This window comes from Mixophyes fleayi, chromosome 11 (genome assembly GCF_038048845.1).
Source record: "Mixophyes fleayi isolate aMixFle1 chromosome 11, aMixFle1.hap1, whole genome shotgun sequence".
NCBI classification, from domain to species: Eukaryota; Metazoa; Chordata; class Amphibia; order Anura; family Limnodynastidae; genus Mixophyes; species Mixophyes fleayi.
The window spans coordinates 41,893,009-42,037,187 of record NC_134412.1 but is presented as its reverse complement, the minus strand read 5'-3'; the positions used below and the strand labels follow the sequence as shown (position 1 = coordinate 42,037,187).

At 39.1% G+C, this 144,179-nt stretch overlaps 1 protein-coding gene across 1 annotated transcript; it reads right to left on the bottom strand.

The window, feature by feature from the left end:
- Positions 1-67,077: 67,077 nt before the first annotated feature.
- On the bottom strand, positions 67,078-121,837 carry LOC142106943 (serine/threonine-protein kinase SBK1-like). The gene is made up of 3 exons (XM_075190005.1): positions 121,687-121,837; positions 114,646-114,848; positions 67,078-68,033 (listed from the first exon to the last, which is right to left on the bottom strand). The coding sequence occupies exons 1-3, from the start codon at positions 121,835-121,837 to the stop codon at positions 67,344-67,346; spliced, it is 1,044 nt and encodes a 347-aa protein (XP_075046106.1). The 3' UTR covers positions 67,078-67,343.
- Between the last annotated feature and the right edge of the window lie 22,342 nt (positions 121,838-144,179).

Below are 144,179 nucleotides of genomic sequence, written 5' to 3'. Positions count from 1 at the left end.
ATGTATGCCCTGTTCATTGACTGTTTCTGGTGCTCCTGAGGAAGTCTCTATATACCGAGACGAAACACGTTTCTATTGCAGTAACTTCTACCTATCCGGACTAACCATCTGGCCGCAGGTTTTTTGAGGCTGCCGCTCTTAAATGAGCTAAGTGTGGGTTTTGGGACTTCACATTTTGTACTACTATCATTCCTTGAGACCCACAAAGGTGGTGTTCACGCTGTGGTAAAATAGCGCCTTTTTATATCTATTGTTGTTTTCTATATATATATATATATATATATATATATATATATATGTAAGTTAGCAAATTATGGTACTAATGTACCTTCTTAATTAGAAATAATGACATTTAGAAAATTTTGGCCAAAGTTACATATCCACACCAAAATTTATTCTTGGTTATTATTAGTAGTATTAATCTTATATATTGAAGTTATAAGAGATCCACACTAAATGAGAGCCTAAGTTGCTTAATTCCTGTATATGTCCCTTCTTTGTATCTTTATTAGTCGTTATATTTCGAATATTAAAAATTTGGAGAATCCCTTGATTAATTGCACAAAGGAGTGTACCACCAGATTCATGACCTTTTATTACATCCAAAAAAGAGAAAAAGAGGTTCTGATATTTGGAGCACCTCATATATACAGTATACAGACTTAAAATCTTATCCATGATTACAGCATAAAAAATGGAAAACTTTACTATCAATAATTGTAAGTTATTTGGTATGGTAATATCATTGTCAAAAATCTAAATATGTAATTACATAAGTGAATAAGTGTGAAAATTTGTGAATTAAAACCAGAATCGCGTGGGGGGCACAAATCGTCGTCCCCTAATGATCCTATGTGTGCTCTATATATAAAGATGTCTTTAATTGATTCCGGACTTAGCTTAATCTATAGAAGTGTTACAATTTGCAGAATATAATTATCAGTTCCCAATGATGTGCTTTCTTTATGGTTGCAATAGAACACTAGTTTAATTATTATTTCTTAAGACACTTTCAGATGCAGCTGTATATTCAGGCCAGTTCAATCCTTTCCCACAGAAATAGTTTACCTATGTCTTTGTTTAGTTTGCTGCTAAGAGTAGCAGCAAACTAAACACAGACATAGGTAAACTAAACACAGGCACGGTAGACTATATAAATACAGACCAGAAAACAAAGGTCAATAAGGACCCCTCTCATTATAGCGATTACATTCTAAGGGGGGTATTCAATTGTTCGGCTTGACGGCCGAAATACTCGCGCTCTAAAACTATTTCCGTTAATACGGTAATCACTCGCTGAATTATAGCGAGTAAATTACCATTTGAACGGTTTTTAAGCGCAATTTTACCGTATTAACGGTAATAGTTTTAGAGCGCGAGTTTTTCGGCCGTCAAGCCGAACAATTGAATACCCCCCTAAGTGTAAGAGGCCAAGTGGAGATTGGGACAGTTGTGAGGGTGGATTATGTGTTGCAGGAGGAAGCAAATATTAAGATGGGAAATGATGATAGAAGGGATAAAAGTTTTAGAAGCAGGTTGAATAAGAAATGGGCGGATTGTGTCAGTGCTTTACCGGTGGACTCAATTGGACTGGGAGAGAGTCTGGATTTGAGGAATAAAGCAGAGGGTGGAGTCACGTCAGACACCATGGTTGTGGCCTTGTTAGATTGAGAATTTTGTGTTAATATTGACCGTGCAGGAGATTAGTGGCAAAGTCTGGACTCTGCCAGGAGGTTAAATAATGAAATCTAGTTTGGATCCAGTTTGTTTATTAGTTTACTATGTTTGTCCCCAATTGTAAAGTGCTACGGAATATGTTGGCGCTTTATAAATAAATGATGATGATGATGATGATGACATGTGCTACTTTAGGTAGCTTAGGGACATCCATTTGGACAGAGCAGAAACAAATTTGTGGACCCAACATAGTACAGAAAGAGAAAGGTCAGGGGAAGATATATCGATTGACCTGGCCTCAGCTTACAGATAGTACTAGAGCGCAAATGAGCTAATTAGTGGGACAAAATAAGAGGGGAAAATAATATGATTCAAAATAGACTGAAATTAAAAAATTTGTGTGACCCCAAAAAGATAGTGGGAGTTGAGTGGTGTATGTGCCCGAGGTATAAACAATGAAGGATGCGTAAGATAGGTAGGAAGTGAACCAGGACATAAATGTGTCATAAAGGACAATGGAGTTAAGGGTGTGTAGGAGAGGGTGTTCAACAGTGTGAAAAGCAGCAGAGAGGTACAGGAGAATGCTTATTGAGAAAAGAAAATATTATTATTTATTCATAAATTAACACCTTTTTCTAAATAAACTAACACAAAATAACTTTGAAACAAACTTTATAGAAAATTTCCTTTATACACAAAAAATTTAACATTAAAATACAAAGTAATGGATGTTGGTTTATTTGCATGAGTAGAGGTGTTGGAATGCAGGTCATGTGGGAACCCAATCTGGCTGTCTTCTTTATCTGTTTAAAATATTATAAAAAAGGGAACAACCTTAGGCTATTTTGATTCAAAATATTACTTGACTGTGTAGACTTTGTACTCACCTGTACTTTCCAGATGTCAAATCCACAATTTATGATGCCTAAACTTTGGTCCCCCAATAATCTAAAATGACTAACATTCTGGACTCGAGATGCTTACATTCTTCAAAAGCCTCCTCCTCCATGGCCTGATCCTCCTCCTCCTCCATGACATGATCCTGGCCCTCCTCCATGACAGCACCTCCTTAGTGCTCCAGCTTGGTCATACGGTCTGTTAAAATAAATTAGACACATTTAGCTCTATAATAAAATGTTGTCTCTCTTTTTCTCACTTATACCCAAACTGTCGGATAATGTAAGGTATATCCATTAGAACACATTGGCAATTCAGTGGATTAAAAAAAAAAAAGAAAAAGAAAAATGACTTGATGTACTTGACCTGGCCAGAAAATAAGATTCACATAGTAATTCAGATATATTATTAACACAGGATATGGTTGATTGCTAATTCATTTCCAGGTGAGGCAGACATCTTCCAGCTAAGGCCTGGTAGTTTGCCAATTAAAGCCTTAGTTAGAGCTTTGCTGCAAACAAACCTACCAATCAGCTTGAAAAGTATTTTTCTAAGTGCTATGGCTAGAAAACTCACATCTGATAATCTCAGCACGGGCTGAGGCGGCCCTTTTTCTACTCTTACAGCATTATTCAAACATATTTGGAAATTCCTAAGGCATTCTTTTTTCATATGTGTAAATTAGTGAATTAGACAATCTGAGTAAAGTCCACAATTCTGTAATAAAAATCTATGTTCCACAATAGTATTCACATGTAAATAAATCGCTATAGACCACAAGCCATATCTTTCACTGGCCAATAACAATGGTATACGTTTATTCAATGATATATAGCTAAAATGCCAACAAGTTTCACCTGTAAGTCTGTTGTGACATATAAAGTTCCGTTTTACTAGTAATGTCTTTGATATTCACACACACACTCATCAATGTTGTGCGATATTACATGTCCTCACATTGCTTTCCAAGGTTGGGTCCGCTTGTATTGTATATAATTTATGTGATACCAAATTAGCTTCATCAGGGATAGGGATTCCCTCAATCCGCCTCTCAAATTGGTTTAACCAATAATATTTCTTTGCCTGCAAAACATGTATTCTACACATAGATTGTTGTCTAGTTTAGTTAAAATACTACATAGCAAATACAAGTATAAGTTGCTCCAAAAATATGTTTTTATATAGAGTCACATTCATTATTATATGCAGAATCACATCCATTATAAGAAATAATGCATTTCTAAAATATAGTTGACAACTTTTTATCTATGGATTCTGGCTAATAAATGCTCTTCATTAGTTTTTGGAAGATAGAATCATAAGCTTACAATTTCCCCATGTAATATAGTTGCCAGTGTCGGACTGGGGCATGAAGGGCCCACCGGGGGACTGCAACGCTAGGGGCCCACCAGTGGGGGTGTGGCTGGCCATCATAAAGGCGGGACCAGACAGCTCACGAAGGACAGCTAGTACCATAGTGTAGTATATAAAGAATGCAGTGTGTATATAGAGTACACAGTCTTGACCTGCCCCTTAGATTGGGTAGAACAGTCACCAAAAATTGGGATTGTTCCAGTAAACCAGGCTTGGCTAACCTGTGGCACTCCAGGTGTTGTGAAACTACAAGCCCCAGCATGCTTTGCCAATATATAGCAGCTTATTGCTGGAAGGGTATGCTGGAACTTGTAGTTTCACAACACTTGGAGTGCCACAGGTTAGCTAAGCTTGCACTAGACTCAGAACATTTGACAGACTGTCCTATCTGTTGTTGTCACTTTTACCACCTGTGGCTTCTGGTTTCTTTAGTTGCGGCTTGTCTGTATCCTGGAATATTGAGGGTCCTATTTGGAAAAAATAATTGATACATTTAGAAAACACCAACCATCCCCGCTATTAAATCAACAGCACCCACATTTAATAAATAGGCCTCTCTCCAGCCCCAACATTAAAGTAATAGTATTCACATTTGATAAATAGATCTATTTCCCTCCAACCAACCCCAACATTAAATTAATACTATTCCCATTTAATAAATAAACCTATTACCCTCCCTCCAAACAGCCCCAGCAAGAAATTAATAGCATTTACGTTTAATACATCCATTTCCCACATTAAATATTAATATTCACATTTAATAGATAGCCCTCCTCCCCACACTCAGCCCTACATTCAATTATAGACCCAAACCACCCCAGCATTAAATTAAACGTCCCATCACCCCCTCCCTATAGTGTTCTCTGTACAGCCCCACTCCCTATAGTTTAGCAAAGGCAGCCCCCTCTAATTATAGTTTAGCATAGGCAGCCCCCCCCTCACTATAGTTTAGTATAGATAGGCAGCCCCCCTTTGCCACATAGTAGTGCCCCAAAACAATATTATGCCACACAGTAGTGCCCCAAACAATGTTACTCCACACAGTAGTGCCCCAAACAATGTTATGCCACACAATAGTACCCAAAATTCACATATGCCACGTAATACTGTCCCCAATTCATATTATGCCCACAATAGTGTCCCCAATTCAAATTATACCCTCAATAGTGCCCCCCAATTCACATATGCCATGGAATAGTGCTCTCTCAATTCGCGCACACACTAATATATATATATATATATATATATATATATATATATATATATTCTCTGCAGTAAGCCTCTGCTTACCCAGTAGCTAGAGAACAGATGGAGGATATATATATATAAGATAATTCTGTGTCAAGTGAAAGTCCTGGAATTTGGAGGAAATTAAAAGACATATCCAATAATATTAAATAAAAATAAGAAAATCTACTTACCCATATTTTGATTGATGCATCCTTTGCTCCTTAGTCCTTCAGCGGCGGGGGGGGCATAAGACAGTCAGCTGACAGGAGGAGGAGGGGGCAGGTCACATGATCGCAGCTGCGATCGCATTTGAAAGATGACTGCAGCCAGTCATCTGTAGCAGCAGGGACGCCGATCACCAGGTGAGCTGACCCCCCCCCCCCTTTGATCCAGAACGTGGCTGCCGGCTGGATGACAGGATACGTATGTTCAGCAGCCATTCATTAATTCCTGGTTTAAGTTAAATATTCTACGAGTATTCCCTTTATTATTCCGCTCACGCTCAGACAGTTTGTGCGTAACACGCTTACTGACAAGAAGTCTGATGTGCGTAGGGGGAACTGTTCCCTGTGGTCAAACCTTATCTGGAAATATCTGACAAAAATCCCTGGACCAGGTCTCCCAGCAGGCACACGCTCCTCTGTCTAACACGCTGGCAGGATCTGGGCACACGTACTGCATGTAACACGGGTGATATCAGGATGGTGATTGGGGAACTCTCCACACCAGGCCGGCAGTGAGAATGATTACAAAGGTTTATAACAAGCAGACGAGATGAACTCTGTACACACAGCAGCAGGGACGCCAGGGAGGGCAGCAGGGATACTGAACATGTGAGCTGAATGGACTCCGCCCACTTCTAGAAGGGGGTGTGGCCGTAAGGAAGAGGGGCCTACCGGTGATTTTTCCGGTAGTCCTGTGGGCCAGTCCGACACTGATAGTTGCTATCTATAGTGCACTCACTGACAATGTGATAATTAGTGGGCTTACTGATTTCCTGATTATCCCTCTTCCTAAGAAACTACCTAAGTCAAAATATAAATCCATCCTGTTTCCTTCCTTGAAATTTTGGTCATAAAGTCCCCTCCTCTCCAGGATTTAGTAATCCCTTTTAGTCCTAGAAATTTGCGACTTAATGAATCTGCATTATGTTTTTTTGCATAATGGTTGAATACACTGTGAGTTTCAACTTTATTTATAATACTTCTACAATGTTCACTAAGTCCCACTTGCAAGCTTCTAATGGTGCGGCCAATGGATTGTAGGCCGCAGGGACATTGTAAGAGATAAATCACAACTACAGTATTGCAGATGACTTTCTCTTTTACAGCAAATTTTCTCCCATTTGAATTAGACATAAATTCACACGTAGGTTTGGTGCTGTTTACGTTGGTAATCTTGCATATGTGACAGTGATTACAATGGTAAAAGCCTGCCTTCCTCTCATGTAGCCAAATACCTCCTGTGTCCATTGGTTGTATGGGAATTGGACTTTTTACCAGGTCTTGTTTTAGATTTTGACTCTTTCTAAACACATCTTTTAATATGATTGGCCAGTGTCTCTCTACAATTATTGGCTTGGTCGCGATATGTTGATATGGAACTTAACCACTTCTTTTTTGATTTTTTTTTGACGGATTTAGCAATTTTCGTCTGTCCATTGCTTTCATCTTTTCAAACTATCTGTTCACTAATTCCGGATCTTACTCCCTCCTCTTCTTTTTTAAGGTGAAAATGTCTGATAATGCATTTGTATATGTTTATGGTTAAAAAAATAATGCATGGTTTCACTTTCATCAACAACAATTGTTTTATTTGGATCTTAGAGATTTTAAAAAGTGTGATCTTAGCATATTGTAAAAATCATTTACCTTGCAAATCAGTCTGGAACTTGAAATGGGCTCATAAGAGTTGGGGATATGTTGGATAAACATATAACATGGAGAAGTGCAAAAACAAATAAGAAGAATCTTAATAAATATTATATTGAAAAGCTTCACACCACCCCAAAAAAATACAAAAAAATACAGGAAACACACAAGTTAAAATGCATGTTACATATGAATATAGAGGTTCACTGTTATTGTCGCACTTAACATATCTTACAAATAGAAACTTTTAAAGTGTCTAGAAAAGAGTATGCGAAAATATACCTCTCAATACAAATAAAAGTCTGCTATAAAAATCCACACTAGTAGACTCCACTATAGACTATAGACTACATGAACCAATCTTTTAAAGTGGCTTGTAATAAGACAAGTGTATGCAAGTGTATGGACCACTGTGGCATCAGATGACGAGATCTGCAGCTAAGTCTATGCAATGCTGTTTACTGGTATCTCTTGGTTATTTGTATACTGATAATTATAATGTTTGAGTTTATTTACGATTGTGTTTTATTCTGAGATGCATTTGCATCAGCAATCTTATTTTTTTAAAAAACAAACGTTACATGATCCTTCATGCCGGTGAATAAGAAGGTGTGTGCAATTGTTCACTTAATTTATCTCATTAACACTTTAGGTTTCCACTAGTGCCTGTGTTGTTTTGTTGTACGTTTGTTTTGAGAACTATGATGTGTTCCATATGTGATATCTAGCACTTATATCACATGCTGCCATGGTGTATTGTCATTGAAGTCTATATACTGTATGTATTTTTCCATCTGCATGTTGCTTTAGTAGTTAGCCACTCCACCTCTCAACAGTGGGGTAACGAGTTTGAATCCTGAGTCACGGCTGTATCTGTGTGGAGTTTGTAAATTCTTCCAATGTTTCTGTGGGTTTCCTCCTATGTGTCGCTTATAGAAGAGTACGCTAAGATTTGCTTGATATGGCAGTTTCTCATTTTCACCAAACTCTAGCAACTGCCCTTGATCAAGTGCCTCCAGCGACTCTCCATACTCCTTTGCTGCCAACCGTGGCACACTAAAGTAACAGAAAATCTACAAAAGCTTTCTCGTAAAGCTGAACGTCACTGGCGTAAATCTTGTACCTCAATTGATTTTAGTGCATATACTGCTATCTACCACTCCTATCGAAGAGTTCTGGACACTGCTAAACAAGCATACTTCCAATCTCTCATCTATGCTCAGGCTTCTAACCCCAAACGCCTTTTTAACACAATCTCTTCTCAATCCTCTCATCCCAAACCCTCCGACTTCCATCAGTACCCAGGATCTTGCTTCCTATTTCAAGGACAAGATTGATAAGATCAGACTTGAAATAGTATCATCTCCCTCGACTAGTAATCTGTTCAATACCTTCCCAGCATCCTCTGACAACCTATCTTCATTTGATCCCACAAATGAAAAGGAAGTTTCTACTCTCTTCTTATCTTCCTAATCTACCTCTTGATCCCATACCCTCACAAATTGGTACGTCCCTGTCCCATGTGCTCATTCCACCTCTAACTAAATTCTGTAATTTATCTCTCTCTAATGGTATCTTTCTATCACTATTCAAACACACAGTGATTATTCCTATTCTAAAAAAACAAAATTCTGACCCAAACTCTCTCTCAAATTACCGTCCATGAGCGAATGGAGGGGCATGGGAGTGAATTTCTTGAGCGAATTTCCTACACTCGCCTCACACATTTCCTTTCTGCAAACAACTTATTGGATCCTCTTCAATCAGGCTTTCGCTCTCAATACTCCACAGAGACTGCGTTGACCAAGGTTGTCAATGATCTGATCACAGCTAAAACTAAAAGTGATTACTCTCTTCTAATTCTCCTGGATCTCTCTGCTGTATTCCCCACTGTTGATCACTCTCTCCTCATACAGACGCTACAATCCCTAGGTCTTCAAGACACTGTCCTATCCTGGTTCTCATCCTACCTATTTAATTGTGATTTTAGTGTTGGTTTCTCTAGAACAACATACACTCTGCTTCCTTTATCAGTTGGAGTACCACAAGGCTCAGTCCTAGGTCCTCTGTTATTCTCTATCTACACCAATTCTCTAGGAAAACTAATAAGCTCCTTTTGATCATCTCTATGTGGCTGATACACAAATTTATCTATCCTCTCCTGACCTCTCACCATCTGTGTTGTCTCGCGTTACTGACTATCTTTCTGCCATTTCATCTTGGATGTCCTCTCGCCAAGTCAAACTCCTTTTTAAAAAACAGAATTAATAATATTCCCACCCAACAATAGAAGCTTAGTGTATGACAATTCTATTTCTGATAAAAACATGGCCATAAATCCCACCCCGCAAGTTCGCTACCTATGTGTAATCCTTGACTCGCAACTATCCTTTGCACCCCACATCAACTCTATATTTACATCATGCTGCATACATCTAAAACACATTTCCAGAATATGATATCTCACACAAGACACTGCAAAAACGTTAATTCATGCACTCATCAACTCCCGCATCGACTATTGTAATTACCTCCTTACTGGTCTTCCCAAAAGTAGACTTGAGCCTCTACAATATATTTTGTATGCAGCGACTAGATTGATTTTCCTTGCAAATCGTTTTACATCTGTTGAGTCACTCTGTCATTCTCTACATTGGTTGCCTGTTTTTCAACAAATCCAATATAAAATTCTTCTACTAACATACAAGGCCATCAACAAAATGTCACCAGCATACATCTCCTCTCTTGTCTCAAAATATCTCCCAACTCAACACCTCCATTCTGCACAAGATCTACATCTCTCTTCCACTCTCATTACTTCCTTCCATTCTTGGTTACTGGACTTTATTAGGGCTGCACCCACTTTATGGAATTCAATCCCTCGCACCATAAGACTTTCCTCTAGTCTTCAAACCTTCAAGCGTTCTCTGAAAACCCACCTTTTCAGACAAGCTTATAATATTTCTCTACCACCGTCTTAATCTACCTAGGTTACCCTATTACCACCCTCTACACAGCTAACACAAGACAACAACCCTCTGACCAACTTAGTTGTGTGACTGATCATACAGCCCACTAAATACTTTGTAACCTTTGCATTCTAGCTTGACAAATATTCAATATGATGTAGCAATTACCCAGTATTGTTTTATTACTGTTTGCTCCAAATTGTAAAGCACTACGGAGTCTGCTGGCACTATATGAATAAATGTTGATGATGATGATGATGATACTGAGTATTGTAATGTCTATGTTTAGTTATGCTTGCGAATTATTAGGCATTGAATTAGCATCAACATTTATTCCCAAAACAAAATTACAGGTGACACATCCTTCATGTCGGAGAATAAGAATGTGTCAGTATTTCTTATTGTTTCTCATTAAACCTTTGTCACTCACCGGACCGTGAGTGCCTCTTCCCGGACATTTAGGAACCGTGGCCGTCCACCATCCTGAGGGTCTGCGCATGCGCAGCCCTTTTCTATACTTCAGTGTATACTCCTTTAACTTAATTGGCAGATCAGGCAACCTCCCTATATTAAGCACCTGTGGTTACCACCACGTTGCCTGATCTTGGAGTCTCATTCCTCATGAGTCTCTGAAGGTGTTCCTGTATTACTTGTGTATTCAGCGCTGCTGATTCCTGTGGTTTCCAAACCACTTCTACTATTGTGGTTCCATACCACTTCCACCATCAACTGTATCATCATGACTGTTTGCTGATTCCTATCCGCTGCCTCCGTGCACTACAGTCTTCTAAACCACTTCAACGTTATTTTATATCAATGTGACTGTTTGCTCATTGCTATCCGCTGCCTCCGTGCACTCCAGCTTTTACCTCACTCACCTGCTTCTCATCAAGTCTGTTTGCTGATTCCTATCCGCTGCCTCCGTGCTCTACAGTCTCCTGCTTGCAACTCGCCTGTGTTCAACATCGTGACTGCCAGCTGACTACTATCCGCTGCCTCTGTGCACTACAGTCTCCTGCTTGCAACTCGCCTGTGTTCAACATCGTGACTGCCAGCTGACTACTATCCGCTGCCTCTGTGCACTACAGTCTCCTGCTTGCAACTCGCCTGTGTTCAACATCGTGACTGCCAGCTGATTACTATCCGCTGCCTCTGTGCACTATAGTCTCATCTCATCTTTGCTGTGACTTCCTCGAGACTGCCGCTTTCATTACCATCTGTTACACTTCGTGATCAACAGCTCCTGCCCTGCGCTGCACTCCTGTTTCCCATCGCTGTTGGTCCCTGTGGTTGCTACTGGTTACCTCCGTGTGCCGCTGAGTCCTGCTGCGGTGGTCAACGCTATCGTCCATCTCCTGCTGATCCACTCTCCACGCCTTCACGTGTTCCACTGGTCTCTACCCTCCTGTCAGCATTGGATTTGTATCTCATCTACTACCCTCTGCTGGCTCATCTCCATTCTCCTGGGTCCCCTATGAGTCCAGTTCCACGTGTTGCTGACTCCTGTGGATTCGTGTCCCTGTTGGTCTACTCTCCTGTGCGCTGCACCTGCGAGACCGCTGCTTCACCTATCCAGGGACTTCCTATCCAGTCGGCCTCCAGCCGCTCAGGTACCGCTGCAATCCCATCTGACTGCTACTGCTGAACCACGGTATGCATACTTCTCATTGACTGTGCTGTGTATTGCATATCTTGCTGGACTGTGTTTGGTTCTCTCTGGAGTCTGCTATCCGCTGAGTCTATTGCCATCATTGACTGTGTTATCATTGTGCTGGACTACTTCAAGAGACTTTCTAGATTGCAGACCTGATCAGTCATTTACATATATATATATCTATATTGTGCATATTACTGTGGATCGTGTATAAGGTGCCTGTGTATATCCTGTGTTGCAGTCTTCCCCCGTGCACCTCCTCACATATATATTCAGTGGTACAACTTGCTACCGCAGACCACTGACTACCTGGATACCTCCACTTGGATTCCATTCCTTCACTCAGACAGCGGTACAACTTGCTACCCGCAGACCGCTGACTCTCATCACCTCCTTGTTTCTGTTGGACATTCCCCCTCACTATAGCAGTGGTACAACTTGCTATCGCAGACCACTGACTACCTTCACGTGTCCTTGTCCATACAGTTCCTTGTTTATCATTACCTCATTATTACCAGTGTTGCTAGTCATAGACTTTCCTGAGCATCTCATCGGCCATCATTTCATGTTCCGTGATCACCCAGCTACCAGAGTACCCTATTACCATCTACATTGCTCTGGTAAGCCTACCCTCTGGTGATCCCTGGGTAAAGACTCCTAGCGCCCGTGACAGTAAGATCAGGCCATGACAGACCCAGATACGGAACCTACAGCCAAAGAGATGCTGCGGCATCTGGTTACCCGTATTGAGCAACAGGAAGTTCGCCAACGGCATTTACTGCGGTGTTACCAGGCGTTAGCCTCCCAAAGACCGTCTGTGCAAGATGCCACAACTACTGTTGATGCTCCTGTGCCTTCCTCCGTTTCCCCAGTGCCATCCCAGGTGTTTACAGCTTCCACGCTTCACCTGCCTACTCCGTCAAAATTCGATGGAGACCCCAAAACTTGTAGGGGTTTTCTTACTCAATGCTCAGTTCATTTTGAGCTTCAACCTCAAAATTTTTCTTCCCATCGTTCCAGAGTGGCCTATCTTATTTCATTGTTTTCTGGACAAGCTCTTGCATGGGCTTCCCCTCTGTGGGAAAGAAACGATCCATTGTTACAGGATAGTGCCGAGTTTATTTCCACGTTCCGAAGTGTATTCGATGAACCAGGTCGTGTTATTTCCGCTGCATCTAACATTCTCCGTCTTCGCCAAGGATCTCGCACTGTGGCTCAGTACGTCATTCGATTTAGGATCTTAGCCTCTGAACTTCAGTGGAACACTGAAGCACTAGTTGCCGCCTTCTGGCAGGGGCTTTCCGATAAAATTAAAAACGCACTGACTTCACAAGAACTACCCTCCTCTTTAGAAGATTTGATCTCTCTTTGCCATCGGGTAGACCTGAGGTTTCGTGAAAGAGAACCTGAGAAAACAACTTCGGTTAAAACACCTCTTCTCTCAAATCCTCAATTTCACCCAGCTTCATCTCCGGGGATACCCATGGAGATAGGTCGCTCCAAATTAACTTTAGAGGAGAGGGACCGAAGAATAAAGAATAGACTTTGTATCTATTGTGCCGATTCTACGCATATGCTCAATTCTTGTCCCAGGAAATGCCGGGCTCTAACCAATACTGGGGAGATAAGGTTAGGGTTCCTGGAGTCCTCTCCATCTTCTACGAAATTAAAAGCCTGCACTTTTGATGTTACGATTTCCTTTGCTACCAAAGCCTTTGAGTCACAGGCATTGATTGATTCCGGAGCAGCAGGAAATTTCATTTCCAAATCCCTAGTGAATCAATGGTCCCTACCAGTGATTACTTTGAAAACACCGATTACTGTGACTGCTATGGATGGATCACGTCTCATCAATGGTCTCATCACCCAGAGTACGTCTCCAGTAACGCTTCAGATTGGTGGGCTACACCATGAAGAGATTTCGTTTTTAATTCTTCCTGTTACGACAAGTCCGATTGTCTTAGGCCTTCCATGGCTTCAGTGTCACTCTCCCCAGATTGATTGGCGCACTTCTCAAATTACATCTTGGGGAGCTGAATGTCATCATCATTGCCTCTCTCAAGTGGTTTCATTCAAAAGACAGCATTCGTCTATTCCACCAGGGCCTCCTCCACAGGATCCTTCATCTACGGATCTGTGTGATAAGGTTCAGTCTGAACGCCTTCCTCCTCATCAGGCGTTCGTGACGTCATCGGACGTTGAAGATGGATCTCAGGAGTCATCTTCAAAAAGTCAAGTGCTGGTGGTTCACGGTCACCATCCGTCTTTTCCGGAATTTCCTGCCCTCCCCCCCACCCAAGTTCCTGCTGTGGAGACTGCTTGTCAGACCTTCAAAAATATCTGGTCTCAGGTCAGAACCTGTTTAAAGAAGACATCTAACAAATATAAGTCTTTCGCTGATAAGAAGAGGCGGGCTATTCCACCACAAAAAATTGGAGATCGTGTCTGGTTATCCACAAAAAATATTCGTTTGAAGGTTCCATCCATGAAATTCGCTCCTCGTTTTATTGGTCCATATAGGATCATTCAAGTTATCAATCCAGTATGTGTGAAACTCCTTCTTCCTAAGAGTCTTCGGATTTCTAATGCCTTCCATGTATCTTTGCTCAAACCTCTTATTATCAACCGTTTTTCAACTCCTCCCTCAGCTCCGCAGCCAGTTCAAGTTCATCAGGAGGAGGATTTTGAGATTACCGAGGTACTAGATGCAAAAATTTCGCGAGGAGTCCTCCACTTCCTCGTTCATTGGAAGGGCTTTGGTCCTGAGGAGCGCTCTTGGATCAAAGCTGAAGATCTTAATGCTCCTGCCCTTTTGAAGAAGTTTTACTCCAAAAATCCGGACAAGCCCGGTTCCAGGCGTTCTGTGCCCACCTTTAAAAGGGGGGGTACTGTCACTCACCGGACCGTGAGTGCCTCTTCCCGGACATTTAGGAACCGTGGCCGTCCACCATCCTGAGGGTCTGCGCATGCGCAGCCCTTTTCTATACTTCAGTGTATACTCCTTTAACTTAATTGGCAGATCAGGCAACCTCCCTATATTAAGCACCTGTGGTTACCACCACGTTGCCTGATCTTGGAGTCTCATTCCTCATGAGTCTCTGAAGGTGTTCCTGTATTACTTGTGTATTCAGCGCTGCTGATTCCTGTGGTTTCCAAACCACTTCTACTATTGTGGTTCCATACCACTTCCACCATCAACTGTATCATCATGACTGTTTGCTGATTCCTATCCGCTGCCTCCGTGCACTACAGTCTTCTAAACCACTTCAACGTTATTTTATATCAATGTGACTGTTTGCTCATTGCTATCCGCTGCCTCCGTGCACTCCAGCTTTTACCTCACTCACCTGCTTCTCATCAAGTCTGTTTGCTGATTCCTATCCGCTGCCTCCGTGCTCTACAGTCTCCTGCTTGCAACTCGCCTGTGTTCAACATCGTGACTGCCAGCTGACTACTATCCGCTGCCTCTGTGCACTACAGTCTCCTGCTTGCAACTCGCCTGTGTTCAACATCGTGACTGCCAGCTGACTACTATCCGCTGCCTCTGTGCACTACAGTCTCCTGCTTGCAACTCGCCTGTGTTCAACATCGTGACTGCCAGCTGATTACTATCCGCTGCCTCTGTGCACTATAGTCTCATCTCATCTTTGCTGTGACTTCCTCGAGACTGCCGCTTTCATTACCATCTGTTACACTTCGTGATCAACAGCTCCTGCCCTGCGCTGCACTCCTGTTTCCCATCGCTGTTGGTCCCTGTGGTTGCTACTGGTTACCTCCGTGTGCCGCTGAGTCCTGCTGCGGTGGTCAACGCTATCGTCCATCTCCTGCTGATCCACTCTCCACGCCTTCACGTGTTCCACTGGTCTCTACCCTCCTGTCAGCATTGGATTTGTATCTCATCTACTACCCTCTGCTGGCTCATCTCCATTCTCCTGGGTCCCCTATGAGTCCAGTTCCACGTGTTGCTGACTCCTGTGGATTCGTGTCCCTGTTGGTCTACTCTCCTGTGCGCTGCACCTGCGAGACCGCTGCTTCACCTATCCAGGGACTTCCTATCCAGTCGGCCTCCAGCCGCTCAGGTACCGCTGCAATCCCATCTGACTGCTACTGCTGAACCACGGTATGCATACTTCTCATTGACTGTGCTGTGTATTGCATATCTTGCTGGACTGTGTTTGGTTCTCTCTGGAGTCTGCTATCCGCTGAGTCTATTGCCATCATTGACTGTGTTATCATTGTGCTGGACTACTTCAAGAGACTTTCTAGATTGCCGACCTGATCAGTCATTTACATATATATATATCTATATTGTGCATATTACTGTGGATCGTGTATAAGGTGCCTGTGTATATCCTGTGTTGCAGTCTTCCCCCGTGCACCTCCTCACATATATATTCAGTGGTACAACTTGCTACCGCAGACCACTGACTACCTGGATACCTCCACTTGGATTCCATTCCTTCACTCAGACAGCGGTACAACTTGCTACCCGCAGACCGCTGACTCTCATCACCTCCTTGTTTCTGTTGGACATTCCCCCTCACTATAGCAGTGGTACAACTTGCTATCGCAGACCACTGACTACCTTCACGTGTCCTTGTCCATACAGTTCCTTGTTTATCATTACCTCATTATTACCAGTGTTGCTAGTCATAGACTTTCCTGAGCATCTCATCGGCCATCATTTCATGTTCCGTGATCACCCAGCTACCAGAGTACCCTATTACCATCTACATTGCTCTGGTAAGCCTACCATCTGGTGATCCCTGGGTAAAGACTCCTAGCGCCCGTGACAACCTTGTTGTTGCCTTTGTTGGGACGTATGTTTGTTAGGAGCACTATTATCTATCTCCTATGGCACTTGCAACCATGGTGTATTGTTGTGCTTGTCATTCAAGTCTATATAATGTATGTAAGCCATCTGCACCTTAGTGGTTAGCTATTCCACCTGCCAATAATGGAGTCATGAATTAGATTCCTGACTCACGGCCTTATCTGTGTGGAGTTTGTATATTCTCCCCTATGTGTCGCCGATGGAAATTTTTTTGTTTCGTTTGTTTGTACTCAAATAAAAGAAAAAGGAAAAAGATACTGCGAACAATAATGCTTATGTTTATTTGTGCTTGCGAATTGTTAGCCGTTGAATTCTCATTCAACATTTGTTAGCAAAACAAAAATTACAGGTTACATATCTTTCATGCCGGAGAATAAGAATGTGTGTGTAAATCGTATTGTTATTGTTTCTCGCTAACACTTGAGGTTGCCAACACAGTACCTGTGTTGTGTTATATTTTTGTTTGGAGCACTAATATGTGTTTCATATGTGATATCTGGCACCCATGGTGTATTGTTGTGCTTGTTGTTCAAGTCTATATAATGTATGTATTTTTCCATCTGCAGGTTGCCTTAGTGGTTAGCCATTCCACCTGCCAGCAGTGGAAATATAAATGGTCAAAATAAATGGTCAAAATAAAGTTAATCCAAACAATTATAAAATATACATAGATAAAAGATACCCAGCCAAGCCAATGCAAAAATTACATGCAATAAAGCATGTGAAAAAGTATGCCACAGCCAAATGAAACCACATTTTAAAGTAGAGAAACATTATTATGGCTCAGTTTAGACATCAAGATAAAAACAAAAATCACCTAAATAACAAAAAACCTCTGCAAAACCCAAAAAAAGACAAACAAGCTATTGTCTAACTATTAGATATTATACATCAACCACTTTACATTGCAATTTATTAAAACTGTGCATCTACCATGTATTTTTGTGTAAAATTGTACATTGCATATTTATTGACATTAATACAAAAATAAATCATAGTGGTTTGTTATGAAAGAAGTGTATGCAGTTGTATGGTGTATTTAGTTGTGATTAGGAGTATTTTAAACAAACAATGATTTTTCAACAGTTTAGTCTTGTGGTTTATTCGACGCTGCCGCTATAGCTTTTGGACTTAAACATGACCCCGAGCTTCCTTAAGTGTTAAGCATGAATTTAAGAAAAACGCTGAGTACTACTTCTTATCTATCCGATAGATCCGGAGGTAAATGCCTACTTTTCTTAAGTCACTACGATCTCCACCCATTCCGCACCCTTTCCCCACTCTTTTTTCTTAAGAAGACGGAGAACTTCTTAAGTGCGCTTAACAACGATTGTGGTCTTAATTTAAGAAAGATTTCTTAAATTAATCCATACAACAAATGAAAATGTAAGAACCCTGTGGAGGACTAGGGTACCTCTCTAATGGCCAGTAACAAGTAAAGTAGAAAACAGTTCCAATTTTTCACACCTTTATTCACTACTTTCTCTAACATATGCTTTAAAGTTTTGTTAAATCTCTCTACTAAACCATCAGTCTGCAGGTGATACACAGAGGTTCTTAGTTGAGTGACCTTAAACAGTCGGCCCAGCTCTTTCATTTTGGACTTAAAAAAAGTACCCTGGTCAGTGAGGATTTCCTTAGATGTCCCGACTCTACTACAGACATGTACAAGTTCCCTAGCAATAGCCTTTGTCAATATATTGCATACCAGGATTGCTTCTGGGTACCTTGTAGCATAATCTATTATCACCAGAATAAATTGATGGCCCGGGCAGACTTTAGTAAAGGACCTAACAAATTCATGGCTATCCTTTCAAAGGGTACCTTAATAATGAGGTAATGGGACAAGTGGACTTTAAAACTGTGGCCTAGGAGCATGGTATTGATGCTCAGGGAAGGATGTTCAGTAGTCAGACACATCTTTATGGACCCCTGGCTGGAAAAAACACTGCAATATTCATTCTGAGTTTTTTTCTACCCCTAGATGCCCTGTAGTTATGTGACCATGAGCCAGGTCTAGCATTGTTCTTCTATATCCCTTAGATACTATTACCTGTTCCACAATATCCTCATCCTTTTTGGACATTTGATACAACAACCCCAGATTCATTTCAATGTGCGGGTACGACAACCTACTATCGAGCTCTAGGAGTTTTCCATCAGCAACTTTTACATTTTTTCTAGCCTTTGACAGAGTGGGGTCCTTTAACTGCTCTGATCTCTTCTTACTTCAAGTTCAGGCATACAGGAACTGGTTCAATAACATTTCCTCCTTCAGATGGAAGTACATAATCCTGCGCTCCACTGCTGCCATCGTCACTTTCTGACTCCCCAAGAATACTTGAGAAAGGAAATGTTTCAGACTCTGGGATCACTCCCACCATCACTGTATCTGTAACATTATCACAAGGGTCTGGGTTATTTGCTTGTCAAACCAACTGGGTTTCCCACAGCTTCCATAAGAGGGAAAAATCTAAAACCCAGTATTGCCTCAAACCCCATCATGGAACTAATCCAACAGTAAATACCATGGAACCACACTGAGATTCTATGATCACTTCAGCGGTAGCATAATACCTAGCATCCCCATGTTGACAAATTACAGTAACATTTTTCCCTTGATGTTTCAAGGGGCTCACCAACTCGGCTTTTACAAGTGTCACAATGCTACCAGAATCTAGTAGAGCATTTACACATTTGCCTTCTATGGTAATTACACACATTTGTTTGTCTGGCTCAGTGTGTCGGTCTGCAATGCAGGCCAATTGGGCAAAGGAAGACACTCTGTGCAGTACATAAGCAGTATCACATTGCATAGGTTCAGAGGTGAGTGAACAATTAGCATTAATATGGCCTACTTCACCACATCTAAATCATCTTATCACATTTCTATCAAATCTTATATGAGGCTGGGACCTTCTTGGCATAATTGGCCAATCTCCAGGTTCCTGGCCTTCAGTTTCTGATTGTTTCAGTATATTCCACCACCTAGCACCCATTTCCTCTGGAACAGTCTTACCAGAAATCACTGAAGATCTACGTGGCATAACTAGGGGTCAGTGGTGTATACTCATCAGTTCCTCGGCTGCCAGATAACTCTCAACCATCTCCACAAGTTGGTCTGCTGTTTTGGGGTACCCATGGCTTACCCACTTGTGCAGAGCTTCCGGCAGGACTGTAGATAGCGATTCATCACAATTCTTTTAACAATTTTGGGCCTATCAAAGTCTCATGTTGTAACCACTTTTTAGTGAGGTGGATTAGGTCATGTATCTGAGAGCGGGGAGGTTTATCCACCTGGTATCCCCAGCGAAGAACCCTTTGCGCGCGGCCAGACATTGTGACACCCAGACAAGTCAGAATTTCCACCTTCAATTTATCATAGTCCTTGTCATCAGCCATGCTTAAATCAAAGTATGCATTTTGTGACTCCCTAGACAGGAAGAGAGCCAAAAGACCTGCCCACTGAACCTTAGTCCACTTTTCCCTTTCAGCAGTTCTCTGAAAAGTTATTAAATAGGCTTCTACATCATCTCCTTTGGTCATCTTTTGAAGAAAATGACTAGCCGGTATAGAGCTGGAGCTAGTTGTGACCTCCAGGTCAGCCTTGTCAGGTCTTGGCGATCTTGGTAATGTTGCCTCCAGGACTCCTCAATTTCCACTAGCAATTGCCACCAGGTCTCCTCAATGACTGCCTTCTTCACCCTGTTAGCTTCCTGCTGAACTGCGGTAGCCTGTATCAGTGCTTTGATTATATCTTCCATGTTATCTTCTGGTGCAGGAAAAGGTCAGAATGTAGCCTCCCTAACCAGATGGCAATGTCCCGTATTAGGATTAAAATATAAATTGTGAGGCAATCCAATTTTTCTGTAAAAAACATGTATATATCTTTTGTTTTAAGACGGATATTACTGTAATGTATTATTAAATTTATATAATTTATAATTACCTACAGTGGTAGCCTTCTAGTCACCTTAACTTTTTTCAATAATAATAGTAAAAGAAGCATGAGCTGGAAGATGGAATAGTGGTGGAAGTGACTTTAGAAGAATTTAGAAGTATTACCCTCCCGTACATATTAAGCAGCTTTCTGCTTTATATACAGTTATCATGAGCAGAGCTCTCTCTATACTCTGCCTCATGTCTACACCATCTGTGTCAAAATTATATGCTCTTTCTTTTCTTTTTCTGACTGCCCACCAAAACATTTGAGATGCTCGGGAACAACTCAGATCCGAGAATTGAGCCGGGCCAGCTCAGTACTTTCAAGCGCCCTCGGAACTTAAAATGAGGCAAAACGTCATTACATTGTTGGATCTCACGAGTTTTGGATTCTATAAGTGCAGTCATGGCCAAAAGAGAATGACACAAGTATTGGTTTTCACAAAATTTCCTGCGTCAGTGTTTTAGACCTTTTTGTCAGATGTTGCTATGGTATACTGAAGTAAAATTACAAACATTTCATAAGTGTCAAAGGCTTTTATTGACAATTAAATTATGTTTATGCAAAGAGTCAATATTTGCAGTGTTGGTCCTTCTTTTTGAAGACCTCTGCAATTCACCCTGGCATGCTGTCAATCAACTTCTGGGCCACATACTGATTGATGGCCGCCCATTGTTGCCTAATCAATGCTTGGAGTTTGGCAGAATTTGTGGGTTTTTGTTTGTCCACCTGCCTCTTGAAAATTGACCACAAGTTCGCAATGGGATTAAGGTCTGAGGAGTTTCCTGGCCATGGACCCAAAATTTAGATGTTTTCATCCCTGAGCACTTAGTTATCACTTTTGCCTTATGGCAAGGTGCACCATCATGGTGGAAAAGGCATTGGTCTTCACCAAACCATTCTTGGATGGTTGGGAGAAGTTGCTCTTGGAGGATGTTTTGGTACAATTCTTTATTCATGGCTGTATTCTTAGGCAAAATTGTGAGTGAGCCCACTCCCTAGGCTGAGATGCAACCCCACACATAAATGATCTCACAATGCTTTACTGTTGGCATGACACAGTACTGATGGTAGCACTCACCTTTAATTCTCTGGACAAGCGTTTTTCCAGATGACCCAAACAGTCTGAAAGGGCATTCATCAGAGAAAATGACTTTACCCCAGTCCTCAGCAGTCCAATACCTGTACCTTTTGCAGAATATTAGTCTGTCCCTGATGTTTTTCCTGGAGAGAAGTGGCTTTTTGCTGGCCTTCTTGACACCAGGCCATCCTCCAAAAGTCTTCACCTCACTGTGCATGCAGATGCACTCACACCTGCCTGCTGCTATTCCTGAGCAGGCTCTGCACTGATGGTGCCCCGATCCCGCAGCTGAATCAACTTTATGAGACGGTCCTGGCGCTTGCTTGATGTTCTTGGGCACCCTGAAGCCTTCTTCTCAACTATTGAAACTCTCTCCTTGAAGTTCTTGATGATCTGAAAAATGGTAGATTTAGGGGCAATTTTAATAGCAGCAATATCCTTGCCTGTGTAGCTCTTTTTGTTCAAAGCAATGATGACTGCTCGTGTTTCCTTGCAGATAACCATGGTAAACAGAGGAAGAACAATGATATCAAGCACCACCCTCCTTTTAAAGCTTCCAGTCTGTTATTCTAACTCAATCAGCATGACAGAGTGATCTCCAGCCTTGTCCTCGTCAACACTCTCACCTGTGTTAATGAGAGAATCACTGACCTGATGTCAGCTGGTCTTTTTGTGGCAGGGCTGATAAGCAGTGGAAATGCTGTTTTTTGATAAAGTTAATTGTCATGGCAAAGAAGGTGTCAGGCTTTCGGGTCAACTTTGATAAGTTGACAGCTTTGCATCTTGAGAGAGGCCCACAAAGACTGTGATGGGCGAATAAACTTCCATTGCATTGAGCAATCAAATCTATTTCTTACTTAGGCATACAACTTCCCAAAAATTTGTCCGCTCTCCATAAACGTAATCTTGGTAAGATCATCAACCACATCCAAAAGAATTCAGTGGGGTGGGAACACCTTAATATCTGCTATATAGGTAGGGCAAACCTCCTGAAGATGGTGTCCTTCCCAAAATTGCTGTATCCTTTGCAAACACTGCCCTTACTTCTCACAAAAAAGGATGAACAGCTTATTTATTATACATTTTCTCACTTTTACATGGATAAAGAAATGCCCCTGTATTAACTTTATTAATCTTCAACAATCTCCATCTAAAGGGGGTTTTAATTTCCCTAATATTGCTCACTATAGGCCCATTTGCGATAACTGAGAGATGGACTCTTACACCAAAACATATATGCTAACCCGGCAATAGAGCAGCTGTTTCTCCCTGACCTACATATCAAAGTTTTTCTTCACCGACATGATCAGGAACTCTCAGCACATATAATAGATAATCCACTTTTAACATCAATAAGGAAGATCTGGAATATACTATGACATAAGTGTCATCTAAAATCCATTCATATTTCCTTGACTGGGAATCGTGATTTTCAAGAGGGCATGGAGGCTCATCCTTTCACAGTATGGGAAAAGAGGGGCTTGCACTAAGTGGGCCAACTATTGGACAAACCTACACTAATCTAATAAACCTCTTTGATATGCCCAGTCCATTGAGCGAATTTCCATTTTTAGGCCCTTGTGGTCTGGCTTTCATCTACTATGCTAATAGTCTTATTTCCTTTTTCTCTGATGTTGCTTAGGATAATCCATTTGACAATTTATTAAATTCTTGCCACGCAAAGAAATGCAATTTCATCCCAGTATAATTTTTTAAGGATCGATTTAAATTATTCCACTAGCCAATCTGGCCTTACTCAGTGGTTAAAATATTTCCCTCAATTGGACAATGCTATTTTACTTAAAAATCTCAGTACCCTATTTAGCTTCTCCCTGCTTCCACATATGTGGAAATGTTCCTTAACATTTTTCATAGAGGATATCTTTGCATTCATCGCAATTTGGTTATGGGCCTCTCTGGGAACTCTGACAGTCCCAAATGTGGAGAGGCTGGAGCTGATCTGTTCCACTATTTTTGGAGATAACCCATCATAAAGAGCTTCTGGATCCATGTGTAGAGATTCTCTATGGCAAATTTGGTAAATTGTCTTCCATTCACACCTGAATGGAGCATATTGGGTGTCTTTCCACATTATATCTTTACAGATCTGTAAGACACTGGTTGTGTCTTTAAGTAAGGATGTAAGGTTAATTAACATATTTGTGAAAAATATCAACATATTCCGATATATGGGAAGTCAGAGAATCAATACCCGCTTCAATTGGTCTGCCTGGAGGGTTCTCAAGATTTTTATGTATCTTAGGTAAGAAATAAAAGATGAATGTAATGGGGTTATTGACCATCACATATTGGAATTCCTCTTTGTTAAGTAATTGTGTATAGAATCCTTTGAGTAAAATATCTCTAAGGAGAGAGATGTACTTGTTTGTTGGGTCATAGTCTAGTAGTGTGTATAAGACTTGGTCACCTAAGAGTCTGTGTGCCTCTTTAATATAGTCGGAACGGTTCATAAGTATTATTCCCCCCCTTTATCTGCCTGTTTAATGACTATATCTTCATTTCCTTGTAGGGTTTTGAGAGCTAATGATTATTTTTTTGGTCAGATTTTTATGTATTGGATCGTCATACTGATGGTTACAGATATTTTGTATCATGAATTCTTGAAATACGTCTATATAGCTACTTTTAGACTCTAAAGGAAAATATTTAGATGTATGTTTAAGGCCAGATTTGGACCTATTATCATAATTAGCAATAACTGCCTGATCTTTTTTAACAAAATGTCTTTGAGAGTAAGGTTTCGAGTAATCAATGTACATCTGAAACCTATTTGGTTTCTGGGTAGGGGCAAAGGACAAACCTTTGCCAAGAACTGATGTTTCAGAATGCAAGAGTGTATAGCTTGATAGATTAAATATCCCATTAGATTTTAAAATGTTTATTGTCAATGTAGGTGTCTTCTTTTATAGAGTGAGGTTCCTCCCTTGTTTGCCTCATCTTCTACATATCTTTGTTTTAAGGGGGAAACTAACCTTATATTTTCCCTTAGGGGGTGTTTCCTGTGTAACAGCCTTTCCTTTAGTGTCAGCTGGGGATAAAAAAAAATCATCATTGTCACTGGTTTCCCTTTTTTCTAATATGGCAAACCTATTTCTGGTATGAGTTTCAAATCTAGTTTTCCTAAAAGGTTTTGGGCTGTTTTGATGTTTGGATGTAATAGTTTTCCAAGGGTGTGATGGTGTGTTGACTCTATCTGAGGGATATTGGTGTTGATAACTCTTAATGTTTTGGGCTTTCTTCCAATTTCTGATATTTTCCTGTTCGTAATCCCTTTTATCTCTGTAGAATTTCCTTTCTTTTGTAACTTCTGCTTCAATTCTATCCAATTTTTTTATTGAGAACATGTTCATTGGCTTTGAAATCCTCCTTGTCCTTATGGGGTTCTAGGAGGGTGTCTTTGTTCTTAAGCTCATTCTTTACTTTGTGAAATAAGCGTTTATAATCATGAATAATGAGTTTAATCAAGTTCTTGGAACAGTCATATAGAATATTATCCCATTCTTTCATGAACTTAGAATTATCTAAACCAAAGGTGGGCAGCTTATTTAAATGCAAACCTCTCTGAATGTGATCAACTTTTTGATAATTTTCCAAGCTTTTTATGTCCCACCAGATCTTCGTTTCTTTGATAAGTAATTTTTCTATATCCCAAAAAAGATCATCTAAGCCATCATTCTATTCTGGGGTTTCAGTATTATCATTAAAAAAAAATTGACAATGTTCGGTCCTCTGAGTAATTATATTCACTGATTTCCACATATTTAGTGTATATATATCACTATCACCAACACAAGTATGCAGCCGATATCAGGTGTAATGGAATAATATTTAATCAAGATATCTGAATGGCGCTTAACCTGATATTTGGATCTTTGAGACCTTAAAAACTTATACTCATAGACTCCTCCACAATTATGTGTGCAGCCAAACTTCAAAAACCGGACGGTAAATCCGAATACAATGAATAGAAAATAGAAGGAGAAGGACAGCGTCTTCAGGTGTAGATAACAGAGGACAGATATAGTAAAAGTATAATAAATTCCTTCTGTTAGAACAGACAACCCAGAGGGTGTGATTCTTGATGATGCCACCACAGGACACCCGACGTGCAGTTCATATATTTTTATTAATCAGATAGTGGTGAAATCCAGTTTTAACAGCATAAATCCCAGTGTGTATCAATGTAAACAACAAAAAACGTGCAGTGTAGTGAATATAACAGGTCTATAGCCCAAATACTACAATATTACATGCGTACTAGATATATGGATATAAACAGCTTATCTGTATAACTGCCCCTTGGTCATTCAAATAGCCACTCTGCTGTTTCTGATAATGTCTTCTCCGTTCACAGAAATAAGATATTAAACCACTTAATTGTAAATACGTTCCTTAGTCATTATTATGACTGCTTCACCGTTCTTACAGTGCCTCATCCGCTCACCAGATAGGAAAATAAATATGAAAATATCATGTGGTGTAGTATTTTTTTCAAACAATAATTTAATCAGAATAAGATATAAATAACAAACTCACAATTGTCAAAATATGTATAAGCTTATCTGTATTGCATGAATGCAGGTTCACTGGTCAGATGTTAAGTCCCCTGTAGGTACATAAAGATGTTCCCCAAAGTCTCCGCACAAAAGCTCAATGTAGGATGATATTATTATTATTATTATTATTATAAATTTTTATTTATAGAGTGCCACTAGGTATCCATAGCGCTGTACAGGGACAGACAGAAATACGGTACAGTTAACAAAAAGCACAGTAACTCAGAAGCTCAAAGTACATCTAGATGAAAGGTGAGGGCCCCCATTGGGGTAGCGAGAGGGGTAGAAGGGCAGAAGGACCTCACGGAAGAGACAAGGAGCTGGAGAGCAGAGTTAAGGTGGTGGAGAACAGAGAAGAGGAGGCCCTGCTTGAAGGAGTGTACAATCTAAGGGGAGGGTAGGATGGACAGAGACGCAAGTGTAGGAGGAGAAAAGGGGGAGATTGGAGGCAGGGACGGAGGGGGGGAAGAGGAAAACGATGAGGAGGGAGGTAGGAGGGGGACAGGAGGGAGGGCAGGAGTGGGAGGGGGGTAGGTGGGAGACTGGAAGGGGGGCAGTTAAGTGGGGGACTGGAAGTCTTTGAGGAAGAGGTGGGTTTTTAAGGCCCGTTTGAAGCTTGGCAAGTTGGGGGAAGTTCTGATGGAGCGGGGGAGCTGGTTGCAATGGAGGGGGGCAGCGTGGGAGAAGTCTTGGTTGCGAGCATGGGAGAAGGTAACCAGGGGGGAAGAGAGGCGATGGTCATTGGCCGAACGCAGAGGGCGGGATGGAGCGTGAATGGAGATGAGGTTGGAGATGTAGGGAGCAGTGGAGTTGGAGAGGGCCTTGAAAGTGAGTGTGAGGAGCTTAAACACGATTCTGTAGGGGATGGGGAGCCAGTGAAGGGATTGGTAGAGGGGGAGACAGAAGAGGAGCGTCAAGAAAGGAAAATGAGCCGAGCGGCTGCATTGAGTACGGAGCGAAGGGGAGCGAGATGAGAGCGAGGAAGGCCAATAAAGAGGAGGTTGCAGTAGTCCAAGCGGGAGATAATAAGAGAGTGGACAAGAGTTTTAGTGGCATCTTGGGAGAGAAAGGGCTGAATGTGTGCGATGTTACGCAGCTGGAAGTGGCAGGATTTAGCGAGAGAGAGAATGTGAGGGGCAGAAGAGAGAGAGGAGTCAAGGATGACTCCGAGGCAGTGAATTTGAGGAACAGGGGAGATAGAGAAGTTGAGAACAGTGATAGAAAGGTCAGAGCGGGAGGGGGATAGAGCGGGAGGAAAGACAATAAGTTCGGTTTTAGCGAGATTAAGTTTGAGAAATCTAGAAGATATCCAGGAGGAGTTGGCAGAGAGGCAGGTGGACACCCTGGAGAGGAGGGAGGGAGAGAGATCAGGAGAGGAAAGGTGGAGTTGGGTGTCATCCGCATAAAGGTGGTACTTGAGACCAAAGGAGCTGATGAGCTCACCCAGGGAAGAGGTGTAAAGAGAGAACAGTAGGGGTCTGAGAACAGAGCCTTGGGGGACCCCTACTGAAAGGGAGGAGGGGGAGAGAGAACCTGAGGTGGTGACAGAGAAGGATCGGTTTGCAAGCTAACAGGTGAACCAGGACACCTATATAGCCCCAGAGGTGGGCAGGAAAATCTTGTTGCAAACAGTGTGAATAAGGCCTCAACATGTTTCGTTCCGTAACTTCATCAGGAGGAAATTAGGAGATGTACTGATAGTGCTTGTGTTAAATACCGCCCTGGCGCAGTCAGGAACCGTGGCACATATTATTATCGTTGTAATGTTTATATAGGTGACGTGTTTGGTGCACATCTGAAAAAATGGAAGAATAATATCCCTTTCTCACAATTTCAAATAATAAAAAGAAATTGTAGCAATGAAGAATGATGTAGGGAACAACTGTCAATAATTGCAGATAGATTCAAAAAGAGAGGGTATCCAGTCCATAAGGTGACAGGAGCAATTAAGAAGACTCAAGCTATTGATAGATCAGATCTCTTGAGCTACCATGAAAAAAAGGTTAAGAAGGATTTAGTTGAATTCATCAACTAATATAATATTGGAGAAGCTAAAATCAAATTTACCATCTGTAAGCACTGGGATATTCTAAAGACAGACCCTATATTAAACGACATACATCCGGCCAAACCAGTAGTTATTTTTAAAAAGAATAAGAATCTAAAAGATCTCCTAGCCCCGAGCATGCTCACAGAAGATAAAAAGCTAGACACTAATCCTTTTTGGGCTATTGAAGGGTTCAACAAATGCAACCACTGTAGTATTTGCAGATTTGCTAACCCGCTGAAAAGAACTTTCAGTAACCATAATAACAGTAAGGAATACCAAACTAAACAATTCATGAACTGTCTCACCATTTCAGTTTTATATTTATTAGAATGTTCCTGTGGTCTAAAATATAAACAACCTCTAAAATGAGAAAACAATAACACATAAAAAATATTAAGTATAAGGTAGAAAGCCATTCAGTACCCCATCACTTCCTACAAAAACACAATTCCGATCCTCGTGAATTGAACTTCAGAGCCATTGAACACATCACATTGTGCCCAAAAGGAGGTGCCCTCAAGAAAAGACTCTCACAAAGAGAGATGTTTTGAATCTTTCAGCTTGGAACTTTGGCACCACAAGGATTGAATGAAAGTTACGAGATAGCACCCTTCCTTTAGTGCTATATTTTACTTAACACCTCATAGAGGTCCCATATGGAATGATTAGATCTTACAAATTAATCCTTATAGTCTGGTGTTGGATTTTTCGACCTTCATTTTTAATAGTATTAATATTTTTATTACCAATATTTTTATTATCATTATCTTTATTCATATTTTTAGTTGTATTTATACATTATTTATTCATTTTATTATTTTATAATATGACAATGCATATCCTCATCTGTTTCTTATTATAAGTATTACATGGGGATACATCATATATGTTACATATTTATGTTTTTACTGTCATGTATTTAGTATAGTACGATTTTTAGGGTAGTTTTTGTAAATTATTATTGTGCACACACTTGGAAATAAGGTTACACTTATCATACATTATTATAGGCATGTTTAAAATTCCCCCTAATACCCATTACAGTCCTATCATTATCCCTTACTTAATATGGCCACCTGATCACTGATAGATCACTGATAGATGTAATTGCCCACACTCAAAATGTCAACTTAATTTTCCAAACAAGGATATACAAATTGTTATAATAAACTTTTCCTCTAATCTGCCATTTTTTGCGGATCTTACAAAAATCTTCTCTGCGCATGCCCAGAAAAGGGAGATAAGAAGGAAAATCTGTTTCATATGCTAAGAATTTCTCAAGTTAAGATGAAAATCCATCATAACTGCACTGAAGAAGTTTTCTGACCACTTAAGAAAAAAGGGTTGGGAATGGGAGGGGAATGGGCGGAGATCCGAAATAAGTTAAGAAGACTAGTCATTATTTGTACTGATTTAGGAAGAGTAGGCGTTGCGTCCGTATCCATTGGATAGTTAAGAAAAAGCTGTGAGTTTTATCTTAACTCCTCGCTGAAACTTAAGGAAGCTCAGGGTCATGTATAAATCCAAAGCAGCAACAACAGCAGCGCTGAGTAACAACAATAAACTGTTCTAAAAGCATCGTTCGTTTTAAAACACTCACAACTAAATATGCACAACATGCATCTTAATACACTTCACCTAAAAAAATTTTTTTTTTGGGGGGGGGTATTTTATATTTATATCAAACATTAAACATTGTGTACATTTTGTTAAAAGCAACTTCTTTTTAATTACAAGCAGCATTGTAATAAATCGCACTGTAAAGTGGATAATGTGTCAACAGTTAGTTATTGATATTTCTTAAAAACAGCTAACTATACGCTAGTAATTATATAAAAGCATAATAGCTTAATTTATGAAAATTGTACGGACTTAAACCAAGCGTACACCTACATAAGGGACACATAGAAAGTTTACACAAACATGAGAAGGATATATAAACTCCAGGGAGATAAGGTCTTTTGTGAGGATTCAAATTCAGGTTTCCACTGTTAATAGGTGGATTGTCTAACCACTATGCCAACATGCAAGTGGAAACAATATGTGCATGAAATAGACTAGAAGGAAAAGCTGAGCATCAACTTCTTTCATAACAAACAGTTTTACTTTAATATTTTTTATTAATGTCAATAATTATACAATATATAATAGACATAAAACCTTTGTACAGGCAAAGTTTAAATATTTGGATATGGAAATTCAGTCATGTATAATAATAATAATAATAATAATAATAATAATAATAAAAATAATAATAATTGGACTTCAAATTGATTGTCCTTTTTTTTGGTGGAAGGGCACTTAGGTTTTTTTTAGCTTTCATCTGTGGATATTTCCTATGTCTTTGCAATCAATATTTTTGGAACAGCTGCTTCTCTGTGTTGTAGCTGAACACAATTTTCAACATGCTATGTAGCCATATTCCACAAATTGTAGCAGGAATCAAGCTCATGAACCTACTGATGAAAAATCCTTGGTACATGCACAGTTTAAATTTTTGGATATGGAAATTCCCAACACAACACATGCAGATGTAACGGCTAATAAGTCGCAATCATAAATGTATACGATACTCAATACACAGCGCAAACATCAAAAACCATATACTTGTGTACTCCTCGAGTGATGCATTGGCAATACTCGCAGAAATATGGGGAAATGCAAAGTCTGCACAGATACGCTCTCACTTAGGATTCGAACCTAGTACCCTACTGGTGCCAGATGGAATGGCTAACCACAACGCTAAAGTCCAGACTAAAGAGTGCATACATCATATAGACTGCACTGAAACAATAGATCATACAACATATCTGCAATTAAGAAAACTGATTCATTCCACAGACGGAACACCTAAGTATTTTAACAAAAGATGTAATAAGACTAAACACATACACTTACATAATTTTCTGTTATCCATGCAAAAATATGCGTGGGAGAATTTTATGCAAAAAAACACCCCCATGCTCTCTAAACGCACCTGCATCTGTTGTCATCTGATCTGCGGCAGTGTGTGCACCTGTAGATACTTCTTTAACTATGCTTCACTTTAAAACAGTATTTGCTGCACTTGTTTTTTGTTGGGAGTTTTAGTATTTATGCGAGTGGAAGAGGCGAAGGAGTGCAATCCCTTTCACAAATCAATCAAAGTGTGTTTTACGAATAAAAATAGCATTGTGAAGCGTTTTATTGTTAATATACCAATGCTAATTTAACTATAAACATCTATACTTTTCTAAGTAATATGTTTACATTTGCTCTTTTAAATTGTATCTTCGGTGGTAGGAGTAAAGTATTGGATTGACTAGCATCTTGCACTGTGTCTTATCACTTTGACTAGAGAATGCATGTTAACAAAAATTGTTTTTTTTGTTTTACTTTTTGGCCCCTTTTCTAGTTTCTCTATCTTACCTACCCCCCCCCCCCCCAACAGATTTTAAGATTCCAAGGGACATAATTTAATTTTCGCATTTTGGCAAGTTGTCTTTTTGTGTGGTAAGTATCCAGTGCCACCCACTCTTAGGTCTGTTGTGTTTCTCTTTCTGTCTCTTCATGGTTAGGTTGCCTGTGATGTAGTATTTTAGCATAGACAAAGATTGAAAAGGAATCACAATTTTGTTGCAAGTATCAGTTTCACGTTTGCAGTCTACAGTGTAAATGCAAAGCTGTAAAGTCCTCAGCTAATGTTTTTGTTTAGGAGTAAAGGCAAGAGGTCAAGGCGCACAATAGCGTAGTATTTTGATAGTAAATCGTTTAAAGGTGCATATCAAACCAAAGTGGTCTATAAGTACACCAAATCCTCATCACCAAAGAGAGGTAAAAAGTAAATAAACTAGAAACTGTGCAGTATATCAGTATTTCAAACAGTGTAACACTATCCACTCTTGTGTGTGTGACTACATACCAAATATAAAATCTTTAAGGCTTATCTGTATGGGATTTCAAGTATACTGTATCAGATCAGATGATCTCCAGGTCCCAAAGAACAGCCGGATGCTTCATAAAAATGAATCAATAGAATCCAAATAGTGTGATATCTTAATGACACAATTTAATATATACACACAAAATAATGCACTCACTTTCAGGTGAGAATAAATGACCTTATCTGTATAATCCATGAAATGGTGAACCACGTCCAGATGAATTAAATTCCTGGGTGTATAACAACACAATGATAGTACTGCCTTAACACGTTTCGTCTGCCAAAATACCAGACTTCATCAGGAGAATAATGAATCATAATACTAAATCAGCGCCCTCTAATATAGTGCACCGCGCCATTTTGTGCTTGCGCACTGTGAAACAGAATCATTGGCTTGCGCATGCGCATTACAGACAAATGCCGGTCAACTGGCGCATGCGCTCAAAGGGTATACCTAGTGCGCATATGTCAGAATAATCATATGTGTATTCTATGTAGCACCAAAAGTTGTTAGTAAAGTGCTCGTTTTATAAATACAGGCAGAATAACATGGATCATATCAAATATCATGTACTGTTTTTGTCAAAAACCACAAGATCGACAATGATATAAATAAATGTCCAGTTTTACCTACAAAAAATGGATAACAAACCAATACTTAAAAACAAAATATAAAGAATATCGTCTAAAATACATTAGTAATGCAAAATGAAATACATTTTAATAAAATGCATTTATATTATACATAGTGCGCCGCGCCTGCGCACAACAGACCATGAACATTAGTTAACACTTGACAAATAAATGCTGGTCAAACTGGCACACACGCATCAGACATGTAACCAATGCGCATGTATCAGAATGAACAGATGTATATTCTAATAAAAAAGTTAAAAAGAGAAGCTTGTGTACAAATTCAAACAAAATTGCATAGACTATAATAAATTTCATTTACTATTCTTATCAGAGACCAAAAGGAACATATACATATATAAATATGTCCATTCCAACAAGTAAAATGTTAAAAAAGTAGAATAAAAATTGCTATTTAAAAAACAAAATAGATATAGACTACATAAATAGTAAAACTAGGTAACGATCTAGATCTACTAACTATAAGAAAGTTGCTACTGTAACGCCTTTTGGGAACAGGACAGACGCACACAGATAACTTACCTTACAAACGATGGTCACCTCCTGTCTGCTTCCAAGTCACCCCAGCCGCTGTCTACCAGCGAAGGACTATTCGAGACCACGACAATGATCAGAGACACTCAAGTCAATCTTGCTTGCCGCCAACTCGTTTTGTTCTTGCCAAGGGCACGGGACTACAAGTACTTGAGACCAGGAACAGTCCCGCCTCAAGTACTCCAACCACCTCTTGGTGAGGGCCTAACCAGAAGGAGGAATAGAGCATTATACTCACCAGGCACTCCAACTTCCTGTCCCTTCTCTCCTGCTCCTACACCAGCCGGTGTTCACGTTCTACTCCGGAGGGCTGTTCCTAAAACCCTCACCCAGGTCGTACCGCGAAGACTTTCTTCTAGCTATGGGTTTATTAAGGACCAGTCGCACGTTGCACGAATGAGGCCCACTGGAGCAGCGCCCCACTGGAGTGTCAACTGCTGCATGGAACCGCCAGTCGTCACTACCGGAACTCAAAATGGTTGCCTTCACTCAAGCAGAACACCGCCCCAATCCGGAACCGCCAGGGACCCTGTCAGAACTTAGGACTGGAACACCCAAATGGAACCACGGGACGCCCCCTGGAACTCAAATGGGCTGTGCTGCACTGCCAGTGAGTTTCCCAATCACCGCCCCTGGAAACCAACATAACCCCAGGGACCTACGGGATGTGAAGACTACTGTGTGTTCTTCTCTAACTATGTGTATGCTCTTAGCTACACCTTGTCCCCACAGACACAGAATATACCAGGAAAGCAGTAGGAAACAAGAGCCTACCTTTAATGGGGGCCTGACATCTTGCACATGTAAAGAAACACACACAGCACAACCAAAATTCAATGCACAATACAGTATTCGCCACACAGGCGGAATAAGACTGTTACGGTATCTGGCAGGCTGAGCACGTAATATACACACCTGCTATTTAACCAGATGGGTTAGTATAGCACTAAAAGGAGTATTCTGCTCTACTGTTACCTAGGACTCTCACCTAACATACTCACCATACACTGGGACCGCACCCTACTCTCTCAGGGCTCTCACGCCCACTGCTTATAGGGCCTTATGCCGTAAAACTAGGGCCTTGTGCCCTTCTAACTATGGGCTTTACTGCCCCTACCTAGGGCCTTGTGCCCTGTTGCACTATGGGCATTAGCCCACTCACTAGACCTGGCAACCTACCTAACTATAGGCTCTAGCCCACTAACTAGAGCCTTGTGCCCTAGTTACACTATGGGCTTTAAGCCCTCTAACTACCTACTAGGGCCTTGTGCCCAATTGTCCTGGACCTTGTGCCCCTAACTGTTGCCAGGTGCCTAGCGCCCGACTGTGCCCACGGGCCTTGTGCCCAATCGAATTGTTGAGTTTATACTTTCTGCTCTGCGCAGGATACTCTTCTTGAGTCGCCTTCTTTTTTTCCGGGTATTCCAGACCCTCCAGCCGGCGGCGCCTCTTCTCCTCTTCGGCGCGGGACTTCCGGCGATCTTCTGGGCAGGGGCGCTCTTAGCCCTTACAAGGGCTATCCACCAATGTCTCCGCTGCTTTCTTTCAGTGGCAGTAGCTCCTTGCCCTTACAAGGGCACCCTTCCACTTCCGCCCTCTTTGTCTTGATCCGGCGCTCTGGACGTCCCACGGCGTCCTTCTTTCTCTCCGCTGGTGAACTTTTGCTAATATGGTGCCGCCCGGCGGCTTAAATAACCACTGGCGTAACGTCGTCACTGGGCGCCGCCGCAAGCGCTCATTGGCTCGTTGCGGCGACAATAATTTAAACGGCCGGAGGTGAGCCAGAATTGGCTCACTCATCTGGCCACCGATTGGCCAGCAGGGGAAGATGAGCCCTAATTTGCTCATCTCTCCTCAGCTGACAATCCCTGCAGGAAGAAAAAAATACTCACCGCTGGAACGCTTGATAGTTGAGTGGCTTTCCTTTCCTTCTTTCTTTGTCCTCTTCATGGGCACAGCATCACGATCCGTGGGGCACATCTCTACACTACCTCAAAACCCTCATTGAGCCCATGTGGAGATAACATACCTAATTAATAAATCCAAAACATTTTTTATTGTGCCAATTTCTTATGAATATCTCCACCTCCACCTCTATAACCTTTTCAATAGCCATAAATTTGAGAAGTTCTGGGTCAGATTGATGAACATCTAAAAAAAGTTTTGACACAGAGTGACTTGCTACTTTGTTCTTTATATTTCTTATATGCTTTTGGATTCATAACTTGAGTAGTCTTTTTGTTTTGCCCACATATTTGAGGCCGCAAGTACATTCCAATAAGTAAATAAAAGATGATGAAATACAGTTCATCAAACTTTTAATAATATAACTCCTACTAATATCAAAATCATGGAAAGAGTTATTATTAACATTAGTGTATTTGCAAATATTGCAGCATTTTATACTGCCTTTAAAATCCAAAAAAGAAGAAGTAACATCTTTTTACTTTCTTCTCTGAGCATTCTTGGAGCTAACAAGTCTTTTAGATTTCAACTCTTTTTAAAAATGACACTCGGTCTATCAGACAATCTACTGCTCAAAATAGGGTTTCTCCTAAGGATACTCCAATGTCTGGAGAGAACAGACCTAATTCTATTTTCACCACTATTAAAACTAGTAATAAAAGACCCTCTATCCATATTACCATTCTGTTCTTTCTTTGTATACTTCAATAATTCAGATCTATGATTACTAGCAATCTTGTCCATAGCTCCTGCAAGAAGGTTTTTAGGATAACCTCTCTCAATGAATCTGCTATTATATACAGCCAATTGTTCTTTACACACATCTGCCTCACTACAATTTCTTTTTATGCGATTAAACCTTGAGAAAGGAATGTTCGTCTTCCATTTCTTCACATGACAACTTTTAAAATGCAGGTAACTGCTTGTATCGACATCTTTAATAAAATTCTAAGTGGTAACCTTATTGTTCTGTTCCACTAAAACAAGGTCTAAAAACTCTACTTGGACAGGATCATACTTTGCCGTAAATTTCAAATTTAAATTATTATTTTCTATATACCGTAAAAACTCTTTCAGGGACCTAATGTCCCCTTTCCATACCATAATAATTTTGTCTATATACCTTTTAAAGAGCTTTATGTTATCATAATATTCTTCACATTGGTAAATATATTTCTCCTCCCAGCTTCCCATAAGAAGATTTGCACAGCTGGGGGCAAAAATGGTCCCCATCGCAGTACCACAGACCTGCAGGTAAAATTGATCCAAAAACGTAAAATAATTGTGAGTCAGTATAAATTTGATAAGATTTATTAAAGTAATTCTATAGTTTTCAAATAAGCATTGCATAGGCGATTGTATTGTGTTTCTAATGCACAAAGTGATTTATTTTAGCAGATGTAAATAGTCAACAATTCAATACATTATTATATTATGATACAGTACAGTACAGCCAATACCAAAAGATAAATACATACCACTTGCACTACGCTGCGCTAACCACGGGCACCAGTGGAGAGTGATTCACCTTTGAATACTGTGATCAGTGAAGACTGAGGCTGGTGGGGGTGCAGCTATGATTATATATACAGTACAGTGTTACAGAGTGAACAATAGAGATGACGTAGCTTTTTTCTATAGGTCCAGACGTTGGGTGGGTCCAGGGTAAAAAGGTCATAGGCTGATTCAATCTAAGGAATCCAAAGGTGGGGGTCGTCTCTCCAGGGGATGTGAGCATTTCATAGCCAGTATCATACAAAGGTTTATTCCCTAATATCAATAACTAAAGTATGCAATGTGCGATCTCTTCGCCGACTGCACCGGACAGCTGCTGATGAATAGGGTTTTAATATGATACTAGACATGCCACCTTTCCTATTATCTGAACCATATATATCACTGAAGTGCACATATAATCATATTATATAAACTAATAATAAACCAAATACTATCTGCTCATAAATTACTGTGTAATGGATCCAATATGAATATGAATTATATAAATAACTAAATGTTGTAATGCGAGTGTGTACGTGCGTATTTTACCATGCGATCGCCGTATGCCACGTGTAACGTGGCATACTGAGTGCAATCGGCCAATAAAACAATATAAACCAATATACTTTCGTTCATCCAATTATACGACTTCGACAGTTTACAAATAAAATCTTTGTGAGGTTTTGAGATAGCATCATCTGTGTTCAAATACTGTCTAGTAGCTTATCTACCTTTTCTATGTTCAATGGGTGTATACAGTGACTGGACGTCAATAGTAACCCTTAAGTGATCTGTATTCCATATAAAATCTTGAAAAATATGAAGAATATGCTTAGTAACTTTCACATATGATCTTAACTGTGTCACATGTTTTTGTAAAAATATATCAACATATTCCGAGGCTCGAGATGTTACTATGTCAATTCCAGCCACAATTGGCCGTCCTGGTGGATTAGTAAGACTCTTGTGGATCTTTGGTAAAAAATAGAAAATCGGATTATTCATCAGTAAACATTGGAATTCATCCTTAATAATGATTTCTTGATGGAGTGCCATAGTAAGTACGCCTCTCAATATCAAAACAAAATCATTAGTAGAGTCTTTACAAAGTTTTTTATATGAAGATGTATCATTTAAAAGCTGTTCAGTCTCCCTTACATAATCTTCCCTATTTAAAATCACCAAACCACCTCGTTTATCGGCTTGTTTTATTACCAAATCATAATTGGTTTGCAGATCCCTTAATGCTTTGATTTCTTGTGGTTTAAGATTATTGGGAACAGAATGGTTAAAATCAGACTTACACAAATCTTCAATTACAAGTGTTTGAAACATTTCTATTAAGCTGCTCTTTGATTCCAAAGGATAATACTTGGAAGATAATTTGAGGCCAGATTTTGAAATACTTTCAAATGTGTGTAAAGAACAATATGTGTGTAAAGAACAACATGCGCTAACATTTTTGAACATTTTATTTATTTTCCCTTCATTAGCATAAGATGACATGCATTTGACAACTCTGCATTTCGTGTCTTATCAGACATTGAAGTATTTAGCAATTGCTATAACGCTGCCTATGTGTTGCCAAAATAAATTGTAGTACACAGGATACTAATGATATATGCACACAAACAAATTGTAAGGCAAATAAATGTTTAAGCTGTTTCAAATAGTTTTTTTTAGAGATGGACTCGCTTATCAGCGGGGATTGCAGTCGGTGTTCTGTCCTTACTCTTTCCCTGATTTCCGCTCTTGATCTTCCAAGTTTTCCCTGGTTCTTTCTGTCTGTCTGGGAAACTTTGGTAAAGTATAGAAAAGTCCAATGCGCTCACAGTCATGATGTTCTCCTCCAATGGCAGACTCGTGGAACGCATGGGACATCCTGCTTACCAAAGCCTAAGTAAGTCAAAATACTTCCATATAAAAACTTTCTCCAGGTCTAAAATGTCTAAAATGTCTCAATTCAACACGTTTCCTCCTATTTGGACTTCATCAAGGATGGTTGTAGACTTCCTCCTATTTCCTTTTATAATTCTTCAAATACCTTTATTAACAGTTGTTCTTCTAAAACATAAAAATGAAATTGCATATAATTTGAATAAAATACTACATAGCAAATCTCTGTGCAAAGAGTTTACTTATGTGTATGAAGATATAAAATAACAAGATAAAATACATATATAAATAATTATTTTAAAAATGGCCATAGATCAAATTCAAGGTAAAGTCCTAATGGAGCCAAAGTTTTGAATGTGTAAATATATTCTGTTTCTAATTTGGACATGGTAGATATAAAGTCACCACTTCTTCAATTTTTTTCTACATGTTTAATGCCTAAAATGTCAGGCATTTAGGATCTCTATTATGTTTCATTAGGAAATGGTTAGACACAATATGCGTGGTTATCCCTTTCTTGATATTCCAAATGTGTTCCATTATCTTAATTTTTAATTTTCTTTTTGTGCGCCCCACATACTGGAGGTTGCATGGGCATTCTAAAAGATATATAAGCCCTTCAGAGTTGCAGTTAATTCTTTCTTTAATTTTGTATTCTTCTTTAGTGATTCTTGATTTATAAGTCAAAAATTGGAGCAGTTGATTCCATTATTGAATTTCTACAGCATATACATTCAGTACAATAAAAGAATCCTTGAGAATTAGCCAAAACACCCTGTTTATATATTGGTAGGGTGCTCTGGGTAAACATGTTTTTAAGATTATCCGCTTTTTTGAATACTATCTTAGGTTTAGATGGAATTATAGATTTGAGGTCTTTATCATGTAATAAAACATGCCAATTTCTTTCAATAATATCCTTACCAATATGATAATTACTGCGGAATTTAGTGACAAATACTGTTCTTCGAATCCTCCTGATTCTTCTTTGTTATTATATTGTAAAAGTATGTCCCTATCCATTTGTTAGACATTTCTAAATGCTTCCTGTACCTGATTTGCATCATAATTTCTTTCCATAAATGTTTCCAACATATTATTTCCTTGACGAGCATACTCCTCAGGTTCGGAACAGTTTCTTCTTATACGTCTAAACTGGCCCTTAGGAATGTTATTTATCCGAAGCGGATGATGGTTACTGTTGGCTGGTAAGAAATTATTGCAGCCCACTGGTTTGATGAAGGTGCATGTCAAAATCTTACTCTCTTCTATATATTTCTAGGTCTAAAAATTGGACCTCCTGTTTACTAGTACTTGCTGTGAATTCCAAATTCACTTCATTTTTGTTTATCTGACCAAGGAAATTTTCTAACAATGTTTGTTCTCCATCCCAGATGAAGAACACATCATCTATTTATCTGTGCCAGCATATAAGATAACTGGTGTATTCTTTATTCGACCATATAGTATCTTCCTCCCATTGTGACATAAAAAGATTTACATAACTGGGTGCAAATCGACTACCCATAACGGTCCCTTTTTCCTGACAGTAAAATATCCCTTCATGCCAAAAGTAATTATGGGTAAGTATAAATTCAATACTATCCATAATAAACTGTATTTGTTGATTTTCAAGATTGGTGATTCGACATAACATTTGATATGTGTGACTGCAGCCATCAACATGGTTGATGCACGTATATAATGATTTTACATCACAGGTACATAATATGTAAGAATCTTTCCATGATATCTCTTGAAGGATCTGTAGTATCTGTGTGGTATCTCTCAAATAACTTCTTTGTGTTACTACAACCTTCTGTAAAAATATATCAATATAGTGGGAAAGGTTTGAAGTGATGGACTATATCCCTGATATTATAGGGTGACCCGGAGGATTATTTAGGTTTTTGTGTATCTTGGGGAGTTGATAGAATACCGGTATTCTTGGGTCCTTGATGTATATAAACTCAAATTCCCCTTTGGTAAGAATATACCAAAGGGGAATTTGAGTTTGTAAACCTTCTTCAAAGTGTGGTAATAGTTGTCTGTTGTAATTTAAGGTAGGGTCTGTAGATAAAAGTTTGTATGTTGAGGTGTCGCTCAAACAATTGGCTGCCTCACCCAAATATTGATTCCTATCCAAAATCACTATTCCACCTCCCTTCCCCGCAGGTTTAATCACTATATCTTTGCTGTTGTTTAGTTCTTTAATGGCCGCCATTTCTTCCTTTGAAAGACTGTATTTGGGTATAGTTTTGTCCGAAATTTCTTCTATTTCTGCTTCTACTAACTTTTGGAATGTCTCGATAAATGCCCCTTTCATAAAAATAGGATTAAACTTCGATATAGGTTTTAATTCTGTATGAGTGTAAGTTCCTGTGCTGGTATTCTGTTGTACATGTTTAGTACATGAAATACTTCTTCAAACAAAGCTTCCTGATGTACTTGCGGAGATCTATATACATTTCAAATTTATTGAATTTGCAGTAAGGAGAGAATTGGCTGTACCGGCGCTCAACCCCCATCGGAGGGCCAGATAAATGAAGTGTTTTAAGCACAGAGAACTCACCAATATCCCAGTCAGATTCCGGAGCAGAGCAAAGCAATGGATCAAATTTGCATAAAAATCTAAGGAGAGGGCAAAAGAGAGGCATAAGGATGATTGAGAGTGTAGACAATATTGTACATACATGATTTTTGGCCACCAAAAGATAGTGCCTATATACATTTCAATTACTCTGACCAACAATGCTATACACTGCTTACTCCTGGGTTTTATTTGGGAAACATATTAGCAGTGTTTGCTATAAATGTGAGAGTTTTCATGTGCATATAGAGCAAAACCACACTATTTGAAATTTACCAACAGAGTAACATTGCTTTATGCATAACAAGTTAGGTTCATATTTAGAAGTAAAAATGATCTATCTCTATAAAATCCAATTGTACTTACTGTAATAATGTTTTAGAATGCACAAAGACAAATAGACATAAAGTCTCTGCCACCAAACATTTGGAAATGAGCAGGAGTGAAGCACGAGCACAGGTGTGTTTAAAACCAGATTTAATTGCGAAGCCAAGTGTATATGTGTTTTCCTAATTGCTAAGCACGGAGTACTCATGTCATCGCTTGTTGGTGAATTATTATGCAATGAGTTTGCATCCACGTTCAAATCAAACACATTACACTATCCTTCATGTAGGTGAATAAGAAGGTGTGTTGATTTGGCTCATTAAAAACACTTGAAAGTCACTCTTCCATAAACAACACATTGCAGGAAACCCACTGAGAGGAGATTTAACTTTCACAGACTGTGAAGCTGGATTCAAACCCCACACTTCACTGTTAGTAGTTGGACTCAGTAACCACTAGGCCAAATGTTAGATGTTTAAATACATGCAGTATATACATGAGAACGACAAGCTGAATGCTTGCAAGTCAGATAAGTGTTAGTGGCCAGCTAAAGTGTAACTCAGAAAAACAAACAATTGCACACAATAGCATCGCCAAATAAGCAACAACACTAAACAGTTGTAAAACCATTGTTTGCTTGGAATACCCATAATCACAAATAATTGGGCACACCATACACATTCAGACACTTCTCTACTAACAAAGAATTTTACTGGCTGTTTTTTAGAATAAATGGCAAGAATTAGACAATGTACTGTTTTCACCCAAAATCCATGGCAGATGCGCATTTTATTTTGATTTACATTGCAAGGTTAATTGGCTGTGTATATTTATTTTACATTTTATGGGGGTTTCTTTGGAATTAACTTTCAGTTGTTCAGCTGCTTGTTTGATCTGCACAAAAAAAAAAGGGTTATTCTCCGCCCTAGGATTCAAAGTCATAACCCTACATTTGCCAGATGGAGGCACTCACAACTAGGCCAAATTCCATTCGGAAAGAAATATACATTATATGGTCCTAGACCGACAAGCCCATATCTGCTATATAGCACATTAGAAACATATATGATTGTGGTCCATAAAAAAACAAAAAAAAACAAAAAAAAAACCACAACACAGTTACTATTGCAAACGACAAGTGTTACTGAGAAACATTATTAATTTCATGCATATATTTATTCACCTGTATGATGGATCTGGCATTTTTGTTTTTTTATATATTTTTTTAAATAATTCAGGCAAATCTTTGAAATGTAACTGCCACATTGAGAATTCAAGCCTAAACATGCATTCATAGATATTATTATTTTTATATATTATAAAGGCATATTCTATTATTGCCCAACTATAAAAAAAAACTAACTTTTCACACACCTGCAGATCTCGTCATCTAAATCCACAGCATTACCATACAGCTGCATGGACTTCACTCATTACCAGACATTATAAAAGACAGCTTCATGAACTATTCAAATTGATTATGAGTCTAATACACTCCTAGTTTTGCTGGAAAGGGTTTTTTTCTTTTCATTCTTTGATTTAGTCCCTACAATTGTATTTTTTTCGTTAAGATATATTATGTGCAGTATAACAATGTCTATCTATGTTCCTAATTATAGTTCATTTTAATGTGTGTATTCAGGCCCGGCGCTCCCATTAGGCAACCTTAGGCAGTTGCCTAGGGCGCCGGGACCTGCAGGGCACCGCTGACTAGATTTTCTAATCTAGTCAGTGGTTCAGTGGCTCGGGAGAGAAGTGCAGCGTCGGCGGGGTGCCGCTGCTGTTTTTCAGATTCCGCACACATCTCACACATGATCACTGACTTCAGTGATCATGTGACAGTCTGTCCAGCGGCGCCTCTGTGAAGTATCACACTGTCTGTCAGTGACAGACAGTATGAATAAAGTTCTTTCCTGACGCCCCCCTCCCCTCCCAGCATGCATTGCTCCGCCTCCTGTGTGAAGAAGGCGAAGAGCAGCCATAGAAAAGAAAGAAAGGAGAAGAGAAGTGAAGAGAAGAGAAGAAAAGAAAAGAGAAGAGGTTTGAAGAGCCCCCTGCATCTACTGACCAGGCTTTAGGAGAAAAAAGAGTGAGGTAAATAAAATCAAATTATTTATTTATTTAGTGTGTTCGTCGGGGGGCGGCGGGGCAGGGGGGGGTGGTGGGGTATTGAAATTGTGCCTAGGGCGCCGAGAACCCTAGCACCGGCCCTGTATGTATTAGCATTTTTTATGAGGATGGTAGGTTTGGTTACATTTGTAAATGTAAGATTTGTTTCAATGCTTCTTATGTGGCTCTTGTCACTTCCCCGTGTTGCATTTTTTAGTATATTTTGTGTAACTTCTTTTCTCATTCTACTTTTTTTTTCGTTGAATTAAAAGTTTGTTATTTGTGCATATTTTTAAAAAATGTTGGCTGTGTGTAATTAGTTGTGTAAAATAATAAATGTCTAGATATTGTTTTGCTAATAATTCTCCTGTACCTTTCATGATTTGGACACTGTAGACCAGCCACTTATTATACACTTCACTGCATTAGGTCCTTGATCATTTCATAACTATCTTAGGCATCCTTTCTAGTTTAGACCTCTGACACATACACTCCTAAATTTAAACTATATATTTGGTGTATGGCAATGCTTAGTTAACTGCAGATTTGGTTTGATATTATTTTAACTGTCTATCTTGGTCCACTATTTACTTAATTTGCACTGTACTACCACCTGTAAGCTTAGCCCATGGCAATTCTTCCCCTGACCTCTCTTCTTCAGCTAGGTTGTGTACCCAAAATTGGTTGGGCCCTGTCAATATGGATTGATGTAGCACCTCCTTTAGAAGGTTTTGCCTAAGAAATTACTTAGTTTCAGGTGACCTTAGCCTTGAGGACAATATTGAATTATAATCCACCGCCTCAATCTACACTAGGTCTCTTCAAATGTGAATGTAAGCACTTTAGTGAGCAGACTACTAAATGGCTTTAAAATTCTGTATTTTATTTGGGTCTACCTTGTATGTCCCTGTTTACTGTTTGTACTGTGTTCCCAACTCTATAGTGCTGTGAAGCACTATGGTGCATTTATGTTCAGATTTTTACTAATAATAAGAATTAAACCATGTAAATGTGGTTCAAAAACTTCAGCAGGAAGCTAAAAAGAGCAAGAGTGAAGAACCTGTACATCAGTAGTTAACTACTGTACGCAGATCAGCTTGCCGAAAGTGTGATTAGGTGTCTATATTTGGAATATAGGAATACACTTAGCCTAGATCCGTCACGCCCCCCCACCGAAGCCAGGACTCAAGGTATGAATGACAAGCCAACGTTTTGTTGAAAAGTATGCAAAAGATCCGTGACTGACATGCGCTCGGTCTCACGGCTACTGTCTGATTTGGTTCACAGAGCACAACAAGATGAGAGCCAGCACTGTCGCAAGAAGAGAGCTCAAGGCATACCATTCATGCCAAAGGCATGGTTGGGATACAAACTCAGGACCCCAGGGCTGTAAGGCAGAAGTGTGAAACACTAACCCACTGTGTTGCTGAAGTGTTGTCTGCATTGATTTGTAGGGAAGATGAGTACATAACAGACTACTCTGAGATGAATAGCAAATAAAAGGTTTAACAACTATACTTGCATTATACCAACCAACAGGAGCATGCCCCTTAAAATCAACCAGCTCCCCCCAAAAGTCAAGGGACAATCGTAGGAATAGATGGCAGCATAAAAAGATGCATTTGATGGGGAGGTAAATGTAAAATATGAGGACATATTTATAATGGCGATAGAGCATGTTGTAGTGCAACTTGTAATGTCAGAGTACTTAGCAGAAATATGTCCTGCCAACACCAAATTTTCATAGTGTATCTCCAAGGTCAAATCATCAAGTAGCAGGACTGAATGAACAAACAGGTGTCTCCTTCTGTTGCACATCCAGGTTTACACATCTCTTGTCTAATTCGCAACATGCCCCCCCCCCCTGTGCTAGGAGGGGAGCAATGAAGGACAGGCAATTTTATTTTGGTGAGAAGCATGAGTGACGTGATCTCCCTCAGCTGTTCCTTTCCTTAATTAATGTGGCCCAGAAACTGCACACAGATGCTAAGGACATGTTTGGTATTCAAACTCAAGACTCCAGTGATCTGAGGCAGAGGTGCTAACCGCTAAGGTACAGGAGCAGATCTGAACTGTGTGCAGGTTGTGTGTACTCTCCTATGTATAGATAATGAAAAAGTACACTACGCTGTATTGGAACGCCAATAATGTAATACACTCATGCTTTTTTTAACATGCATGTTTAGCTATGCTAGCAATTTCTATGACAAGCATTTACAGACATTTCAGTTCAAAACAAAGAACAATACACGATCATTCATGTAGGTGAATATAAAGGTGTGTTTATTTAGCTACTTAACAATTAAAGTTATTGCTCTCATGTCATATAAGCATGTAAGTGTTAAAAGCAATGATTAGGTACTAAAAGTTCTGCATAATACACTCAGATTGTGTTTTTCTAAATATAAACAAACCCTTCGCACCTCCCACATTTGCTGTTATGTAATACCTTCTTATCTCAAAATAAGAAGTGGCTCTTAAGAAGCGGATTTTAATATCTGTAGATACCTTAAGATCAGATGCGAATTGTTTTCCGTCACTTAACTGGCAGTTGGTGGGCGTGTTTGTAAAGTTCAGTGACTTATTTCAATTCCGCTATTCTTATCTCCCCATTTGTACTTAAAATATGCATCGCAACAGATCCATTCCTTGATGAATCAGGCCCTTAGTGTTTACATAATGCATTGTAGGAATTTGTTTTATTTAGACTTATGTTATATTACCTTATTTGGTAACACAATTTATATAATTTTGTTTCTACCCCAAAATATATTCCATTATACATTATAGAAGGATGCTTTTTGTTTACAATACACTATTATTGTTGATTAGCAATTCTTTTTTAATTTGCCACTTTGTAAAAGTTTTCTTGTGATCATTTATGTTCACTTAATGTTCACTAGAGATTACTGATGCAGGGCCTGTTCCATAATTGTATTCTTTGGGTTAATAGTATTGTCCACTAAGCACTTAACACCATGTGCGCTATTGACTGCGTATTGGATCTTATAGACCACATGACACATACCTGGTATTTCTTTGCACCTTTAATCATGGTTGATTACATTATTGTTCTTTTTTTTTTTATTTAGGATGATTCACATTTATTTGCCAGGTGAGATCTAAGGTACAGGGAGACCAGAGCAGGTAAAATACTTAATCTCAAAGAAAAATAGGGTGGGGTCTTGTAGAAAAATCCTTGTCTCACACTAAATCGTTTGGCGAAAACATTCTCGAAGTTGCTCCCTAAGGGGGTAGACAGCGTGTTTAAAAAACCTTCTCATGTTTCAAAGAATGACGGGTGACTCTCCCCTTTTAAAGGGAAACCTCTAATCAGTCCATATGTATTACAAAGAAAAAGTTTTTCTTAAAAAGATCAATAGAGGAAGGGGAGCCCTAGATCCATATGTGGAGAGCACACTCTCTAGCCACAGTCAACATTGTATTAAAGTAATTTTGAATAAGCATTGCATAAGCGATTTGTGTTTCCAAAGCACAAAGTAATTTATTTTAGAAGATGAAAAATTTAGCAGTTCAATACATAATTATAATACATTGCAGCCAATACCAAAAGATACATACATACTGCTGCGCTCGCTAGATGTTGTAGTGCCAGTGTGTGCGTGCATATTTTACCGCGTGATCGAGCCATGCCACGTGTAGCGTGGCATACTGAGTGCAATCTCACGATAAAACAATATTAACCAATATACTTTCGTTCATCCAATTATACGACTTCGACAGTTCCACCCTTTGATAGTATAATAAACTATCACCCTAAAGATTTTATATGCAGGATCTCAGTACCATGTTTCATTGCTCTGTAATGCAAGTCCCCCTTGGTGTATGACCACGCTGTCTGTAGATCTAAACAAGTTATCAAAATAGCGAGTCTTAATCCTCAAAATATATATATATATTTTTTTTACTATAGACCAGTGGTTCCCAAACTTTTGCAGTTCACGGCACCCTTAGAGTCTCCAAATTTTTTCAAGGCACCCCTCCAAAATAATTTCTGAGCAGTCCTGTTTTAGAAGTAGTTGGGTAAAAAAATTGTAATAAGTATTTAGGTCACGACAAAAATACTTATTTAGTTGTATGCAAAAATGCCCCTCTGCATCCAGAGACACTGCCCCCTCTGCATCCAGGGACACTGCCCCCTCTGCATCCAGACTGTCACGCTGTCCCCCTCCTCTGCCCTCTGTCACACTGTCCCCTCCTCTGCCCTCTGTCACGCTGTCCCCTCCTCTGCCCTCTGTCACACTGTCCCTTCCTCTGCCCTCTGCCACGCTGTCCCCCTCCTCTACACCCAGGCACGCTGCCCCCTCTGCAGCCCTCTGTCACGCTGCCCCCTCTGCAGCCCTCTGTCACGCTGCCCCCTCTGCTGCCCGCTGTCCCCCTCTGCTGCCCGCTGTCCCCCTCCGCTGTCACACTGTCCCCCTCCCCTGTCACACTGTCCCCCTCCGTTGTCACACTGTCCACCTTTGCTGCCACACTGTCCCCCTCTGCTGCCCACTGTCCCCCTATGCTGCCCACTGTCGTCCTCTGCTGCCCACTGTCGCCCTCCGCTGTCACACTGTCCCCCTCCATTGTCACACTGTCCCCCTCCGCTGCCACACTGTCCCCCTCTGCTGCCCACTGTCCCCCTCTGCTGCCCACTGTTGCCCTCTGCTGCCCACTGTCACCCTCTGCTGCTACACTGTCCCCCTCTGCTGTCAGCTGTCCTTCTCCGCTGTCACACTGTCCCCCTCTGCTGCCTGCTGTCCCCCTCCGCTGTCACACTGTCCCCCTCTGCTGCCCGCTGTCCCCCTCCGCTGCCACACTGTCCCGCTCCGCTGTCACACTGTCCCCCTCCGCTGCCCGCTGTCCCCCTCCACTGTCACACTGTCCCCCTCCGTTGCCCCCCTCTACTGCCACACTGTCCCCCTCTGCTGCCACCTGTCCCCCTCCGCTGTCACACTGTCCCCCTCTGCTGCCACACTGTCCCCCTCCGCTGCCACACTGTCCCCCTCCGTTGCCCACTGTCCCCCTCCGCTGCCACACTGTCCTCCTCCGCTGCCACACTGTCCCCCTCCCCTGCCACACTGTCAACCTCTGCTGCCACTGTCCCCCTCCGCTGTCACACTGTCCCCCTCTGCTGTCCACTGTCCCCCTCTGCTGCCACACTGTCCCCCTCCGCTGCCCGCTGTGCCCCTCCACTGTCACACTGTCCCCCTCTGCTGCCCACTGTCCCCCTCCTCTGTCACACTGTCCCCCTCCGCTGCCCCCCTCCGCTGCCACCTGTCCCCCTCTGCTGCCCCCCTCCGCTGCCACTGTCCCCCTCCGCTGCCACTGTCCCCCTCTGCTGCCACACTGTCCCCCTCTGCTGCCACCTGTCCCCCTCTGCTGCCACCTGTCCCCCTCCGCTGTCACCCTGTCCCCATCCGCTGCCCCCCTCCACTGCCACACTGTCCCCCTCCGCTGCCACCATCCTTTTCACTCTGTCCCACGCCAGACATAAAAAAAAGAGAAGACAGAAACTTACCAATCAGCGCGGCGCCGGGACCCAGCAGCCTCCTCTCTCCCGCAGCTGTCACTGAATATAGACGTCAGTGACAAGCTGCTGCGGGAGAGAGGAGGCTGCTGGGTCCCGGCGCCGCGCTGATTGGTAAGTTTCTGTCTGCTCTTTCTTTTATTTCTGGCCCACGGCACCCCAGTGACAGAGCCGCGACACCCCTGGGAGCCGCGGCGCACACTTTGGGAACCGCCGCTATAGACCATATACCTCTGGAGCTTGGAGATAACCTTTTTGTATGCCCCTCAAGGGTACAATAAAACATGTAAGACATTATTTGGAGTGGTACAGAGTACAATAGAACATGTATCAGTCATACAGAATACAGTTCTTCATATCTAAAAGGTTCATCTGATCAAAGCATGTCTTTTAGCTCAGACAACATTTAGATAGTACATGTTCATCAATAACATCATCCTATGTCTATCAATAATGTCATATACAATCTCCTTCAGCTTGCGTTAGTATATACACTCTAATAATGTCATCAGTTCTTTTCATTAACACTTGTGGGTGGGCTATTTGTTCATTCTTCCCAGTCTCCCAATACTCAAGTTTCTTTGTATATGAAACAGTGGTCGGCTTGCCAAATATTGGGAGACTCCAGACTAAGGGACCTATGTGCCGTACTTTTCACCCTGTGACCTCCCACCCATAATTCGGGTACCTCAGGAATATTTAGTGGAAAGAGAATTAGTCCTACTCGATATAATCACTGAGGCAAGTGAGAGCACACCCAGTACTTTTTGGTCTACAACCTTACCCACCCAAGAATGATAATCATTCTCAAGGATGATTGCTCAAATCCGAATATTACTGGACTGGCATCGCTGGATGTACCTCTCTTGAACTATGGGGTCAACGTACTTACAGACGTAATGCTACTTAGACAATAGCCCCTTGTACTTTCTCCAAGCTCCAAGGTTTCCAAATTTTCCTTTACCCCTGAATTGAATAGAGTAATTGGCTGGACCGATTGTGCTACTAACTTCTCCTTTATCCCCAACTCCTCAATATCATTACCTGAACCTGCCTCTGTCACCTGTCCAGAATTAAAAGAATTGACTGTCCTGAAAAGAGAATGGGATGAGAGAAACACAGAACAGGAAAAACTTCAACTTCATGCTGGACAGCTGTCTTAGTATTTTACTCAGGTGCTGCTAACTGCATACGAGGCCTCCCAGAACAGATTCATGAGTGCACTTGGACCCTTCTCTGGGTGTTGACTCCTCTGCAGTGGGTGAAATATAATGAGGGGACCTCTCTGATATATATACACATTCAGTCTGGGAAGTACTTTTCATACCTCATGGGATGTATACATATATATTAGCTCATTTCCTTCCCACTACCCTCTGACACCCTCTCTTCATTTGACCCCACAAATGAAGAGGAAATTTCTACGCTCTTCTTATCTTCCTACTCTACCTCCTGTCCTCTTGATCCTATTCCCTCGCAAATTGGTAGATCCCTGTCTTCTGTGCTCATTTCACCTCTAACTCAAATCTGTAATCTCTCACTCTCTACTGGCATCTTTCCATCACTATACAAGCATGCAGTGATTACTCCTATTCTAAAAAAACAAAACTCCGACCCAAACTCTCTCTCAAATTACCGTCCCATCTCTCAGCTCCCTTGCCCCTCCAAGCTTCTAGAGAGACTTGCCTACACTCGCCTCACACGCTTTCTTTCCGCAAACAACCTGTTGGATCCTCTTCAGTCAGGCTTTCGTTCTCAACACTCCACAGAGACTGCGCTGACCAAGGTTGTTAATGATCTGATCACTGCTAAGACTGAACGCCATTACTCTCTCCTAATTCTCCTTGATCTCTCGGCTGCATTTGACACAGTTGACCACTCTCTTCTCATACAAACGCTGCAATCCCTAGGTCTTCAAGACACAGTTCTATCCTGGTTCTCATCTTACCTCTCTAATCGCTCTTTCACTGTTAATTTCTCTGGAGCCACATCTGCTCCGCTTCCCCTATCAGTTGGAGTACCACAAGGCTCGGTGCTAGGTCCTCTGCTGTTCTATATCTATACCGCTTCTCTTGGAAATCTAATAAGTTCCTTTGGCTTTCAGTATCATCTCTATGCGGATGATACCCAAATCTATCTATCCTCTCCTGATATCTCGACATCTGTGTTGTCCCGTGTAACTGACTGTCTTTCTGCCATTTCATCTTGGATGTCCTCTCGTCAACTCAAACTTAATCTTTCTAAAACAGAGTTAATAATATTCCCACCCGCCAACAAGAGCATACCTGACATTTCTATCTCTGTTGATAACATGACCATAAATCCCACCCCACAAGCTCGCTGCCTAGGTGTAATCCTTGATTCACGCCTATCCTTTGTTCCCCACATTGACTCTATATCTAAATCATGTTACATACATCTAAAGAACATTTCCAGAATCCGCACATATCTCACACAAGACACTGCTAAAACCTTAATTCATGCACTAATCATCTCCCGCATTGACTATTGCAATTCCCTCCTTACTGGTCTTCCCAAAAACAGACTCAAACCCCTAAAATCTATTTTGCATGCTTCGGCAAGACTGATTTTCCTTGCAAATAGCTATTCCTCTGTTGAATCACTCTGTATGTCTCTACACTGGCTGCCTGTCTTCTACCGAATCCAATATAAAATACTTTTACTAACCTACAAGGCCATCAACAAAGCTGCACCAACATACATCTCCTCTCTTGTCTCAAAATATCTCCCAACTCGGCAACTCCGTTCTGCAAAAGATCTGCGTCTCTCATCCACCCTCATTACATCCTCCCATTCCCGGTTACAGGACTTTTTTCGGGCTGCACCCACTCTATGGAACTCTCTCCCTCGCACAATAAGACTCTCCTCTGTTCTACAAACTTTCAAGCGTTCTCTGAAAACCTACCTATTCAGACAAGCGTATAATATTCCTCAACCACCATCTTAACCTCACTACCTTTAGCCTGTTACACAATTTCACACAAGACAACTACCCCCGGACCAACATTATTGTGTGACAGGATCATTTAGCTTATGAGTCACCCTACCTTTGCAGTCTGGCTGGGCCAAGATGCAAAATGTATACTTAACCTCATGTGTCAATCTCCCATTGTCCCATAGATTGTAAGCTTGCGAGCAGGGCCTTCTCACCTCTTTGTCTGTTTTACCCAGTTTGTTTATTAGTTTATTACGTTTGTCCCCAATTGTAAAGCGCTATGGAATATGTTGGCGCTATATAAATAACTGATGATGATGATGATGATGATGATATATACCCAAATTAGAGAAATTCCAACAATCATAGTTGCAATAAGGGGATGATCTCGGATATAAAACACTTTTCCTTAGCGCATGTATGTATACTTACCTTACTGGTTTATATTTTTGAAACCTCCCCGCTCTCTCTTTTTTATAGGAATAATGATTGGGGATTTTTTAAGAAGAGAGAATGGTGAAAATAATGTTTTGTTATGTTATTCTATCTTTATTTAACTAAGACATTACTCGCATTAACCTAGTTAGACTCCTATAGGTTATACTCACTGTCAATCTTACCCACCGGGGGAAAAGGGGTGGTACACACATTGCCTAATATATTGGCACCCATACTATTGTTCTCGCTATCTTGGGGAGGTTATAATACCCTTCAAATAAGCAATTTTATGTATGAGTTACAACACCATCATACTGCTATACCAGACTTGACAGAGTTTATATACTTCTGCTGCAATCCTTATTACAGGCATATACTCGGTATTTACCGAAGTAAACAACAGGATAGAATTTTTCCTTGATTTAAGCTGTTATGCACTTTTTGATAAACATCATTATATCAATATAAGTTCATATATATGGATTAATTATATTCATGAGGATATGGTGAGACGTAGCAATTTATTTGCTTTTTAAATCACTATATCACTCATTTTTTATGTTATATTTTGCTCTATTTCTTTCCTTTTAATTTACCCAATAAAAGTTACGTTTTAGAGTACCGTAGGAGTGTCTCAAATCACACTGTATTTTTCCTCCCTGCATTCCCTTGTATGTATTTCCTTGAATGGAGTCTTTGTATCTATTTCTATCAGCTGTATCTGTGATAATCTAAGATTCAAATCGTGTAGAGGAACTATCCTATTAGGCAGGATTTGCATTTAATTATCAGAGACATTCACAAGTGCTGTAATTGCCAGTTACACGCTAGTGGAGAAACTGTCCTGTTAGGCAGAGTTCAAATCTAATCACCAGAGATGTTCACGAATACAGGCAGAGAGCTACTGAGATCCTATTATACAATTTTTATGTCCATTTCTATCAGCTATATCTGTGATAATCTGACATTTAAGTCATGTGAAGAAACTATTCTATTAAGCAGGATTCATATTTAGTTATCGGAGACATTCACAGGGGCTAAGATTGCCGGCTACACACTAACCTCCCTGATCCACAGACTCCTTCTAAAATCTAAATCTGATGTATGTTTCGCTAATTGCTTCTACTGGGAGGCAACCCGTATGCTATTCGGGCTGAGTATTTAAACTGATGTCCACCAATGATCTCAATTTAATTTGATAGACATAAATATAAGCCTATCACTTAGAATTTCTATACACTTGCTGTGAAGTCACAATGACGAATATTTAAGGATTCATTTCTTAATAAGTCCCTAAAAATCTTGATAAAAGTGTCAAAGTTTCTGACATCTAAGCAATGAAAAGATAAAGAATAAACGGGATGCGCAAAGTGCATTCAGAGTGTATATGTTTTTTTTAAAAATGTCAAAGTAATACTACCTTTGAGATGTCGTTTTATGCGTAAGTGTTATTATTTAGTCACTGCATAATACATGTAATAACAAACAGAAAAGAATTAATTTCTTAATATTGGTTTAATTCATCATAGAGATCATTCATAATTTAAATTATAGGGAAAGTGATCTTAATGCTATTGTTATTTATTCAGTATCTGTCAAAATAACTAAAGTCATAGTTCTAACATGTGATGTCGATATACATATATGAATTGGAGACTAATAGTAAATCCCAAAATGACCCAAAAAAATAATAATGACATTCTAATATAAATTTCAAATCATGATATGTAAATAAATATTATTTCATACAGCTAATAGTTGTCCAATATTTTGTGATATAATACTTAATTAAAAGTGATGAAACAAATAAAACAAATTGCAAATATTCGTCTGTGTTGTTATTGTGCGTGTGAAAATTATTTATCAATACTCAATGTTATTATGATGTATGGAGAAAAATAAAATTGTGTGAAATAACTCAACTCAAAAAAAAGTGAAAAAAATAATAAAAAGAAAGTGATATATTAACAAGTGAAAAAATGGAAAAAAATAAAAAATGTGTGTAGTTAGGATGGGACTAATGCATATTTGACCCAAATATAAAGTGAATTAAAGACCCAAAATTTATTGGATCATACAACAATGTGAAGAGTTGATTCTAAAGTGAAATATAGTGATTCTGTATATAGATTACTATCGTCCAGTTTCTGGAGGTGTAAGGGCATCATGTGAATGATCTTAAAAGATCTTATGAGATTATATATAAAAATGCTGAACAAATATAACTAGTTATTATTATAAATAGATTAATGAACTGGAATTAGGAAGAATACTTTCAAAGAGTGAACCTATTAAATTATAAAAAGGCTGTAAAATTAATATTTTCATTTAAGTCCAAAGGGTGTATAGTATTCAAGAGAAAAATATATTTGCTCTAATTTTTCAACATTTCCTATGTAAGATTGCCCCCTCGATTCCCTAAATTTATCCTCATTATACCAAAAGCACATGTCCCTATGGGATTATTATCATGTGTTTTCAAATAATGTCTTGCTACAGAGGTCAGAGTTCTCAAGTTTTCTTTATCTGTCCTTGCCCTTTTGATGTTACCTATGTGTTCTAAAATTCTCTTTTTTTAAGGGTCTATTTGTCATGCCCACATATCGCTTATCACGCGGGCATATAAGACAGTAGATAACTTGAGTAGTATTGCATGTGATATAATCTTTAATTTCATGTTTGTATCCATATTTGTCAACAAAATCGGTGGTCTTTTTCACACAGCATCCACATTTATAGGATCCTTGTTTTTTAAAAGGATTATTCAATTTCGAAGTAAAGTGGCTGTGGACCAATATATCTTTTAAATTTCTAGCTCTTCTGCAGCTCATTGTAATATGATCCCCTAGAATATCTTTTAAATCGTTGTCCGATTGTAAGATATGGTAGTTGTTTTGTAAAATGTTACGGATTTGGTATCATTATTTGCAATACGTTCCCACAAACCTAATTTCTTTATTCTCTTTTTCTTTTTTTATCTTTCCGTGAGAAAAGAAGAGTATTTCTATTTCTGTATTTAGCTGTTTTATATGCTTTTTGATGAGTGTTTGGCTATAGCCCCTTCTTTTTAATATGTGCATTAATTCATCAGCTCTTTTTTCAAAGGTAGAATCATCTGAGCAATTTCTACGTATTCTAAGGAATTCACCCTTTGGTAATGCTTTGATAGTGGATTGCAGATGGAGGCTCTGACTATGCAAGAGAATATTCGTCGCTGTATCTTTGCAATATAGATCTTTTTATCAGACATAACCGAGAAGGATAAGTCCAGAAAGTTTACTGTATTGGTGCTGGATTAATAGGTTAGTTTAAGATTGAAAGAATTGGTATTTAAAGAGGAGATGAATTCTTCCAGTAACACCACAGGTCCATCCCACAGAATGAAAATATCATCTATGTAACGGATCCATAGCGTTACATATTCTGTAAATTTGATATTTTCCTCATTAAAGACTCAAAAATCCTTCCACCAACCTAAGTATAAGTTGGTGTATGTCGGGGCACAAGTTGTGCCCATCGCTGTGCCTCTCATTTGCATATATAATTGGTCATTAAAAATAAAGTAATTATTTTTTTAAGGACAAAATTGAGTAGTTCATTCATTGAGTAGAATCATTCATCTCACTATCATGATTATTTTTCAAAAAGTGTTTAATTGCCTCTACACTAGTATCATGCTGGATACTGGTATAGAACGACTCCACATCACATGTCACCAGGAGAGTATCTGTATTCACTGTAATGTCTTCGAGTTTTTTTAGGACATCCGCAGTATCCTGAACAAATGAGGGTAATGTTGTCACATAATTCCTTAGATATTTATCGATGAATAAACTCGCTTTTTCGGTAAGATTTCCTATTCCCGATAGAATTGGTCTTCCTGGAGGATTTCTTTTGTTTTTGTGTATTTTAGGTAGTCGTTAAAGGGTAGAAATTTTAGGGTTATCAACCAACAAAAAATCTCTCTCGCCTCTAAATATTATTCCTGCATTATATGCTTTGTCAATAAGTTTCTGATATGCCTTAAACAAGGTTTCAGTGGGATTAAAAATACGTTTTTTGTAACAGTGTACACCATTTAGTTGTTTCATTGCTTCATTCAGATATAAGTTTTTATCCCACAATACAATGTTACCGCCTTTATCTGACGGTTTTACTATCACGTTTTCCCATTTTCTAATTTCTTCAATGGTGTCAATTTCTGCTTTTGTAAGATTGTTACTCTTACATTTTGTATGAGAAGTGTGTTTCATTTAGGCATATATTTCTTCAGAAACCAATTTTATGAAAACCTGTATTTGGGGACTAAGATTGAAATCTGGAAAAAATTACGATTTTTTTTCTTACACAGAGGTCTCTGCATTAATGTGGCAGTTTGGGTAGAGTTATATCCTGATTCTGTTTCTAACTCTCTTAGATCTTGGAGAACGATCAGTTCTTCTTCAGTGTTCAGGCTATTAATATTTTCAGAACCTATGACATTTTCAAAGGATTCAATTTTTTGATTCTTGAAAAATTTATGACGGGCAAGTTTTCTAGCATATAGATTTAAATCTCTTTCCCATTCAAAGCATTGTAAATTACAAGTTGGAGAAAAAGAGAGCCATGACTTAATGCTGTAATGTGAGATTCAGAAAGTTCTTGGTCTGATAGATTGATAATGAGGTGGCATAATGATTCGATGTAATAAGGCTATTCAAGGAATTAAAACAGGTAAATCTGAACACAAAATATCATTGTATGCAGACAATGTTCTCCTGACTCTTTCGGATACAGCAGTCTCTCTAATCCCCCTCCTTGCAGATATCAACACTTACAGCACCATCTCAGGATACAAAATAAATCCCCAAAAAACAGAAATTCTTGATTTCTTTATAACAGATAAAACTAGATCTTCCCTCTCTCAGCAATTCCCTTTCAAATGGCATCAAAAAAAGATTAAATATTTAGGCATTCACATCACTAAGCAATACAATCAACTTTTTCAAGCTAATTACCCAAAATTACTCTCCCAGAATAAATCTGATCTTGAAGCTTGGAACCAACATTTTATTTCATGTATAGGCCGCATCAATTCAGTTATAATGAACATCTTGCCTAGATTACTATATCTTTATCAAGCCTTACCAATATGCATTCCCCCATATGTTTTCAAATTTTTACAGCACTAGACATCGCAATTTATATGGGGCAAAAAACGCCCAAGAGTCCGCCTTCTCGTCCTGCAGAGGTCGGCACGGGGTGGTGGCTTAGGGGTACCCAATTTTAGCCATTATTACTTAGCGGCGCAACTTGCCCAATGCGTGTTATGGAACTCTCCTTGTTCCTTCAGGGTCTGGGTCTCGATCGAAGCAGAAAGCTTGGGTATCTCTTCTGCATCCTCTCTCCTGTGGTTCCCTCGCACCAGTCGTCCACAATCCGTTTCTCATCACCCAATTGTAGCCCCTTTGTTATCTCTCTGGGATCGAGCAAATGTGAAATTTAACCTTGCTCCTACTCCCAGCCCGGTCATTCCACTCTTTGATAACCCCAAATTTCCACCAGGTTGTATAACTTCATCTTTTGAACACTGGAAACGAAAAGACATATGCTTCTTCAACGATACCACCAAAGACACTTCATTTCCTTCATTTGATGATTTAAAAACAAAACTTAATACTCCAAACACATATTTTTTCTAATACCTGCAATTAAGAAATTTTCATTTTACCAACAAATTAATTCTAGGTTGCAGACCGTTGCCCTTTTTACCGTTGCCCTTTTTCGAAGCGCTTTCGCTCCGGCGATCTTCTACCAAAGGTCTCATTTCCTTACTATACTGGGAACTTAAAGTCCCTGATTTGAACGACCGAGATTCTCATGAGAGGGATTGGGAGAGAGACTTGGGGGAAATGCTAGACAATGAAGCCTGGGAGGAAATTAGAACTAACACAGCCTCCAGTTCAATTTGTGTTAAATTTAAAGAAAATGCTTATAAACTTCTTTATCATTGGCATTTGGTTCCAACCAAACTTCAAAAAAATCTGCCCAGTTTCATCTAGCACATGTTGGAGAGGTTGTGGCCCAGAAGGGTCCTTTTTTCATATCTGGTGGCAGTGTCCTAGACTTGCCCCATTTTAGACGGAACTTAGGGACTTTGCCTCACAGCTACTGCAGCTTGACATCCCGTTTTCTCCCAGGTTTTTTCTTCTCCCTCTCGGGATTCCATCGGCCACCAAACATCAAATGAAAATGTTTCGCCACGTAATCTCTGCTGCCCTATGCCAAATTGCTACGGACTGGAAGCGGCCCAATGCTCCAACCCTACAGACGATAATTGGCAGGATTTGGTACGTTTATCAAATGGAATACATGACATGCATAATCCATAATACCTCTAATTCATTCACTAAGGTTTAGGCGCCGTGGACCTTATACTTCCAAATCCAAACCCCTTTTTTCATTTGATTCTACAGCATCACTCCATCTGGATCCTTTCTTCCGTTCCCTATTCCATCCTTCCCATCTCTTCTCTTTCTTTTTCTTCTCCCGCATTATACTACACTCTTTCATCTCTCTTACTCTTAAGCGGTCCGCCACGCCGCCCCCCCCCCACTCCTTACTCTTCTCAGTCTTACTTCTTTTTCTAAAATTGTTGCTTTCCTGGAAAAATCGGGTCAACATCCTTACTAATACTCTTTTCTAACAAGATGCTGTATGTTTTAATACATATGTATTCTTCAGATGTTTATAACAAAGTGCTGTACAGAATGTTACTTTTGGTTGAGCCTTGCAAAAATAAAATCTTAAAAAAAAAAAAAAAGAATAGAAAGATTTGAATACAAAGGTTTGAAAACAAATAAAGATGCAAGAAGGGAGACTCTTACAGTAAACATGACAGCTGGATTGGACACTATGGGAAAATGGCTGTATTCATTCCACTAATCCCCTTAGCTACTCATTAAACTATGACCCCTCCCCATACTTGACTAGGGGGTCTTACATCAACTGTGCAATCCAGTGTCGTCTGTCATTTTGTTCATTAAGAACTTGGTATCACCATAACTATATACCTTTGCAACGGATTTCCTGACTTATAATAGAGAAATGAAAAATTAACGCTTAGTGACTCATTCTTATCTGAAATACATAAAATGATATTTTAGAGAAAAGTATGTACATACTTCATTTTTGGATAATGATTCTCAGCCAAACAAATTATCATGAGCCACTGCAGGCTAAAACAAAGAGTTTTCCAATGATCCATTGTTAATTTGTCTTTCAAGAGTAATTTTTCTACTTCTCTATTCCACCCCCTTAATCACTAAGTCTTTATTTCTTTTGTCTACCCTTATCTGTGAGCAGAAAAGACAAGATAGTTATCTTTAAACAACAAATGAAACAAACATTTTCATTCTTTACCATCGGCCAGCAATCAGGAAAGCAAACATATGACACATAACACAAACAAGCAATAACAACAAAGTATACTTTTAAATCAGTCTCTTTATAAACCTGCACACTGATACTTACCACAGATTAACATTTACCTTGCCTGGTTGTGGGACTACAGGTATGACCTGACTTCTAGAGTTGACTATAGTTCTTCCTCAAAACATTTGCTGCTGTGAGGTGTGCAGATAACTGTTGGGAAACATCTGAGACTTGTGTGTGCCTTCTCTGTGGGTGTCTATGTAATTCCCCCTTAGGTGGCCCAAGGTTATTTGCTTCCGCTCTTGTCATTGTACAGTCCCTTGTTTGATGTCCTGTTTTATGGCATCTAAAACACTTCCTCAACTCATGTTGTTTCTGTTTCTTAAACCAGGTGTAATTATACTGTGGTCGCGTGTGCAGTACCTCTAGTGCTGGTATTCTTACCATCATTACCCTATCACTTAGTGTCTCTTTCTGTTTATTTATACTTCTATCATGTCCTATAGCTGACTCCCTGAGAGCATTTACAGTGATTCCTTTCCAGTTTGGTAATGAAGTTTGCATCATTCTTTTCAAGTTTTCTCTGAGGCCATCCATTAGAACTGAAACAGCAACCTCCCTGTAGTGTACATTATCTTTTATGTCTGATACCCCAGTGTATTTTGCCATCGCTATCAGAGCTCTGCGAAAATAGTCTGCTGCATTTTCACTATCCTTTTGTTTGATAGTGAAAATTTTTTCCCATTCCACTATCACTGGAAAATATATGGCCAACTGTGTGATTATACATCTAATAGTTTCCTGATTATCATCCTCGGTTAAAGATTTATCCTCCTCCAACATACAATCCTTAATGAACTTTTGTATGTCAGTATCGAGAGGAAGACAGGCTCTAAACACCACTCGCCAATCTTTGCATTACCTAAATGTCTAATAAATTTTTGACACTTGGCCAAATCTTTTCTAGGATCAGGGAAATCAGACATAATTGTAAACAGTTCCGTCCTAATACATGGAAAATGCATTACTACATGTTTTAGAGGAATTACACCATCTCTGTCTGTCTTCCCATTGGGAACTGCTGTTGTGCGGACAGGATGCAGACCTACCAAATCACTACATTCTAAACTAGTTGCTGGAATTGCTGTTGCAGTATAATGAATGTCTCCCCCTCTGTTAACCTTTACATTATTCTCACCAATTTCAGCCGCTGCCCCTGCTGGTGGGATCGTTCCTTTTCCTTGTCCGTGTGGTGCCCCTTTCACATTACCAGCATGAGCAATGGCCGAAATGACTGTGGGTACATTTCCTTCTCCTGAAACATTACTCTTAACACACTTAATACAACATACAAGTTACTGGTTACAGTTTTTACATTTTTGGTATTGGCTGTACTTACCGCCCCGACCACATTTGTCGGGGGCGTGTTTGCACTCAGTTTGCCACGCTTTACAATGCTCACTTCAGTTGTGCGCGTGCTTTGCACCACGCTTACTTCTGCTGAGCACGAGCTCCCTTGCCACGTGTACCCTTCTTGTTGCAACAATTTTAAACAGTCATCATGTTCAATTTTCGTTTTTGTTGATTTAATCAACCGCACTTTATCTTTAACATTATTTAACACCTCTGAGTCAAAACTACCTATGTTTGGGAAAGATTTCACACATTCCCGAGTCATCTTGACCCATTTGTCGCAGTATGCCGTTGCATATGCACCATATTTATTATACATAACATACTTTGCCAAACCAACCGGCAATTCATTAGGCAGCACACAATTGGCCATCTCTTCTAGGCCCTGGACGATTTCAACAGGTACGTCCCCTTAAAAATATCAATGATTTTCCTAGTTTGAGTATTTTACAACTGTTAGCAACCGATATCAATCAAGAATATCAGTGGTTGCAGCTTATTGCCTCCCACCTCTTTAAAGTCACAATCACGGCTGCACAAAATCAACCATGCAGTCTGATCGCACCGCTTACAGATACTAATTATCAGTAAGCTTTGCGATTACTATTGGAAATGCCACGAAAACCTGTTATTTTCGCTTTGAGTATACCTGCCATGTACACTCTGTGGTGACTCTTTTTTCCCTGCTCTTTGTTAGAACAGAAAACCACTTCACACAAAGGTCTCTTTATATCCTGCTCACCCTTAGAACAGAACCTTTGTTGTCAGGTCACCTTTTTACCGTGCCCCGTCAGATACACCTGAACCATAACGTTATCTCTTTTCAACAGTTCCACGCTGCTCTACCAATACTCACTCATGGCCTTACCGTGCGGTTCAATCGTACCGCTCAAAGATACTAGTTATCAGTAAACATCGTGATTAGTGTTGGGTGCGTGTGCCAAAAAACCTATATTCCGTCACCGTTATACTTTTGTCTTTATGCATAACATTCACATACACACACACAACTTTTTGTTTTCTGCATAGAAAATAAATAATAGTAATATCTTTTCATAGGCTTTAACAAGTCATTATACTATACATATAACAAACAATACAAACGACTGTTTAAACACGTGGCAATATCACCGGAAGTTCAAATACGCTAAGCAGGAACTACACATACCCTATGCAATGCAATACCATTTAAAATGCAAAACGACAATAAAAATAAACATTTTTCATTCTTGTCCCTAGATTCAAGTTAGTGTTTCTTCAGATTATGCAACAACGGACATTCGGTTTCTCAACACAAAATGAACAATAGGTTTTGAACACATTGCGTTCTTTCCCGTATGTGACGCATCAATCCACCCTTTGTTGAGGAACCGAAATCCGCAAGCGTTGCATACCTTCAGTAACGTAACCTCACCGCTAAGAGCCCCCAACTTATTAAAGTAATTCTATCGTTTTCGAATAAGCATTGCATAAGCGATTGTATTGTGTTTTCAAAGCACAAAGTAATTTATTTTAGCAGATGAAAAATTTAGCAGTTCAATACATAATTATAACACAGTACAGCCAATACCAAAAGATACATACATACCGCTGCGCTCCCACTGATACCGGCGTACAGTACTTTACTCCAGAATACTGTGGTCAGAGAAGACTGAGGCCAGTGCAAGTTAGAGCTGTATTATATACACTCAGTGTTACAGTGAAAACAATGCAGATGGTTTGGCTTGCTTCTATTGGTCCGGGTATCAGGAAGGTCCAGAGTGCTGCAGGTCATAGGCCAGTTCAAACCAAAATATCCAAAGGTGGGGGTCATCTCTCCAGGGGTTGTGCTCTGACTTTCCCGCCAAGAATCCAGTTACAACTAGTCTATTAGCATTTTGTAGTATGTATTTCTTTAAACATTTATTCCCTAACATCGCTAACTAGAGTATGCAATGTGCGATCTCTTCGGCGAAGGAACCAGACAACTGCTGATGAATAGGGGTTTAAAATGATACCAAACATGACACGTTTCCTGTAACCTGGACCTAAAATAACACTAAAGTGTACATATAATCATAATATATAAACTAATAATAAACTAAATACTATCTGCTCATAAATCACTGTGGAATGGAACCAATATGAATATGAAATATATAAATAACTAAATGTTGTAGTGCGAGTGTGTGCATGCGTATTTTACCGCGTGATTGAGCCATGCCACGTGTAGCGTGGCATACTGAGTTCAATCACACGATATAACAATATTAACCAATATACTTTCGTTCATCCAACTATACGACTTCGACAATTGCTAATAAAAGTTTTTTGTTTCCCTTACAAGTTCTAGTATGGTGTGGAAAGACACCCAATATGCTCCATTCAAGTGTGAATGGAAGATAATTTTACCAAATTTGCCATGGAGAATCTCTACACATGGATCCAGAAGCTCTTTATGATTGGGTTATCTCCTAAAATAGTGGAACAGATCAGCCTTTGGGACTGTCAGAGTTCCCAGAGAGGCCCATAACAAATTTGTGATGAGGGGAAATATATCCTCTATGAAAAATTATAAGGAACATTTCCACATATGTAGAAGCAGGGAGAAGCTAAATAGGGTACTGAGATTTTTAAGTAAAATAGCATTGTCCAATTGAGGGAAATATTTTAAACACTGAGTAAGGCCAGAATGAATAGTGGAATAATTTTAATTGATCCTTAAAAAATTATACTGGGATGAAATTGCATTTCTTTGCGTGGCAAGAATGCCACGCAAAGAACAATATATATGTCATAGGATATGCCAGATCTTCCTTATTGATGTTAAAAGTGGATTATCCATTATATGTGCTGGGAGTTCCTGATCATGAAGGTGAAAAAAAACTTTGATTTTGTTTGGGAGAAACTGCTGCTCTATTGCCAGGTTAGCATATATGCTTTGGTGTAAGAGTCCATCTCTCAGCTAGCGCAAATGGGCCGCTAGGTATAGTGAACAATATTAGGGAAATTAAAACCCCCTTTAGATGGAGATTGTTGAAGATTAATAAAGTTAATACAGGGGCATTTCTTTCTCCATGTAAAAGTGAGGAAATATATAGTAAATAAGCTGTTTATCCTTTTTATGAGAATTAAGGGCAGTGTTTGCAAAGTATATAGTAATTTTGGGAAGGACACCATCTTCAGGAGGTTTGCCCTACCATGATAGCAGATATTAAAGTGTTCCCACCGCACTGAATTCTTTTGGATGTGGTTGGTGATCCTACTAAGATTAAGTTTATAGAGAGTGGCCAAATGTTTGGAAAGTTGTATGCCTATGTAAGAAATAGATTTGATTGCTCAACGCAATGGAAGTTTATTCGCCCATCGCGGTCTTTGTTGGCCTCTCCCAAGATGCAAAGCTGTCAACTTATCAAAGTTGACCCAAAACCAACAAGATGATAGGGCGGAAAGAGGACATCAACATGGGGTCCGTGTCTGGTTTGGAGAATAGGACCATACATGCCTGATTAAAAGTGGGATATGAGGGTGTGCTCTATGAATGTTGCTGTATTTTTCTAGCAATTTCATCACCACTTTGAAATCACCCCCAAATATGAGATTTGGTGTGTCACATGAGGCTATCAGTTGTAAGATATTTTGAAAAAAACTCTTGTTGGTCAACATTGAGGGTGTATAAATTGAAGAGGATATAATTATGGTCACAAATTTGCATATTTAGAAGTATACAGTGACCATTTAGGTTTAGTATCCTATCTGAAATTGTATAGGGCAACTTCTTGCCCAGCAGAATGGCCACACCTCTGGAGTCGCTTTTATAGGGAGCAGAGATACACTCACTAAGCCAAGAGTTTCTCAGACTAGAATCCTCTCCTAATTTTTAAGTGGGATTCCTACAAGAAGATGATAACCAGTGTGTGCCATTTAATATGTAATAACACTTTTTTCCACTTAATGGGAGCATTTAGGCAACCAACATTCCATGAGAGAATATTTAGGGATGGTGAAGTGCAGAGGAGGAGGTCTATGTTAATTTGTGTGTATGGCATGGCTAGCTCGCCTTCCCAGTCAGTGGTAGGGTATTCACAACAGCTAGGAATCCATGAAACGGTCTCCCACTAAACGCTGCAGAGGATTGCCTTGAGACACAGAGTTGACTCTGGTTTCTCTGGCACATCAGTCATACTCTCCGATTCATCAGCTTAAAGCATAACAAAGAGATAATAAACATTAATATCTGAACACTGTTCAAATCCCATTTTCTATTTTCCTGAACCAAAAAAAATAAAGGTAGGTCCCAGACCTGATGACAGGATGTGAGCGTATAAAATTTTTCATTGAATTGGGAAGAGCTACATGGATGATAATAACAACTATAACATAAACAACCGAAGCATGAGGTTGGCACATAGCAGTTAATTTTCAAGTATGACCAATTACAGTGTGCCTCAGCGGTTAGGGGGTTGTCTATCTAGTCTATCCCCTGGCAGGGATCCCTGCTAGGGCAAGCAACGAAGGAAATAATGGCTAACCACACCTGGGTCATCAAATACCAGAGTTTGACCATTTTGCATCACTCTGAGATTAGCTGGAAAGAGGAGTGCAAAAGGCTTATTGTCATCAATCAAATGCTTGCAGACAGGTGAAAACTCCTTTCTCTTTTGTGAGACTAGCACTAAGAAATCCTTAAAATTAAGGATTTTGTTACCTTCAACTAAAAATAAGCCTGCATCTCGTGATATCCCATATTATATATGGTACCAACTACATGGCAATAAGCCCGTCCTCGTTATGTCCCATATTATATATGGTACTAGCTGCATGGCAATATAAATGTCCATATATGTTTACAAAACAAAAAGACAGTTGTCAGAGCTTTCCTTAACACTGCAAATCTGTGTGTATCTTGCAAAATAAAAATATGTAGTATTGATTCACATTTTGACCAAAACATTTAAGCCTGTATCCTAGGGTCAAGGGCACCTCATTTTATGCAGGTCCTACACTGTCCTATATGCTTTAAACACCATTAAAATGCAGATAAAATTAGATGCACTCACCTCTCGGGTATAGGGGCTTACATCCAGCAAGGACTGGCTTGTGAGCCACACCCAAACGAGTCTTAAATAGGCTTGATACTGCTAAGAGACAAATTAAGAGAAAAAATAGGCCTGCACACGGCAGAAATGCAGGGATGGCGCCTGACAGTGCCCTTGATGCTTGGATGCAGGCTAAAATGTTTTGATCAAAATATCAAGCAATACATCATATTTTAATTTTGCTAGATACATACAGATTTGCAGTGTTGAGGATAAGCACTGAAAACATGCAGACTTACATTAAAACAGACAAAGGAAATTCCCGACGACTCTCCATACAGACTACTAGAAATTGCGAAGATACTGCATGCCAGCACTTGAGTTTTTTTTAAAAAAAACAGCGCAACATGGACATTTCTAAATTTTAAACAGCAATGCCAGGAGACAAGGGAATCCTGTGAACTTAACAATTTTACAACATTTTCAGAAGGAGGCATTAACAAGTGGAAAAACAACTACAGAAGCTTATTGATGGCATAGAAGTAGCTGTTTATTTATTCACAAAACAAATGAGATGAAATAAAGTTAAATGTGTGTTTTTATTGTTGTTAATGTTGTAAAATATATTACACTGCATTTATTTTTTGAACTCAGCAACACATATTATAAAAAAAAGAAAACTCAAACAGAAAAGTTTTATCCTTATGAATGCATTAATTAATATGTATTTATGTATGAATTTGCACCGCTAAATCATTGTAGCATGCAAAGATGGTATATGGTTGGGACTATGTCTCCATACAGGTGGCAGGCAAAAGTATGGGATAATTATCATACAAATCCCAAAAACATCTACTATAGTGTCATACTGTTAAAAATAATAAATATGTTAAGCCACCCAGGCCTGTCAACCTATCAAACCTATGAGTTTTTTACTGAGGATTTTTTTTCTGAGGGCATGGAACAATGCTTGCTTGTCTTGTCAGTGTTAACTGTGTCTTTCAAAAACTTCATGTTATCAAAACCCTGTTCTATATCATTTGAATTGCCTTGTATGTTAGTGTTATCTATCATTTCATTAATTTTCCATGGAACACTTAGATATTTTTGGATTTCAATAGCCGGTCTTCTTTTGTCTGCATTTATTCTCAATAGCTTCTGAAACATGTCTAGTGCATGCCATGTAAATTGCTTCCACTGAGAAGGGATATTCTGGCAATCTTCTGTGGTTTGCCAGAGAAAAAAATCTTCGTATTGCCTGTCTTTACATGATGCTACATCCCAAGGAAAGTACCCAGTAGAAATACAAAAGAGAAGAATACCAAAAGCCCACACATCAAGACTGGAGTCCAGTTGGAGAGTTTCATTATCTTCTAAGCTACAAAGTTCAGGAGGTGAATATGGAACAATCCCTTTCATAGGAGATATCAGAAAACCTTCAAGTCTTGTTAAACCAAAGTCTGAAAGTTTTATATAGTGACAATCTTTATCAAAGAGTAGAATGTTATCCAGTTTTATATCTCTGTGAACCAGTGCTTTGCTGTGCATAAAGTCCAGAGCTTCAGCCAGTTGCATGGCACATCGTTTTACCATTGTCTCAGGAAGTCCAATCTAAAAAGAAATAAAATGTCATATATTTTAACCACATCATTTCTGTATAAAGGCATAACTTTATAAATATCAAATACATTCTTCATTTTTAATTAGAGATGAGCAGTTCGGATTTGGAGAAATCAAACTTTTGGGATTCCGAAATCAAGTCATGATTTGGTTTCTCGCGGCAAAGTCGGCAAAAGGTGATTTTCGTGAAAATGTTAGCTCTTGCGAGATTTGGATAAATATCTTTCATATATAGCCCTCCCTCATGTTCTCATCTGCAATTTTAGAAGAGGAGGGTGGCTGCAAGGCTCTGCTCCGAAAATCACGTTTAGACTAGAAACGACAGCATTAGGCAGAGTGAATTTACATAGAAAACAATACAAAAGATGTGATTATTTTAATGCAGCTCATTTCTGTAGAGATCAGATAGGTGGAATAGTATGTTGATGAATTGGGTGTCAGTCTGTCGGAGAGTTTAAAATAGTGGTTACTGGTTGTTATTATAATATATATATATATATATATATATATATATATATAGTATCTATCTATCTATCTATCTATCTATCTATCTATCTAGCTATCTATCTATCTATCAATAATACACAGATGCAGCTTGGCACTTTGCTCAATAATCAGGTTAAAAGTCTATTCACATATAGAAAGTCTTAAAAGCACTCCGGAGATGTATAAAAAGAAGTTGGGTAAGAGGAATGGGCGCCTAAAAGTGCAGTATTTCAGAACAGCTTTATCACACCAAAATGTAATAGCATATATGAGTACCAGATGGATATAGGTATGGAACATAAAGGAAGCAATCCCACGGGTTCAATAAGAATTCTTCAGTAGTTTATTGTCATCTCGTATACAAAAGGAAACAGAAACAAACAATAGTGTAGTATCATTAGATGTAAGTGGATCCCAACACCACACCACATGCACTGTTTGAGTTTGTGCGTACCAAATAAAGGATAAAATCATCACGTTGTGGTTGATACTTTCGAATAGAACAAAGAAGCCACATATGGTGTAGTATTTTCATATGAATAAGAAATTTAATGAACATATAATTAATGCACTCACAATATGAAATTAAAAGTAGGCTTATCTGGGAACACTGTTGCAAACTGGAATTATATCCCCTAGAGGGTGCTTCCACAAATGCAAAAGGAGAAAGTTCCCAAGGTTTCCACAGCCTGTCCATTTCTATAAACTCTTTGCACCAAGCAATACACTGATTTCTCAAACAGTCCACAGTAATTTCTCAATGCGTTTCATTTTTAATAGCAACAGACTTCATTGGCAGATAAACTTATGTGGCATCTAGCGTTATTTTTATATAGAGCTGCGCCATCTTGCGCAAGCGCAATCTCACGATAGTGGCAGGATCATTCCCAGTTATGTGACCTAATTCCAGCTTGTCATACATAGAATCTAAGCATTCATCAGCAGCCATATTAATAGTGGGCAACATTAATATATCTATACACAATAAATTGGACAAAATTTGTATAAATACGAACAACTAAGATGTATTAAAACATGAAAAGATTAAAATAATAATATACAGTTTTGGCTCATATAAAATTATATAATCAAAATACATATATAAACAATTTACACATTTACAATCCATAAAAACCATCTAACCTATTACTATTATATTACTCATTATAATAACTAAAAGAAGTATAGAAAATATGTATATATAAAATGTATATAAAAATGTATGTAAAAAGGCTCTAAGACAATCATAACAGATAATGCAAATGTAAAAATCATAAGATAAAGCGATTTCATAGCTCTTATTCAATCTCCTAGGAGATAGAGTACCAAACTCAAAAATCCAATACATTTCCCTCTGTGCAAGCTTCTTTAGAAGGACACCACCCCTTGGTCCCATGGTTACATGTTCAATAGCCTTAAAGGTAATCTGTTAAGGATCTGAATTATTTTTCTGTAAAAAGTGTTTCAATATTGTGTGAGACTCTCTACCTTGTTTTCAGATGCTCCTAACATGTTCCTGGATCCTATGTTTCAGTACCCGTTTAATTTTACCTACATATTTCAGACCACAAATACACTGTAACAAATAAACCAGCCTTGTGCTCATAGAATTCATAAGATCTTTTACTTCAAACTTCTTACTGTTATCATGACGTGTAGACAATCTTCCTAAGTGGGTTCACATATTTGCAAATATTACAATGACTGCACTTGATAAATCCCTTAATATCCATCAAAGGGGTTTTATTTGCATTCTTTTCTTCGGTAAGTAGCCTAGGGGTCAAGGTATACTTCAAATTTTGATTTTTTAAGTAAACCACCATAGGTTTATTGGGTAGAATACTTTTCACGATAGGATCCATCTTTAGGATGTTCCAATGTTTAGAGAAAACTGACATAATTCTGTTTTCCTCACAAATTAATTGGGTAATCTATGATGTTTCCTCCATTTTTCTCTCTTTATTAGAATATGTTAATAGATCCATCCTGTCCGTTTCCTCTATTTTCTTAATTTCCCATTTGATTAATCCCTTGGGGTACCCACTATTTCTAAACCTGTCCGAATATAATGATAATTATTCCTGACAATGCTCAGTTTCACTACAGTTCTGATTAATACGGTAGAATTGTAAAAACGGGATATAAGTTTGCCACTTCTTCACGTGACCGCTATTGAAGTGGAGATAGCTATTTGCATCTACTGTCTTTATATGATTCCTGGGGATAAATGTATGAAGGATCGGTTTCTGCAAGTCGCTAGAAATCGTCAACTTTGCAGGGGAAATTTAAAGCGGCAATGGCTTTTAAAGACTTTGTCCTTTAAAAGCCATTGCCGCTTTAATTTTCCCCTCCAAAGTCACCGATTTCCGTCGACTAGCAAAAACCGATCCTTCATAGATTTTTCCCTGATCACAATTTTATCATCTGTGCCCACTAATATCAAATCTAAATATTCAACATGTCTATCATTAGATGTTGCTGTGAACTTGAGATTAAACTCGTTATTGTCTATGTATAATAAGAATTTGTCAAATGATTCACCATCACCTTTCCATACGATCAAAATATCATCTATATATCTTTTAAACAAAATGATATCCTCAGAAAATTATATATAGATATATTGATCAAAAACTAATTAACAAGTTCGCAAAACTAGGTGCAAATATTGTACCCATAGCGGGCTTGCAAATTTGTAAATAAAAATCATCTAAAAATTTTAAATAATTATGGGTCAAAATAAATTGCATTAGGTAACAAATAAAGATATTATGTTCCTCTATAAGTGAGGTGTCCGGATCAAGGTATTGTTTTCATGTCTCTATGCCCTTCTCATGTTTTTCACGTGTATTCTGACTCCCATCTGAAATCTTTAAATATCTGCAATATACTTGTAGTGTCTTTAATATATGAGGTCAGACCTACCACATACTTCCTTAAAAACACATCTACATTGTGATAGGAAGGAACGCCTATGCCACCCTGTCTGTTGCTGCTGGGAACTGGCTGGGCTTACTTTGCCACCGTTCCCTTTCGTTATCCCATATGCACCCTCTCACCACAGTAGGTGGGGCTTACAAATGCTGCCACCACTGGACTCCTTCTGCCGGTAGGACTCCAGGGTAACAACATAGAGCTTAAGGAGGGCCCGTTTTACCATGTCATAGTCTGCACAGTCCACTGGGGCCACTCTGCGATAAGCTTCCACTGCACGACCTTGTAACATGGGAACCAGATACTTTACCCTCTCCTGTTTGGGCAAGTCATGGAGGCTACAAGACATTTCAAACACATGCAAATGTCCATTAATATCTCCAACAGTGTCATCAAATTTGGTAAAGTGAAGAGAGCCCAATCTCGGCGCAGCAGATGACTGTTCACAGGCCGCTGCAGGAGGCGGTGCCCACGATTGACCCACAAATTTGTGACAAGCAACCGCTCCGCCTCAGTTGTTTTGTTTCCTATTGACCACAGCTGCTGCATTAATACAGAAAAGTTACCCTCATGAAGCTGTTGAACTTGCATCACTGCTTCACTCTGTTTGAGGGGACTGTTGCTGGAAACAGGTGCTATGTTCTGGGATGATACTGATGGTACCTCTAGGTTTGGAGTTAACGTCTCCTCCTGGTCACTGTCGTAGTCAGCTTTCTCATCTGCTGACCCGTACTGCGCATCCCAGGCCTTCAGCGCCTTTTTCATTTTGCTCCTTGTCGCTGTGTAAGGAATTTCTAACTTCTTTGGTTTGCACAGTATCTCAAGGTCCGCCTTGGACATTTTACTGTACTTAGACATCCTGTGCTTTCTCCTGGCTGCAGTTATTCCTCTCCTGAATAAATCAGCTCTCCTGACTGGTGCACGAAAAGCCACCTATGCTTATCCCGTCGCTTGCCACCAGAAATCTGTGACAGGGTGGACCGCCTATTCCACCCTGTCTGTTGTTGCTGGGAACCGGCTGGGCTTACTTTGCCACTGTTCCCTTTTGTTATCACAAATGTGCCCTCTCATCGCAGGCTTACAAATGCTGCCACCACTGAACTCCTTTACTGGCATCCAGAACCAGGTTTCTTCTGGGTAACTGATGCTGCAATTGTACCTCGTTACTGGTGTACCTGGGATGGTACTCCTGACCTCTTCCTATGGATCAGGGTTGCTGTGGATGGATCCCCCCTGGCCTATCACACTAGCCAGAGCTGCTGGGTAGAAGCAAAGTAGTGGTACTGGATACTGGGCCCAAACCTCAGAAACAATCGGGAATGGATTAGATTTTGGGTCTAATATGTAGGTCACAGGGATAGAGATGTTTCCAAGCAGGTCTTTGAAGCAAGTGATGGGGAGCAGGGCAGATGGAACATGAAGAACAATTTTAAATACAAAACAGTGCTTTTTATACAGATTTGAACACAGCCTCACAGGGTAAGCCAGTCCCTTGAGGTCTGAGCTATTTTTAGAATCATTATGCAATTTGTTTAGCCAAACATGGATTTACATGCAATGCAAAGCTAACAATATTTACTCGTATCTGTGATATTCTAAAACTTGCTGTGATTTCCTGCATCTCGTTTTTAGACGCAGGAAATCTAGTATCAAGTCTTAATTAAACCTTCCTGTGCCTTTAGGTGCTGGACCCACACACATCAAAAGGTCTAATTGACATGAGATTAATATGGGTCCTTTCTTCAGACAGCTGCTGAATACACATTTCCAAAGAAAGTCACAAAACCCCAAACAAATCATTTTTTCCACATCACGATACACAAAAGACTTCTTCCACAAAGGCTTATTGTATCAGATAAATACCTCAGAAATCATGCATCTCCTCTAGCAGGATTAAAACAAAAGAGTTTCTTCCATTGTCTCAGAAATAAAGATTTCCTTTACCAAAATATACAAAATATGAAAAATCATCATCATCAGTTATTTATATAGCGCCACTAATTCCGCAGCGCTGTACAGAGAACTTATTCACATCAGTCCCTGCCCCATTGGAGCTTACAGTCTAAATTCCCTAACATACACACACACACACACACACACACACACAGACAGAGAGACTAAGATCAATTTTGGTAAGTGCATTTACAATTATATAAATAAGCGACCTGCGCTATTTCCATTTAATAAATTTATACCATAAGTTACTTATAAGTAATCCAGTCAAATACATATTTAGAGAGACGCGACGTTAAGGACTCAATTCCAGCTATAATTGGTTTACCTGGAGGAGCTACTAAAATTTATGTATTCTTAGTAGAAGGTAAAAAATGGGGATAATTGGATTAGTTACCATAAGATTACTTCAATTTGAAAAAAATACTTAATATAGATACATTCTTAAATACGAATAAATAGATTAAGTGCTTCTTTTGTAATAATATTTTTTGTAAAGACCTTACAGCAACACTGCTCTTAACATTGAAACATATTAATTTGTTGGATCCCCAGGCAATGAGACATAAAAGATTGGTCCCCTAAGAGTCTTCAAGCTACCTTAATATAATCAACTTTGTTCAGGAGTACCATGCAACCCCCTTTGTCTGCTAGTTTTATAACTAAATTTGTATTGTCTCTAAGGTACTTAAAAGCTTCTGTTTTCATCAGATTCCTATTAGAAGGGGTTTTATAATCATGATAGCAAAGATCAGGAGTTACCAACTTTTGAAAAAGATCAATATCAATATCAAACTGCTTTTCAGATTCAAACTGATAAAATTTAGAAGTTCGTTTTAGACCTGATTTAGAGATGCTTTCATAATTAGTTATCAAGGCCTAATCTTTCATGGCAAAATACAGAGTAACTTTTCTCACATACCTATTAATATCAATATAAAGTTGGAATTTGTTGGGTTGTTGTGGAGGTGCAAATGAAGGACCTTTACTTAGTACGGACACTTCTGGTTCAGATAAGATATGGCTTGAAAGATTAAATATGCCATTATTTTTAGTAAATTAGTATCATTTACAGGTGCCTTCTCTTGTAAGACCTTGCCCCTCCTCCGCGTCCCTCGTCTTCTACAACTTGACGTTTTATAGGGGAAGCTATTCTTATATTCTCTTTGAGGGTTTATATCGGATGTAGCAATTTGTCCAGTGGTGTGAAACCAGGTGACAAAAAAATCTTCACTTTTACTACAATCAGTCTCTTCCAATGTTGAGAACTTTTCTCTAGTCACTGGTTCAAAACGTACTTGTCTCTCACACATAGAACTAGGTAGTGTGTTATGCTTCCTTTTTGGAACAGTTTCCCATGAATTAGTGGGCCTATTATCCCGTTCTGAGATAAAGTTGCGTTTGTAGCTTTTATGGGTGGTGAATCCTGTCCATGTCTTAACATTTTCCTGTTCATAATCTCGCTTATCACTAATATATTTCCTTTATTTTACCTTGATCACAACATTTGTAATTTGGTCTATTTTTATATTTAACACTAAAGTCCTCTTTATCCTTGAATGGTTCCAAGAGAGCTTTCTTTATTTGTATTCTCAATATAATTAAATAGTTGTTTTTTCTCATGTATAATGAGTTTTATTAGATTTTTTGAGCATTCATGTAGAATGCTGTTCCATTCTTTCATAAAGATGGGATTATTTTGTCCAAATGTTGGGGATTTATTTATTTTTAGTCCAGCAGGGATGCGGTCAACTTTCTGATTGTATTCAAGACTTTTTTTTTCCCACCATATTTTAGTTTTTTTAATTAAGAGCTTCTCTACATCCCAAAAAAGATTATCTAAATCATTGGTCTTATCCACCTGGATTACATCATCATTGAAAATCTTTTGACAGAATTCTGTCCTTTGATTCATCCTGTTAAAAGATTTTCCTTACAGAGAAACATAGAGGAATCTTTACTTGTGACCTAAATGCAATTTTTTTTTATTCATAATTATTTAACATTTTTGGATGATTTTTAGTTACAAATCTGTGGGCCCACTATGGGTACAATATTTGCACCAAGTTTTGCTAACTTGTTAATAGGGAGTTCGCAGAAAAAAAATATATTTGATCAAAATCAATTTTCTGAGAATATCATCTTGTATAAAAGATATATAGATGATTTTCTGATAGTATGGAAAGGTGATAGTGAATCAGTGGACCAATTGTTATTATACACAGACAATAACGAGTTTAATCTTAAATTCACGGCAACATCTAATAGATAGACAGGTTGAATACTTAGATTTGATATTAGTGGGCACAGATGATAAAGTGGTGACCAGGAATCATATTAAGACAGTAGATGCAAATAGCTATCTCCACTTCAAAGAAGTGAAAAACTAATATCCCATTCTCACAGTTCTACCGTAATAAGTGGAACTGTAGTGAAAATGAGCATTGTCAGGAACAATTATCATTATATTCAGACCGATTTAGAAATAGAGGGTACCCTGAGGAATTAATCAAAGGGGCAATTAAGAAAATAGAGGGAATGTAAGGATGGATCTATTAACATATTCTAATAAAGAGAGAAAAATGAAGGAAATATCATAGATTACAAATTCCAATTGTGAGGAATATAGAATTAGATCAGTTTTCTCTAAACATTGGAACATCCTAAAGATGGATCCTATCGTGAAAAGTATGTGAAATATGTGAACCCACTTACAAAGATTTTCTACAATCAAGATAACAGTAAAAAGTTTGAAGTAAAAGACCTTATGAATTATATCATCATCATTTATTATATAGCACCACTAATTCTGCAGCGCCGTACAGAGAACTCACATCAGCCCCTGCCCCAATGGAGTTTACAGTCTAAATTCCTTAACAAACACTTACACACAGACTGAAACACACTAGGGTCAATTTCATAGCAGCCAATTAACCTACCAGTATGTTTTTGGAGTGTGGGGGGAAACCGGTGTACCCGGAGAAAACCCATGCAAGCACAGGGAGAACATACAAACTCCACACAGATAAGGCAAAGGTCAGGAATCGAACTATTAACCCCAGTGCTGAGAGGCAGAAGTGCTAACCACTTAGCCACCGTGCTGTCCACAATTATATGAACACATCAGTGGTTTCTTTGTTAGAGTGTACCTGTGGTCTGAAATGTGTAGGTAAAACTAAATGGGTATTGAAACTCCAGATTCAGGAACATATTAGGAACATCAGAGTGCTCCCAGCGATAACGTCGACGTGCGTTTCGCTGTATGTTGCTTATTCAAAGCAAAACTTGCCGTCGGCGTTATTGCTGGGAGCACTCTTGTTATTTACTTGGAGAAGTTTGATAATGCAGATCTACCCCAATAACTCCAGAGCTAGAGGGGAAATTGTTAGGTAGTCAGCAATACACTACCCATAATATTGGTCAATATGGAGGTAACATACCTTTGTAATTTTAGAACTGGATTCAGATGTATTTATGTTCATTAGCTGGTGTCTTATATAGATACTTATAGATTGACCCCTATTAATACTATCAGTGGGGAATTTACAAGACAGCCTTTAGTGTATGTATCTACTAGGTACCCAGCGAACGGCACCAACCAGATATTTATCTTGATTAAATTGCAAGCTTAGATCTGTTATTATACAAATCAAGCAGTCATGATCTAATATTAATTGATTCCAGGATAGAGATTATGCAATGATTTGAGTAGGATTTGACTACATAATACTATAGTCCTCGCTCCTCTCTGTCTAACGGTACCTTGATTACATTTATATCAGTGGCAGATTATGGACCACTGATCTTGTAGGACCATATCTGCATATTATCTATATCTATACAGTCTCCTTACCATATGTTCCTTGGGATTAAAGCATATAGGTATAGATACACAGTGCTTCCAGTTTTAATTTCTAATTTTAATCAATAGAGTGATATCAACCTATATTTCGCTTTTAATCATATCTAATAAAAGTTATGTTTTAAGGGGATGGTCTTAATACAATTATGAAGATATAGATCCATAGTGCACCTAGTTTCAACCAACTACTGTTCTTTCTCTCTTCAATCACATACAATATACATTGTCATACATGAATTCAACAAAAATAACATCAGTCATTAGATATACTACATAATCGTCACAATTGTTTTAGAGGTTTTTAACATACATTTATTATCTGCATTTTATGTATACATATTTTCTATACTTCTTTTTATTATAATGAGTAATATATTAGAAATAGCTTAGATGTATTTTATGGATATTTATTGTAAATGTGTGAATTTTTTATAAAAGTGTATATTATATTAATCTGGTTATATTTTAATATATCTTAGTTGCTTGTATTTATACACTGTAAAAGTTTTGCTCAATTCATTGTGTATAGATATATTAATGTTCCCACTATTAATATGGCTGCTGGTAGATGCTTAGATTCTATGTATGACAAGCTGGCATTAGGTCATATGTCCAAGAATGCTAAATCCTTGTTCAGCTAGAAATGGAGTCTGGAGAAAGTGGTGTGTTCATTGGTGGAGTAATGGGAGATATTATTTACTGTGTAGTGGTAGAATGTAGTATTTAGTAGTAGTTTAAAAACAGAAGTCTGAAACCATGTGACCTTCATATGCGTTTCAGGGGGAACACATATTGTTTGTAACACTGTGAGGGGTGGATACATGCAATAGGATTGACAATTTCCTAAGATGAACTACAGCTGACAACCCTTTGGTACTATATATAGTCAGGTAATTATAATGGTGTCTTATTTATGCTTATTCTGTCTGCTGTTCTATGTAAATCTGTCTTGAAAAAGGTCTGGATGTGAGACTGAAATGTCGACTACAATATAAAGGAACTGGATTGAAAATAAAGAATAATCTATTTGTTTTAAATGGTGAGTGCCCTCTCTACTTTTTGAATAGATAGATAGATAGATAGATAGATAGATAGATAGATAGATAGATAGATAGATAGATAGACAGTATTTAACTTATGTGCAAAATAGAAATCTAATTTGCACCCCTTGCATTGTAACATGGTTTTGTCCAGGAGACTACTTACTCATTTTTTTTACTTAACTTTCCTTAATGAATAAGGCACATCATTCTGAACTGGTATTTAGTGGAGAGAACAAATACTTATTTATTTTAAAATCTAGAGTGTTGCTAGTGATAGCATTCTTTTGAGGGGCAAAATCAATCACATCTTTAGTAAGCGGCCAAAACCAGGGTGTTCTGTAATAAGCACACCCCTAAAAAAACCAATATATTTCTTGCTTTTAACATGCAAATTGTTTCTAGTGAAATAAATTTTTTGAGGAGCAATATCAGTGGCATCTTTAGTAAGTGGACAAAAAACAGGGACAGCATAAATATATTTCTTGCTTTTATAATGCTTCAAATTCTGTTATTCACTCCAAGGTGTAGGGGAACCCCTATACCCTTTGCTAGATGTAAGCCCCTATACCTGGGAGTGAATAAACAGAGTTTGGAGAAATGTCAATATGATCTATGAAGATACAACACATATAATATTCCACGCAAATCTTAAATGAATATCTCATAAGTGAACTCACAGTGGGATGTGACGGAATTTATGTGGTGTGGGGAAAACGCTTTTTGTGAAGAATCAGTTTTTCACTTTTTGACACTTGATTTTGATGAAGATGAATGATTTATGAATGTCAATTTTTATTACCTTTTTATACATGTTGCACTATGATATGTCTATTGTTTGTTTCATTTACATACACATTTTTTTGGAAGAACAATTAAGGATGATTTACACTACAGACTTTGGGACATGTGACATCAACATCACTGAATGGGAAGTTCACAGAACAGAACAGAATTGCAAATATTCACAAATTATTTTTTTAATCCCTTATAATTTGAATTTTTGACTGTTTGAAATACACTATGAACTAGGCTCCTTTGGGGAACTTCTATATAAGCTTCATGTATATGATGTATCAATAGTGCCATCCCTGTCCCTAAAATTTTTGTTGTACCACTGTAGGCATGGCTCACAAATGGATCAGGATCCTAGGTACAGAGGCTTTGTTTTGAGTAGGATGTGCTGATTTACTTGGGATCTTTTGGTATATCTGATTCTGTTTGGTGATACAAATATTCATCCTTCATTTGCAGTGCATTATTTTTTAAATAGACCTTTAATGTATATTTTATTTTCAAACTAGTGGCACACATCTGATACTAATAATTCCCATTCTAATGTCACATATAGCAATCACTTTTGCACACCGTAACTATAGAGCAGCCTCCTTCCAAAATTTCTTAACCATATGGAGATGTGAGGATAAGTAGTAGTAATACTAATTATAATGATTTTACAAATAAAAATTGAGGATGTAACTTTTGAACTTGCAAATGTGCAAGAGGATGAGCAGGATAATTGTGGATCTGAAAATCAATTTGTTTTTGAACAAAATAATGAGGAGGATGCTGATGATTGTGTTGAACTAACCAGTGATACCACCTCATGCCCATGATAAGAAGTACTTCTTCTGTTTTGAAATATTTTTATTCCAACCCAGACACCATTTGTGAAGGCATTTATCGCATTTGTGATGCCAAAATAAGTAGAGGTAGGGACATTTATCATCTCTGCACTTCCTCCCCATTATGTTATATGCAAGTAATCATTCAAAAGGTGGCAAATTGTGTATAGTAGCAAGTAGCCCAGAATAAGGTAGCAGTCGAACGGATAGACACCTTGTGCAATCCTCACCATCAACACCTTTATCATCAACCTCCAAATAATTAGTATGTAGTCCAGCATCCAATTCTCCAATTTCAAATGACTCTTCTATTGCAATCCATAAATACCACGAGACATCCTTGCACACCACAGCAGTTGTTGCTGGAGATGATACATTGATACAGAAGGGTACTAAGAGGAGCAAGCAGCATAGTTTTAAACAATTGTCTGTGAAACAAGCGTTTTATAGAGTAACCAAGTATGACAGTAAGTATCCTGTCGCACAGATGATCACTAAAGCCATGACAGCTATTTAGCATTGAGTATGCATTCAATTTACGTCATCAATGCATCAGGTTTAAGCCGATTAGTTGAGGTAATTTGTCTAAGCATCCAAATTCCATCTCAACACCATTTCCTCAGCTGTACTGGGAGTTTTAACAGGAAGTCATTTAGTCCCTGAAAAATGCCATTGTACCGACTGTCCACTTAACTATGGATATGTAGACAAGTAGTACTGGTAAAACAAAAGACTACATTGTGTATCTTCTTTTGTAAAATGAAAATGTAATTAATCTAGACATCTGTGATTAGGGTGATTACATTGTCACCATTGAGGAAGATGACCAATGTTAGCTAAATGCACTTGAGTAATTTGTTAACATCCCTATCTACTCTCCAGTTCAACAACCAACAGCCTAAATGTTTGCTTTAGTGGGACCTAAACAAATCCAGCATTTCAGCCACAAAAATGTCAGTCCCTGTCCCTGAAGTGCTTGCTTTGATAACCTATATACCTGTCCTTTCCAACATATTGATAGGTGGTTGGGAGGGCCCAAGGACAAATCTACCTTGCACCATTTAACATTATGACATTGGTGCATCACCATCTTTTAAATGTCTACTGATGCCACTGTTCATCTAATGACATCTTATTCTTACTGTCTCTCGAATTTCCAATCCATGATGTATGCTGTCTACCGTTCAAAATATAGTGTGCGTGATCTTTCACTATGTTTCTTCTGGGTGCAGCCCACCTTTGTCTATCTACTTGGTGAACTTTCTACTGATGCTGCGTGTCTATCGAATGGCCTCTTATTTCTTACTGCCTCTTGAATTTCCAATTCATGATGTACGTGGTCTTGTACCATTTTTCTTCTGGGTGCAGTCCACCCTCTTCTATCTACTTTTCAAAATGTCTACTTATGCCACTGTCCATAGTTTAGTTCATATGTCCATGATACCAAATTCCATCTCGATTCCATTTCTACCGAACAGCAATTCCTCAGCAGAATTGGGAGGTTAAACAAAATGTCATTCAGTCCCTAGAAAGTGCCATTGCACCAACTCTCCACTTAATTATGGATATGTGTTCAAGCATTACTAGTCAAACAAATGACTACATGACCGTGACAGCCCACTGATTAGGTGTATTACCATCAGCAACAGCAGCAGCGGCGAACTCGGTGTGGAACTGCAATTGTATGAACTTGGCACAGGATTCCATTTTGAAGCAGAGGGATGGTCACTGTAATTGTATGGCATAGTGGCTCCAAAAAGACAAGATGGTGAATACATCTTTGTCTAAATCTGAGTGGTGTGGTTGGCATACAGCTAATATTAATATTAATATTACTTAATTATTGACTTTTTTCTTAGATGATGAATCAAATTTGTTTATTTGCATCCTGGTTTATCTTTTCATGATTTTCTCAATGAGATAGTGGAATATATTTACAAATTAAAAAATGTAGATTACAGCTACAACTTCACAATATAAACAACTCTAAAGTGGAACAAGTTCTTGTCTAGCAATAGAAGTTACATACAAGGGGGTTCATTTAGATTTGTATGTAAATGCGCTTTCCATATCATGTAAAATATTTTGTACTGTGCATGCACACAATGGCACCAATATTTTTAGCTGCATGCATGTATCGTTTGCCATCCCCAGTGCTTCGAAAAACAGGTCATGGGTGTAAATGAGCAAGTGTGGTGCAGTGAGGGCATGGCAATGCAAGTAAATCATTTCCATCTGAGCTGCGAACATATTTAGGGCTTAAACTATGTCTGAAATGTAAGTTTTTATAGGCATTTTTATGATATTATGAGATGTTACTAAACCACTCTCAGAAGTCCTCCAGATTCTCAGGATTATTTGACTTTAAAGAATATGAGATTTCTTTATACATTTCATGTAAGTACCTTTTGGGCTTTGTTTCAAATGTAATGCTTAAAGTAAATGGACAAAAACACAAGGAAACTTTTTAAAAAATTGTTTATTACTGCAAACATCCAAATTACAAAGCCAAATCACACGTACAAAAAAAACTAAATTAAATTTTTTGCAACCCTGTTTGGCCCTTGGGATGACACTCGAAGTCAGTTTGGCCTTGACCTGACTTCTGATTAACCATGATGTGGTGGTCAACAGTGGAGAAGAAGCAGAGGGCAATGGGACAGCCGAGGGTGGAGGTGCAGCAGAGGGTGAAGGTGGGGCCAAAGAGGGAGGTGGGGCAACAGTGGGCATTTGGGCAACAGAGGGCATTTGGGCTGGAGAGGGCAGTCGGGCTTAAGAGGACATTGGTGCAGCGGGGTAAAGTTGGGGAGGATAAGGATGGTAAACCTAGGGAGTATAACAAGGGCAAAGTTGGGGAGGATAACAAGTGAAATATTGTGGCATCTGGGCTTCTGGAGAGAAATTTGACATAGGGCCAGGAGTGAGGAAACGTGCTATAGGAGAATGAGAGGAAATATGTGTCATAGGGGGTGAAGTGGTATCATCTGTCATAGGGGCAGGAGAGGAAACATGTGGCATTGAGGCTAGAGGGTTGATGGTGAAGTATTGTATGAAAAGGTCAGTGAGATGGGTCAGGGTAGTGTCAATTTTTTGGAAAGTGTGAGGGATATGGGTTAGGCTAATGTTTATGTCCTGGGTGTTGCTTGCTACTGCTTGGCTAAATTGCTGCATTTTAGAGGTAAAATCTAGGAAGTGTGTAGCCTGCCCACTGCCCCCTGCTTCCTCTTCCATCTGAGGCTCTTCCACAACACTGGACAGCTCCTCTTCTTCCACTCTATCTGCAAATTCACCTAACATAATAGAAGAAGAATACAAACCATAAACATCTATTTTTGACTCAATAACATCCATGTTTTTGGATCATAGTAGATTTAATAACATTTTTGTTTTATTAAATGCAAGTTGGTATGTATATATGGGGGTCATCTTTTCTCCAAACTGCTAAAATGTAAATATAAATATATTAACCAGCATATATGTGTGTTGGGTGGAATGATACCTAGCCATACTTTTGAAATCTCAATGTAATCTTGTCTGAAAGTAGTCGTTAACCTTGAAGACCGTTGTCAGATTCTACAATAGGCTATATGGTTTGCATTATAATTTCCAAGGATTTAAGAGTTTTATAATTGGCAAATGCTTATATTATTTTTTTTTTAAAGTCAGCTATTGTTGATGGGTGGGTTTCTGTAAACAAAACATGTGTCATTGGCAAATACAAATTTAGCAAAGAAATTAATTTTAAGGCCTATACTTTTATGTTGAAAATGAAAAATTAAATATACTACTAGATTGTTAAATCAAGTTACTTACATTTTTCTTCAGGGGCTTGAGATGGGCTATGTGCCTCCTCCTGCTGGATCTCCTGGGATTCCTCCAAGGGTTCCTGCAGGGGCTGTTCCATGTAATCCAGGGGTTCCTCCAGGGGCTCAACCTCTGCCTCCTCTCTGGCCTCCTCTGTGGCATCCTACCTTGCCTCCTGTTGGTAGCGGCAATGGCAGTATTCAGTTTGAAGAACTTTGACACATTTGTATTTTATGAATTATTATCTCTCTCTGCTAGACAGCTAGATACATAGATATAATCCTAGGCTTCATATTTTTAATTATTAAATACCACACATGGAGCATTCCTCCACTATTTCCCAAATACAAACATCTCTACACCACTTCATATAGACTTGACCTAGGAGGTTTATTAAAATGTAATTATCCTAAAGTGAATGTAATCACATACTGACATATCAGCGCCGGAACCGAATACACTAAACACCCACTAGTAAATCCGTGAGGTATATAAATAACAACAATTTATTGGTGTCTCATACAAACATAGTATTATATCATAAGCATAAACAACATATAAAATAATCACTGGCCAGTGAATAAATGATAATAACTGTAGCATGTTGGTAAAACATACAATCTGAATAGCTACATAGAGGAGAAAATATATATGAGATCGATGTATCTGGTACTGAAATAACCATATATCTCAAAGTCAAATAGTACTCCTCCAATCAGTAAGCCAAGAGCTCGGTCAAAAACAGAATCCAAATCCAAAATATAAACGCGGTGTGGCCATACCAACTAAATCCGGAATGACAAATTCCCTTTGTGTAGGGACTGATTTCAATTAAATCTAATAGAGTGAATAGTTCCACAAAGTGATTTAGCAAAAAATTAATTGCATATAATTACTGTAAATAAATGGTCTCACTGAGTAATAGATGGACGATCCCACTCAGCGCAATAGAATCTATTCGGAACTTATTCCTGTGTATTCAGTGAGTATATGCCGTGGTAACAGTGGCTATCTCCTTGCTCCGTACACTCTGTTCCGCCCAGCACTATGTGTGGTTCGAGTCTCCGGACACATTCAATAAAGGCAGTCCCATTACCCAAATTAATGCCACAGCTGTAGAAAGCATCTATGCACTTTTGAGCGGCAGAATTATACAAGTCCCAATGATGTAGTTGTCCGAGCTCTAGACGAAAAAATGTAGGTGAAAACTAAAGTAAGCTCCCGCTTACAGGAGCATAATTGACCTGCACAGTAATATCACAATCTCCTCGTAACCTGACGCGTTTCATCACTTGAAGGTGATTTCATCAGACCTCTTGTGTATTTTTGACTTTTCCATTGTGGACCCCACAGGTCTTTTCAGCTGTAGGTACGGTTAGACTATCACCCTTTATTCAATTATCATATTTCTATGTGCCGGGATTTTTTGTTTTTTTTTACATACTGACACATCACTATTACATAGCAGGCCTTGTACTTTGCACAATGAAGGTTATTAAAAGCCACATTACTATCTACAATACTTTCTATTCTACACTGGGTTATAACAACATGGGTGGTAGTCACATTTGTGATGCTTTAAAAAACGGAGCTATAAAATCCAAAACGTAAATACTGATTTACAAAAAATTTACGCAACCATTACATTGACAATTATAATGCTGACAACATGTAATCATCAAGGGAAATATATCGCACCAGGTGGACCTAACTAATCCTAGATGGTCAGCTATTCTCGAATACTATAAGGTTAGATATCTACCTACGATCCAAAAGCCATCATAGGATTAGTGCACCCACACATATGAATCATAGATCATAGAGACAGGCCAAAGGAAAAGAAATGTGTATCGGGGCACTCTGAGGACCATACATTAAAATATATTCAAAACTTTATTGATTTACACTAAAAACATATTCAATATCAGTGTGTTTACACATGGAGATTGAGACAATTAGCGAAATTTAAAACATGTAGCAGTAGTGAAAAACCAAAATAATAACTGTTAATACTAGCAGTATAATCGGCAATCTGCTGCTATTCTGAGCAGAAAGTACCAATTATCTGAATCTTTGGTTCAGTATTCTTGATCTTAAGAGGTGTATAAATAAGGGTCTCTCTATTTATTTTATTTACAAATAGCTCTGCCTTCCGAATAGTCCTTTCTCTATAACCGCTACATTCCAATCTGTTTATAAATTCCTCAGCCCTCCATGCAAAAATACTCACATCAGAGCAATTGCGTTTCATCCGAAGCAGTTCCCCTTTCGGTATGCCCCGGATTACTGCTGGGAAGTGTGAGCTAGTAGCATGCAGTAGGCTGATGGTAGCCGCTTTCTTACAATATACATCCATACTTAGTTGACCTCCTATCATTTTTGAGACCATTAGGACCAAAAAATTGATCCAATCCTCATGGAACTTAGAGGTTAATTTTAGATTTAAGTCGTTGGAATTGAGTACCTGAGTAAATTCGTGGAAGAGAGTCTCCTCTCCATCCCACAGAATGAAATCATCTATATACCTCAGTCACATACTTATGTGGCTAGTATAAACTACATGGGTATCAGTGAAGACTCTCTCCCTTTCTCACCATCCCAGAAAAAGATTAGCATATGTCGACACACATGCACTACCCATTGCAGTTCCTCTGATTTGTAGATAAAATTTCCCTTCGAAGACAAAGTAGTTATTAAGTAATACAAATTCTAGGAGCAATAATATGAAATTACTTAAATCATCCCTTTGTCCCATATCTAGGAAATACTTCACCGCATATAAGCTTTGCTCATGTACTATGTTAGACTAAAGGGATTCCACATCAAATGATGCTAGTCTAGTCTGTCAATGAATTTACTTTCTTTTTCTGTAAGGCTGCACATATCCAAGACTATAGGTCTTCCAGGTGGATTATTCTCATCCTTATGCACCTTAGGTAGGATCTAGAATGTTGCAATCCTTGGATGGTCAGCCTAAAGAAAATCAAAATTAGATTGGGAGATGATCCCCATTGTCAATGCCTCCCATAATCATGGTGTTATATTGAAATTGGTAATTGCCAGTAGGGTTAAAAATAAGTATTTTGTAACAATTAGTATTGTTAAGTTGGCTATACACCTCACAGAGATATTTATTCCATGGGCATAATACAACATTTCCACCCTTGTCCGACAGTTTCACTATGATGTCATCCCAACTTTCAATCTTCTTCAAAGCCTCATGTTCCCCCTTGGTAAGGTTATTATTGATTCTACTTCTAAGGTGTTTGCAATGATATAGACGGTCCAAATCTTTGGACACTAAGGGGTAAATGTATGATGCTCCGATTTCTGCAAGTCACCGGAAATCAGCGACTTTGCAGGTAAAATTTAAAGCGGCGATGGCTTGTAAAGGCAAGTTTGCCTTTACAAGCCATCGCCCCTTTAAATTTTCACTGTAAAGTCGCTGATTTCCGGTGACTTGCAGAAATCGGAGCATCATACGTTTACCCCCAAGTCCCTATAGGTTTTAACCTGGGGACAAATAGAGACATCAGGTGTGAAAGTTGACTTTCTCTTGTTTTTGAACACGGGTAATGTCTCAATGGGCTCTATCTCACATTCAGTAGGGTAATTAGATGTATCAAGTTCCTCCAAGATTTGTAAGGCTAAAGATTCCTCTGCAGAGTCAAAAAACAAATTCTCTGGGTTCACAAATAATTAATTGGTGGTTGCTTGTTCTCTTGTTTCATCAAGAAAAAACTTTTTTAATAAGAGTTTCCTGGAAAAAAGCATAAAGTCTTTCTCAGATTCAAATCTGTTCCATAGGTGAGAAAGATAAACGCTTACCAAGAAGAGAGATCTGATCAGGACTCATGGGTTTATCAGACAAATATTTGACCCTCATGGCGTCTTCTAGTAGCACGTTCTCCTGTTGTTTCTCCGAGGTGGTTGTTGTTGTATCGGGAGTTCCTTTTCCTCCATAGCTTTTCTTTTTCTTATTCTTGTATCGTTCCCCCCCTTTGTATCGGTTTGGGTTTAAACCCTCTCCACATTCTCTTCTTCACAGGCTTGAGCCGAAAATATCCCGCAATGTTGTTCGTTCCTCTCTGGTTTTTGGAGAGTAATCAGAGGTCTCATTTTCAGATGATTCTATTTCTGTTGGGCTGTAGCCTGTTGCACATCCTTTGATCTTCTGAGTATTCCATCTAAACACTCTGTTATTAGAATAATCTTTCTTGTCCCTTGAAAAATTTCCCCGTTTTTTCTCAAAAATCACCTTCTCGAATTTATCTAGTTCCTGCTTAAGCTTCTCATATAATTTCTGAAACTGATCTAAACTCTCATATTGTTTAAGTTTTTCTCCTAGTGTTGTAATCTCTTGGGAGTATGTGTTTAGCAGCCAACTATCATGTTCTATCAGGACATTGATCAGTTCATTCGAACACTTAATGAGGGCTATCTCCCATTTCTTTTTGAGCTCCTCATTGGCCAATTTGAATGCTGGATAAAGTTTCGGCCTCAGACCCCTCAGGATCATTTGTTGTTTCAAATAGTTATTAAACATTGTTTTGTTCCAAAACACCTTAGTTTGTTTAAATGTAAGGTTTCTTAAATCATACAATAATTCAGACCACCCTTTAGACATGCTTTCAGAATCAATGGTGTCAAAACAAAATATAGAGTCAGCATCCCCCTGCCATTCTGCTGTCTTCTGAAATGGTTGCCACTTATACTGAAGGCTGCCATAGGTTTAGTGTTATATAGAATTATTAATTCAGAGACTTAATATATTCTCATAAATATGATTAAATAAGTGGATAATAATTCCTGTGCTGATATAATAAAAAGTGAAGCTAGAAAAACAACTAAAAATATCCCTCAACTGAAATATATCGCACCAGGTTGACCTAACTAATCCTAGATGGTCAGCTATTCTCGAACACTATAAAGTTAGATATCTACCTACGATCCAACAGCCATCATAGCATAGAGCCATCATAGATCATAGAAGCAGGCCAAAGGAAAAGAAAAGAAATGTGTATCGGGGCATTCTGAGGACCATACATTAAAATATATTCAAAACTTTATTGATAGACACTGAAAACATATTCAATATCAGTGTAGTTACACATGGAGATCGAGACAATTAGTGAAATGTAAAACATGTAGTAGTAGTGAAAAACCAAAATAATAACTGTTAAAACTAGCAGATACAATCTGCTATGACGCACTACCGGCTCCCCTAATTACTTGAATACACTGTAATCAATATGGGATAGAAGAATAGAAAGTCGGACTAAGAGTCACTGCTATTAATATATTGGTAGCAGGACCCTCATACTGTCCTCCAATGTGCCAAAGTGAGATTAGGATAATCTGTTTATAATAGCATCAGATTTTGACTCTACATAGGCACAACACTATGTGTTATTTCGTCAAGTATAACCATGCTACTGCAAACAGCAATGAGGGACCCTATTACAGTCATAAATGCCCAAAACTCTGTTAAGTATACAGGGCGTTCTCTGTGTGCCTTCCTTAACCTGCCCCTTTAATGCTGACAATACTCGTGCTCATCAGCTTATCCGGGGTTAGTAATTTATATTGATATACACTGAAATTACTATGGGAAGAAAGCACCATCAAGAGTAGGACTAGGAGTCACTGCTGTTTGTATATAGACAGTAGGACCCTTCTACAGTCCTCTGATGTGTTAAAATGAAAGTCGAGTATCCTGTTTATAGTATCATTATCATTGAATTTTCACTCTATATAGGCACACAATTATGTGTTATCTCATATTATTATTATTATCGTTTATTTGTAGGGCGCCACAAGGTTTCCGCAGCGCAGCACACAGTACAAACAGTAGACTATTCAGGGTAGAACAGTACAGAACAATAAACACACAATACCAGTACTTCAGAAACTCCGGGAGGGCAGATGCAGTAGAGAGGGAGCAGAAGAACAGATATGGAGACTGGAGGGAAGAGGGCCCTGTTCATTCGAGCTTACATCCTAAGGGAGGGTAAACAAAGTCAGGCACAAAAGGGAGCCAGTGAATCAAAGGTGAGAGAGAATAGGGGTCAAGGGAGGATTAGCAGGTTAAATGTATGGTTGGTAGGCCTTAAGGAACAGGTGAGTTTTAAGTGCCGGTTTGAAGGAGCACAGATTGGGAGAGAGACGGATGGAGCGAGGGAGGTCGTTCCAGTGAAGGGGGGCAGCACGGGAGAAGTCTTGGATTCGAGAGTGGGAAGAGGTTATCAGTGTGGAGGAGAGGCTCTCGTATCTCATACAACTGTGTGTATCCCTACTCTGCCTCTCTTTCAGGTAGAAAAAAAAAGGTGTCCCCTCATCTACTACATTTACTGGCCTTGTTTTGTTCTAAATATTCTTTATCTATTTGTACAGTCTTGTGATTAAAGTCAAGGGTGTTGAAAAACTTTTTTTAGAAGATAACCTGTTACACTATGAAGATCCAGACAACAGAAAGTAAATGAATCACAAGGTATACATGTAATTTCATGCATCTTCCATAGTCTTTTTTTAATTTATTTACTTTATCAACTAACTTTATCAACTAACTAACAAAGGTAAAATCTGTTGCTACATCTTTAAATGCAATATGTTACATTTTCACTCGTATTTTTTTTTCTTAGTTACAGATGTCAAATAAGAATCTACAATATTCAAAAAACCATTGTCCTTTAAGAAAATATCATTGCATGTCATTGACTGAATCCCAGCCTCAAGAATTTTTAGTGCAATACATCTTCCAACATATAAAATAAAATTACATATGCTCTGAAATAAATAAATGAACATGTATGTAAGTCTGCCAATGTGGGAATGTGGGGGACAAATTCCAGAAATTTCCCCAAAATACACAGATTAAAACAAAATGATCACACGGCGCATATAAATAGCATAAAATATACAAATAAAATGAATTATAACCACCATAAACAGGTATGCATACATTAAAAATAGACATATTCAAATAGACCTAAAAACCTCTTTAATATAAATACTTGAATGCAGTTGAAACACACAATCTCCAACTTGCTGATATATATCAAAAAGTCAATATAAAAAAGGGGGATAAACTAAATGTTTAATGTCCCAAATAAGTTCTAAAAACAGTCCCAATAGCAGAGAAAAATTTATGTGATTCAGAGACAAATCCCCATTTAAAACTAGATAGGTGGAAATGCCGATAAAAATATGTAAAAAATTGTCATGCACCAAAACGTAGGAGTACTCACACTATAAATAGAATCTTGGTAATCATTTCCATGCTGTAGGGTCACTTGAAAGTATCATTGATTCTGTAGTTGGATCACATCCTTGGCACTTGCGATGCACTGCCGTCCGATCACAAACTAAAGGGTTTCCTGTCTCTTGGAACGCACGTTGAGTTTCAAAAGTTGAACTTCCGGTATTTGGCTTTACATGCTGGAAAGCATACATTATCTTGCGTTGCACAGTCGTCTGATGGAAACAGATTAACATTGCCATGTTCCAGCAGGAAATGAACAAACTGCTAAAAGCCAGGAATACACCACCGCTTACCTTGATGACATAGTTATTTACAATCAGGATGGGGAGCCCTATTTTTCCAAGGTGGAGGCAATTTTTGAGTCATTAAGACGTCACAGCCTTATAGCGAATCTCCTGAAATGTGCGCTGTCCATGACAGAGGCTAAATATCAGGGTTATGCAATCGGCCGGGGAAAAATAAAACCCCATGTGGATAAGATAGAGGCTGTGAGGAACTGGCCTAAACCTGAAAGGAAGTCTCAACTATGGACTTTCCTGCGGTTGTTCGAGTATTACTAGCGGTTTATCCAAAACTTTGTTACCCAAGCCGACCCTTTGACAGAATTTCTTAAAAAGCACATCCTAGCTAAGTTAATTTGGTCTGAATCTTCGAGGTTGCCTGAGAAGATTTAAAAGACGCACCTAAGTGTAGGGAGAAGTTCTTTTTTCAAACAGATGCTTCTGGGACGTGTCTTGGGGCAGTTTTGTTCCAGAGGGTTAAAGATGAGGAGAGATCGTTTCTTTTCCTCAGCAGTAAACTCATCCTGAGGGAATAGAGGTATGCTATGGTAGAGAGTTCACTCTGGTTACCGACCACGCTCTGTTACAATGGATGCACACCAATAAGGAGGTGAATGCCAATGTCACACATTGGTTCCTGGCATTACAACCTTTCATCTTTGTGGTGAAACAAAGACCTAGGGCTCTGCATAATAATGCTAATGCCCTATCTCAAAGAGATGCACTCCCCAGGGCAGCCAGCTTGCCTGATTTGGCAAGGCCAAAAAAGAGGGAGTTGGCAAAAAATATATTTTTGCCAGGAAGAGTTTGCTTCACCAAGTATAGCAAAGCTAAGGGGAAAGGTATTTGGAAAAGGGAGTACTTTACCACGGTCCCATAACCGAAACAGGACCCATCCACCAGGGAAATTACATGCATATTCAATGCCAATTTAAGGCACATTTAATGCATATTAAATCCTCTTTAACCCATTTTAACTTTCATTCCCTCATGGATGTGGCTGATGTAGTGTCCAATTCATAAGTTCAAAATGCTCTTTTCTGTACTGCACATGCCTAGTCTGTATGTAGACATATCTGTCCATTGCATCTCTCTATGCTTAGCAAGGCTGAACGGTTGAAGGCGAGGGACAAACTAGTGCAACCTTATCACAGTAAGGGCATTCCATGCACCTTACTTACTATGCAGGAGTGAAGCAGGCAAATATATGCCTCTTAGGGGCAGGATATGAAACATGCAAGGGTTTTTTATTCAAGGGAAACAATTCATTTTTATAGATTTCTTTATTTGACTCTCTAGAATGGCAGATCAGAAGATATGACATTGTCTTGATTTAATGAATTTGTATAGTTTGATATTGTGCTTTTATTGGTGTCAATTGTATAGCAATTAACAGTTGTGTGCTGATATGTCCAATGATTAGAGCTAGGTTTTTTTTTAAAGAGAGTGCACCAAATCCCCTCTGTGCCTCTGAGGAACAGGGCCGCCTCCAGAAAAAATTGGGCCCAGTACGGGCCCCCGTGCCACCCGGGCCCCCCCCTCATGAGCGCCCCCCCCATGAGCAACACATACTTACCTGGGGCTCTTATGAGCCTGTGCAAGGTTCCCCTGTGGTGACCTGGTATAGGGTGCAGAGGTCCTTGCCTGGTAGTTCTTTGTTGCTTGATTCTATGAGTTACATTGTGGGTATGTCTCCTGGTTTCTTGGGAGTGGAATCGGTGAGCCGCGGTGGTCGTGCAGTAGCAACTTTGGAGGTGGAGAGTCAGGAGTCCAGCTCCAATGGTAGTTCCATGCTGAAGGATGAGCATGATATGGTCTTTTAGCCTGATTTGAATCTTGTGTTTTCTGATTGCTATCACTCTTGTGCATTGTCTTCTGGCTCGGGGTCTGCAGCTGGTGAAAATTTTGTGCAATGACTTTGTAGCTCATGAGTGCACTCGCATGCAGTTGCTCTGGAAGCAATATGCGGGGGCTCCCGCATCACAGGCTCCGAAATGGTGCACTGCGCTAGCACTGCCATATACAGCGGGATGTGGGTATCGTTATGTGACAAGATTTATAAAGGGAAGGTATGTGGACATGTTTTCCATTGCTGAGCAAACCAAGAAAGTGGTGCCCCTGGCGCTCTAGCTAGAGGGAATGGCGCCAAGGCCAGTTACAAGCCCTACCATTACTGACTAAGTGGCACATACCTTTTTGCAGCTTGTTACCTCGAAACCCAACCCCAGGAGTGGATGGACATGCTCAAGTACATGCACATGGTGCATGAAATGTACATCTCTCTCAGGGACAGCACGTGGCTTGTCTACGACAAGGAGTTGTGGGCCAAGTATGATGGTCACCCATGCCTATGTTCGGGTTCAAGGATGTGAAGGTCTAGCTTAAGGTCTCCCAGGGCGGTTGGGGGGTCCACCTGCCACAGGTGGGTGCAGGCCTCAGTGGCAACAGAGATCTAGCTTGCTCTTTCCTAAAGGAGGCCAGTGCTACTCCTTTAATGATACCCATCGCTTATGAGGGGCGGTGTGTAAGTTCTCGCACACAAGTTTGCGCTGCCAGGGCATCCACGCTGTCAAGCACTGCAACAGGCCCATGTCACAATAATGACTTTGATGATGCCGCTGACTGGTATTGGCACTACTAGACAGGGAGGCGCGGAGTCTAATGCAGCCCCGGTATTCACAAGGGACCCCCACAAGGAGGTGTGGGCTTGGCTGTGTGAGGTGCGCAGGTCGCGGTTCTCCCAACTAGTGAACAGTGCAGCAAGAGTGAGCAGGAATGGTCTGACAGTTTGGGTCGGGTGCCAAGAATGTTCCAAAAGGAAGGTCAGGAGCTCGCCAGGGGTCGGTAAATGGAGCCAAATCGCAGGACAAAGAGAGTGATCAGGAAGAAGTCAGGAACCAAAGGACAATAATGGAAACAGGGAACAGGAGAAGGCACACTGAAGAGGTGAAACCAATACTCTGGCACAGGTAAGGAAAGGGAGGTGTCTTATATAGGCTGAGTTAGCCCTGATAGGATGAGAGGGATTGCAGCGGTCAGGTGCACCTGACCACCGACATATCGAGTGGAGAATCAACAGGACGCACCTACTGCGCAGGTGCGCCTGGCGAACCCGGAAGTACGTCCCGTTGCTAGGCAATGGAACAAGGTCCGCTGCAAGAGACAGGTTTTCGTCCCCAGCACCTCTGCATAGTGCGGGGACGGTGCCTGACAGTACCCCCTCCCTTCTCTCTGGACTTGAGGACTTATCTCTCAGAAACTGTGCTAAGAGACGAGGAGCATGGAGATCCTTCTTGTTGACCCAGGATCTCTCCTCAGGACTGTAGCCCTTCCAATGAATCAAGAACTGTGGTTTGCCTCGGTGGGTTCATCTTTTAAGGATGCATTCAACTTCAAGCTCATCTCCAGACACGGTCTTGATGGGTGGAGGAGCAGACGTCTTTTTGGAAAATTCATTGATAACCAGAGGCTTGAGAAGAGTGAATAGAATATGAATATGAAGAATATGAAAAGAGTTATGTACAGGAAGGGTAATCAGAGTTTGTAAGTAACGGGGTTCAGAACTTGAATAATAGGATAGGGTCCAATGTAGAGAGGTGAAAATTTCATGGACGGCACTCTGAGTTTAAGATTTCGAGTGGAAAGCCACACTTTATCACCAATGTGAAATATAGGGATGTTCTTTCGATGGTGATCCGCAAAGTGTTTGTAATGATCCAGAAAGTGTTGTAACTTGATTTGTACCTGAGACCAGATTGAGGAGAAAAAAGGTATTTTCAATCTATCCACGGATATAAAAGATATTTTCAATCTATCCACTAAAACTTTAGATAAAGGACAACTACAGCTTTTGACTAAAGGCATGTCATTTGCTCCTAGTGTGAACCCTAACCTATTTGATCTCTATACTGAACTCAATAGATATATCAGGGCCTTATGTCGTCAAAGATACTTTGCCTCTAAACAAATAGAAGGTTCTCCTATTTGTTTAGATGCAGATGACCATACGGGACTTGAAATTTTAGAAGATCTGCGGAAAGATAACAATGTCCTAGAACCAGCTATTCATGATTCTACTATCATTTTTGATATTACTACTAAAAAAAGCATCCATAAATTTAAGAAAAATTTGAATTTTATCCTGTTAACCATAGAAGCCCAGCGATACAACTATTCTATAAAAATACTCTAGATGAATTTAAGACACTATGCAATAGATCTCTAGGAAGAGATTTAGGTGAGAACAATCTTTCCTTACAAGAAATAAAAGCACTCTTTTCTTTACAAAATAATCTGTCACTTGTAATAAAGCCAGCTGACAAGGGGGGAGGGGTCGTCGTAATGGTCAGGGAGGATTACTATACCGAAGCCATGAGACAACTTAAAGATACTCAATTTTATACAGTTTGGGATAAAGATCCTACTGTGGTTTACTTAAAAGAATTTCATACCCTGTTAGATCGGGGAATGTTGGAAGGTGTGATTACCAAGGATGTTCAAAATTTTCTTTTTACACAACACCCCATTACACCGTTTTTTTATTATTTACCCAAAATTCACAAATCACTCACTGCACCAACTGTCCTATTATTTCTGGAATTGGTTCTCTTACTGCAAATCTATCATATTATGTTGATCACTTTCTTCAGGGTTGTGTTGTCTCTCAGAGATCTTACCTGTGAGACACCATGCATGTTCTAAATTTGATTCAAAATATTACCTGGCGGCCGGGCTGGGGTTTTTTAACCCTAGATGTCCAGGCTTTATATACTCATTTCCCTCATATTAGAGGGACTCAGGTGGTTGGAGAAGCTTTGACAAAAAGAGGGGATATCTCTGAGGGACAACGCAACTTTATTACTGATGCAATTATATTCATACTTACACACAATTATTTTTTGTTTGATTCGGTTTATGATTTACAGATTCTTGGGATGGCCATGGGCACCAGGTTTGCCCCAAGCTTCACCAACATATATATGGGGGTGTTGGAAGACAGCCTTATTTGGGGCGGTCCATTTGGGGCAAACCTGGTGCTCTATGGCCGTTACATAGATGATTTATTTATTATTTGGGATGGAGGCCCTCAGTTGGCCTCAGATTTTGTTTCTTTTCTTAACACTAACACTTTCAATTTATTTTTCACTCACCAGTTTAGTTTGTCCACTGTGAACTTCTTGGACATCACCATAACAATAGATGAAATAAATAATAAAATTGTATCGACTTATTACAACAAACCTGTTGATTCCAGCAAGTATTTACATTTTAAGAGTGGCCATCACAAGCCCTGGATTCATAATATACCCAAAGGACAGCTCTGCAGAATCAGGCGTAACTGTACCCTAGATAATGATTCTCCTTCACAATCTGAAAAAATGTCATTAAGGGTTATCCAACACATTTAATAGAGGAAGCTAAGGAATTTGCCTCAAAGAAAAAACGTAGTGATCTACTAGTTCCAAAGACTAAAAGTCCTATTTATGAGAGTTCTAGAAAGGATGCTATTGGCAACTCTCTCATATAGATCTCTAAATATAACAACAAGTCCCACCTGATAAAATGCATTATTACTAATAATTATAAAATCCTACATCAGGATGCTATTTTAAACAACATTCTGGGAAATGCCCCAAAAGTTGTATATAAGAAAAATAATAATCTTAAAAATGTGTTGGCTCCAAGTGTTTTAAGAACTAATAAGAGCAATGTTAATACTATATCTCAATCCTGGTTACCATCTAGAATACCAGGCTGTTATAGTTGTAATAGAAATGTTTGCCTTACTTGTGATTTTATTGGAAAAGTGGTGACTGATATCAAATCTAGGGTCAGTGCCATAGAATATGCCATTTCTCAATTCATTAACAGTGAAACAACATTTGTCATTTACGTGCCCCTGTCGTCTCCAGTACGTTGGCAGGACCACTCGCTCTCTAAAAAGTTGTTTTAGGGAGCATAGACAAAACATCATGAAAAGCTATACAAAACACAGTGTCTCCAGACACTTCATGGAGAAATACGATAGCAATCCTAGGGGTCTGTAAGTAATTGGAATTGAAAAATTTGATCCAACAATAAGGGGAGGGGATCGATGCAAAAAGTTATGCAAAAAAGTCATGGATGTTTAAATTACAAACTTTACACCCAGAAGGTCTGAATGAGACCATAGAATTTAATGACTGTCAGTCTTGATTATTCCTTGAAGGTTACATTTGCAGACTGATAGGCTACGTGATGATCACTAGATAATAATAATAATATTTGTTTATACCATAATTATAAATATATGTAGTTGTATGTGGAGGAAGGTGCGCCTTCTTACACGCGTGGATTCGTCTGTACTCTCATTAGCGGGGCTGCCCGCACACATTTATTTGTATATGGCTGTATTTATTCCTTAAGTCTTGATTTAGGCACATGCATATACATATATATGTATAAGTTAAAAAATAAAAAAGTTAAAAAATAACATTTTTTTTTATATATATGCGTGTGTAGATGTATGTGCATGTGTGTATGTATACATATACACGGACATGTCTTTTTAGACGTGTGTGTGTGTGTGTGTGTGTGTGTTTGTATCTATGCACATACCTATTAATGGGTTTAATTAATATACTTATTTTTTGTTTTATATCACCTGCTAGTATATTTAATGATATATTATTTTAGAGTTTGCTAATAAGTGACCATTAGCTTGGTGTTATTATGTATTATATATTATTTATATCTTTATATATAATAACTTTCTTTTTAATATATCATATGCATCTTTATGATTCTACATCTGATATAAAAAGGTTTCTCTAAGGATACATGCACTTTTAGGTTCTCAGCGTTTCACATATGTGGTTGTAATTATGCCTAATGAGGCATTTCCTCTTTAAAAAGGCAGCTACCCAGTTAGTGGTTCATTGCTTGAGAAAGTCTGTGGTTCAGGCTAAACGTGTCGCCTTGTTTATGCTGCCAGAACTGCTTTGAGCCTACTAATGGCAGTGGAATTATGTTAACAAGTGGAACTTCTCTTCTTGATATCTGTATTCTTTCCGGACTCTCTAGAGGTGCGCACCGAAGAGACCAATTACACTGCAATATCCCCTGAGCCGTACATACGGCGAGAAGACAAACCTCTTAGCACTTCTGACCAAGATGATGTGAACTGCTGGTGATAAGAATGGACTTTTCATTTCTCGGAGGTATGTGGATTTCAACTACATTTCAGCCGCTGAGGCAGTAAGAAGATCTGCCAACTGAGTCTTTATTCTACTGATTGCCTCAGCTATATGATATACCAGTCTATCCGTGGTCTTTATATCTATCAGCCGCAATAACGGTAAAAGCAGTCACTTCATCTTCTTATCACAGAGGTCGTTCATCTAATCTTTAGGGGGATATATTTAAAGAACATTTCTATTTACATACGGCCGTTCAGAACTTTCTAAGGGATATCCCTATATATTTTTTTACATCAATCGATCTGGATATTTTTGATATTTGTATTCTACGAGCTGGATACATCTTTCCACTAACTGAGACCAAAGTGCATATATTCTCTCTTAAATAGAACCCATGTGATGCTTCCAATGATATACATTTCAGTCTTTCCATGAAGTTTTGCTCTCTTGGCTATTTTCTATATATGCCATATATTGTGTCACTTTTCTATTATTATTTTATTATATATTTTTTTATTGTTTATATTTATCTTTTATTAAAATTTTATTTTTAAAGTAATATTTACGGGTATGTACATACCATTCCATCCATACGTAATTACATCATTTTTATTGGTTCCATATAATGTATCTATATACTTGTTACAATTATTTTAAACATTACAATCGGTGATTCTGCGCAATTCTCTTTTCCTTTTGTCAGATTGAGGAGAAGTTGTGAACCAAGTCTTGGGCTGCCGGTACCATGGAAACAGGTAAGTCCATGAAGGTAGACAGAACAGGATACCTGCCGAATAGGATGAAGAAAGGAGACATGCTAGTGGACTTGTGCAAATGATTATTGTGGGAGATTTCTGCCCAAGGAAGAAACTTACTCCAGTTGGATAGCTGTTCGGAACAAAATCATCGAATATAAGACTTCAAATCCTGGTTGACCCGCTCAGTTTGCCCTTTAGTCTGGGGAAGGTATCACTAGGAGAATTTCAAATTGATTCCTAGGAGTTTTCAGAAGGCCCTCCAAAAACTGGAAACAAACTGTGCCCCACGGTCGGAGATGATCTCTTGGGGGCAACCATCTAGACGGAAGATATGAAGAATGAACAAAGATGCCAATTCAGAAGCAGAGGGTAGGCCTTTGAGGAGAAAAATGAGCGAATTTGGAAAATCGGTCCATAACTACCCATATAAGTATGACCAGAACTGCTAGGGAGATCAGTAATAAAGTCCATACTCATGCTGGACCAGGGGAGTGGAAGCAGGAGTCCGGTAGGAGGTTGTCTGGGAGTTTTATGTCTGGCACATACTTCACAGGCTTTGATAAACTTCTGAACATCAGGAACCAATGAGGGTTACCAGTAAGTCTGGGAGAGAAGTGCCACCGTTTTCTTAACACCAGCATGTCCTGCAAGTTTGGAACTATGTGCCTAATATAGCAGTTTGCTGCTTAAATGCATGTCAACAAAAGAATGGCCAACAGGAAGGGTCTTGATAGAGGATTGGATCAAAGCCAAGATTTGCTCAGGATTAATAATAGGTTTGGCAGGTATAGATGTCTGTGAATCAGAGGAGTCAAAGGAACATGAGAGTGCATCTGCCCTGAAGATTTTGGAGCCGGGCCGGAAGGTCAAAATGAGCTGAAAACGACTGAAGGATAATGACCATCAATCATGCCGGAAATTTAGACATTGAGTGGATTGCAAATAAATTAGATTTTTATGATCGGTTAAAAACGGTGACTGGAATGTGAGCTCCCTCCAATATATAGCGCCATTCCTCCCATGCGAGTTTAATAGCTAGGAGTTCTTTGTCCCCGATACCGTAGTTAGATTCAGGGGGTAAAAAACTTTTTGAGAAAAACCCACAGGGTCTGAGGGTACGGGAGGAACTCTTCTGGAACAGGACAGCCCCTACTCCTACAGAAGAGTCGTCAACCTCCAGGAAGAAGGGTTTATGTAGGTCAGGTTTAATCAAGATGGGAACTAGAGAGAAGGCTTCTTTGATAGCTTTAAACGCCAGAACTGCTTCATTGTACCATGATTTAATTTGACCTTCCTTACGTGTCAGCAAGGTAATGGGATTAATAAGAGTGGAAAACCCCTGAATAAATTGTGGGTAGTAGTTGGTAAACCCGATAAAGCTTTGAGTAGCTTTTAGTCCTGCCGGCTGGGGGCCAGTCAACGATGGCTTTCAGTTTATTCTGGTCCAGATCCGGAAACAATGTATCCCAAAAAGGGTACCTGGTGTAGATGAAAGTTGCATTTTTCCATTTTGCAGTACAAGTGGATCTTCCGTAGATGAAGAAGCCCTTCTTTCACGTGATCATGGTGAGAAGGAAGGTCCTGAGAAAATATCAGAATATCGTCTAAATAGACTACCATGGACTGATACAATAAATCTCGGAAGATCTCGTTGACAAATTCTTGGAATATGGCTGGGGCAGTACATAGCCCAAAGGGAATTACAAGGTACTCGTAGTGGTATCTCTGGTGTTAAACGCTGTCTTCCATTCATCCCCTTTCCTAATCCTGATTAGGTTGTAAGCGCCCCTGAGGTCCAATTTTGTGAAGATTTAAGCTCCACGGATACGATCAAATAGCTCAAGAATGAGAGCCAGGGGATACCGATTCTTGACTGTGATAGCATTGAGCTTGCGATAGTCAATGCAATGGTCTAAGGGAACCATCTTTCTATTTCACAAAGAAAAACCTTTGCATCGGCAGGAGAAGACGATTTGCGAATAAATCATCGCTTGAAGTTCTCAGAGGCGTATTCGGACATAGCTTGGGACTCGGGTATAGACAGAGGAAATACCCTGCCCAAGGGATACTCTTGCACGGCACCAGATCAATGGGACAATCCCAGGGGCGCTGGGGGAGAAGAGATTCCGCAGCCATTTTGCTAAATACGTCAAGGAATTCAGAGTAGGTCTTGGTAAGGATATCACAGGAGGAAATAGCTTGACAGGAGATGACTCGATTACAGGAGTCAGACAATGTGATTTACAGGAAGAACCCCTGGAAGTAACCTGAGCGTGATGCCAATCGAATTGAGGAGAATGTGTCCTTAGCCAGGGTAGGCCCAGAGTAATAGGGTTGATGGATCGCAGGAGAACCAAGAATTTAATCCATTCTGAATGGAGAGCTCCTACCATCAGCCAAACAGGAACAGTAATGCAGGTGATAGAGCCTTTAGAGACCCAGGTATCCATGAGAAGTCGCTCTGCATGCTCACACGTATATGTGGGAATTCAACATGGTGTGCATCTGACACTTTTTACCTCTATGCCTGAAGAGGTGGAACAGGGTAGGAAACGGCATGTAAATGGAGCACAAGTACAGTAAAGGCATGTTCATGCAAATGCGATCATTTGCAGGCCTGCAGGAGCACATAGTTACGGAGCCTTTTTTTTTTAAATGCTTTTTTCAAGTGCTGCAAAATATGTACTGCAATGCTGAAAAATGTGCATTTATTTTTTTTACTTTTTTAAATGCTATAAAAGTCCATTCTTATGATCATCATAGCACAGACCTTTGTAGCAGTTAAAAAAGTTAATGAAATAAATGACAATTCCAGCATGGGACTGCTATCTTATATATGTTTCTTGTAGACCCATTTCCTTTAGGGAATTCAGAACTGTGCTGAACAGACTAGGGGGTATATTTACTAAACTGCGGGTTTGAAAAAGTGGGGATGTTGCCTATAGCAACCAATCAGATTCTAGCTGTCATTTTGTAGAATTCTTTAAATAAATGATAACTAGAATCTGATTGGTTGCTATAGGCAACATCCCCACTTTTTTAAACCCGCAGTTTAATAAATCTAGCCCCAGGACTGTTATCATTATATCACAGGCTTAGGGGTACCCTATGCTGAGGGTTTCCCTGTTATAGTGTGATCAGCCCATCCTATCATAGCCTAGTGCTGCTCGCACCTTTTTTTGGGGACCCCACATTGTTTTCCCCCTCCCTAGAATTTTGTCATGACTAGCCTCGACTATGAACACCAGTGTTGACATCACCTATTTTGGAGGTGGATACACCTTTATTATTTATTTTAACAAATTACATTAAACACCAGCCATCATCATCATCATCAACAACATTATAATATGCTTAATATTGTATCATCATGCTAAACTCATGCATATACTCCTATATGTTGAATCTACTTGTAGGAATAAATATTGATATTCACTATTTTTGCATAAATTTGTTAAGAGTTGCCGCTAGTTGGGTGGCGTCTCACTCTTTATTTCTGTCCCGGCTGGTTGCTAGGCAATTGCCTGCAGGGGACTTGCCTTCTAGGGAGCATACTGATTGGGCCTCATGAGTGAAAATTGTAGGGAGGACTTAGCTTTTTTGCTGATTATAGCGTTGTGCCTGCTCCTCGTTACCTGCTCCATTTGCTGTATGCTTGCTGTTTTGATTATCGGTTGCCAACCTTCTGTCTGTTCCTGGATATTCTCTGCTCACTGCCCGTTTTGACCCTATGCTTGTTTCTGGACCATTCCTGCTCGCTGCCTGCCCTTGACCATTTGCATTATTACTAGTTTATACTCTGTGTACTGTGGGGTGTGCTGTACACCAAGTCTCAATACATCTTCACTATCTGGTACCTGTAATAAACTTTAACTACTTTGAGTTTAAGTCCTGGGATCATCTGAGTATCTGTGAGAACATCTCACTCTATGGTTAGGTGGCTTGCTTTAGGTGAAGATCTTGCTCATCCTGTTAAAAGTTTATCAAGGTATCAGTGGAAGCTGTAACAAAATGATGGCCTTTTGCAGCCTTGACAAGAGAGAATAATAAATAGTGCAATTTTACAACTCATCTCTGAGTACTGCTATAACCCACTGCGCCTTGCCAAGACACCTCATATACAGAAGTCGCAAAACTAATTTTGGACAACTCCTGCACCCCGTTGTAATTCCTACACCGTTCACCTGATTTGGATGTAAATTCCCTCAAATTAAAGCTGAAAGTCTGCAGTTAAAGCACATCTTGTTTGTTTCATTTCAAATCTATTGTGGTGGTGTATAGAGCCCAAAATATGAGAATTGTGTTGATGTCCCAATATTTATGGACCTGACTGTATATATATATATATATATATATATATATATAATGGAATGGGCAATGCACTCAGCACACCATTCCGGCAGCCGGAATGGATGGGGAATGCACTCAGCACTCCATTCCGGCTGCCGGAAGGGATGGGGAATGCACTCAGCACTCCATTCTGGCTGCCGGAATAAATGGGGAATGCACTCAGCACACCATTCCGGCTGCCGGAATGGATGGGGAATGCACTCGGCACACCATTCCGGCAGCCGGAATGGATGGGGAATGCACTCAGCACTCCATTCCGGCCGCCAGAAGGGATGGGGAATGCATTCAGCACTCCATTCCGGCTGCCGGAAGGGATGGGGAATGCACTCAGCACTCTATTCTGGCTGCCGGAATAAATGGGGAATGCACTCAGCACACCATTCCGGCTGCCGGAAGGGATGGGGAATGCACTCAGCACTCCATTCCGGCTGCCGGAAAGGATGGGGAATGCACTCAGCACTCCATTCCGGCTGCCGGAAGGGATGGGGAATGCACTCAGCACTCCATTACGGCAGCCAGAATGGATGGGGAATGCAGTGAGAAAGCCATTCCGGGAGTGGAATGCACTCAGCCATCCATTCCGGCAGCCGGAATGGATGGGGAATGCACTCAGCACTCCATTCCGGCTGCCGGAATCAATGGGGAATGCACTGAGAAAGCCATTCCGGGAGTGAAATGGATGGGGAATGCACTGAGAAAGCCATTCCGGGAGTGGAATGCACTCAGCATTACAGTTATCTGTTATAACTGACTTCACACCTTTTTTATGAAGTTGCTCTACTGTCTCTTTCTAAGACACATAGGCCCTAAACTACCATAAAGCTAAACTAAGAAAATGTAATAGTACTGCATGTGTGTATTCCAGTGAACACACAAATCTGTGAATTAGCAGCTCCACCATTTTGTGAGTGACAGCAATCTCACTACATGATAGTGCTGATTCTGCAGCTAACCGCAGGATGTGATGGTATACCATGTCTGTATTGCTCAAGGAACACGTCCATTAAGGCTTCTATCTTAATCGTCGTAATTTCATTGCTTTTTGAAGTTTGAGTGGAAGAGTTTCAATAGTTTTCTTACATTTTAGATGGTGTGTAAGGAACCTTAAACCGTAAGGTTTTTTGTCTATGGAATATATATATATATATATATATATATATATGTATACACACACAGTGGTGGGATTCAGATAAATTAACAACCGGTTCTCTGCCCTAATGACCATTTAAAGTACGCAAAAATGTATACCAAAAGGTATTCTAATATTTCATGCACTTAATACTCAAATAAGAATGGTAAAAGAGATACACAAAACTAGATTTTATAAGAAAGAGTTTTAAAATGTTAAAGAAAAAATATTAAAGAATACCTTACCTGACAAAAATCTGTTATTTAATATTATATTCATATTATGGCACAGTAATGCCCCTAGTTCATATTATGCCACAGTAATGGCTCTCTTCATCACACTCTGCCATGCAGCCTTACTTTGCCCCTCAAAACACTGTGATGCAGCTTCCTTTGCCCCTCAAAAAACTGCGATGCAGCTTCCTTTGCCCCTCAAAACACTCTGCCATGCTGCCTTCCTTTGCTGCTCCTTGCTCCGTTCCTTCACTTACCCTTCTTTCCTCTGTTTTTATCCCTTCTTGTCCCTGACTCCTGTCTGCGCTGCTCCTCACTGACGTCACGCCTGACATTCAGTGCGGTCGGAGCATGTGCCGACGCCACAGAGAGGGGAATGGTTTTTGTTTTTTTTCAAGGAGCCTTGAAGGAACCAATGTAACGGCGGAGAGAGAGAGAGAAAGAGAGAGAGAGAGAGAGAGAGAGAGAAAAAAGCTATGTGTGATATTTGTGTGTTTTTCTTTCACTAACCAGACTGTCTGAGACCAAATTTAAAACCTGGACATATCTCTCTCCATTCACTCAGTGACGTAGAGATGCTGCATGTTTTCTTTAGCCTTTTACTTTTGCACATGCGTTCCACTAACAGGAAGTTCGGCATTTGGAATGCAAGAGCCAGGTAGCGGGCAGCTGCTGCACCCCCTTGGGCTTGCGCCCTGGGCGACGGCACAGCCCACACCTGCCTGGTTACGGCTCTCGGTCAATCAGACGATAAACAACCGTTTGGTCCGATATCTCACTAGTGTGTACACTGAAACGATAATATAAATAAATGGTGATGATGATGATTTATTTATATAGCGCCACTAATTCCACAGCGCTGTACAGAGAATTCACTCACATCAGTCCCTGCCACATTGGGGCTTACAGTCTAAATTCCCTAACACACACACACAGACAGACTAGGGTCAATTTGTTAGCAGCCAATTAACCTAACATTATGTTTTTTAGAGTGTGGGAGGAAACCAGAGCACCCGGAGGAAACCCACGCAAACACGTGGAGATGGAGAACATACAAACTCCACACAGATAAGGCCATGGTCGGGAATTGAACTCATGACCCCAGTGCTGTAAGGCAGAAGTGCTAACCAGTTAGCCACAGTGCTGTCCACGATCAATTGCTTTCAAACTTAATACACTTTACACAGACTAGTGGCTAATTGTTGTTGTTAATACATTGCATTACATATATCTAATAGTAATAGACAGTATATACAGACTGAGTTAGATAGATATCATTCTGAACTAATTAGTATAATCTTTGAGAAAAACAGTGTGTTTGCTGTCAGACTATTACCAGCAGAATCTAAAAAACAAAACAGATTTCTTTATTTTAAAAGTGAAAGTTTTTCTAGTGAAAGTAATCTTGTGTGTGGCAGGGACAAGTGAAATAATTTAGAAGAAAACTGTGTTTGTGTGGGAGTTTCAGCAGCAGTTGCACTCCCCAAAAAAGTATATATTGCAATCTTTTCTATTTTCAATACTTATAAATATTTTGGAAAGGTCATTCAGGGAAATCTAAATGTAAAAACAGGCTGTTATTCAGGTTCAGAACGCAGCTAGATTCCCCCAAAATAGTCTATATATTATAATATTTTCAATTTCTCAATGCATTTATATTTTGGAAGGGTCATTCAGTGAAATCTATATGTAAGGAAGGCTGTTAGTCAGGGTCTGCACAGAGCTATACCCCCCAAAAAAGGCTATATATTGTAATATTTTCTATTTCTCAATACATTCATATTTTGGATGGGTCATTCAGTGAAATATAAATTTAAAAAGGGAGTTTTTGTTATAGGGTTTTGTCTGGGCGTTTTGGACATTCAGTGAGCGCATGTAGAACATTGCGACTGCCAAAAATATGTCATCTGTCATGCCACCAACTGAAGCAAGTCCATTGGATATATTAAATAACAAAAACAAATTTTGTGTAAGGTGCAAGATTTTAAAATGTTAAAGTGCTACCCATTACATTTGAAACTTTATACAGGCATTATGGAGAGTGAAGAGTCAGTAACAATTGTTCTTAGATGGATAGATGCATCAGTAGATATTTACTCAAGTAGATGCCCAATTGTAAAAGACTACCTAATTTGCTTCCACTATATAAAAAAAAATGAGGATGCTCCCATATAAATGTGGCCTGCACCCCTACTACAACATTTGAATGATTAGCCACACAATACATTGCCAAAGTATTCATTGGTTGCCAAAAGCATGGCTTTCATTACCTTGCTGCTATATAAATAAATATGGATGCTGAGAGATGAATGTGGCCTGCACCCCTACTACAAAAATTCAAAGATTAGGCACACAATAAATTGCCAGAAAATATTAATTGGTTGCCAAGAGCATAGCTTTCAATACCTTGTTTTACTTATATGCTCTGTGCCATATTGCTGCCCTTCTGAATCAAACCAGGGGACTCGTATATATTTATGAGGAGGGAGGTAGTGAGAATCATTTCCCCGGGATAAAGGGGACTGCCCGAGACTTCCAGCAGAGATGGTCCTCAAGACCCATGTATATAAATTATATTTATATGTTCATTAATGACGTGTAAGAAATATGCAAAATAGACGGTTCAGATAGGCCAATAGTCGCCCTTCCCACACATGCAAGTATGTATAATATGTACATTGATGCAGATTTGGTTGCCCACAACATGTCTTGACAAAAGCAAATGGAAGTCCACATTCTCAGAAATTAACAGGACAGATTTTGGACCTGGCAGAGAATACATGTATAGCTGGAGATATAATCGATGATGATTTATGCTATGTGATGGCATTAGAGTGTTAGTATATAGGAGCGCTTTCACTCCTTCTCCCGTGCTGCATTGCTGTGGCAACCACAGTACAACCTCCTGTGGTCTAGTGAGGAAGCAGGAAGGTGGGGGTACTTCCTGTCTGACCAGTAAAAATAACGGACCCAGTACTGTTAGCTGCGCTCTGTATGTATATAATAAGTCCCCCAAACGCACATAGAAGGTGACCGGAGGCTCCCCACTACTTATATACATAAGGGAGGCGTCTGTCTCACCCATAAGTGATTCCTGCTCATATGTGCAGAGGTATAGAGAACCACCAAGTGCATTACTAACCTGCCTGCTTCTGCATACTGTATATACAAAAGTGTATAAGTTCAACTGTATTCAAACTGTCACTACTGTTGAACTACTGCTGTACTACAAGTTACCAACTGTGAGTAGCGACATTTATTCATCTGTTGTTATCATCTTTAATAAACAGAAACCTGTTTAAGTTACAAAAGTGTTGTGGCTTAACATCCACATTAACACCGCTGAACACCTTTATTAACATCAAAAGTTATAACCAACATAGAGAGCAGTAAATTTTGGTTAATTATTTTTAGAATTGATTTGGAGAAAGCAAATACACCAGTGGAAGATTTATCAAATCTTTCATTAAGATAACAGTGGACAACTACGCATTAGTAAACATTTAAAAGATGATCAGAATGCACAATGCTAAATTGTACAAATAAAGATGTAATTTTCCTTGGAGTGAGGTACATCTGTGCCATAAAGCTGCCCTTCTAAATGAAACCGGGGACTTGTTAATATTTATGTGGGAGTGAGGGCAGAAAAATGATTGTCCGGGGTATGCTTCTTTCAATCCCGGGGTAACTGGGACTGTCCGAGACTTGCAGCAGAGACGGACCCCAAGAATGTGTGTACCCACTCTGATGCCAGGGCAACCTTGACACCTCATAATGCCACTGCGTCCCGGCTAGTGACAGGCAGCCAGGGAGTGTGGCTGCAATTAAATTAACAGTCAGAAGTCATTGGATGGACAGTGGTATGAATGAATAGTGATAGATATTTTGGGAAGTTAATAGATGAAGGTGTCCTGCACCTATACTACAAAAATTAAAAGATTATGCACACAATACATTGCTAGAGCATTCATTGATAGACAAGAGCAGAACTTTCCTACCTTGTTTTCCTTAAATCATCATCAGCAGCAGCTATCTCTTTAGCACCACTAATTCTGCAGCACTGTACAGAGCACTCACTCACATCAGTCCCTGCCCCATTGGAGCTTCCGGTCTAAATTCCCTAACATTGACACACACACAGATCGAGAGAGACTAAGGTCAATTTAATAGCAGTCTTATATGTTGGATGCTGTAATATTGCCCATCTGAATTAAACTAGGGGACTCATAAATATTTATGTGGGAGGGCAGAAAAATCATTGCCCTGGTGTAAGCTTTGCCCTTCCCCGGGGTAATGCTCGATACCTGCAGCAGAGGTGGTCCCCATAAAGAGGCATACTCACTCTGACACTTGGGCAACCGAGACACCTCACACTGACGTTGCATGCTGCATACTGGCTAGTGAAAGGCAGCAAGGGCACGCAGCTTTAATTAAGTTATTGCTGCCTCTTGAGTGGACGTGGGGGACATGCTCTTGGCCCCATTTCTCCTATCTTCATGCTACCGATTCCTGCTTTTAAGCTTTTACTATATTGAATTAAGTCCTGGGGCATCTGAGTACCTGTGAATGCATCCAACTCTATGGGAAAGGGGGCTGCTATAGGTGAAGACCTCTTCTGCTAGTTCTAAAAGCTTATGACAGTTACTTGGAAGATGTAACATTGTAAAGGATTATTTCCTGGGACCAGTGGTGTAATATCAATCAGACCTTCCACTGTTTGGTTTTTCTATTAGTTGTTAGCTGACTCGCATTGTTCTCTACACCACCATGTGACATTTTGTCAAATTTTACATTGGTGTCCCTGTTGTTATTTATTTATTCAATTACAGTAATAGTTAGTCTGAACATGCGAAGGAGGTTTGGGTGCAATGAAAGGGAGATATCCACACTATTCAGCTTACTATTTTTTAAATTGAATCAGAGAAAGCAAATACAATGATGGCAAAGTTACAAAATCCTTCATTAAGACAGGTCGCTGCACACTTTGGCCAACATTGTTTAAAATTGGGACGGTTGTGAAGGAATCATCAGAAAATAGACTGGAAATGACTGGAATTGAATGTTAATGTTATAAATAGTAATATAAGAGAAAAAACAGCTCAAAATTACATTATTTTATCTATTTTTCACAATTATCAATTAAATCCAGATTCAAAAGCCAAAATCAAAACCGATCACGTTTGATAGACAAAATCGGTAGCAAGGCCGAAACACAAAGTTGGGTTAGCACCGACACAGGTTTAGAAACCAAAACACAAAGATCTACGCATATCTCTAGTGTTTAGTATGAATGTAGTTAATTTTTTTTAGAATGATGGTAATGATGACATATTAACTTACAATGGCATCCATGTTGAAAGCTTGCCATCTTGATTAAATCAATCTCCATTTTGTCTCTTGTGTGCATAAACACATGTTTCAAAAGAAACCCACAGATTACTCAATATTCAGCACAATATCTAGCTATACTGTTTAAAATGAATGTGATCTCACTACCAGAAGTTTCCACACAATACATACAGTTCTTATTTATGCAACACAAGCTAGCCACAGATTTACTGTAAACTAGCTAACTCCATTACGAATTAGTATAAAACTCTCTCATCTCAGCCATACTCAGTTATAAACTGACCAAATTCCATTACAAAATAAACAGTTTCACACAGGGCCGGACAGCCCTGGCATTTAAAATACACAGGCCCACCTTAGCTCCAGCAGGAAAGAAAACATGTCCCACCGCGCAGCGGCGGTGCCGAACAGGGCGTGACCTCATTGTGTTGTGGGTGTGGCCAACATGGGGCATTGATACATACATTATAATAATACATTACATTTATCATTTTAGACAAATACACAGGCACTACTGTTAGAAGCACAGAGCTTTGCCTTCACAAGCAGTACGTTGTGAAGTGGGACATACCTCCCAACTGTCCTTGCAGTTGGACCAAATCCTGACTAAGGGAGACATTCACCCAAATTCAGGACTGCCCCACCAAATTCAGGACAGTTGGCAGACTGTCCTGCTCTCTCCTACCAGTCTTGGTCACTTTCACCACTTGTAGCAGCTGGTTTCTTTAGCTCAGTTCATTCTTGTCTTGATCCTGGAATATTGGATGCCTTATTTTGGAAAAAAAAATGGATACATGAGATTTAGAAAACTCCCCGGTGTTAAAACAATAGCACTCACGTTTTATAATTAGGCCTCCCTCCAATCCCCACAATAATAATATTCACATTTAATAAGTAGACCTTTTTCCCTCCAAACAGCCCCAACATTAAATGAACAATATACCCATTTACTTAAAACATATTTCCCTCCCTCCAAACAGCAATAAATTAAATTGCATTAAAGTTTAATAAATATAGCCATTATTCACAATCATCCCCGACAATAAATAATTCATATTCACATTTAATAAATAGCCCTCCTCCCCAAAATCAGCCCCATATTCAACTGATAGCCCTAAACCACCCCAGCATTAAATTAAAGGTTCCTTCATCTCACTTTAAATTAGCCCCCACCTACACTCCACCATTAAATAGCATACCTCCCACACTATAATAAGATCCTCCTTTCCCTCACATATTATATTAAAATACTGCACGCACGCACACACACTATGTGAAAGTGGCCAAACGCACACTATAGCAACATGGGGCCACACAGAAACACTATTAGCCACACACACTATTTGCCACACAGCCACACTATTAGCCACACTATTACCCACACAGACACGCTATTAGCCACACTATTACCCACACAGACACGCTATTAGCCACACAATTTGCCACACAGACACACTATTAGCCACACAGACACACTATTAGCCACACAGACACACTATTAGCCACACAATTTGCCCCACAGACACACTATTAGCCAGATACACTATTTGCCAAACAGCCACGCTATTAGCCACACAGCCACACTATTAGCCACACAGCCACGCTATTAGCCACACAGCCACAAACACTATTTGCCACACAGCCACACATACTATTTGCCACACAGACACACTATTAGCCACACAGCCACACACACTATTTGCCACACAGACACACTATTACCCACACAGACATGCTATTAGCCACACAGCCACGCTATTAGCCACACAGCCACGCTATTAGCCACACAGCCACACTATTAGCCACAAACACTATTTGCCCCACAGACACACTATTAGCCAGACACACTATTTGCCAAACAGACACACTATTAGCTACACAGACACACTATTAGACACACACACTATTTGCTACACAGCCACACTATTACCCACACAGACATGCTATTAGCCACACAATAGCCACACTCACTATTTGCTACACAGCCACACTAATAGCCCCACACACACTATTTGTCACACAGACAAATATACATATTACACATACACGCACAGACACTTACCTTACATCCAGCAGCAGCACTCTGCGCGCAGCCCGGCAGAAGGATAATCAGTGACAGCCACCTATGCGAGCAATCACATGGGACAGCACCTCGTGAAAGGTGCCGTCTCATGTGATTGCTCGCATAGCGGCTGTCACTGATTCTCCGTCCGCCGAGCAGCGCGCAGAGTGTTGCTGCTCGGCGGACATGCGGACCGGCCCATCTGGCCATCGGCCCTTCTGGCATTTGCCAGAAGTGCCAGATGGCCAGTCCGGCCCTGGTTTCACATCACAAACTACCTTCCATTCAAAACATTATAATATCTGTCATACTGTAATATAAATAGCCTTCCAAGCTGTCTCACACACATAACTAAATTCCATTCAACTTACAGCTTCCATACTTGTCATATGTTCAGCTGTGTGCTCCTCGTGTGGGGCAGAAAAAAGAAAGAGACCTTCCAGCCCTGTGTTTCATGATAGAAAATCTTCCTATAATGTGAAGCCACTCTTTCACATAAAGTTGGCTCACAGTATTTGCATTGCAAATGCGAGGTGTTCCTCAGGGCAAACAGGTATAACTACCCACACAGTTTGAACCAGCCCCTTGCTATATGAGGTGGTTGAGGTAACTTTTTAATTAGTCATTAAGCAAATAAATAATGTCTGAAACTAAGGCCAATATGTGTTAGAAAATGGAATATCTCTATCACATAGTAAATACAAAGGGTCAGTTGAGGTCACCAGAGAACAAAACTTAGAACGTTGTTGCTGATCCATCATGTACAACCTGACAAACCAGAAAGTCGTTTCAACATCATAGACGGACATCTGTTTTTTCAGTAAGATAAGTATTTTCGTACTGTCCATATGCATATTTGGTCGCATCTTACACTTACAACTTATTGCATTTGGAAAGGTGCAAGAGGGGAGGAAAAGGCCAGGCAAATATATGTAAGCAAACTGATTGCGACTTGTACTGTACTATACAATAATTGTGACCTGTACTGTGCATATACACCTGTTATTTATTGCGGGTGCTGGAGGCCTGATGCAAAGAGTTTCATGATGTTAAAGACTAGCTAGACACTTGTGAATGGCTGATTGCATCTTGACCCCTCTAGCTGAAATGACTTAAATAATTAGTGAGGCTGCTGTGTTATATAAAATAGCAGCCATCAATTTTAATTTCATAATTGATATTTTCATTTGGACTTCAGCAGGACAGAATATTCCCATACCATTTTTGAATGGGAAAACAATATTTGTTTTTATTTTATTTTAACATTATCAAGTCAAATCTCCATGGTACGTTTACACATTCTCTACTCCAATATGGTGCATAATTGTAATTTATGTGCATGTGTCTTTTCCTGCTTATTTTCAGGGAGATTTCAGAAAAGGTGTCCAAATGTGCAAGAACCTCTTAGTGTTGTTGTCCTTGCTTATAGTGATGGGGATGATGCTGATAATGTACATGTTAATGTACATGTTAATTTTCATGGACTAAAGCTGCTGATGACAACTGTAAAGAGCGAAGTGCAAATTCTCTGTTATCATCACTTAGGGGGTGATTCAATTCCCTGCGTTGTTCTTTAGAACAACGCGGGTTGCATAGCATTACCGTTACTACGGTAGTTGATGCACATTATTACTGTTAGTACGGTGATTTTTCCTCACAGTTCCCTGAGCTGCGAGCATAAATCCGTGTTAAAATTACCATACTAACAGGAATGATGCGCACCCTGGGAATTCAATCTTCCCCTTAATGTTTGTTATAATTTCATAGGAATTTACCAAGCCAACTATCACTAGGATGGATGCAACAGAGAGGAAAAAATACAGCAGGACACATCCTACAGCACTCTTCCTAAATGCACACTTAGCAAAATAGCTTCAGTAAATATGTCTTACAAGACTGTTGAATCAGCATAATTTCAGGAATTGATATCTTGTGGAGATCTGAGATGATAAGTATTTAGTTATGTCTCAGAATGACTGAATTGTGCTGCCCACTGCACCCACAAAGATTGTAGAATGTTGATAGGAAGTAGGTAGGGATAATTAGAGATAGTATTCCACTCAGATGGAATAAAAGAACATTTTGAGCAGAAATATGTCCAAATCATGGTAATCAGAATTTCTGTACAACCCTGCAAAATAAGTTCAACTATAATAATAAGCACTAATATAGAATATCTTTCTTGAGTCATCTCTAATGATAGCTTATGTAACTGCCAGTTAACAGGTATAATTTGTATAATAACGCAAATACATTACCTTTTATGTTAGTGTAAGCTGTAAGGTATGCAACACTTACCTGAGGCACAGTGATAGAGTAGAGATCACCAGCGGTTGCCAGCTCTTGGGCAAATGAAAAATATTTGTTGGTTTCAAAGGCCACTGCAAAGGTTTTAATAATATTTGGGTGTGATGAAAGGCACAATGACACACAATATTCCAAGAGAAAATTTTCCTTCTTTGTTGAACTTTTTCTCATTAACTTTAGTGTCATAATATTTCCTGAAAGAGTAATAAAGTAAAATCCAATGAAAAAAGGCACAGACTGTTCAAATAATTGCTAATTAATGGTGCATATATGAGTGCGTTGTGCAAATAATCAGACAAAATCATAATATAGATTAATTGTTAGCATAGAGCAAGTAAAAAATAAAAGCACATACAGTGAAAAATTGTAACGTTTACTAGAAAACACTGATGGTGAGTTATATCATAATTATAGCATAATTTCTGCAAAACAATATGTATGCAAAAATAGTGTATCTACTCCTATATGCTCAACATAGAAGAGAAAATGTGAGTGTATGACTAAAGCACAATAACACACTATTAAGTGTATCGGCATGCTCTAGATATGCCATTCAGGTGTTTTAATATGTTTAAAGAAACAAAAACGAACAAAAAAACATCTGAGGTCCCTCACTAAGGGTGCTAAAAATACCAGCACTCAAAGCCTTGGCTGGCAGAAATCGCGCGGGGGGGAAGGGGGAGGGGGGATTTTGGAGCAAACTGCATGTCCTAGTGTTGATACCAGTTGTTGGGCCACTCTTCATTGCATCTCAACACTGCTATCCAATACAGAGCTGCTTTTCCTGCTCTAACCACTGAGAGTGAAAATGCTAGGATTTAAATCTGCCTTACATCCTGCTAAGCACTTTGCTATATAGGTGTGTCTATCTATGAAATAATTGTTCCCTGCATTTCTGCTTTGAATCAGTTCTGAGCTGCAGTGCAGGTGTCCCATTCCTTGTGAGCTGATTGGAACACTTCACCATAAAAACCCTTATTTGCCATACACTGAGGCTGGGAGCAGTGATTGACAAGTTTGAACTTGGTTACTGTATTTCTAACTGTTTTTACTGTATTTGGCTCTTATATCCTGACCTATTTGCTCCTCTCCCTGCACATGCCCCTGTATCTTGACCTGTTTGTTCAAAATGAGCAGACCTGATACATGGTTGCTACATTCACACTATGTTACTTTACACCAGAAATACCTCCATTGTTCTAGTTCACATTCACATATTGCCTCACATATACCTGCATGACTCCTCTGTTACCCTGTGCCTATTCATCACACCAGCAAAACTTTAGACATTGTGTATTTCCTGTCTGCTTGTGAACTCTTGAATAAATACTTTGTTGTTTGTAACTGCAACGTACATGGTCAACCCTCTGATTTACCTGGCAAAGTGGCTCTGTATTGATTAGTGTGACAGGTATAGAGTCCGGCATTCACAGATTGGCTTTTCTAGAAGCATGCAAGTAAATAAATATATATATATATATATATATATATATATATATATATATATATATATATATATATATATATATATCAGGGAATTTACTAATTTACAAGCAGAAGAGAGAAAAGGACACCCAACAATAGTAGGAGACCAATAAATGGGTAAAACAGTATTTCATTTGGGAGGGCTGTTTTCTGCATGTACATGTGCATATGCATGTGACTACTTTGTGAACAAATTTGTGCAATTTATACTAGGCAAAATGTCATGGTACTCAGTCTGTATCAGACCCTTAGGGCTAGATTTACTAAGCTGCGGGTTTGAAAAAGTGGGGATGTTGCCTATAGCAACCAAACCGATTCTAGCTTTCATTTATTTAGTACCTTCTACAAAATGACAGCTAGAATCTGATTGGTTTCTATAGGCAACATCCCCACTTTTTCAAACCCGCAGCTTAGTAAATCTAGCCCTTAGTGTTGACTTTTTAAGCTACTTTGAAGGTAATTTAATCAATTTAAAGATGTGATATGAATTATAAATACAGATGAGCAAATCTATATGTAGTTCACATCATGGAATGCAAACAACAAAACAAATTTGGATGAATGTACCAACATACTTTATTCATTTATTTTATCATTGAGAGAGCCATATATTGCACTGCTTCAGAACTCCTGGAATGATATATACTATAACTTTTTTATTTTTAAATTCTTCAAAATTGTCAGGAGCCTTCCCCGCATGCACATTAGGTGCCAGGGACGGCTGCCTTCTCTGCCCTTGCGCGTCCCTTTTCTTCCTGTTCTTGGCCAGATGTTCGGGCGCATGGAGACATCAGCAGCTCCTTCTTGTCAGTGGTCAGCTGCTCTGACCGCCTATCCCACGTCAACCAATGACGGAACACTGCTACCTATTTAAACCTGGCTCTGGCACCATTAGGGCACCAGAGTATCTAGGTCACCTAGTCTCCACCTAGTCTCTATTCTGCCTGACACCCAGGATTCTGACCCAGTTCTGGATGACTATTCTTTGGATCTCCCTCTCCACGTTCTGATCCTCTGGTATTGACCTTCGGCTTTCTGATCCTGCTCTTGCCTGCTCCCTCGGTTCCTGGATTGACCTCGGCCTGTACGACAACTCTGGCTCACCTACACTTCGCTGCTAGCTATCTGGGAGGGCCGCGACCTGCACATCTTTGCAGCAAAACCCAAACTCCCTTGCGTGTTAGACTCCACGCCTCCTAGATTAGCAGCACCAATACCGGCAGGTAAGACCTTCAGAACAAGTATATTCCTGACAAAAATATGGTAAATAGAGAAATGTCAAAAAAAGAAACAAACTAAAAGCACAGAGTGTACAATAAAATCTTTAACCATTACACATTTCATACATAACATTTTTGTCGGTTTCCAGTTTTATGCAGCTAAAGTTTCAATGGAAAATAATAACCCCTTCCAATTTTTCAAATGGTCGATTGTTATCTCTCTATATGCTAGTTTTGTTTATGTTATTTAAAAGTTATTAACCCCTGAAAATAGTTGTTCAATACAACCTTAATTTTTCAAAGACAGCCGCCATCAGTAAAATGTATTACTTTTTAACACTTACCTATATGGCACCTATACGTTGCACAGCACTTTACAGAGAATATTTAATCATTGCATGGTTTGTAAACTGCACACAAAATCACATAAAAATGTGCAGTTTTGCAAAATCAAACTTTGATACGTTACCACTATAGACATTATCTTAACTATCTGACAATCAATTAGAAGATTATGTTTGTGCAACCAAAGATGAGCCACAATTATCTGATGAGAAAGAATGCATGGGTATTGTGGTTTGTGCTGGAAGACAATCATAGGTGGAATATGTCGAAGGCTTAGGTAAATATTAATGACTATTTGTGCTGTATTCTCCAAAGTATTGATTCAGGATAATGTATCCATGTGTCTTTTATAACTTCTGAATACCCAAAACAAGACTGGCTGAGTAGGATCATTACACTAGAAGTCAGTAGCTCAAAAGGTGTATCTCAGCACTATTTTTCTTATCATATTTCCGACCCTTTCTCAAAAAACATAAATTACCCTGCAGAACTTCTATCATAGTTATTCATTATAGAGAAGTCCCAAATCCTCAAAGAATAAATCACTTGAAGATAACTATGGATTTATTTAGGCTCAAGATTGAGGACCTTCTTAAAGCTGGAAATAGTTACCCCCACTTGTCACTCTTCTGACCCAAAATTATCACGGTCTATTTTTCAACTGTCTCTAAAACAGTTTAAAGTTCAGCGATCCGCAGAGAAGCTCAGTTGCGATTAGTGAGAAGCTACAGCCAGTAAGGGCTTAACATGATGAGCAAGAATTTCCTGGAGGAAACTGGTAGAAAGACAATCTGAGACTGTTTGGATTTGCTCTGGGAGAATCTGAACCATAACTGCACATTCACCAGATTTGGCATGGACCATGAGAAGCACAGAATCAGCTAAGGGAGCTGCTAAGTAGATGCCGGATAGGGTAAATATCTTACAGGAAAAAACACACATCTCTAAAAAATAAAAACCTGTAATTTTTAACCTTAGAATTAATAAATAAATGTTTATTCATGTCCAGATTATAATTAGTTGGTAAACTTTTCATATTTTCTCATAACTTTTAGCTTACAGGCTTTATTGTCCATCCATGAAACTCACTAAAAGCCCTTGTTTATTCACTCTATTAACACCTTACATATGGCCTAAAGAGCCCAATTCATTAACAAACACAAAAAGAATGTAATGTGTGTTTTTCAATAAAAGCACATACATGGGGCATATGTGTTCTCCGTTGCAGATACGTGTATTAATGAATAGGGGTCTAGGTCCACTTTGCTCTTACAGGCAATGTACTGCAGTCCAATACATATGTGGAATATAGTCACAAATTACCGCACAGAAAAATTAAAAACCATTCAATGATTGTCACGTGTTAATAATATAATCATTAATGACAAAACATTAAAAAATAAAAAAAAGTTGTTTTTTCACCCCCCAGTAAAATACATGTCAGGAAAGTCTACTGTAAATTAAATACATTTTTACAGTTTCTCCTTATTGCAAACACATGTTCTAGCATGCATACACAGCCATCATCTCTAGTAATCGGCACTTACACCCGAACTGCAGCTTATGCAAGTGATACAACTGAAAATCACAAACCTTTGAGATGCCTAAAGCTTGAATTGAATGCTGCTGCATGTGCTCAAACTTGGCATTCCCTTACTGTACATTGGCTACATACATGCTCCAATTCCCCTCCCTGTTCTGTCCCTGAAAACGTAGGCTGTAGTAAGGGTCCTCTACACTCGAAGATTACGTGGACATTGTTGCACTCACTGGAATATACTGTAGTTCTTGGATGCTCAATGCAATTTTACCCACCATCTCCAGGACTTGTTCTGATAGATTATCTCCATAACTGTAAATGAAAGATGTGACAAGACTGGGCACCACAGTGGGAATATCGGGTCAACCTGATCTGTCAGTCAGTGGGCCAATTGGACAACATCGGCCCACTCTGTTTTTTTAAATGCCGGATCCAGCATTGTTTGGCGATCAAAGAGGGAGGGGGAGGAAGCCCATAGGAAGTATGGAACAACCATGGACCCTGTAACATAGCAAAGTAGTGGAAGGGGTTAACTTCAGGAGGGACTGAGTGCTGTCTAAGATTTGGAGGAGGGAAGGCCAATTATTGCCCATTGTCTTCCACAGGTCTGGCCCAGACTTTCAGACAGGGAAACAGCAGGTGGACTACTGCTGAGGTCATATTCTACCTCCACCCCTATTACCACCTAGATTCCATCCAGTATCAAAGAAATTTGATCATGGGCCGGGGGGGGGGGAGGGGTGGCAAGGAGGGGGAGATTTTGGGGATGAACAAAAATGGAAATCAGAAGGAGAGAGGAGTTTGGTGCTGGGGGATTCTGGACAGAGAGGTCTAAGATTGATGTTGAGTAGATATACTCTATCAGTTCAGTGCCAGAGAGGATTGTTTGAACCAGGAACCTATTCAGTCAGATCGGGTGCTAAACTTCTATGACTGATTTATTATCACTCCATCAGGAGACACTCACAGATTCTAGGGAATTGGTGAGCCTACATTGGTAGGGCAACTGATACCAAGAGTCCCACCAAGCTGGTGGAGATCAGCAAGACACACAGACTCACCTAATGGATCAGGACTCCTGACCTACCTGGATTTCAACTGTTGACTTTTTTGCCAAAAGTTTGTGCCTGTTAGGACTCTGAGCTGGGAGGTAACCTGCTGGGGACTTTGATGGGATTTTTACTCACACTGGTGAATTTACTGACACTTGGTAATAATAGTTGGGGGAACACTTTTATCCTTGATGAGCACTGCTGCATTTACTTTGTGTGTACAATTTGTTTAAATAAAGAATTATATCTTTCTTGTTTCCTTACCTGTGTGATCAGTGAACCTAGAGGGCCGGGTACATAGAATACTATGGCTCCAACCCCGGGGTCCTCACAAAAGCTGTTTGGAGGAGATAAACAGTGTTGAGTTATTAGGAGAGATCTCAGCTACATATGAGTACTGGGACCAAGCTAAATGTAACAAATGGTGGGGGCTTCAAGGGAGTAACCATATAGGGAAGGGAGGGGATTTATGAGAAAATAATTTAAGGTGGAGAACCCTTTAAATGAATAGAAGGGTTTGGATTTCTATGCCCCTGTTGGATGTAGCCCAGTCTGTATTAAAGACAGCGGCGCTAAGATGAGCCCCGAGTTCATGACTACATCACCCAGGCACCTTTAATGCAGGGAGTAACGGGGATTGTATAAGGACAGAAGAAAAGCTATAGAAACAGCAAGGGGACGGAGATGAAGAGCCAGTTCTCTAGATTCATTAAGAGCACCTAAGTGGGAGAAATGTAAATCCAGAGGTTGACTGAGATCTGTGCTGCCATAGGAAAGAGAGCAAAGCATAGTACTTGTTAACGTGAAGTATCATCTGGAGTATCGTCTGGATCACAGGAAATTTCAGTTATGCCCCATCCTCCTGCCTTAGCAGAGATCTTTCCAAGTGGAGTGTGAGATAATTATACCACACTTGAAGAACACATTTAGCCTCTTGCTACATATAGACTTGCTGCCCACCAAGTACAGGATTCCCTCAGAGATAAGGTGATGACTATACCCCCAACCACAGACCATGTAGTTGCCCAGTGGTTTGATAAGCATGTCACTGATGTTATCCATAAGTCGTGTCCTTCTCAGTTACCAGATATAAACCAAATCAAAGTGTTATAGGGTATTCTGGAGCACTGCCTGAGAGACCATTTTTCACCAACATAAGCAGGCTATGTTTTTATTAAAGGCTGGTTATGCATTCCTCCAGTACAATTTCAGACATTGGTAACTTAATGTCACGGCAATGCATTATTTTCGGACTCTATATTGATGAATTCATTTTAAATCTTATAACCAGTACATACAAATCTCACAATTCCACAATTCTTCTACCCCAATATTAAGTCAATAAAAACAATTTCACAAACATGTTTTATATATCTGACCTGTGGCTTACCTTGTAACTTATTTTCAACTAAAAACACACGTCCATAAGAACCACTGCCCAATTCCTTGATGACCCTATATTGATCTTTAAGCTTTATAAGTGGCATAGTCTTTGATGTCAGATTCATCATTTCTTGTAAGATCTCTTCATTTTCATCCATCATACCTATGTTATGGCCTTACAGAGCTTACGATAATTATCTAGTAAAAACATACCATAGTTATAAAAAGATGAGGAAAAACTTTCACAGATATCGTTATCACATAAAGGTGTACACTTGATAGGGAAAATTTAATTATGGGTTTTTATGGCTGAAAGAAGCCAAATGGTTCATTGCATGTACACACTTAATTTTCAGATTCATTATTACTTTAGTCTTTAATTAAGTCTAGTAACATAATTGACTTGTCTTCCAGAACATTTTTCAAGCAAACAAATATAAAAAATATTTCAAAGGAAACATTAAAGGTAAAATATATAATGTACATAGCATCTGCATCTAGGTCCCCTTTTCAACCCATCCATTACAGACTTACTTAAAGTGATTCTAACATTTCATTTTAATTAATTTTACTTTGCATATGTAAATCCTTATGCTGAAACATTAATTACTTTAAAAAATAGATGGCATTCTTCTTTGTAAATAAAACATTGATACTCCCATTAAAAAAATCACAATTGTCTTTAGCAATGTAAACCTCTAAATATCTAGCACAATAAAATATAAGGTACCGTATATACTCGAGTATAAGTCGACCCGAATATAAGCCGAGGCACCTAATTTTACTACATAAAACTGGGAAAACTTATTGACTCGAGTATAAGCCTAGGGTGGAAAAGAGCGCTAATTTAAAAACTTAAATAAAAATGATAGGTTCAATCTATGAAATCATTTTTAGCTAAACCATAAATAACAGTAGATGACAAGGAACATTCATAAATGATTATAAAATCATTGGCATTGGGTACAACCTAACCTAAATAAAGGGGTATATAAGGGGTAGGGATATAAATGTATGAACATGGTGGCTGTATTGTTTGATCATTATGTAATTGCACTGTAAATTTAAAAAAAGGAGAGAGAGAGAGAGAGAGAGAGATTTTTTCTCACTTAAACCGGCAGTGGAACACATATGCGTTCCAACAACAGGAAGTTCGGCATTTGGAACGCAAGTTTGCTTTCCAAATGCCGAACTTCCTGTGTTGGAACGCATATGCAGAAGTTGAAGCCGAGGGACCGAACACCAGGTAAGTTCACCCGTGTATAAGCCGAGTGCCCTTTTTCAGCATACAAAAGTATGCTGAAAAACTCGGCTTATACACGAGTATATATGGTATTTGTTCATATTTAGATCAACAGATTTAAGCTTGCAACCAAATATTCACTTTCATATTTGTGCTAAGTTTCACTGAAATGCAGTTAAAACCATTTAAACTCACCTAACAGGTAAGGAAACAAAAATTTAGCAAAAGGGTTGATTTTAAACAACCCAATTAAACCGGTATTGACCGCCACCAGGCGCGGGCTGGCAAGATGCAGCCCAGGGGGCGCACAGGCGACCGCGTCACATGACACGTGATGCGGGCGCGTCACATGATATTATTACTGGCGGCTGTCATGTGATGCGGCCTCCGGTAATAATTAGGTTATAGTGCAGCCGGGGGAGGGGGAGCTGGGCGGCCCTAACATTGGATAAACTGATTGGCCCGGGGGACCGATGCCCCCCAGCCCGCCCCTGACTGCCACCTAGGACAACATTAGGCAACAGTGTCCAGACCGTGTTGGGTTGCTCTCCAACTTTTCCTATCCCCATCATATACACATCAATGCTACATGCTCTACTGTTAGGTGCACACAGCTCTCCCTTTTCGAGCAGAGCCGTGTGAAGAAGGTCATGGACACACAGCAGGAGAGGGGAGGGGAGACAGCAGGGGAGAGAGGGACGGGGACACACAGCAGAGGAGAGAGGCTGGTTCCGGGGCCAGGGTCCACCCACCTCAACCATACAGTGCCCCATGCTGGGCGGGGGGATTCCAGGCACTAGGAACCCCCCCCCCACCCTGGGTGTGCCACTGCAATTTCTGTGAATTTTAATCTTAGGGCCACTGTTTATTTGCAGTTTATGACTAATATTTGATGTTGTCCCTATAATGAAGCAACAAAATGCAACTGACTTAGCTAGTTATGGGGAATGACATCAATTCAAAAAATTTCAGTTTTTTTGCTTTAAAAGTCTAAATATGTAATATTTAACAGTATATATAGTAATACTTAATAAGTACATCATTTGCATTTGAAAGTTCTCATACATATATCTCATATAAATGTTTATGGTAGTTTGCATAAGCAGCAGAATGAGTAGGCACACTACAGATAAGCAAGAACTACTGTGGCTACCACTAATGTAAATAGCTGTAAAGAGAATGACAGGTAAGTGTTTTTACTGACCTATTATTTATGCAATTCTTAATGAACCAAAAAGGGAATTTATGCCATCTAGTGGAACAATATGATTTAAGAATGAAAATAAGAGATTCACAAACTCTATTCACACCTAAACAACTGCTGTTGTGCATGTTAAAAGATTGGATGTTGAGGTATAATCTGATTAGACGAGGAAGTGAGTTCCAAAGGTGAAGTGGAACATGGGAGAAGTCTTAGAAACAAAATTAAGAAGTGGTAATAAGGAGGAAGGAGAGGTGAATTTACTGATACTTGGTTATATTTGGTGGGGGAACATGTTTCCCCTTGGGGAGCTCTGTTGCATTTACATTGTGTGTACAATTTATTTAAATAAAGAGGTTATTATCTCTTTATTGCTTCCTTGCCTGTGTGATCAGTGAACCTAGACGCCGGATACCTAGAGTACTATGGTTCCAGCCCCGCGGTCCTCACAAAAGCTGGTTACTGATTGGAGGAGATAAGCAGTGCTGAGAGTTATCAGCAGATATCTCAGCTATATATGAGTACTGGTACCCTGATAAATGTAACAAATGGCGGGGGCATCAAGGGAGCAACCATATAAAGAAGGGAGGTGATTTATGAGAAATTAAATCCCTTACTGTATTAACAATAGCATGTTTATTGTATTGAAGGTTAATAACTTTATACATAAATACAATATCAACTTCTATAAATAAATTGGGGCAGCACATTGACACAGTGGTTAGTAGTTCTGCCTCTCAGTGCTGAATTCATGGGTTTGATTAGTACTATGGCCCTATCAGTGTGAACTTTATATAATATGCCAGTATTTGTGGGAGTTTCCTATGGGTACACAGTCCGAAAGCCTACTGACTGATTAATTTGCTTCTGACAAAAATGTGTATAGTAGGGAATTTAGACTGTAAGCTCCAATGGGTCAAGGAATGTTATGAGTGACTCTATAGAATAGCAGCTGGGTGAACAAGATGGCCTCCGCACACTTTACAACAATGTAAAGTGCTTTGAGTCCTATTTGGAGAAAAGTGCTATATAAATAAAATAAAGAATTAAATTAAAATTACCAGCAAATATATAACATACTTCCCTTAAGTCAAATTTGTGGTTTGTTGAATAAAAAAAGGAATTATAGACTGGCTAGCCCATGTTTGTAGTTAACAGGATAATCAAACTTGAAATTATATCATCCCTTTCATGAAATTATGACACAGACCTTTATTTAGTCACACCTTTGCGAATAATATGTCACATGCCTGCAGCAGTGAAAACTAAATATATCTGAAATTGCAATTAAGTAGTAATGACTATTTGTACCAGTTCAAGGATGAGCATGAAGAGACAGTAGTACTGTGATGTGATAGTCATCCTAAGAGAGAAGATATGGATGAAAGTGTATACTTCTCCCATGCTCAAAGGTTGTCAGAGGAGAAAAGAGCAAATGTGCTCAGAAAACCTCACATCACTAAGTCCATTATACAAGAAAAGATGCAATGCCAGTGTCAGTGGAAATGAAGCAAAGCAATACAATACTTATGCATCCTCATCCAATGTATTTAGAATAAAAATATCTAATGGTGTGAAAACATTTGTCAGTTGTGTGCAGTGCAAATTAATATATGATGGTGATATAGCCCTACGAAATAAAATTACATTAGACAACATAATTTCAAAAACTGCTTGCAAATTTATATCAAGCAGTGATGATGAACATAAAGTAATCATACTACTAGATGTAGCTGTCATTAGGCAGGCACATAATAAGTGTAAAAAGAATTCCTGCTCCACCAATTACATCTTATAAGCACAAGTCACCCCATTCACCCACCAACAAAAATTTTATACTGTAAAGGAATGTGTAATTTACCAACGCAACACCAGACAGTGTTGTGGCTGCTAAACCTCCATCACCTACAGCCTTAAAACAGGAATCAAGGCAGTTCTCAATGAAAAAAGCGATACATTATGTAAAAGTACAGTAATCATTGGAAGCCCAAAATCACTTGTTAAAATTTTTGACCTTTATATAATATGAGAATGGCCAAGTGGTTAGTGTATGCACTAAGGGTCTAAAATCACCAAAAATGTCTATTACATTACGATTACTGGAAAAACAGGACAATTATAATGCACAGGAAGCTAATCAGCAAATGTGACATGTCTGTAACCTTAAGAAAGAATCATTGTAGACACTCAGTGCCTAATTCACCAAGGCACACATACTAAGGGTAACGTACGTTTGAAAACGCCCCGCAAATTGGCTCTGCATACCCCCAAATCCAACTAGGGATGGATCTGAAGTTACCTGCGTTAATGAATACAGGTTTAGGACTCTACTATACAAGACACTGTAAGAAACATCCAATACCAGTGTGGAATTAAAAAAAAAATCAAAACAGTGCACAGAAAAAATAAATAAAGGTCTGTTAATGTCAACTGGCAATATAGGCATTAGTGATAAAACATTACAAATTAAAAAAAGTGTTTTTTTTAATGATTTTATTCCCATTAAATACATCTCTTAGAATCTTCTTAATGTCTACTGTACATGAAATAGACTTGTACAGTTGCTACTGATTGCATTCACCTGTTATAGCATCATACTCAACCGTCATCATTAGTAAGTAGCACTTAGACTAGCCCTGTAGCTGGAGTAAGAGATACGGATGAAAAACAAGTAGCCAAAGCTTGATTTGGGCACTGCTGCAATTTTGGCATGCCATTACTGTATATTGACTATGGCCAAACGCCACTTCCCCACGCTGTTCCCTTCCTGAAATCGTAGACAAGTAGTAAGAGTCCTTTGCGTTCGATCATGAATTGAACATTGTTGTTTCCTGTGACGTATAGTCCAATTCTGGGCATGTGCAGTGAGTTTGCGTATGATGCAGTCCATCAGTCCCTCAGTCTTCCTGTATTGTACTACAGAGAAATATCTGCATATGTTTTCTCTTACTCCACACTACCATATAATTATTTACATTTGTATGTACCCTGCATGTTTTCAGTTGTTATTTTAGGGAGGTGGGGGGTACACATTTTTCACTTTAACTACCTAGTTCTATTATCACAATATCGCAAAGCATCTTTTCAAGTATAACTGATTTTAAGGAAATTTGATCTTACATCTTACAAACTGTCTTATCCTCAATGAAAAAACTATTCTGAATTACCAGATTTCTATTAGCAGCAGAGCCTTCTGTTAGTACAATACATACATTTTTACATGCATTTTTATTGGCAGTGATACTTGTTGTAAAATGCACAAGTTGTGACAGCAATTAAAGTCTCTTATCTCTGTGTTGCCTTTTCAAAACAATTTTTAATTTTTTTTACTCATAATCATTGCCATTATAAGTGTCAAAATAGATGCATGATAAAATCAATTGGTTAATTTTTAAAAAACACAGAAAGAAATGAAAAATGTGCAACATTGCCAAGGTGCCTTGCAAAATACTCATCATTGCTGGACCTTCTTTTGAGCAACTGCACCAAATTGTGTGCGTTTTCAGGGGTGTTTCTTACTTTATGGAGGATTATATAGCAATACCTTCACATTTCTAAGCACACTTTTTTGTCAATGTAATAAAAAATACCTAAAATTCAGCGCTTCCCTTTGCAAATTCACCAATTGGGTTAAACTTCTAATGGCTTATAAGTTTTAGGTAACTGCATATGTGTAACATTAATGTGTTCCAAATCAGTGTAACCTATCATTGTACAGAAAATGTTCCATATAGTGCATTTATTGTTCTGAGGGAGGTTAATTTAGGGATTATTTATTGTTGATTCATTGTTATAAATGCTAACATTTCTGCATTTTGAGGGGATAACTTTTTGATCACAGTTTCGCTGACTGAATTCATATTTAGACAGTAAACTCGAAACACGGGTCTGATTCATCAAGGATTTTGAGCGTATTACTCTGATAATCCTCATTATACTACTGCAGATAGCTTAACATTTTGCATGTACCATAAGATAGTCATTAATATCTTTTCTTTTTCCATGCAGTCTCAATCATATGCAAGAAGAACATATGATCTAATATTTTGGCATAATGATAAATCTTTGTATCAATATAAGTACATTTTTTGTGTAAAATGATCTATCAAAATGGGCACTGAACTTCCTTGGTATTGTCAATATGCTTTTAATAATCTTTCTATTGGATACAGCACATGAGCAAAACAGGGGATGTGTGATGTTTACCTTGACCTTAGGGCAAAAATAATGTTTGAGCCATTGTCAGATGTCACGCTTAAAATGTTTAATTATCCGAAAGATAAATCAAAAAAAATACCTCTTGTGTTTGGAAATACTTTTATGCCAACCCAGACAACATTTGTCAAGAATAGGTATTGTGGGGTTGTGGAAATCTGGGCTTCTCCCAGGAAATATGTGAGGTGGCTGCCAATGTAAATGGGAATATGACAGGAGGGGATCCTATTCCTCCAATGTGAACATGCAAAATAAATCAAAGAAACCTTTGGAGTCCCAAGGCGCCTGTAAAATGGTTCTATGTTGTGTGATGTTATCTTAAGTAATAGTGAAAATAAAACCATGAATTAAAAATGAATACTTTATAGAAAATAAATCATCAAAATGAAAAAAACTCAGTGTACTGTTGATATCGTGTTGCAATAAATTGCTATAACCCAAGGTGTTTCGCCTGAAAACGGGCTTCCTCAGGGATAGTTGATGAATGTTTTAAATGGTATTATATTTGTCTATCTGTATGTTTTTCTCAGTGCGCTGAGTATTTTTTTTCATTTTGTTGACTTTCCATGATTGCATATATTACCTTTAGCCTACGATCTTTTTCAACTAGGAATTATTACAACTTGTTCCTGCTTCCATCTGGTACAGTCTATGCTTCCGTGATAATACATTGGATACCGGCATATCCCCTTCAATATACGCTGTTTAAGATTGGGGGAGGAGAGCGTCTTCAGCGTGCACACTGAATATCATCAAACATCCAGATGACTGAATATCTGTTTGCCAGGTTCAAGCTGCTTTCAGTGGAGACCAGTGGGAGTGGAGAAAGTGGGTTTGATATTCAACCCTAAGGTAACCCCTAATATTGGACTCTAGCACTCGTTTCTTTTCCACGGATATTCATGTACCTAGCGAAGCAGTATTATGGATAGATTTACTGGATTTTTATTTGTATTGTGCTTAAAAAAACTCATTTAAATTAGACTTATGTGGAATTCATACAATCTATCAGCAACTATGTGAAGGGCGGAAATATGACACAGAAGGATTAATTATTGAAATTAATAGTCCATAGGTTAAACAGTGAACATTTCAACTAGATTGGATAAGTTTCATGAAACACCACTAATCCTTATGATCCTAGAAATCCTATTGGACTCTATAATATAATTACACTAAAAATATTGGTCTATTTGTGCTCTATGTTATTGTGCTTTGATCTATTTGTTGTACCTTATTTATTGGGTCAATATAGAGCCATTTTAAGCATTTATATATATCCAGGTGCTGTGATTATTCTTTATAAGATCTATACTCATTGTTTTTAACAATTGATTTTTTAATAAATTGTTTGTTTTTTACCATTTCATGAACTCATTTATGGTTATTGGCAATTGGTTCAAGCACTGTTTCTTTTTTTAATTAGTTTTCTTTTAAAGAGCCCACAGACTCTTCTTTACAGCAGCAGGTTCCATTTTTGCCTATTATTTTTCTCAATATTAATCTGCCAGTGCCAAGGACTTTCATTTGCTTACCTAAACACAGGGGTCAGTGCACATCTCAACTCTACAAGTGACTAAATAAAGATTTATAAAGGAGCTATTAAATATTTAGAAGTTTCCCATTGCAAACATGGGTAGTAAAATCACAATGTATTGCCTAGCTATTTGTACACTTATATTGTTAAGGGCAGTGGCATACGTAGAACTTTTTGGCTCACGTGCACAGTATTCTGCAGCTTTAAAATCCTTGAAGTGTTAACGGTCACATAGCTGGGAACTCATTAAGATCCCTGCTGTCTGCCGGTACTACTGAGTTGGTCAGGCCATGGAACAGCATTGGTGGCAGCTACATAGGATTCAGAAACTGAGGGGTTCTTGTCTTTTCCGTAGCAGCTGCTACACTACTGGCTAAGTTTGTTTTGTGGCAGTCCTTGTGTTTGGAAAATAGAGCAGTTCAAATCACAATCAATTGCTAGTATATTTATTACTTATATAGCCAATGGTATTAATGACAAGTACAGAAAAATATATTTTGAAACAGACAGTGTATTCTAAAAAATGGACAACTTGATTTAATAATCTTCTATATGTCTATTTTTATACATATGACAGAAGTGATAACCAGTAACTGACTTTGATAACACAATGTTAGAAGAGGCAACAATTAGTGTCACAATTTGATCACTGAACAACCACGTACTACTACCACTAGCAAGTGTATATGTTGGACTAAAAGAAATCTTTGATGTCAATCAAAATTTGAAAACAATAAAAAAATAGCACTGTTGATAAACATTATTCACAAAACTTTAAATAATGATAAGACTGTAAAAGCACTTTGTAAAATAAAAAATTCTTATCTACAAATCTATTGTACAACAAAGGATTGTGACAACACGTCTAAGCAATTATGGTATTAAAACTGTAAGAGCAACTATAAAATAATATATCTACCTAAGCATTTAAATGATAAATCTAACTAAGCATGCAATAACTTAGCTCTCTTGAGTATAGCAACATATTCTTATACATGACATTTGAAGTAAACAGTGTTCACTGAGAGCCAGGACTAAACGTGTCAGCGCTTTAAGAAGAGCACTGACACCTTCTTCCCACAATTTATGTCACAGGGTACTACTTCATCAATATTTATAAATGACAGGTGGTTGTTACTCCTGGTAGGGTAATCAAAGATAAGTAAAGCCACTATTTGAAATTACAATACAGTGTATCAAAGGCTGTCTATTATTGAGCTGAATAGTATACATGAAATAACTGGAGCATTTATACTTAACTAAACACGTCCACTATGATCTCTTTCTTCCTCTGTAGCAGGTTGCCATATTATGAGAGTGACATCTTGGTAGATGTGTTTTGTAAAAATGCACTGTGTGGATTATGTTACAACCATTCAATGGCCACAGTTTATGTTTTTTGACTTGTATTAGATCCCATAATGACATCATCCTAAAGATTTGTGAAGCGCTTTAACTGTCTATAGTGGAAAGGTCATTTTCCACATAACTGCTGTTCAATGTCAGGTAAACACTAAATACATTTTACCTTGTGCTTTGTTTCAAATTTTAAATTGTAGGGGTTAGTGGTGCAAACGTGGATAAAATGTTTTAAATTATTAACCTTTACAGGTGCTAAGACCCCTTCTACACCTGCCCTCACCTCTGAATAACCTTATCAGGTGTTTGAACCTACAGTAGATAAATATATGAACACATAAAATATATTGAGCTGATTTTATCTAAACATTTTTAATAATACATATATAGCATTAGGAATATATTTATAGGCTTTATGCACAGTCTTTGGTCCCTACGATTAATGTTTGTTTCTATATACAATGCATCTATTGTATGCTAAATATATAATTACAAGAAAAATAGATTTGTACAATGCAGTTTAGACTCATGAGTGTAATGTACAAGACATTTCAAATATTCAGAATGCCCTTTAGAAACATTGCTAATCATTCCAATACATATGCAAAATAAACAAAGCAAACAATCAGTTAAGTTATGACATTTGCTGCAAAGTATTTGCATATTACATTTTGCATGCCATAATTGTCTTCTTACCTTTGTAAAGAATACATTTCTATAGCCTTATTTGCTGTTGAGGCTTATCCTGAAAGGATTTACAAATGTTGTTTAACTGTACAAGTGACAAGAGTTATGAACAGTTGCTGAAGAAATGCAGTGTACTGTATGTGTGTCTTGCTGATTTAAGCATTATCATGGGTGGTGCTGACTTTGCTATTGTATAAAAAGTGTTTCTCTAGCAGCTATAACTATCACTCGAAAGTGAGACCTTGCTGATATATGTTTTGCACTAATCAACTTCCTAACATAGCAGAGTAGTAGCTTGTTGAAACATAATAAATATATTTTACATAGTAATGTTTTCTTTGTAATTGTTAAGTTTTTCTAAACTTAGCCACTACTTTAAATCTGCCTCGTTTTAATTAGTATTTTTCTTTTTCTTTATTCCTTTCCTTTCTCTATTTCCTTTAACTGTTAGTCAGTGATGTGTCCGTCTTTTTTGTCTATTTTTGTTGTGTGAGTGTATAAATAAGTTATTCAGACAAGTTGTTCTCTTCTGTTTTAGTTACACAATGTTTTCCTTAGGTCATGTCATTCACAAATCAATTCTAGTTGATTTCTAAAATTAGACAAGAGTAGTTGGGCTCTGTGGTGCCATGCCAACCAACAACAAAGGAAAAATGTCAAATAACTTTAGCTTATTTATGGCAATACAAAGGAACTGCTTCATTGTGTATGAGTCTATTTTTGCGGCTAATACAGTACAGCAATTTTAAGGCTAATACAGTAGAGCAATTTAAACATGCTTGAGATAGACATAAGAATATCCTTACAAAGATTAAAAGACCAAATAGGGTCTGAGGTTACCTTAGGTTAATTTAAAAATGGGCAGACTAGGTGGGATAAGTGGTTCTTAACTGCTGTCAAATTCTATTGCAGATAGTAAAGCAAAACATTAAGTAAATCACATTATTCTGCTGCAGGTATATTACTCAGAACAAAGTGATACATTGTGGATGAAATATATTTAAAGTGTCCTTAGACCTAAAGTTCAAGCTTACTTATATAATAGAACTGCGCTTCCCAGCTCCAGTCCTCAAAATCCTCCAACAGTCATGTTATGTTCATTTGTAGGGACAGTAATTATCCACAGACAGAAATCCTCAAAAGGGACCCCCTAATGGGGGTTATTTAGAATTGAAGTTGGGAAACACTGTAATAGAAATTTTAATAAGATTCTAAAATATTAATATATAGGAGTTTCAGGATCTCCTCATATCAGAAAATATTTCACCCAAAGATTTCAGGATTTTTTCTAGGATGCATCATCCTTAGTCTCACACACACACACACACACACACACACACACACACACACACACACACACACACACACACACACACACACACACACACACATCCACTGGCACTTCTTCAGGAGATAATGGGAGGGTTTCAATATGCACATTCATGAATAAGTGTGCTAGGAATTAGTAAATAATAGAAAAATTCTAACTTCATGCCAATTCACATGGATGGTGAAGAGAAGGACAGTAATAATTAATACTTGGAACAATGGTGGGGCAAATTTAAACTTAATATCTGCCCTCCATAAAGGGGTATAACAATAGCATTGGCAGCCCATGTTACTGCTATGGGACCCGGAAGCACAAGGGGTTTGGAAAGATAAAGGCTCCTAAAACTTATGACTTATGGGCTCTTTATGCTGTGCTTTCCTGAAAATAGACAGCATAAGTGCTTAATCATTGAATCACTGCCTTGTTCTGTTTACGCCGCTAGTAGCAGCATGTGTTGGAGAGCTATTATAATAAAAAAGAAATTAGTAATCTTGCAGATTCACCTTTTGTATTTATTTTTTTATTTACCATAGTGGCCCCAAACACAACTTAAACAAAAATGTATGTGAATAAAAGCTCTAATAGCAATAGCGGAACCTACAGAATATGGTAGCATTTCATAAACACAATGAGAAAAATAACAGCAGCGCCAGCTTTTTTTATGAAACACATTCAAAAGACATTAATCCAGGTGTCAGTTTGCAAAATACATTAGTCCTAACCATTTATCCAGAAATTAGTCAAAATGTTAGTGTCTTGATACAAATAAAGTGTGGTAATATCCATATTGAGCTTTTATTGTTAAAGGTATTTCTACAAAAGTGCTTGAAGCTGATGGGTAGGTACCCCAGCACTAGTATGGGTGACATAATTTCTCTCCCCCACTTTCATGGTGATGGATAAAGACTGTAAGGATATATAAGGACCTTAACATTAAACTGGTGCCCATTCTTTTTCCCATCCCCCATCTCCCATGGGGATGATTAGACCACCAATGGCATTTACTATTGACTGGTTTTGACTCTGACTCTCAGAAACAGAGGAGTCTCTACAATGCAGAAGTTTTTCTGATTTCTATGAACATTATAGACAAGCATTATTGTATGTCCTAAACTAATATTGTCACTTTGCTAATGATTTTTAGATCTGTATATCATTTCTATTCTCCCTATCTAATAGCGCAAAATACGGGTCTCTACTCCGTAAACTCAAGCTTTTCAACATGAATGAGCTTTAATAAGCTTCAGCAACATAGGTAAAAAGGAACTGTTTGCAATGAAACAATAAACACCTAGACCTCATTGGGGCACTACCTCACTTCTTGGTACCTCTTTATCAAATGGGCAGCTAAGCTGTTTATCACTTTTGTGTAGTGTCAGATATATAGTTCACAATTATTACACTGCTGAGGTTCCTGTTATACCCTGGCATAGAAACAGATATCTAGGGGCATGAGTACATACTGTCTCCAACTGGCCACCATAGCAGTCCTGCTTCTCTATAAAACGGAACCTTGGATCCTGTCTAACACTGTCCAAATCTCATGGAGAACAACATGTTTCCAAGTCAGGGCCTATATGTTTCCAAGTAAGAGCCTGCAACTTCACTTGCAGCGGACTCTCCTGAGATCCTGTCTAGTGCAAAATTATTATCTTGGGACATTCTTCTTGTCCATCTCCAACTGGTCCTCTGTCTCACATTTCCTTTGTGTACAATTAATTTCTGCTTCTTTTCTAGGTCAGAGTAGTATCTCCAACTCTCATTTACACTGTACATCTTCAATTTTACAAATTATGCTTCCAGCTCTGCAATTTAATCATGTAATTTGATAGACCCTCGTTCTAACTGATGCAGCAACTATACTCTATGTTGCTCTCGTTTAGCTGTATTGGCAACATACTCAGCTTTCTCAATTTCATACGACTGGTGAGAAAGAACTTTCTGTTCAAGTAACTCTTCCACTTGTGTTTGAAGCAACTCAGGTTATTGTCCTGAATTGTCTCCAAACTGAGTGTTTTTAACTTCAATTTTTCCAGAGCATTTGCAAGAGTTGTTTATTCCAATTTAACTATCTTCTCCTGGCTGTCCTGATTCTTTTTTCATAGACTCTCAATCCTTCTCTTTAAACCAGGCCTGTCCAACCTGTGGCCCTCTAGGTGTTGTGAAACTACAAGTCCCAGCATTCCCTTCCACCTATCAACTGGTTGTCTACCGGCAAAGCATGCTGGGGCTTGTAGTTTCTCAACACCTGGAGGGCCGCAGGTTGGACAGGCCTGCTTTAAACTGTTCAACTCTATTTCCATTCAGCCTTTCACCCCCTTTTAGTTGTTCACTAACACAGTACTGTTCCACTTTTCTTGAAAAAGTTCAGAACATTTGATAATGGATTTGATTCCTGTATCTCTAATAATTGCTTCTAGTGCTTGCATTTTGATCTTTCTATTCTCTGTCTCAAACTTTGCATCTCTTTCTTTAAGTTCTTAATTAAGTCCTGTAGCTCCAATGATTGCTTTTTGCTGATTGTTTACTTGTCTCTGTAGCTCTGTAATAATTGCCTTTTTCCACAATCCTCTTCATCTTCACTCTTCTTTCCTTCGTCAATTTAATAATTGTTATTCTAATATAATGAAGCTCGATTTCAAGCCTTAGGTGTTATTAAGTTAGATTTTCTGTGAGTGCAGCCCTTCTTCCTCTAATTTGTTCTCATTTAAGCTCCTGTTTCCCTCTACAGTGATTTCAGACATGAGCTTGCAGCAAAATGTATATCTCTAGCATAGATTTTCCACCTCTGCTGGTCTCAAACTTGACTGTTTAAAGCCTCCTTCTGCTGCTCTAAGTCCTCTTCAGATTACTTTTTAACAAAAACAATTTTCTCTACTTGCTGTGTAAAAATCATGATATTTCCAGCTGTCCACTATTGCTTTTCTTTTATGAGTTTTTCTTCTTTTCTTCTAACTTTATTTTTTCCATACTCATTTAAAACAATTTTTTTTTGCAGCTGTATCTCGTTCTTCAGTTTTTGTTTGCAGGTCTTTCAGGTTGGCTTAAAGTTTGTTTATGTAGTTTTTCTTTCCTAGTTTTTTAAACTCTTATTTAAGTCTAATTAACTCTTGCCCCTGAAACTTCAATTTGCTCGAAATATCTGTTGTAGTGATATTGGAGATCTGCATCGCCTGCTTCAATCCTGCAATTTGAAGGTCCCAGCCCTGTTGATACTGGTGCTGTAGTTCAGTCGGTCACTTAATCAGTCTCTCTCTCAGTGTGTTTACTTACAGCCAGCACCTGGGTTTCCTTATCATCTTTCAGGGAGGATACAATATCATGCAGCTTCTGCAGACCTGGCTCTTTATCCATAGGATTTTCTGAAGATAAGTTATCTTTGTGCTTTGTTTTCTGACCTGGAAATGTAGGTCAGTGACCTGTTGGTTAAATGCTTCTTTCCTTACCCTGGCTTGTTCTGCTGTGAGTTTCACATTTCATTTCATCTCACATAACTGGGAGTCTCTTTGAGTCAACTCTGCTTTGTCACTTGATTCTCCTTTTAAGGAGAGTTAAGTAGCAAAGCCGAGAGCAGAGTTGACTCAACTGTCAACTTTCAGCTGACATTTTTTACACTTCATCATTTGGGACCCTACATATTGTGACTGTTCATGTGAGAAGTGTTCGTGTTAATTATTAGTATGTCTAGTTATTTCCGGCTCTATTCTTAAAATATTCAGTTCATTTTGCATTTTCAACTGTTTTTTTCTGCACTTTTGTCTTATGAATATACTGCTCCCATAAATAGCACATTTTGTTTGAATGTATTTGCTGCATAGATGTTGCACTCTTTCAAAGTGACATAGTCCACTCCAGGCAATCCCAGCACCATACTTTTGTACTGACCAAAAACTCTTTCTTTCAATGACGTATCATTATGCAACTGAGCACATTGTACAGGATCATATTTCATATTAGCACAGGGGTTCTCTATTAACTTGAAATCACTTTCATGCAACAAACACATATTTTGTAGCTTCCAGTTCAGGTTATGCATTTCTCTACATTCAACTATGGTGCTGACACACCTGTGTGCAATCTTTTAGCTTTTTTTGCAAACTTTTGATAACTTTTTTTGTTGTCCATGTTAAAATATTAAAATGAACTAAACACAACATCCATAGGCATTTTTTTGTCTTTACCTGCAGTTTAAACAACAGCAATGTTATTTTCATATGCAGTTAAAATCCAGAAAACTGATCCAATGGGAGTGGCACTAAAACTCCCAGCATATATTAAAGTAGCTTCTTTTACCATACATCACTGCAATTTGCAATATCATTTTTCCTCTGCATATGTTTGTGCACTATACCTAAATGTTATGAATACAAACTTACACACTTTTCAGACTTTAGCAAAATAAATATCCTTTCGGTTTAAGCTCAAACCCTACTTTGCTAACTTCAGCTGAATATTTAACATATACATATAATAGGGGCCTGAGTCATTAAGGACAGCAAAGCATAAAAAAGAGTAACGTTCACCTGCATTGGAGGGGGAGGTAAATTTAAAATGTGGGGGCAGATTTATATTTGGGTTAGGGCATGTTCCAGATCAACTCTAAGTTTCAGTGTAAAAATAAAGCTATCAAGTACTCATTTTTAATATATTTATTAATGACCTTGGTGATGGTTTAGAGAGTAAAGTTTCTATTTTTGCAGATGACACTAAACTCTGTAAGGTAATAAAATCAGAGCAAGATGTAGCTTCTCTACAGAGGGACTTAAATAAACTGGAGGATTGGGCGGCCAAATGGAATATGAGGTTTAACACAGATAAATGTAAGGTTATGCATTCAGGGATCAAAAACAAGAACGCAATCTATAAATTAAATGGAATTAATTTAGGAGAATCTATAATGGAAAAGGATTTGGGAGTGCTCATAGACAGTAGACTTAGCAATAGTGCTCAATGTCAAGCAGCAGCTGCAAGGGCAAACAAATTATTGGCATGCATAAAAAGGGGCATAGATGCAAGGGAAGACAGTGTAATTTTGCCACCGTGTAAATCGTTGGTAAGACCTCATCTTGAATATGCAGTACAGTTCTGGGCACCACTCTATAAAAAAGATAATTTGGAACTAGAAAGGGTTCAGAGAAGGGCAACAAAATTGATAAAGGGTATGGAGTCATTAAGTTATGAGGAAAGGTTAGCCAGTTTAGGCATGTTTACTTTAGAAAAGAGGCGTCTAAGGAGAGATATGATTACTATGTACAAATATATTAGGGGTCAATACAGAGAGCTTTCATGGGAACTTTTTACCCCAAGGACCATACACAGGACACGTGGTCATCCCCTAAGGTTAGAGGAGAGGAAATTTCACAACCAGCAAAGGAAGGGGTTCTTTACAGTAAGGGCAGTCAAGATATGGAATTCATTGCCAGGGAAGGTTGTGATGGCAGATTCAATAGATATGTTTAAGAAAGGGTTAGACAAATTTTTAGCGGAAAGGTGTATCCAGGGATACGACCGTTAATTTAAAATGAAGGATAGTAGTGGATATAGGGTAAAAGTAGGACTGTAATATTGAGTCTGGGGGGGATTTTCAAAATTGAAACAGATTGGCGGTTGCTTACTCTGGATTAATTTCAAATATAAGTGCAGGATCGCAGGAGATCCAAAATAGGTTGAACTTGATGGACTGGTGTCTTTTTTCAACCTCATCAACTATGTTATTATGTTACTATGTAAGTATTTGTGTGCTAGAAGAAAAAGCAGCCAGTATTTAACTTAAGTGCAAAATAATAAACTGATTTGCACCCCTTGCATTGTAACATGGTTTGTCCTGGACAACATGTTCCTCTTTTTTGTCTTACTTTCCTTAATGTCTTAGGCCCATATGTGCTCATTTAGAGTGAAGAGTAGTGAACAGTTAAAATAATGTACACATTTACTGTAACATTGTATTTAATGGTATAAATTACCATGCTGACAACAAAAATAAGCAAAAAGACTAAATTCTCCCTCAAAAGATACAAATTAAAGTACTAGCAATAAAATTGTTCATATTAGGAATTCACTGTTCCAAAAACATATTCAGATTAAAAGCATTATCAACACTATGTGGTATAAAGTACTTAAGATAAAATTCTAAATGTTTCACATCTTATTAAAAGTGGCAACTTTTTACTGCAACAATCATCTTGACTGACATTGATGTACATCTGCAAAATTGCTGTAAATTTGATAGGAGGTAGTTTTAACGGATCATATAGTTAAGGAGGCAAGAAAGAGATAATAACCCCATTATTTGACAAAGTGTACAAACAAAGTAAATGCAACAATGCTCCACAAGACGAAATGTGTTCCCCCACTAAATATAACAATGTGTCAGTAAAATAACCAGTTTCAGTTAAACCCCCCAACAAAGTGCCTGCAGGTTGCCTCCCATCTCAGAGTCCTAGCAGGCACAAACCCTCTGCAACAAAGTCCACAGTTAAAAATCCAAGTGGGCCAGAGGTTCAATCTGCTAGGTGCATCTGTGAGCCCTGCTGATCCTGACCATACTGCCAACTCTCCACCAGCTTGGTGGGACTCTGGGTATCAGTCTCCCTACCAATTTAGGCTCACCAATTCTCCAAAATCTGCAAGTGTCTCCTGATGAAGTGATGACAAATCAGTCCTGGAGGTTCAGCACCCGATCTGACTAAATTATCTACTGCTTCAAACAATCCTCTTTGGCCCTGATAGAGTATGGTTACTCAACATCAGTCTAAGTCTCCTCTATTTAAAATCCTCCTGCAACAACAACCTCTCCCCTTAGACTTTCCCTTTTTGTTCATCCCCAAAATCCCTCAATCCTTGCCCCCTCCCTGGGCCATGATCCATTTTCATTGGTGGTGGATGGTATCTGAGTGATGTTATATTTGTCTAGTCGTTATCAATGAAAATTGTCCGTTGCGATTTGTGTGGTTTCAATGCACAAAGAGATTTAATAGCAAGATGCAACAAATAACAATTCAATGAATAAAGTACAACTGATACATACGCAAGCGCTCTGGATCCAGCATGCAGTCATTCGATCCTGAAGTCTGTGGTCAAGTAGACTGTATAATGGTCCCAGAGCCTGGTTTATATACAGTTTGTGATACATAAAAAACAGTAGTGATGTCTTGGCTTGTTTCCATAGATTCAGGATTCAGGTTAGTCCAGTATAATGCAGGTCATAGGTCGGATCAAACAATGCCCTCCAAAGGTGGGGGTCAACTCTCCAACAGCTGCATACGTGTCTTCCCTCCGAAAAGCTGGTTTAACTGGTCTATTTGCATTACACGCACAATATCATTCTGATCATTATTCCTTTATCAACCATAACTTGCATAGGCAAGATGCGACCGTTTAGCCGATAGTAGCGTATGTCTGATAGTGAAAAGTGGGTTAGAATGACACAAACATGATATGTTTTCTATTTCCTGAACCTTAGATATCAACAAAGTAGTTTTAACATTATTGTATTAAACTATTAAATTTATTACACTCGATTATAAAAGAATGTGTGTTGGAACTTTATTAAGGTGAGATATTTACAAGTGAACGTGTGAGTGTGTCACGGGCACTAGGAGTCTTTACCCAGGGATCACCAGGTGATAGGCTTACCAGAGCAGTATAGGTGGTAATATGGTACTCTGGTAGCAGGGTGATCACGGAACAGGAAATAGCAGATGATGAGATGCTCAGGAAAGTCTATGACTAGCAGCACTGGCAATATGGAGGTAGTAATACACGAGGAACTGTATGGACAAAGGACACGTGAAGGTAGTCAGTGGTCTGCGGTAGCAAGTTGTACCACTGCTATAGTGAGGAGGAATGTCCAACAGAAACGAGGAGGTGATGAGAGTCAGCGGGCTGCGGATAGCAAGTTGTACCGCTGTCTGAGTGAAGGAATGGAATCCAAGTGGAGGTATCCGGGGAGTCAGTGGTCTGCGTTAGCAAGTTGTACCACTGCTATGAGAGAGGATACTGGAACAGGTGAAACTGTAAACAGGAGTCAGTGGTCTGCCACTAGCAAGTTGTACTACTGAATATATATGTGAGGAGGTGCACGGGGAGAGACTGCAACACAATATATACACGGGCACCTTGACTTTGATCCACAGTAATATGCACAATATAAATGTATAAATGACTGAACAACACTGCCAATATAGAAAGTCTCTTGAAGTAATCCGGCATGAGATAACACAGTCAATGATGGCAGTAGAGTCAGCAGATAGTACACTCCAGAGGAGAACCAACACAGTCAATGATGGCAATAGACTCAGCGGATAGTACACTCCAGAGGAGAACCAACACAGTCCAGCAAGGTATGCAATACACAGCACAGTCAATGGGAAGTATGCATACCGTGGTTCAGGAGAAGGCAGTCAGACAGGAGTGCAGAGATACCTGAAGGGCAGAAGGCCAGCAGGATACAAGTCCCTGGATGGGTGAAGCAGGGGTCTAGCAGGTGCAGCGCACAGGTAGGTAGACCAGCAGGGAACACAGGAAGGCGTGGAGAGCGGATCAGCAGTAGATGGATGAGTAGCGCTGAGAAGTAACAGCAGCGGGTCTCTGCGGGAACACGGAGGTAACCAATAGCAACCAGCAGGTGCAGTAACGATGGAACACCGGAGCAGAGTTGAACTGGAACAGATGATCACGGAGAGTAGCGGGTAGCAATAGTGGCAGCAGACTCAAGGAAACACGGTAGAGTAGACAAGGACTGAAGACTGAAGCGCACAGAGGCAGCGGATAGGAATCAGCTAAACAGTCACGATGAAACACAGACGGGTTGCAGGTTGAAGACTGTAGTGCACGGAGGCAGCGGGTAGGAATCAGCTAGCAGTCACGATGATGAAACACAGACGAGTTGCAGGTTGAAGACTGTAGTGCACGGAGGCAGCGGATAGGAATCAGCCAAACAGTCACGATGATGAAACACAGACGAGTTGCAGGTTGAAGCCTGTAGTGCACGGAGGCAGCGGATAGGAATCAGCTGGCAGTCACAATCATGAACAGGTGAGTGGATGTGGTTGAAGCCTGTAATGCACGGAGGCAGCGGATAGGCATCAGCTAACAGTCCAAATGATACATGGTAGAGTTGAAGTGATTAGAAGACTGTAGTGCACGGAGGCAGCGGATAGGAATCAGCTCACAGTCACGATGATACAGTAGATGGTAGAAGTGGTATGGGAACCACAGTAGCAGAAGTGGTTTGGAAACCACAGAGGTAGAAGTGGTTTGGAAACCACAGGAATCAGCAGGGCTGAATAAACAAGGAAACACAGGAACACCTTCAGAGACTCATGGGGAATGAGACTCCAAGATCAGGCAACGTGGTGTTGACCACAGGTCCTTAATATAGGGAGGTTGCCTGATCTGCCAATTAAGTTAAAGGAACATACACTGGAGGTATAGAAAGGGCTGCGCATGCGCAGTCCCTCAGGATGGAGGACGGCCACGGTTCCTAAATGTCCGGGAAGAAGCACTCACAGTCCGGTGAGTGACAGTACCCCCCCTTTTAAAGGTGGGCACAGAACGCCTGGAACCGGGCTTGTCCGGATTTTTGGAATAAAACTTCTTCAGAAGGGCAGGAGCATTAAGATCTTCAGCTTTGATCCATGAACGCTCTTCAGGACCAAAGCCCTTCCAATGAACGAGGAAACGGAGGACTCCTCGCGAAATTTTTGCATCCAATACCTCAGTAATCTCGAAATCCTCCTCCTGATGAACTTGAACTGGCTGCGGTGCTGAGGAAGGAGTCGAGAAACGGTTGATGATGAGAGGTTTGAGCAAGGACACATGGAAGGCATTGGAGATCCGAAGATTCTTAGGAAGAAGAAGTTTAACACATACTGGATTGATAACTTGAATGATCCTATATGGACCAATAAAACGAGGGGCGAATTTCATAGATGGAACCTTCAAACGAATATTTTTGGTAGATAACCAGACACGATCTCCAATTTTTAGTGGTGGAATAGCCCGCCTCTTCTTATCTGCGAAAGACTTATATTTGTTAGATGTCTTCTTTAAACAGGTTTTGACCTGAGACCAGATATTTTTGAAGGTCTGACAAGCAGTTTCCACAGCAGGAACTTGGGTGGGCGGGAGGGCAGGAAATTCCGGAAAAGACGGATGGTGACCGTAGACCACAAAGAATGGAGTTTTGGATGATGACTCATGGTACATGTTGTTATGGGCGAATTCAGCCCAAGGGAGCAATTCTACCCAGTTGTCTTGGTTGGCTGAAGAGAACATCCTAATAAAAGTCTCAAGATCTTGATTGACTCGTTCCGTTTGTCCGTTAGATTGCGGATGGTAAGACGATGAGAGTGCTAATCGTATGCCCAAGGTTTTACAAAGGGCCCGCCAGAATCTGGAAACGAATTGTACTCCTCTATCTGACACAATCTCAGACGGACATCCATGGATGCGGAAGATTTCTTTAATGAAATGTTCAGCCAGAGTAGACGAGGAAGGTAAACCGGACAGAGGGACGAAATGAGCCATCTTCGAAAATCTGTCTACCACTACCCAAATAGTATTGTGATTCTTACTTGGTGGCAAATCAGTAACGAAATCCATACTAATATGGGTCCAAGGCTTGGACGGAATGGGTAGTGGTCGCAGCAACCCTGCTGGAGTTCTGCGGGAGGATTTGAACTGAGAACATAAATCACAGGAAGCAATAAACTCTTTGACGTCTCTCCTCATTGAAGGCCACCAGTAACTACGAGAGAGAATCTCAAAGGTCTTATGTTCACCGGCGTGTCCAGAAAAACGAGAGGCATGGAACCACGAAAGGATTTTCCTCCTCAGAGTAGGAGGCACGAGGGTCTTCCCAAATGGTAGCATTTTGGTGGATGAAGCAGCCAGAGAAATACATTTGGGGTCTAGAATAGCATGGT

Bases quoted from the DNA above. Each gene is read 5' to 3' on its own strand.
- LOC142106943 (XM_075190005.1), bottom strand. From the start codon at position 121,837: ATGGATGAAAATGAAGAGATCTTACAAGAAATGATGAATCTGACATCA. The intron at 114,849-121,686 runs GTAAGCCACAGG...TTACTCTTTCAG, and splicing joins AGTTGAAAATAAGTTACAAG to GAAATATTATGACACTAAAG. The intron at 68,034-114,645 runs GTAAGTGTTGCA...ATTTCTTTTTAG, and splicing joins ACTCTATCACTGTGCCTCAG to ATTGGACTTCCTGAGACAAT.